The 144,179-nt window shown below is 47.6% G+C and overlaps 1 protein-coding gene across 2 annotated transcripts; it reads right to left on the reverse strand.

Annotated features, from left to right (window-relative positions):
• Positions 1-11,836: 11,836 nt before the first annotated feature.
• Col15a1 (collagen type XV alpha 1 chain) lies at positions 11,837-117,670 on the reverse strand. 2 transcript variants are annotated; one of them, XM_034502627.2, is made up of 40 exons: positions 117,518-117,669; positions 117,346-117,434; positions 80,500-81,047; positions 78,914-78,988; positions 77,234-77,314; positions 71,981-72,125; positions 68,655-68,764; positions 67,089-67,223; positions 66,183-66,308; positions 64,132-64,395; positions 63,596-63,724; positions 57,343-57,435; positions 56,126-56,251; positions 55,457-55,519; positions 46,980-47,015; positions 46,470-46,610; positions 46,213-46,278; positions 45,536-45,571; positions 45,352-45,435; positions 43,722-43,787; positions 41,361-41,396; positions 38,849-38,911; positions 36,372-36,440; positions 36,228-36,263; positions 33,296-33,349; positions 33,140-33,199; positions 32,404-32,472; positions 32,245-32,286; positions 29,583-29,628; positions 26,804-26,884; positions 26,306-26,355; positions 25,777-25,869; positions 24,962-25,106; positions 21,181-21,245; positions 18,424-18,552; positions 18,227-18,286; positions 17,293-17,352; positions 14,496-14,681; positions 14,171-14,286; positions 11,837-12,903 (listed from the first exon to the last, which is right to left on the reverse strand). In XM_034502627.2, the coding sequence occupies exons 1-40, from the start codon at positions 117,526-117,528 to the stop codon at positions 12,690-12,692; spliced, it is 4,098 nt and encodes a 1,365-aa protein (XP_034358518.2). In that variant the 5' UTR covers positions 117,529-117,669; the 3' UTR covers positions 11,837-12,689. The 2 variants fall into 2 exon arrangements, with proteins under 2 accessions (XP_034358518.2, XP_076791117.1); XM_076935002.1 differs by lacking the exon at positions 66,183-66,308 and having other exon boundaries at positions 12,536-12,903; positions 117,518-117,670.
• Between the last annotated feature and the right edge of the window lie 26,509 nt (positions 117,671-144,179).

The following is a 144,179-nucleotide window of genomic DNA, read 5'->3' on the forward strand; positions in this document are numbered from 1 at the left end:
TGATCCAAGGCATCCAGAAGGAGACCCTCTCTTCTGCACTGGAAGCCCTCAAAGCCCACCCCCACAGTGGCACATTTCCTCCAAAGGCCACACCTGTTCTAACAAGGACATACCTGCAAATAATGTCACTCACTGTGGGCCAAGCATTCAAACACATGAGTCTGTGGGGCTTACCTATTCGAATAAGTACATGCACTTATCTGGACCATTCATTCAAGCCACCACAGAGTCCCCCAAATCTGGCATGTAGGGGGGCCAGTCCTGGGCAGAGGAGATGTTCTCAAATTGATGCCATATTCTATCTGCCTTTGGGCTGAGGTAAGAAATAATTGGCCTTTATGTCAAGGTGAAGATGGAGGGCGGGGAAGAAGGGAGCTAATTGGAGGAGAGTCTGGCTAGACACAGTGGATCAGGCAGGAAGCGGTTTGGCCCGAGACTATAAGCTGTTTCTTCCTCCATTTGAAGGCCCATCACAGTGAGGGCACTGGTGGCCTGAACTAGTCAGCGAAGCAGCAACTGCCAACCCAGAAAAGACTGTCCTGGCAGCCAGAGGAGTAGAGACTCTAGTCTTGTTTTCTTCCCTTTCTGCCTACCTCAGATACACGAGAGGGGCATGAAGAAGGAAGGGGAGGGAACTTTTCAGGCTCAGGTCACACACCCCTTCTATCTTCCTTCCTAAAAGGATGCCAGCTCAAGAGAGCTTTGTGAGGGTGGAGCAAGGGAGAAGCCCTGCAAGGAGATATTAAGGCAGACTCTTACAGGAGATAGACACTTAGTAACAGGAAGTTATGCAATCTTCCTGTGTCCGTCCTGTGTCTCTGGCCCCTCCCCTTCTTCACCCATGCTCTCTAAGGGGTGGGGACCACTTTTCTATAGGCTGAAGTTTTCAAGATGCTGGGTAGCTGACTGGTGCTTGGTGTAGATGAGCCCTGTGAACAAAGACTCAGCATCCTCCTGTTTCCAGCAACATGTTTGCTGTGTGCTATCTATCGCTTATGACTCCAGGCCTAGCACAAGTTAATTTCTGTATTCTGGCCCTAGCCTCCGAGCTCTTAAATGCATCCTTCTCCATCTGCCTGTCTGTCTTTTTATGATGCCCGGACAGACATTACTGCTCTCCATTAATGTCGTGTCTTTTCTACTATTCATATAATTAATTGTTCACATCAAATTCCCTTGGTTCAATTATTTAAAGTGCAGTTCATCTCTTGGATGGACTTAGCTAATGTACTTTCCCAGGGGTCTTTAAAGTCTATGCTTTAAGAGACTGTGCTATAGAGACAGAACTAGTGACAGAAACCGCAAGAAGTCACTTTATACTTACACCTAAATCAAGACACCTCAATAAGGCATCTGCAAGCATCTTGACTTGGATGTCACCTTTTTACACCAGCCTCTGTGCACCAGTGAAGAGGACACACCCGCTCCCCAGCCCCACTCAGCCCTGTTACCTTGTCTTTTCATAGTTTTTAAGACTGTCTGAATGATCACATCAATGTTCTTGTTTACACGTGTATTCTGTATAGTCCATGGGAACATAAACCCTCAAGGGAAGTTGTTCTTTTTCTGCCCTTTCCAGTAATTAATGCTTCACAATCGAATCAGCACCAAGGACCTGATTAAGAGGAATGGATCTCACCACAGACCTTGGAACTTCAGCTGGACTGGATAGATGGTAGCTGCATGTCACTTTGGCTGGCGATCCTTAAAGAGGCAGTGGGTGCATTTTATTGAGTTACAGCATCCTTGAAATTGTTAAGGAGGCAGTGTGTAGTGCGCCGTTAATGTAGTGTTTAACACAAGGAGTAGGATGCAATGGGCCGCTTTATAACTTATTTTCCCTGAGACAATCTCACGTAGTCCAGGCTGGCCTCAAGCTTGCTGTGTAGCCAAAGTTGAGCTTCCTCCCAACTTCTGGGATTACAGGCCTGTGCTGTGACTCCTGGTTTATGTGGTGCTAGTGACCGAAGCCAGGGATTTGTGACTAATAAGGAAGCTTTTTACCAACAAAACCACACACCCAGCCTCAGTGGGCAATATTAATTGTCACCTGCCCCTTCATTTTTCTCATTTTTTCTTTCCATGAGGAACTGCCCCAATACTACCCATAAATATATATGCTGAATGTGGAAAGCTGAGCAGATTTTTAAAATACTCCTTCTGATTTAATTTATACGTGGTGAAATATTTAGACTGTCCACATCAACTGTGCCTGTGACATTTTCTTAGCATATTATTCATTGTATGTCCTCTTAGAATTCAAAATTATAAAGTGTACATAGGGTCCTGTACAGTTTTACAGTACCTATAACTTACTCTTTGAGGACTTCACATGTGTATATAATGTATCTTAAGCATACCTGCCTCCAACTGCCCCCCCCCCCGAATCTTCTTAGTTTAAAATGGCTGCCATGTCAGTGGGTTATATTTTCACTACAGTTTATGCTTGCCAGACTTGCATGACGTATTCTGCTGCTTTGGGCCATTAACATAAAAGTTAGTAGATATTTTTGACAGTCACTCTAGTACTGGGATGGCTATTAAACGACCAATGGGAGTGTCCAACTTTTACTTCTTTGCAGTAGTGAAATACTCTAGACAGGAGCAGCTTTAAGGAAGAAAGATTTACGTCGCTTACACTTCTAGTTTACAGTGTCATTGCAGGGAAATCGAGGCGCCTTGAGGCAACTAGTCACATGTACAGTCAACAGCAGGGAGAAAATTCATGCATGCACACCTTCTCCACTCATACAGTTCAGGGCACAGCTCATGAAAAGGTGCAACCCACACTTGGGGTGGGGCCTCTGATCTCAGTTAAGCCAACTAAGGAAATGGGGCTGCAGAGATGACCTAGCAGTTAAGGGAACTTGTTGCATTTGTAGAGGTCCTGGGTTTGATTCCCAGCACCCACTCAGTGGCTCACAAGCATCTATGACTCCAGTTTCAGGGACCTGGCAATCTCTTCTGATCTCCAAGGGCACCAGGCACATACATGGTACGCAGATATAGATACACAGGCAAGACACTTGTACGTGTTATAGATAGATATAGATACAGATCTAGGTGTACATATATATACACATATATATGAAATATACATACATACATAAAGGAGATGGATGGATGGATAGATAGATAGATAGATAGATAGATAGATAGATAGATAGACAGACAGACAGACAGACAGACAGACAGATGTTCCCACAGACATGCCTGCAACAGGCCAATCTGGTCTAAACAGTTCCTCACCAGTACTATTCTCCATAATCCCTGGATGTGTCAAGTTGACTTAAAAGCAACCAGCATGGGGAAGATAGCTATGGTGTGCAGAAGGATGCACAGTGTGAAACTTATGTATACTTTAGACTGGCATTTTCTGTTTAATATTTCTGAATGGTGAGTGACCATAGATAAGGAGGAATTACTGGCTAGAATAAACTGGTGCCTAGAGCCCTGATGGCAAGGTTGAGCGTGGCCTGCTGAGAGGCTGTAGTATATGGTGCCTGTGTCAGCCTTTGTCCCCTTAGCACAGCTGCAGCCACAGTGGTCATACATGGCTCTAGTTAACGCCTGTTGCTAGGATTCCACCTCAAGACACACCCACTTGCATTTTTTTCATGCTAAGAAGCAGAAGCACAAATTTAGTCATTTACCATGCCAACGATATGCCATCAACAATATACATCCTAACCATATACATTCTAACAACATGGACCCTAATAGCACACAGCCTAACATACAACCTGGGACATTCATTAGTTGTCTAATAACTTTCCTTCAACAAACGCGTGATAAATTTTTCATGTATCCATTTTAGTTTCACATTAAATGAAATTAAATGTGAAATTATGAATTGGATATCTACTGACACTTTTCTAACATGTCAAAATAATAAAGTAAAAGCCACCTCAGTCCGGATGAAACTCAGGTCATCAGGCTAGCCCAGCCACATGTTTATCCACTGAGCCATCACACTGGCACCTTATTTTATCTCCAAGGACTGTTTCTGATCCTCCTAAATTTATCTAATTTATTATCTTCTAAAATTTCACTGAGAACACAAATTTGAATTTACAAAGTTGTCTCCTTTTTGTTATAATCATTCTTTTTAAATAGAAGCCATTGGTTCTGACCCATCTGCTCGTTCCTGCTTGAGAGCTGCCGGGACGCCTCAGATGACTGACAGGATTGTTGCTGCTGATGTTCATGAATATGAAAATCTAGACATAAGCATCAGCAGGTCTGCTGAGGCTATGGTCTGTGGCACAGGTGTCTGTGGGCCCCCCTCTTCCTCAGCACATCTCTGACTTCAGCCCCTGCTTGCATGGACCAGCCATCAGAGAACAAGTGGGGCCCAGGCCTGGCCTTTGCTGTGGTTATTAGCTATCCAGCCATGCCAGGTTCATGCTTCCCAGCGAGCGGTCACAGTTCTGGCTGATGGTGTGCTTCCCTTTCTACCAGTGGCTTGCAGGTTGTCTCCTCCTCCTTTTACTCTTCCTCCCCTTCCTACCCCTCCCCTTCCTCCTTTTCTTCTTCCTCTTCCAATCCTCCTTACCACATCTTCCTCCCTCTCCTCCTTCTCCTCCCCCTCCTCCCTCTCCTCCTCTTTTTCTTCTTCCTCCACTAATTCCTCCTATAGCACATCTTCCTCCTCCACCTTTCTCCACATCAGTCTTCTCATCTCAGTGAGGTTCTAAGAAGTTGTTGTAAGCTCAAGTTTTTATCTTGAAATCAAACCTGAGTGGTTTCCTGTCAAACTGAACATGATACAATAAGCCCTCATGCACCACCCATAAACCTCTAAATTCCTGTAATGGCACTTCTTGCCCTGAGAGCTTACTCTATCCATCAAAGCCCACTCTGCTTATGTGCAGTCAGCTGGAGTTTGACACAGTGGCCTAACCCCACCCCCTGCCCACCCACTCTTCAGAATAATAGACCTATTAGAACAGCTTAGCCCTGCTATTCCAAGACTCAGTCCCTAAGACTGAGGGAAGAGAGCAAACAGCTAAAGGATTAAAGAGAACAATTTACTAACCATTATGTTAATGATGGAAATATGGTCCTCAAAGGTAGCATAATCAGTTGGGTCCCCAAAATTTGGGTGAGAAAAAGAGAGTGGAATGGTGGGTGAGGACTAAGTTGACTTTATCCAGGATGGAATGGGATGTGCCTGGGTTTTCTTCAAATCTGAGGAAGAGTCAGGGATATCTCTGGAAACACGGCTCAGTTGTAAAGCTCCATATATGATAGGGTGGAGCCCTTCATTATCGTTTGCTCGAAAGGGGCAACCATGGTGGCTATGACTCAAGATGGCTGCAGTCATTTAAAGCTGAATCCACAAATATATAACTATCACAGAGCTCTTACTCTGGTGGAAAATCTGAGGTTCCCGAAGACAGGTCCCAGAGCTCCTGACAGGAGAGTGGGAGCCAGCGACCACTGTACTAGCTAGCTGTACTTCATGCTCTGCCATTCTTTCCTATCTTATTCCATAAAGGGTTTGGGGAGGCACTTTCTTCTGTATAAGATGCTTACAAATGAATCCCCTCTACAGAGAAGGACAGATCAGACTGATGTAGTATAGCAGGCTTTTCAGTAAACTGTCTCCCATTACGAGGAATGAGCTAGGAGAGAAGCTAAAGTCCAGGAAGAGATGATTTGGAGAGAAGAGCAGCCAGCATGGCTGCCCAGGGTAAGAGGGGACCAGCACAGCAGGAGCTCAAGGGAAGACAAGCTGTGTATCTGACAGCACCAGCCTGCCAAGGTACCTAGCTCCAGCTCGGGAGTAGGCCTGGGGAACACAGACTCGGGTCATTCGTTATGAGAGAAAGCCAAAGCTCTTACTGAGCAGGTTCAATATGTACACCAAGCCAGGGAAGGAAAAACACAAACAGGAACTCAGCTGGGGGGCAATGTCAAATGTCGGCTGTCAAGTGTAAATTCCCTTCCCGGGGCACCATGCCTACATCAGGATCTTAAAAAAACCAGCAGAATGTTACTTGTCAGACAGGAGCACATGGAAAGTCTCAGCCAGGGCATGGCAGCCCTTTAGGGTCCTTCATGTATCAAACCCAGAAGGCCCCAAGTACATAAACATGTAAAAGTCAACAGGAGGGGCTGGAGAAATGGCTGTAGGCTTAAGAATGCTTGCTGCTTTTTCAGAGGACTAGAGCTTAGATCACAGCACCCACATTGGGAAACTCTTAACTGCCTATAATTACAGCTCCAGAGCATCCACCACTCTTCTGGCCTCCGTGGGTGTTTGCATACACATGCCCATTTGTCAAACTGCACCCTGCTTCTCCCTTGGGGTGCCCAGAACATTGCTGGCATGCCACTGGGAGAAGTCCAAAACAGGAGGTCCACATTCCATGTTTTCCTTGGCAGGACTGGAAGGGGAAACAGTCCAGGCTGAGATGAACGCTGTGGTTCCTGGTCTTCTGTATTCCCCATGTGAACCGCTGAGAGTCAGGAACTGGTGTCCCCCATCCACGTTTATCTCAGGGTGTTCATATATCAGGCAGGAAAGGGAAGACAGAGCCTGGGACCAGAGGGCAGAGCCAGTCTGATCCCCAATGAGTGTGAGAGTACAGAGGGTGTAGAGGAGAAGGCCTTCCTTCGTAGATTTAGGTGTGACTCTTTAAGATGAAGGCCTCTCCATATAGGTTCTTGATAAAGAGACAGTCCTTGCTTGATTAAACTGTTTTTATTAGATGGTCAATGTGAATGCATACACTTTACTCAGGGGTGAACCAAGGATTAAATACCTTTTGCAGGATGCCCAGGAAGGGAAGCTCATTGACTGAACGCTGGGGTGGGGCAGAGGGGGGATGTTAGAGACCTTACTAGCATGGAGAACTCTAGGTGTTTATGTTATACGACTGATTGTTATGATCCTCTCACTGGGGTGTTGTGGTTCTGTGTTCCAGCGCAGGAACAGAAATAGATAAGGAGTGACTTAACTCCTGCAGATCTCAAGTCTCTGAGATTCCCAGGGTTTGAGCTCACTCAACCTCACCTGTTCTCCTGTCTGGTGGCACGACCCGCTTGCCCTACACTCAAACACAGAGAGATAACTACACATATACAGAACCAAAAATTAAATACATCTTTTTTTTTAAAAAAAAATCCAGATGGCGGTCATTTAGGTAGCTACACTCTGTTCTTCTCCTTGTCATTTTTCTTGTGGCTGAAACGGAACATCTGCCTTCCCCTCCCTCCCCCAAAGAAGGAAGGCTTATTTTGGCTCATGCTCTCATTGTGGTGCAGGAGCATGGTGGTTAGAAATGCTTCATCTGTGGCTGCAGGAGCATGAGGCAGAGACTGTTCACGTGGCTCATGGGCCGACATCACCTTCAAAGGCCAACCCTCCAGTGACCTACTTCCACCAGCCAGGCCCTGCCTCCTAAAGATTCCACAACCTTCAACATGCCACAGGTTGGGGACCAAGCATTTAGCTCTTGAGCCTGTGGGGAACTTTTTGGACTTAAACCATAAATAACATTGAAGCCGCAAACACATAGTTTTTCTTGATGTTACAACTGCTGATGGGACATTCAATAATTGCTGAACGAAATAGCTAGTAAAAAGAATTTTGAATGTTTGCAACACAAAGAAATAATAAGTATCTGAGGAGATGTGAATGTCACTCACCCTGATCTGACCCTTGCTCTACTCATGTTACACACACTACAAATACATCATATGCATATATGATTTTTTTTGTACCAAGTAAAATAATAACAAATAATTCTTGAATGAATGAGTAAATACTCAGCCCTCCAGGCCCTGTTAGATGATGGTGTCATTCACTGAGAGGGAGAGCAAGTATAAGAGAAGAATAAAAGGAGGAAGTTTCTTCATACCAAAGTTCTGGATCCTTCTTAGAACTCAGTGCACTGGGCAGGCTCATGCAGGAGATGGGGAGTCTACTTCACACTGTGTCCCTGCTAACCTGAAGGGATCTAGCCCTAGTCTCAGGACTGAGATCTGGAGCACCTACTAAGCAAGATGACAAAAGCATGTTAGTTGCACAGTTGTGGAAAAGGAACGGAGATCAGGGCAGCCAGAGTATTTGGGATAAGCATCCAACACTAGTCAGGGTTGTACCAGGGAAGACATGATGAATCCGCCCTGGGCTTGAAGGTGTCCAGAAAAGCTAGGTGGATTGGGAGATACCATCGAGCACAGCACAGGGAAGAACGTTCAGCTCCTCCTGGAGACACCTGGCCAGGCCAAGGATGGTGGACATACTGAAGTGCTTGCTTGGGCTAAAACATCACTCCCAACACTACAAATAAGCTCATGCAACGAAGGGTACTTTTTGTGCCTCCCTATTTGTCAAAGGAAAACACTGAGTTTCAGGGAAGGATTAAGTTCAGGGATTATGTTCAGTTTGACTTGGAGAACTTGCCAGTGATGACGTGGGCAGCAAACGGCAGAGCCAAAATTCAGACTCAGGCAAAGACCTTCCAGCATTTGACTGCCATGTGAATTAGAGCACCAGGTAGAAGTCAAGGAAACTTATCATTGGCCATTAAAGGCCTTGAAGAGGCTTAGTGGTTCCCTGATGACTCGAGCTCAGAAGTAGCCAGAAAAGTCTCTCTCTAGCTGCCAGGTTAAGGAAGACCAAGGCAACACGTTTGTCCTGACTGTAGAGTTCCTCAGTGCTGAGGGATATGCATGGAATTCAAAACAGTCTGTGGCATTAGAAATGGCTTGGTCCAGATAGATAGATAGATAGATAGATAGATAGATAGATAGATAGATAAATAGATAGATAGATAGAGAGATAGATAGATAGATAGATAGATAGATAATAGATATATAGATAGATAGATAGATAGATAATAGATAGATAGATAGATAGATAGATAGATAGATAGATATAGATAGATAGATAGATAGATAGATAGATAGATAGATAGATAGATAGATAAAAAGAAATGGCTTGGTCCGGTTATATTTATATATTTATGCCCAGAATAACAATTAAAGAGGGGGAGTCCAGGAATTTGAAGGGGTTGTGAAAGGAGTTGGAGGAAGGAAATGTAAAAATGATTTTTTTTTTTAAAAAAAGGAAGGGGTCAGTGGACTTGAAAAACAGAGAAACAGAGTCATCATTTATGTTTCTGCCTCCACAGTGAGACATGATCAGGAGTAAAAAGACGACCATCCCAGATACTTCTGAGTGCAGGAGAAATGAACCAACATGGAGTCATTCCCATCCCTGCCCATTCATTGCAAGACAAAGTTTAGATGCCTTATTGTAGAACTCAAGGCTGACATGACCTCACTTCTGCCTACATGCCCACACCATTCCATCCCTCTTGCTGGGAGGGACAAATCTGTGTTTCAGTCTTTTCAATGTTCTGGTCATTTCAGAGACATTAGGCATTTTGGATGGAGGAAGATTTGTTTTCTCCTGCATGTCTCATCTCTGGTCCCATCACAGCCCTGGATACACAACTCAAACGAGGCCAGCAGTGGTCATTTTTAGGAACTGACATAATCCCTGGGAGAGAGGAAGCTTCTTCTTCCCTCTGTGGGTGTGCTCTTGGTTAACAGAGGGCAATGCAGGCCTGAAGCTGTCTGCACCCTGCCCGGTGAAGACAGCTTGTCTTTGGTTGGAAGGAAGGAGACATATACAGAGAAAAGCAGAAGCCAGCCTGCCAGCCAGACAGCCAGACAGATGGGAAGATGACCTTAACCCAAGTGCGACATTACCACATTAAGTCTGCACTCCTGTCCTACTTCTTGGTCTCATGAACAAACTCATTCCTCTTTTTATTTTTACTTCCTATTTTTCTGAACCTTGACTAGTACTCAGCTATGATACTAGGCTGTTGATAGTTCCCACAATTCTGCTTCTGTGCCGTTCTCGCTCACGTGACATAGCACTCAGCCAAAGGATCCAGAAGACGCTGGAGACCTGAGGGTGGTTTGTGACCCAGGTTTTTTATCTTACCAGGTCTGTTTCAAGCCACACTATGGAGTCACATCAGACTCTCTAGACCTTCTTGGTGCTGGCCACCCCCTCCCACCCTCCCGCCCCACCCCCACCACAACCATCACCACCACCACCTCCTCACTATCACCACCCCCTAGCCTCACCACATCCCCCCACCCCACCCTCCCACCTTTCACCACCAGAGCTGCTCAGCTCTCTTGCTACTCTGTTCTTCCCAAGCTGTTGTCCTTGTAAGATCTCCCCCCTCCCCTACATGGATGTGTAGCCTTTTCTGTCACTCTGGTTCTGTTGCTGGATGAAAGATCCAGAAAGCCTGAAGCCATAAGCTTAAGACCTAAAGGTCTTTGTTAGAGACACAGAGCACCTGAAACCCTCCAGCTTATAGAAGTTATAGCCATACACACCCAATGTTCCCTCCTGTGTTCGGCCTGAGTGAGAGTTGGCTTAACAGCCTTCTAGTACCTCTAAGACTTCCAGGCTGATGGGTAGTGAGGGCTTGGAGACCCTTCAGCCACTATATTTTAGCTAGCTGAGTGATGTGAAGCATACCAGATGTGAAGCATATTAGGTATCCAGTGAGAGGGGTATGACACCTGGTAAGTCGGTTTAGGGGATGTCACAGCAGCATTGTGGGAAGGGGGAGGGACACTTACTGATTAAGGCTTTGCTAAGATGGTACAGGGCATGACAATGTGGCCCATCAGAATATGGATTTATGTGGTTTACCTACGAGACCACGAGAATGGCCAGACAGGTGGACTTTGGCATGGGACAGGACAGATTAGGCAGAGGCTAACGTTCAGTGAAGTCTCTTGGATGCCAGGCACAGGATTGTGATGGTTAGTCAGAGTATATGTAGCTGTAGTTGGCTCTGTCTGTGAGGGTTGGTCCTCCAGTGCATGCAGAGGGAAAAGCCTTGCCGCCCTCTCCTAGGGTCAGGAGAAGTGGGCATCTCTCTTCCTGGCTTCTCTTAGCTCTACTCCACCTTGTTCTTTCTGTGGTCTTGTGGCCTCTGATGTGGGTGGCATCTATACTTCCAGACTCAGGACCCTCCTGTCCTCTTCCTCATGCCACTGGGCCCATACTAAAGCACTCCCCACCTGTAACTCCGCATTGGTTCCATCCCCAGCCATCCAACTCTGGGACTTTCCCCTGTAGCCATTTTTGTTCGTGACTCATTAGAAAGATTCTACTGTTCTTCCTGCTGGGGATTCTGACGTGGAGGTTCTGGGTTGTTTGTTTTGTTTTATTTTGTTTTGTTTTTGTTCTGAATTTCCTTCCTACTTCAAGGACTTGGAAGGATGTAGTCACTATGATGACTTTCTGGGCCAGCCCCACTAAATGAGAGGAAATATCTCAGAATACTTCTTGTCTACTAATTATGTTTCCAGAATCATGCACTTGGGGAGGAGAGGGAACCAACAGGCAGCCATATCCAGTGCTGCCTTGAAAGGACCTTGGGCCTGAGTCTGAAGCCAGCCCTGCACATGACAGCTGTCTGACTGGACCTGAGCCTCCACTTCCGTTTTTTCCTTATTTATAAAGTGGAGATTTAAAACGTACCCACTTTGCAGATCTGGGGGACCTCGTTTACCGATGATTAACTTTTCCTGAGTGAAGCTGATACTATGTGTGCCTATGCCATGTCTGTGAGAGAGACAGAGAGCCCAGAGTCATGCACTAAGACCCTGGTGAAACCACAGCAGAGCTCGCCTCCCACTCAGAGTCATTGTCAATTCACCCCCGCCACTCTTCAATTCTTCAGTGAATTGTCCCCAGGGCTAGCACACACACACCCAGGCCACTTCTGTCTCAGTGGCAAGGAATGAAGGACTCAGGGGAAAGACGTCAAACAAAAGAAAGCACCTGGAAAAGATGTCTTTATGTTCTTACACAGAAAAAGATATCAAAGTCTATAGCACAATGATACAGATTTTTCAGAAAATTCGTCTCAACGAATCTGTTTCAGCTGCAGTCGTAATTCAAGACTTGCCAAATGGAAATCATAAGATCGGGGCAGAGAATGGAAGGGGGAGGAGCAAGGGAAAGGTTAGGATTCTGTGCTGTTTCTTTCCTAGAGTTTTAACTTCTCAGCAAGTCAGAATTACAACAGATGCCACGCTCAACTATGACTGGGTAAACAGGCAGAAATCTATAGCATGATGGCAGTAATATTTTAGTGGGGACTACATTAAAGCCCGATATCGGAGGAAACATGAGCAGTGTCTTCTGAGCAGATTCCTTTCTCTGGCTGTATGGATGTGCATGGAATCGCCAAGCACTTGGTTCACACATAACTTAGGAAGGGGCTGTGTGTCTAAAAGCTGATCTTGTAAGCAAACACAAAGGACATCTTACACTCAACAGCCATGGTTGGAAGGAAGAAATTACTTTCTAAAGAATACACTGGGCAATCATGCCGGCCTCTGTTTTCAGACTGCCCTACACTGTGTCAGGGATGTGTTCACACTGCGGGGGAGGGGGGCACTTCCTGCAGAATCTAGCACCAATATGTAGATTGGATTTGACTTGGATCTGAGTCCCTTCTGTCTTTCCTTTTGAGTATATTGAGGTATGTTTTCTTTGGTTTCTCTTTTGACAGATGTGTAATATAAAAAAAAAACCAAACTTGTAATATTTACAACATTTTAGACTTCAGTGTCAACTCTTCACATAAGAAATATTAGAACACTCTTTAAGAATCACAGGAAGGTTATCACTTCCTAGTGTCTGTCATGAAACTGTTTTCGATGCACAGAACAATTAGCCTATTAGCGCAGCTATAAGCTTTCTGGTCCAGAATCTTCCCTGTGCTCAGTGGGGAGGCAAATCCTGTTACTGCCATGTCTGTGGTTCTCCAGGCTTCGCAGTACTTGTCCACAAGACGGACCCCATGGGGGTTGGAGCCATGCCAGACAACCTTCTGGGGCCTAGAAAGGAAATTTATAGTGTTACTTTTTACATGGCATGTTTAATAACATGAAGTTCTTTATTTCTTTTTATTTTATTTGACAGTGTGTGTGTGTGTGTGTGTGTGTGTGTGTGTGTGTGTGTGTTTCAGAGCTCAACGCTGGATATTGTCTCAATCATTCCCTACCTCATTTTTTGAGGCACAGTCTCTCACTGAACCCAGAGCTTGCCGATTTAGTTAGATTTAATGGCCACTAAACCCCAAGGACCCACCGATCTCTACCACTCAGTGCTGGAGTTTCAGATGTGTGCTGCCCCATCTGGCTATTAGACAAATGATGGAGAGCTGAGCTCAGCTCGCCATGCTTGTGCAGCAAGCACGTGGCCCACTGAGCCATCACCCTAGTTCCTAAGTAGCAATTCTTTGTGGTGTATCTTGGTGAGCAAGTTAGCATACGTATAGCAGACATGTTCCTTCTTATCCATAGTTCAATGCCAAATCCTTTCTTTAGCCTTGTGGTTGTTACCTGCTTTCTATTCTGCAGACATACCCTGCCTGCAGACATACCTGCTTGCAGTGCATCCTTAGGTTGCACAAATCTGGACCATTGCTCCTGAGGTCACTTGTTGGGTAGCCTCTTCCATGGTCAGACTTGTGACTCCCTCACATCTTAGGGGCCCCCTCTTGCAGGCTCTACTTTTGATTCTCACCCTAAAAAATGGATACCTCCTCTCTGTTCCAATTACCAGCTTTCTTCTCTATTTTAAAACTACAAAACTGTCCACATTGATACATAGTCTATTACCTATTGCCCCTTGATGCTGGGAGTCCTTAAAGTATAGGGTCGTGTGGGTCTACTATTGTGCCTTCCAGCCCTGGATTCATTTGTGTTGTAGCATAGGCACTGAGTATTACTGCCTACTGTGTTCTCACCCATGGGCATATGCACAACTGCCCTATGGTATCCTTATGACTGTGCTCATCTGACAGGCAAGGCCACTCATGGAGTGAAGTGCCCTATGGTATCCTTATGACTGTGCTCATCTGAAGGCGGCTCATGGAGTGAAGTGCTTTGCCCAGGTCTTATCATGAGCTACTAGACCTGGGGCTTCTGGTTTCAAGGTCATGGTTTTCCCATGACTCAGCTCCATGACTCAGCTGCTTTACTGTAGCTTCACCCTGGCAGTGTTCGGGGGTGGGGTGTAGCTGATACAGGCATCTCATTGTTAGAACACATCCTAGACATGCCTATCATGCTATGTCACAGGGCCTGAGCCTGCACTTACCAGGAAGGGTCAGTCATCACATCTCGGCCATCAAAGGAGTATAGTGGAATGTGTGTGTTGAATTGACCTCCATCACCAGAAAATATTGAGTCCCAGTTGTTGAAAAGCACTTGGCCCTACAAGGACAAATGACACATTTAGGGTTAGGCTCCTTCTTCTTGGTTCAGATGCTACTTCTGGAGTCCCCAGCTCAGAGAGGAAAGTGAATTGAAAAGAGGGAAGATATGGCTTGGAGCTATGGTTAATTGCATGAAGTGGCAAATGCTCGGGTCACTTGGGGGAACTGGGTGTGCCTGAAGGCAGTGATGACAGGGTTCACATTTACCTTGAGGTTCACAATTGGAAGGCCGAATCTCTCTGCCTTCCGCACGACTGTGGAGAGATCCTGCAAGTGTGATGACAAAAACGCTCGGAAGGTGGACAGTAGTCCTGCAGCCCTGGCCTGCTGAAAGCACTGGAAATCAGCTCGGATGTCCCCAGCCACCGGTGTGTTCAGAGCAACCAGGTGCAGCTGCAAAGAGTAATACAGTGTGGTTAGCAGCTCCACCCACCGCCTCCTGTCCTGAGGAAGAGGCCCACTTCTGGCTGCAAGGTGTGACCCAGGTGCAACTGTCCATGCTCAATCTTAGCACTCCAGCCCCTTCCTGCTCTGTGAACAGCCATTGGGGTGAGAATGTCTTTCTTAGATTTAATAAAAGATGTAAAATTCTCCTCAGACTGAGGAGCCCTTTGGAGGTCTAGTTTGAGTGTACAGGCCATGCTTGAACACTCTGGATATGTTCCCAGCCTAGCCATCAGCATGGCTTCTTAAGTTGGCTTTGTCCTGGCTCCCATTCCTGACACTTTGTTCATCAACCCCAAATCAAAGCCATTCTGGAGTTTGGTTTGGTTTGTACATTGGCATCCATTTCCTCCCTCCAGCCCTTTCCGCTGCCATTCTATATGAAATACAGTCCATGGCCTGAGGATGTTTACTCTCCCACTCTCTAGATGCATCTAAGGAGTGACAAGATGGCATTGACATCCAAATGAACCTCTACACACACACAGACACAGACACAGACACATACACACACACACACACACACAGAGAGAGAGAGAGAGAGAGAGAGAGAGAGAGAGAGAGAGAAGACATAGAGTGTGTCATACTCATCTCACACACAAAATAGTTATACTATTTAAAAAGCAAAAACCAATACACTGCTTTAAATCTCCATTGGCCACTTTACTGACTTCTTGGGCTCATTGAAGGTTTACCTAAATTTACTTCTCTCTCCCTTGAGCATTTTCTCCTCAGCTTTCTAGAATCATTTTGGCTTCATAAATGCTTTACTCTCTCTTATAAACCCGCTTTTCAGTCATTTTTGTTCCCCAGGCAGCCTTTGACTCTGGAGTACTTTGTTTGGCCCTCCTTCTTTGTCTTAGGAGGGTGAAGCTTCTCATTTGCCTCTCGGGTTTCTTCCATCAGCCTCTCTTTGGTTCCGTCCATGCAGCTTCTCTTTGGGACTCCTCCATCCCCATCACAATGGCCACAGCACTGATGAAGGTCTCCAGGCGGGTTTCAGACATTTCTAGTCCTCTCTCTCACTCCTACTTTCACTTGAATGTCCTGGGACCACTTCAGACTTGCTCTTTGAACCCAAGGTCTTCTCTGGACATGTTAGCATTCCAGAAAGCACATTTTTGTGCTGTGTGGCTTGCACCTTGCTCTCTGAAGGCCTTAGGCCTTTGACTGTATCTCCTGGCTGTTCTTTATTGGAGTGGAAATGAGTAGTTGATGTAAGATAGACTATGGGCAGTGCTTCTCCCAAGGTTCTGAAATGACTTAGGCAGACTGGGCTCTTCCGCCACAAGGTAAGAGAATTAGGGCACAAGATAGTGCTGTGGCAACCCTGATGTGTGTGTAAGCTGATGTGTACCATGCCTGCATGTGTAAGGGAGAGATGGGGACAGGAAGAGAAATTCTTATACAAGGAGTCTATGGAAATAACAAAATGACTGAGAGCAGAAAAGAGAGTTCCCAGGCTGGCTGTACTTCATGTGATCAAGTTCTATGAAGTCCCTGGAGTGACAGGGCTATGATCTTTATTTATACTAGTGATAGAGTGGGGCTGAGTCTGAAACCACTTTGTGTCAGATGACGCCCGTGACTACTGGATCACCCCAGTGGGAATTTGGGCATCACCTCTGTCTCACTCATTCCCATGGCAGCCAGAACCAAACTGGCTTCTCTTGGCTCTTCGTGTCTCTCCAACCAGCCCTTATCTGCAGCTTACTGCTTTATACCCCTGCTTCTGCACTTTCTAATCCTCTTACAAACTCCAACCAAAGTCATTTCAAAGCACCAATCTTACCACATCCCCTTGTTCAGCTTTCAACTTATGGGCAGCTCCCATTGCTTGTAGGAAAGAGGCGAACTCCCTAGCTCTGGCCCTTGTTCACTATTACAACCTAATCATTTGCCTTTGCTGTAAAGACTACTCCTCCAGCCAGTTTAAAATGCAGCACAGGAAGGACCCGTGCACACGCACGCACGCACGCGCGCACGGACACACACACACACACACACACATACACACACCCCACCCTCCCATGATCCACCTTCCCCTCTGCCTGGAATTCCTACTTTTGTTTTTTCCTGCTTGGCTCACTCTTGAACTCCAGTGTCCTTTAGGTCTGAATCTAGAGGTCACCTACTTCAGAATGACTTCCTTCATCTTTCTGGTAACCCCAGCATCTTGGGTTTGTCTCACTCAAAGGCTTAGCACATGGTGATACAACTGTCTATTCTGGGTGCGCACCCGCCTGGCTAGCTTCTAAGCAGTTGGGTGGTAAGAACTATTTATCCGTTAAGAGCACTGGCTGCTCTAGCAAAGGACTGGACTGGTTTCCCAGCACTCACATGGTGGCTCATAGTTGTTTGTAACTCCAGTTAGAAGACATGGAATTTCCTCTTCTCACCCTCACAGGCATCGAGAGACACACACGGAGCACATACAACCATGTAGACAAAACCACTCACATACGTGAAGCAAAACAAAACACTAGATACGGAACACAGGGTGTCTAGCACTTACAGGCACACTCATTATCTGCAAAGGAAATGTATGAATTGTACTTACAACAGGCCTCTCGTAATTGGCACTTAGAATGGGGTTCAGTGGAGGCCGTGGCTGGAACGGCTGAGACATGAAAGGGAAAGGTTATAGTATGAATACACATTCAATCGCTTCTGCAGAGTACAATGAAGTATAAGTACCCTGGCACGATACTTTAAAGAGCTGGGCATTGCCTTCAACTGTGACTTTTACATGGGAGGACTTTTATAGCCAAACAAAAAGTCACCAGGAAAGGAGGATGTGTCCTCAAGATCTGTTAAGATCCCTGTGCTGGGGACGCAGAGGACCTCAGATTAAAAGTCAACATGTCTTCCTCTTTAAAAATTCAGTTTTGTAATCTGAAAAATGGGGTGATAGTAGTAGCCTCAAAGGGTTGCAACGGCAACCCTTTGTCTATCCTCAGTTATGGTAGTGAGTAAAAGTTAAGGGTTTGCCTGGCAGGTGTGGTGGCAACACACCTTTAACCCAAGCATTCAGGAGGCAGCAGCAGGTGAATCCAGGCTGGCCAGAACTACCAGTGAGATCTTGTCTCAAAATAAATAAGTGAAGGAGGAAGAGAAGGAAGGAGGGAGGGAGGGAAGGTGGGAGAGAGGGAAGGAAGAAAAGGAAAGAGGGAGGAAGAGAGGGTGGGAGAGAGGAAGGGAGAGAGAGAAGGAGGGAGAGAGGAAGGGAGAGAGAGAAGGAGGGAGAGAAGGAGGGAAAGAGGGAGGGAGAAAGAAAAGGAGGGAAGGAGGGACTCTTCTACATGGCTTGTGAGTAAATTGAGAACAAGGGTCTCCAGTGTCCAGCTCTCCTTCCACTCTGTGGTGATAATGTCCTATTTAGAAATTACTGGGTTTCCACCAAGTACTAAGTCATACAGAGCAGGCTTAGAGAGCTTAGTGCAGGGCCCTCTAAGGGGGCAGGAAGCTCAGGGAGTGGGCAGGGGACTACTCACATTGCTGGAAAGTGCTGGTGGTGGGGGACTGTCATCAGGAATGGGGATCAGTTCTCCCAACTGCAAGAGAAGGAAGATATTGCCAGTGAAACAGCTCCAGGAAAGTGCTCCCACGAACTGGCCCCGATGGTGAGGGTACTTTTTATACCAGAGGGGATTTGGAGGGCAGAGGGCTGCATAGGAAGGTTAAGAATTACCTGTAACTTTTTCCAACCATCTCGGACACGAATGAAAAATTCCCCACTGTCCCTTAGGTAGATGAACGTCCCTTCTATGACCAAGTGAGCTTTCTGTAGCATGTCACTCATGTCATTGAGTGCTGTGACCTGTCAGATCATTTAAATTCAAAACTATTACCAAGCAGTGGTAAAATGTGATGCACTCACCCTTCTATAAATAACCCCTCATTCAAGAAAAAGGTTTATTGCATTAGGCAATGATACTTTACTAATAACTAAAGTTCGTTTTCAGTGTTTTGGCTCAGACCCAGAGCCTGTGCATGCTAGGCAAGTGCTCTACCACTAAGTTACATCATCAGACCCTGGCTGTTCTCTCTTTCTCTTTCTCTTTCTCTCTGGGTGTGTATGTGTGTGAGTCTGTGTGTATGTGTGCATGTGTGTGAGTGTATGTGTGTGTATATGTGTGTGAGTATGTATGTTTGTGTGAGTATGAGTGTGAGTATGAGTGTGTGTATGAGTGTCTGTGTATGACTATGAGTGTGTGTGTGTGTGAGTTTGAGTGTGTGTGAATGTGTTTGTATGTATATGTTTATGTGTATGAGTGTGTGAATGAGTGTGTGAGTATACAGTATGTGTATGAGTGTGTGTATTTGAGTGTATGTGTGAGTATAAGTATGTGTGTATGCAAGTGTGTGTATATGTGTGTATGAGTTTGAGTGTGTGTATGAATGTGTGTATGTATGTGTATTTATGTGTATGAGTGTGTATGTGTGTGTTAGTGTGTGTGTATGAGTGAGTGTGTGAGTATGAGTGTGTGTGAGTGTGTGTATGTGTATGAGTTTGAGTGTGTGTGTGTGAGAGAGAGGATGAGTGTGTGTGTGTGTGTGTGTGTGTGTGTGTGTGTGTGTGTAGGGATGTGCCGGGAGTAGACATGGGGTATCTTCTATTATCACTTGCTCTTACTGTGTGAGACAGGGTCACTCATGGAACCCAGCACTGACTGACTGGCTGCACTGTCCATCCAGTCAGCTCTGGTGACTCACTTGCCTCTGCTCCCACTCCTCTAGCACTAAGTTACAACTGTAATGTGCAACTACACATAGCTTTTTATAGTTTTAAAGTGGATACTGGGGGTCTGACTGGGATTTCCATGCCTGTGTGCCAGGCACTGTATCCACTGATCTGTCTGTCTCCTTAGTCCCCAGGATTTTGAGGCAAGTTTTCACTATGTAGTCAGGACATGCCCTGAACTCATAATCTGTCTACGTCAGCCTCCCCAGTGCTGGGATTTCGGGAGTGTGCTATCATGCTTGGCTAAGGGAGTTGTTCCATGAAATGAAAACATGCATTGCTTTGAACCACAAATTTAAATTATAAAAAAAATGAATAAAAACACAAATGATAATTTCCTGTGAAGATAGAGATGTAGCAACAGAGTTGTCTTTGCTGGGTTTTGGTTTTAGCAAAATCATCAATCCGCTGCTTTCTTTTGCCACTTGTGTTGATTTTAAACACAGCTCTGCGGCAGCTACACTGGCTAATGGCGTCAGCTCACGTTCCTTAGTGACTTTCAAATTCATTTTCATTTGGGATAAGAAATGCAAGCAAATGGGCAATTATACTTAGCACTTAGTCTTCTGTCTAGCTGGATGGCTGCAATATTAAATGTGTGTTAAAAAAAAACGGGGGCTTGTAGTGTCTCTGTCTCAAAAAGTTGCCTAAAATAAGAATGGCAACCGTTTAGCATATCTAGAAGCAGATTCAGGAAGCTGAAGCTGCAGAAAAAATATTCTGAATAGCACCAAGCCTTAAGAAACTACCAGCCGGGAGTCTCATTGTAACTGAGGAAAAAAATATTTAAAAAAGAAAAAAAAAAACAATCTCAGCTTGACAATAATAATATTCATCAAAATGGCAAAGGAAGCCCCCCTAAAGTAGCCACATAGCCAAATTTTGTCATCTGCTGGACAGTTCTGTCTTTTGAAAGTCAACCTTTTTAAGAATGAAACCCAGTAACCACCAAAGAGACTCCCAGGACTGCTGGTGTTTGGTCTAGGTCTGGATTGGTTGTAGGTCTGGTGGGGGTTTGTCTGTGTCTCTGAACATTGCTAACAGTCCAGGTGAGCCACACCCACTACACTGCACTGTGGGGCAGTGAATGCACCTGAGCCATGCTCCAGCTGAACAACTCAAAGCAGGTGTGACCAGCAAAGCACCTGTGCATGCTGTTCACACACGTGTGCATGCTGTTCACACACGTGTGTGCTGTTCACACACGTGTGCGTGCTGTTTTTAAAAGTAGAGCATGGCTGAGTTTTAGCCAATTAAAAGCGCATAGGCTACAACTTCAACGAGTCATTTTGTTTTCTGTAGCTCTTTATTGAACAAGTCACCTGAACAGGAAATAAATGACTATCTACAATTGGTGGAATGGCACATTTTATTGTCATGGGACTTTATTTATTTAGACATAGTGTGTCTAACTTTTATATTCTGAGGACAACCTTGAATTTCTGATTCTCCTGCCTCTACCTCCTAAGTGTTAGGGCAGAAGACATGTGCCACCATGCCTGGTTTCATGTGGTGCTGGAGATCAAACCTAAGGCCTCCTGCATGTTAGGAAAACAGTCTGCCAACTGAAGAACATCCCAACCCCTGGCAGAGCTCTAATTTGAAAATAAAAGGGATTCCAGCCCCAGTCCCTCCCCATCCCCCTACCAAGACACAGCCAGTGGGCCTATCTAGTGTAGAGTTGCTACTATACAAGATACTGACCAAGTTTCTGGATCCAGGGAGTCCTGGCTGTCCTGGAGGGCCAGGTGGGCCAGGAAGGGCCACAGCTGGGACAAGACAAAAGAGAGAAGTGATATAAAGCATAGTGTCTGGTACAGGGGTCTCTGCTGACTCCCAGAGCGGTGCTCACAGTTCATTCCATGCTATGGCCTATCCACCATGCAGATTAAAGCTATGCATACTGACTGGCTTCGGGGGAAGAGATGAAATTATTCACTACCACCCTGGATGAACTGCACCCCATAATTGGTCAAGACTATAAGTAAAACCCATTAGTGGTTAATTGTAAAAGCCAGGTTGAGTCAAATTTTCTGTCACATCCTTGAAAATACCCTGACTCATACAAAAAGCATGTGACCACCATTTAGAGGAAGTAGGCTCCAAAGAGGAAGAGAAAGGGCTGGGCTGTGGGGAGAAACCAGGTTGGTGGAGACAGGAGTACAGGTCTTGGGGCCAGGAAAAGACCAGGTTGCTAATTGCCAGCTGCACACTTCAGGAAACAGCGGGCTCTCAAAAGTTGTTTACGAGACACACATCCTTGCACTACATCCAGCAGACATCCCTTGCACTACAACATTCTACTGGTAGGCTGGTGAGAACCAGCAAAGTTCAGGCTAGGTGTGCACATTGCAAACTGCCTAGGGCTTCTTAGTTCCTCTCCCGTCACAAGGCCCTTAAAAATAAGCTCAAGGCTGCCATATTGATCCCCAGAAAAAAAATGATGGGGCATGAGTGCCCAACTGAAAAGCTCCTGTCTCAGACAAACACAGAACTACTGAATTTCCCTTTGTTTTTCTTCTGCCTCTCTAAGCCCATCCTCTTCAGAATCTCCAAAGCTCTGGACAGATAGATATAAGGGTGTCTCGGTAAGTCCTAGAAAATGGATCCATTAATTCTTCAGGCCACTGCAAGCAAATCTTCAGTTCCAAAACAGGGCTTCAGTGTCCACACATAGATGGTAAGTGGCCAGTGGGTACAAAGTAAGGGGAAGACTTGGATTTTGGTTCCAGCCATGTGTCCCCTAAGCATGAATGACCTTGAACAAGGCTTTCTGAGCCTCAGTATCGGCCTCCTTGGAGTTACAATAATGTCCACTTCATCTCCCTTCAGCACCGCTGTGCAAGTGTTTTATAAACTGTGACTTGTCATGCATCACAGGAAAGGCAATCTATGCTCAAGGCAGCAAGGTGTCTGGATCCCCTGAAGTGGTGCTTCCGTGGACAACAGATCCTCTGTCTCCTGCATTTACCCTGCCGACCCCCTGTATCTCCTGCACTGCCTATTTATCCAATAAGTCCCTGTAGCCACATCTGGTTTTATCTGCCTACCTAGCACCTGTCTTTGCATGATCAAAGTTCTTGTGGTTTTCTCTTGAAGTCTTTCCCTTCACAACCACAACCATTTCCTGACAGAATGAGCTACTGTGTTCCCAAGTGGTCCTACCTCCTGACTATAGGTAATTGGTCCGAAGTCGACACCTAGCTCAAGATAAGCCGATTAGAATCTTTTCCTGGAACTGTCCTATCCCAAGACATTTCAGACTAAAGTCAACAAAGAAGCCCATGATTTCCAGTTCACAGTGGCAGCACTAAGCTGTCAGCAACCATCTTCCCTTCTGTGCAGAGGGTGTGGTCTGTGGAGAGCTAGCATGAAGCTGGTACACAAAGAGAGATAAAAGATAGCCAGAGCATCCTTAAATGGTCTAGTCTTAGGTTCAAGCTGTTCTTGGGTTCCAGTTGCTGGTCTAATCACCTCACAAACTGATTGCATAGCCCCTCCTTCTAGCCAGCCGACATCCCTTTCACTCAACCTGATTTGAGCCTTGTTTCTGCTTTCAACCAGGAGAGCCAAGGCCACATTGAAGCCAACCCCAAGGTCACCACCTCTCTCCGATACCCAGGCTCTGTGGGATCCCACCATATGTGTTCCACCACACCCGGCTCATGACAATGCAATCAGCAAGAAACACCCCTGTACTGCTACCGCATGAAGGCATGCTTCAGAGTTTTTTTTTTTTTTTTTTTTTTTTTTTTTTTTTTTTTTTAAGTTTTAGAATATTTACATGCACATGGCATATCTTGGGGATAGGCCCAGAGTCATAAACTAAAAATAATTTTATGTTTCACTTATTAATTTTGGTATGGTCCTGGGGATTGACTTCAGGGCTTCTGATATGCTGGAGAAACACCTTTTTACCAACATAAAGCCCAAGCCCTTGATGATTTTAATAATAATTTTGGACATTAAACAGTTTCAGGGGACAGAGTTTCCATCTGTGGCACCCTATCAGGCTTTGGACACCAGAGTACTTCAAACTTTGAGCTTTTGGAGTCTAGGGATGTTCAGCTTCATTGGTCACCATGGAATGTCCACTGAGTGAACATTAAGAAAAGCATAGGCCTTGGAGCTATGGGTGTCTGGGCTTTGATTCTGTACCATTTATTAGCTATAAAATGAAGTTACAAGTCTTCTTCACGTGTGTGTGTTTGTGTGTGTATATGTGTGTGTGTGTTTGCACATGTATACATACCCAGGGTGTGTGCAGGCCAGAGGGCAACCTTAGGTGTTAGTCTCTCTCAGATGCCTCCTGTTTTTGTTTTTAAGACAGGGTCTTTCAATGGCCTGGAGCTGACTGACATGAGCCTCAGGGATCCTCCTGTCTCTACCTCTCTAGCACCGTGGTTATAAGTGTGCGCCACATCTGATTGTTTTGCATAAGTTCTGGGGATCTTGGATCCTCATGCTGGCATATGGAGCTCTTTATGGACTGAGTTACCTCCCCAGGCCTTGTTATTAGTATTCCTGAATTACCAGAGCACTGTAGTAAAATGGTCAGTACATTTCCTGGCACTTGGTATTGTTCAATGATTGGCTAACTCATTTTTCCATTTGTACCCTAGAAGTTCCAAGGGCAGAATGGAATTCTACACCAAGAGTGACTATTAATACTGGTCATTTAGCCACTGTGCTGGGTAGTTTTATGTCAAACTGACAGTTAAAGTCATCTGAGAGAAGGGAGCCTCAGTTGAGAAAATACTTCCATAAGACCAGACTGGTCACAAGCCCACAGGATATTTTCTTAATTAGTGATTGATGTGGAAGGGCTGGGCCCAGCCCATTGTGGGTCATTCCAAACCTGGCTTAGTGGTCTTGGGTGCTATAAAAAAGCAGGCTGAACAAGCCATGAGAAGCAAGCCAGTAAATAGCACCCCTCCATGAGCTCTGCATCAGCTCCTGCTTCCAGGATCCTGACCCACTTTGAGTTCCTGACCTGACTTCCTTCAGTGAAGAGCAGCAGTATGGCAGTGTAAGCCAAATGAACCTTTCCTCCCCAACTTGCTTTGGTCATAGTGTTTCATCACAGCACTAGTAACCCTAACTAGGACAGCCAGATTTTTAAGGCATTGACAAAACAGCCAGGAAGGTTCTAGAATACATAGAAAGATGCTTAAAGCTATTACTCACTAGGAAACCCCAGAAAACCATAGTGAGCTAGCACATCACAGCCATCAGGACTGAGCCAGTATAACTACAAGTGCTGCCGAAGATGACTTGTGAGCACCTTTAACATTACTGGGTCGTACACTTGAAGTAGATGTCTGTTATAATATCTGAACTGTATCCATTTTAAAGAAGTAAAGATGGTAGGCTTCATCCAGCATACAGCTCTCTATCAAACAAAGAGACTCTGACATGCCACCCAGGTGTGTCACCCTGAGCCCGGAGGCAGAGAGAGCAGGAAGAGGCATCACACAGTACTAACCTGCACCCAGAATGGCAGGAGGTCCTGGTGGCCCAGGGGGTCCCGGTGGTCCAGGAGCACCAGGTCTCCCAAAGCCAGGTGGCCCAGGCAGGCCTGGAATTCCTGGGGGACCCTGAGGCCCCACAACAGCCTCTCCTTTCTGTCCCTGTTGAGGCAAGCACATAGTTATGGAGAAACCTCTCCTCTTAGGATGTTTGTAAAATCCAGTAATTCCAGATGGTGTCAGTTCCAGCAAGCATCAGCCTAGATATGGAATCCAATGACACTAGCAAGCCCAGGCATCCAGAGGGCCTTGGAGATCTAGTCTGGCCTTCTCATTCCACACAAGGAAGAACTGAATCCTCAGAGTGGAGAGGACTTGCCTCAAGCCACAGTCAAGTTAGGTCATAAACGTGGGACAAACCTTGGTCTTCTCTCATGGCTTGCTGACCTTCCTCCCATCTCCTGTAGATAAACTCTACAGGTTTGGCCTTCAGTCAAACATCAGAAGAATCAAGAGTCCTTCTAAAGACATTGCCAGAACCTTCTGTTCATCCTCTGAGATAACTTCTCACTATTGACAGCTCTGGTCATAGAGTAAACTTGCCACAGTGTACATGGCTGGTACCTGCTCACTCACTGCACACAGCCTGGGTGACTCTAAAGGCTGAGTTAACCTCCCAGCAACCAGTGACACACAGGAGAGCCTGCTCATCCCAAAGTCTGGCCTCCAGCATGTACAACACTGACTTGGACTCGAGAAGCACCTACTCAAGTTGGGGGTGGGGCACAGGAAAAGCCATCCAGGAAAAGGTCCCCAGGGAGTCACTACTCACAACCAGGCCTGGGTGTCCTGGTAGGCCGGGAGGCCCTGATACAAAGAGGTTGTTGCTGGATTCCCCTCTGAATGCAGCATCTCTGTTCTCCCCCTGGAAGAGAAACCATGGAAGGTTGCAGTAATCCTGGCCTGAACTCTTTCTCAGAGAAACTCAAGAAACTGAGGCACAGGCTGCTATAGTTTTAGTAGCACTCAGGGGGTGCTGATGTTGGAAACACCATCCCTGAACGCTTATGTTGCTGACACTGAGAGGTGAAGTTTATGGGTTATAGGAGCAGCTTGTAATTGAGGGAGTAGCTTTGCTATAAAAGTCGGCCCTCCTCTGGCATCCTTGCTCTGTCTTGCTGTGTGAGTCCTGCATAGCCTTGCGACTCTGCAGAATCCCAACCAGTATAGTTGCCAGACTTCCAGAACCGTGTGCTGGAGAAACCATTATTCTTTCCAAGTTACCCAGTCTATGGTATTCAGTTACAGCAACAGCAAACAGACTAGGATAATAGACCAGATGTTTAATAACGAACATTTACCTTCATGCTGTTGAGAAAATGTCTCAGGTAAGCTGGATCAACTGGAGGGCCTGTAGAAGAAATGCTTTGTAAGTCACCAACTTAATGGCAGAGATTTCAAAGAGTTTCCAGGTTAGTAACCATGGTGTTCATGTAGTAAAAAGTGACACTGTGTTGGTTTACTAGGGTTGACACTAGGCTTGGAAGCGTCTCCAGACCTAATCACAGCCCCACTACACAGGGACTGTAGAATCCTGGGCAAGCCCCTGATTCTCTGCCATATTTCACATAGGAATAATAGAAAGTCAGCCCCCACCCTATCCCCAGCCTGTAGTTCTGGGCTGGAAGCCAGGGTCCTGAGCATACTAGGAAAGTACTCTACCTTCTGCCCTAGCCCCTGCTCTGTCCATAGTGTCCTGCTTTGGATGCGTCAGGCCTGTAACTGATTCTCACTAGAACCCTCTGTGATTGTGGGTAGTTAGTCTGACTCGGCAAGGCCTGGAGCAGGGGCAGGCATACCTGGTGGTCCTTGAGCTCCTTGGTCCCCCTTTTCTCCTTTTGAGCCAGGAAGACCCCATGACCCTTTCTCTCCTTTAACACCTGTCACCGAACACACACCAACAGTTAAGGACAAGGAAAAACAGTTTGTGAAAAATCAGCTTTTTGAGCTAACCCCTGTAGCAAAGTCCAACAGAGCAGAAGGCCTCTAAGAGGCCAGCAGATAGAGAGTGAGAGGATCATAATCCCTGCTTCAGACAGGTCTCCAGATCTTGACTCAGTTCAGTAATGCAGGGTTGTCCCAGAGAAGAGGGACTAAGGACTGAGCCCAGCAGGGACCGTTGTGACCAAGCAGGGGCTGGCTTCTCACTCCCTTGGGACAGTTTGTGAATGCAGTCTTCAGACCCAATCTCACTCAGGTCTCCAGTCTTATGTCCCCTGGGCCTGTGCAGCCTGGTGTCTTGAGGAGCAGATGAACCTCCCAGGGGTGATGATACAGTGCAGCTAAGGGGGCCGAATCATCCACTCATACAGCTGATTGACGGAATAAACATGCACGGTGGGTCACGTGCCTCAGCAATGAGTCTGAGGAGCTGGCCTTCTCCGCCGCCATTTTTTTCTACTCCTCACAAGAGAGACACATGTGACGGAGGCTTATAGGAAAGCAGTGTTTAGGGAGGGAAGGCCTCTTTCCTTTCCCCTGGATGGGAGCTAAAAGTGGATATGGAACCTCCAAATTCATAACCCCTAAAAAGAGTAGTAAATAAATCTTCCAATGTTCTCTAGACTACAGGTAGTATCATAAGGCTGGTAGGCACAGGCTTACTCAACGTAGGAGAAGAGCCAAGAGCACCAGAGGTGTGATGGAACCCACTAGGGAGCAACTGGGAACTACAACCACATGGGCCTGGTTCCACTGATGCTGGGAAGCCACTGAAACTAAGGGCATAGGCAGAGGACTGTGGGTTCCCCCTGAGGCCGCAGCCATCAGTGAAGGATAAGCTAGGGAACAGGGCAACCATAGGTGTTCCTCTGAGATGCAGTAGTAACACCCAGACATGTTTATAGAATACCACCTCTCACCAGGACAAGCACATCTAACAAGTTCTGTTCCTGCCCCTTTTCCCAGGACAGCCTCAAAGGACAGGGAGCAACTGAAGATCTGAGATGACAAACAGAGCTCCCCTTCCTACCCAAGGCCTACCACTGCTGCCACCAGCTAATATAAATCATAATATATGTTCTAATATGAATTATAAATTGGCCAAAGGCAATCATGCTTCTAATCCCAGGTGTCAAGTGGCAGAGGTGGGTGGATCTCTATGAATTCAAGGCCCCTGGTCTACATGAGTTTCAGGCCAGCAAGAGCTACGTAGAGAGATCTTATCTCAAGTGACAACAAAACCCCATAAAACTAAGGTTCACCTGGCACCAAGGAGAAAGGGGCCTTGGTGCAGGTCTGAGGACCAAGTTAGAACATGAACATGACCTGGACTTGATGGCCAAAATGACAAAAAAAAAATGCAGAAGACACCATTAGGGAGACCTCTACCTGTCAGACCAGGTGACATGGCCAAGCTGCAGGGGATTACGGATAAAGACTTTCCCTTGTTTATGATGTCTCAGTTCTCCAATCAAAAGCCACACATTACGTGACAAGGTATGGAGGTCAAAAAGGATTAGAGTGACTGCTTTCTTACAGGTCTGTCCCTTTCTGGTGTGCTCTTGAGAGGCTGAGCATGCTAACACTTACTAACCCCTTTCATTCCTCTCCACCTCACACCTACACACACGCACACGCACACGCACACGCACACGCACACTGAACAAGGTTTCTCACAAGTTCCACCAGGAGGCTGGGACCATGCAGGTTCCAATGGGTTGATGTAGGGCAGATGCTGACCTTGAACTTATGATCCTCTTACCTCAGCCTCTTGAGTACTGGGATTACAAGGATGCGTCACCGTGTCTTGCCTTACCCTCTCCTCACAGCACCGTGGATCAAACCTAAGAACTCACACATGCTAGGGGAGTGCTCTGCCATAGTGCTCTGCCTGGCCTAGAGTCCTGCATTTCAAACATGCTTCCCCGAGATGCTTACATGGATACACTAAGGCAAGGGTCTTCTAAGCATTCATGGTTCTTTCTTGGATTATCTCCTTTGATATCTCTCTCTCTCTCTCTCTCTCTCTCTCTGTGTGTGTGTGTGTGTATGAGTGTGTGTGTGTGTATGAGTGTGTGTGTGTGTATGAGTGTGTGTGTGTATGAGTGTGTGTGTGTGTGTGTGTGTGTGTGAATGAAGATGCAATACCCATGTATGTTAATGTGTGTGAAGATCAGAGAATGTCCTTGGGTGTCATTCCTCCAGTGTCGTCCACCAAGCCCAGTTGTTGTTGTTGTTGCTGTTATTATTATCTTAAATGTGGGTTCTGGGGATTGAACTCAGTACCTCAGGCCTTGCCTTTACTAGCTGAGCAATGCTTTCTGTCCTATAATTAGTTTTAATGGTTCCTGTCACTTGAACTATTTTAAGGACTGAGGAGGCAGAAACAGCATGGGACAGCACCAAGCAGGCATCCACGACTGTCTACTGAACAGATTAGCAAAGGAATGAACAGAGGGAGTGCTTCTTGCTGCCTGGGATACACAGGTACATGAGGAAACCAGGCAGAGGTGTGTCCCACAGCTCAGCTGCCACCCCTCTTCCATGTTCAGTCAGTCCCTCCTGCCACCTCATCTGTGAGGTGGCAGGAACTAGTCAGGAATGTCCCTGAGAAACGGTGAAGAAAAGAGTATGTACCATGGAAAGTGATAAGCTCTGGGTCACCAGGATGAGCAGTACCAACCTGGGGAGAGAGAAAGACCCAGTCAGACACGGGAAACCCTGCCCCAGCATTTGTCTGGGCAGTTACAGTCCTGGGGACATATTGCAGAGAATGAAATGACACAGAGCCAGGCATCTATTTGGCTTTGGAGTCCCAGACCCCCCAGCACGCTCAACACAGACTTCTCGGGCCTTTGTTTGGGAAACCCATAATGTAGCTGACCTCAAGCACACAGCATGGAGATTTCTGGCCAAAAATCTCAGTAAAAGGGAAAACACAAGGCTTTCAGACCGTGTTCGCGAGTGCAGCCACTGCTGAGTGTCTTGGCCCCTTTTCTTATCAATTAGGACTGGCTCACATGTGAGGCCAAGTGTCCAAGCCAGCTCTGAGCCAGTTCTGAAGCTGGGCCAGTCGTCTGCTTTGCTACTGAGTGTAATCAGAGGCAAGCATAAGGCACAGGTCATGGCATCAGTGTCAGCGATCAATAGGTTAATCACTGACAATGGGGCTGTTAATAGATTGGAGGGGCTTTTATGGACTCTCCATTAGGTGACAGAGGTCTGGAATCCCAGCAGTTCTGGATAACACTGTTCAACTGTCTTAGCGTCATTTTTTGTTACTGTGATAGGAAACCCTAACAAAATGGGAGAAAGAGTTTATTTGCTTCACAACTCCAGGTTACAGTCCGTCACTGCTATGATGTCAAGGTAGCATTGCCAGGAAGCAGCTAGTCACATTAAATCCAAGAACAGAGAGCAATGAATTAACATATGCACGTGAGTGCTCAGCTCACTTTCTCCACTCTGAAACAGCTTAGAGTCTCTTGCCTAGGGTATGGTGCCACTCATAGTGGGCACGTTTTCCTGTCTCGGTTTAGGTAATATAGATAATCCCAGGCCAACATGATCTAGACATTTCCTCATCCAGACTCTCTTCTTGGGCAATTCTTGATTGTTCTGTGCCAACAATTAAAGGTAATGGTCCCACTCTGCCTTCATCTTACCCCAGATGATGCTCCTCCTAGATCTGGGACCTTTTCAAGTGATTAAGCAAGGTGGTGGGGGTGTAAACTGTCATGATGTTAAACTGCTGGGACAGGAAGGTGTTTGCAAAGTGCCCGGTATGTTTCTGTTTGATAATGTCTAATTTGAGGGCCGGGTGGGAAACATCCGTCCCTCCATATCCCATGGTGTCCTGGTATGCAACAGGAAATTAAAACAAGAAAACTTACTCCAAACACTTGAGTCTGGCATTGACATTGGGAACTCCGTAACTGCCCCACCATGCCTTGAGTGTAGATATTGCACAGGGTTCCATTATAGGTCATGTAACTGCAGTATCCTTCCCACAACAGTCTGAAGTTTGTGGTGTCCTGTCTCATACTTGGTGTGTTGGGATTGTTTGTGGGAGGTAGTAATGAGGCAGGGCTCTGTGTTGGGAGGAGGGACCTTCATCACTCATAAACGGTGGGACCTAGGCAGCCTACTGGCCTTGTAGGAAGAGATGCACAGCTTTCTTGGAGTATCTCCAGAACCTGCACTTACACCAGATGCTTCTCAACAGTTATCTGTATAAACATGCCCTTGGTGCTGCTGTTGGGCTTACATGGAGCTTCAGCACTGTACCCAGGGGGGATCCGATGCTCTGCCTTCCAGGCTAGTATGCTTGGATGGTGGGCTGCCCACTTGGATGCCTCAAAGGTCAGATTTGGACATAGGCCTAGGCCAACACACAGCCAGCCAGCCTGCATCAGTTAGAAGCATCAGAGACCAGCAGCATTCCCATTCCCCCAGGAATCAATGTAAGCCCACTTCAAAGAATATTTTGAAATGATCGTTTGCAAACTCCAGAAAGCAGAGACCACGTCTGTCTAGGTCATTCCTGTGTCCCCCCCCGGGGCCCAGCAGAGTCCTTGGCACTGGTGAGAGCTCAGTAAATATTTACTGAAAGAATGAGAGAATGATTACGCACAGATCCATGACTCATGCCTGTCCCCGTGTTTCCTCACAGAAATAAATGTCTCTCTATGACACTGGCAAAATCCTACAGACAGTACTGCCAACTGCCTTGGGGGGCTGGGCAAGGGATCACAGTGCCTGCACCTGCTTCCTGGTCACCAGGAGATCTGAGCTGTGGTCCCAGCTGCCCCAAGCTCCGTGACCTTGGGTTAACCAAAGAGCTTCTGTGGGTAGCTGTCTTCCCGTGATAAAGGGGAGACATAACGCTTGCCTCTTGGGGTGGTGTGGTGAGCAGTAACCCAATCCTGATGGATGGAACTGAGTAGCTACAAATTTTAACCCCAAGTTCCCAGCCCAGAGGCCATGAATTGGCATCACTTCTTTTGGTTTAGAGGGAGTCTATGTTGCAATTTAATGCTCTTCCTGCCCGTGAAGCCAAATGTGGTTTCACTAACAGACAACTAGCTGTACCAACCATATTAAAATAAGCCAGTGTGTGGATATTTCATTACCAGGGTCTATTATCTAGAAACTTCTAGACCTTTAAGGGTCTCTATATGGATAGAAGATACCAGAGAAGACATACAGAGATGGGAAGTGCCCAAGGCAAGACTGATCTGTTTCTACAAGTTGGCGCTGGTACTTACTGCTGCTGAAGACATGCACGCATGTTACTTACTGGTGTTTTGCAGTGTGGCCGGGGAGGTATGGGAAAAACAGCCTGTGGGAAGAGAATATGAGGGGTGAAACTATCAGGAAACCTAGCTCCAGCTGAGGCCAATCTGGTGCTCACTGCAGAGTCCTCAGGAAAGCCTCCCCCAGCCTTGTCCTAACTTACACCTTTGATGTTAACCACAGCTCCAGGGAGTCCAGGGGGTCCTGGGGGTCCAGGTAGACCAGGTGGACCCTGAAGGGAAAAAACAAAAGTTGCTACTGAGTTTGAAGATGTGAGAGGCATCTGCAGCCTTTGCTACACACTCTAGGCTGGAAGCTGAGAGGGAGGGGCTTCTGAAGACAATCTGAGGCTTCTGCTTCGGATCTGCCTGCCCATTTACAGAGTACTCCCATATCTGGGCCATATTGCAGAGAGTTGGTAGAACTGCTATCTCATCCTGGTCGACACCCACAAATAATGAGGCCCAGAGAGGGGATACAACCTGCTCAAAGCCACACAGCAGCTTACAGAGAACTAAAATTGGAACTCAGATTCTGGTTCCCAGAGCAACGCTCGGTTAAGATCTGCATTCCTGAGCCTGTGTGCAGGACCGAGAGAGGACACAGGATGCTCAGATCGCTTTCTCCTTCCTTCCCCTTTCTGTCCGGTGTCTGCATTGGAGAGACTGACACTCTTCAGCATGGGAATGACCTAGGTGGCGCAGGACCCTCCTGAGAGTGAGATGGGGGACAGAGCCGAGTGTGAGGACCTCTGGGAGTGATGGAGGAAGAAAGCTCCCCTGAACGTGTATTCTGCAGGCCCCACTCACTGAACTTCATGGTACCGTAGGCTCTCTAACTGGATCTCATCTGCACTGAGGCCTTAGGGCATGAGATACGGAAGTGGCTGGACTACTCACAAGCAACATGCTCCCTCGATCTCCTTTGGCACCCTTGAGGCCATTCAGTCCTGGGCGACCCTGAGATGTACACAAGACACCTTAGTGAGCTCTTGCTGTGGGCCAGCCTGGTCACCACATGTCCCATCCTTTAGTCCGGGGAACATTGATACCTACAGGTCGTCCTGGGAGGCCAAATTCTCCTTTGTGTCCTGGTGGTCCTTTGGGTCCCTAGAAGCAAAATAAGCACCAGGCTAACAAATGCCAGAAACTCAGAGTCCCGAGATACGGGGATGCTGGGCACAATCGTGTAGGGAGAGCAGCAGGGACAGGATGAAGGGACATTAGCACTGGTCCTGGAGTGCCCACCTGCCCAGTCCCTGGTCTCCTGCCTCTCCTCAGCGAGAAGCATTTGCTCAGACCTTCAGATCTCCCGACTCTTCTGAAGGCTACGCACCCAGGACCCGACACCTCAGTCAGAATGAAGGAAATAGCAAGAAGCCAGCAGCTTCGTGCCTCACACCCAAGGTGCCCACATACTAGGCTGGCTCAGATCATGGAGCTTTGCATTGGTGATTCATTCCAGGGTCCCCATGTCCTCTTCTGAATCAGCCCTGCTTCTCTCTGTGCTAGTTTGCCCAAGAACCAGCCAGAGGATATAGTCTCTGCCCCACCCCCACCCATCTTGAAGCCCAGCCTCAGCACAGTGCCTCAGTCCTCCTGCAGAGTCCCTGACCCATGATCTCTACTTCAGTGATGGTTTTATGGGTTCATATCTTGAGTCAGTGTCTTGATCCAAGCTCCTGGCAGGAATCATCTTGTCTACTGGAGCTTGAGGAATGGCAGTATAATTATGTCTAGGGCTTCAAGTCCCTCTGACTACTACCATTACCATAGATAGCATGCCCTAAAAGATGCATTAAGACAGGGACAACATGAAAAGTCTCTGATATATATTACTCTTAGGAAGAGAAAAACAAAAGTAGAGGGAGTTTCCCAGGTATGGGTGGGATACTTGGTAGGTAGTTCTCGGGAACATTTCCCATGTGCACATGCTTGTACATGGAGTGTCCTGGATCTCATAAAAATGGAGATCAAGAGTGTCCGAGTTGGTAGGCCTGAGCTCCTAGGTGACGTTGGGGATGCTGAGCCACAGACCATGCTTTGAGTAACAAGCCTTAGCATATTTGTAAAAGAGTCGTTGTAAGCTACACTGGTCTCTAGGGCCATAGTTAGCCCAGATGGAAGCATTATGCAAATTAAAAGGTGCCCTTATTGCCTGTGTTTGGCAAGCTGTGCACAAGCTGGCCTTCAGTGGGATACCCGCCATAGCCATCTGGAGCCTCCTGCTGGCCCCACTACTAACTGTTTGCATTTCCCATAGAACTGGAGGTTACTGAGTGGTTAACCAGTTGGGAACAAGACTCTCCCATCTGCCTCTGATCTCAGCCCGTGTACTCTATATTCAGTCTTTTCTGTCTGACTTCAGGGACCCAAAAGCCTCAGAAGGTTTTCTGAAGGATGTGCTTGGAACACATAGCCATTCATATAAGTGCAAACCTTTCTCCCCAGGCCTGAGGTCCAGCTTCAGTCAAACAGATGCCCTGTGTACTCTGACAGTCCATCGTGTTTCAATAGGTAGATGGATAGATAGATGGATAGATAGAGAGGTAGATAGATAGATAGATAGATAGATAGATAGATACATACATACATACATAGATACATAGATAGATACATAGATAGATACATAGATAGATACATAGATAGATACATAGATAGATACATAGATAGATAGATAGATAGATAGATAGATAGATAGATAGATAGATGGCAGCTTATCTTTTGGAAGTTGAGTGGAGTGGTGGAGATGTGAGAGGGAGCCCCACCAGATACAGGGCATGCCAGGTTGGCCTCAAGTCTCCCACTTTATTACACATTACTTATCTTCTTTGAACCCTGTTTCCTTGTCTATAGACTTTGGGGGGGGTCATGTGATCACAACAGAGGGGTATGAGGCTGAAAAGAGATGTCCCTTAGGAAGCTCACACAGTGCCTGACCCTCAGCGGTGAGCCACACCTGATCTTTCTTCATTTGAGATGGGGTGTGTGTGTATGGATGCCCCACAGAGAAGTTTAGGGTTCACACTTGGGAGAAAGAACTCAGAAGTTTTCAAAAGTCCGGGTGTGCTACCTATTTCTAAAAGAGCAAAGTCAAAGAGCCTGTGATACTAACTAGCATGAATCTAATCCATTTATCATACAGATGGGCAGAAAGAGGCCCAGAAAGCAAGAGGAGGGCATGCCCCACCCCCCAAAGCAATAACATGGCAGACCCAGCACCATGTGACGTTCCTTGTGGGGCTCCCTGTGGCATCTATCAGTTCTTACCAGTTCTACTCTGCTTCCTGGACACACAGCTATACTACACACCTGAGGCTCCCCACGAATCTGAGTTCTGACCAGTGGAATATGCTAGGAGTGAGGATCTTTATAGTCTCTTCCACTTTCTCCTGTCTTAGACTTCCAACTAGACAATTCTTATGACTTGGGATCCAAAAGATGCTGAAGTCACTGCTTGGAGGGGAGAGGTCCAGGAGGAAGTAGCCACAGTGGGTTATGTAAGAAATGGGATGCTCCTATGGTCAACCAGTGGGGGTTGTTTATTGTTGTTTATTTATTATTATACATAAGAGTGTTTTGCCTGCATGTATGTATGTGTACTATGTCCATGCCTTGTGTCCACCAAAGCTAGAAGAGGGTGCCAGGTCCCCTACAACTGGAGTTATAGATAGCTAATTCACCATGTCAGTTTTGGGAACTGAACCTAGGTCCTCTGAAAGAACAGCAGGTGCTCTTAACCACTGAACCATCTCTCTTCCCTCCATCCCTGTTTTGTTTGTTTCTGAAAGTCTTAGGTAGGCCTGGCAATCACTAAGAAGTCTATGTCCCTGTAGCTCGCCTCCCACAAACATAGACACATGCTCTGCCACCTGTCACTGCATTACCTTTTATATTTTCACTAGTAGAATAACTCAATCTAAGTAAGCCAAAGCACAGCAAAGGTTTGAACCACTGTCCTAACCCAGTGGAGAGACACCCAGCTTACCATGGGTCCTGGTGCTCCATGAACTCCAGGTTCACCCTAAAACAGGAGACAGGCACTTGTTACTCAGAAAACACTGCTTAAGATACAACCAAAGATGGCAAGCCAAAGCACATGTATGCCCTCAGGGTGTGCTAACAGAATTACCTTTTTCCCCTTCACCATTTCCAGAGGGATGTCCCCAGTCAAGATGGCGCCAGGCTCTCCCTTCTCGCCCTGCAATGCAGAGAATATTTTAAGGTCCAGCCTCCTCCTGCCCCCTTGTTTGAGAGGTCATGCTTGAGAGCTCTCCATCCTGCTGCCATGGCTTCTGACCTTCAGTCTATCCCTCCAGTCCCGCCACTCCAACAAAGCCTTCTTGCTAAAGGATTACAAAAGCCTCTTGCATGGCGGAATGTTTTCTGAGATCTTTCTTCCAAGTGTTGTCCAAGTTAACTATGTTCAAGTGCACCTTCAAGGGCTCTAAACGAGGATAGATCTGTATCCTCTCATCCTCAGACCCCAGGATTCTGCCCCAGCATGGTCATCTACCTCTTGCCATAGGATGTCCTTCCAGGGTGTCCTGGATATCTAGCTCCTGACAAATCTGATAGTTTGCTTTCCTAATGTCTTGAGATTTGTCCCCACCAAGAATCCTTACTCTTGTTTAAATAGCTGAAACTGGGAGAGACAAAGCTATATGCATGGTGTATATGCTCTCAACACAAGAGCCATCTGTCTTGATGTGCAGCTGTCCTCCACTCTCCATACCTCTGTGCAAACAGCTTACTGGTTAGGCAGAGCTATCCTAGATGCTGGGAAAGAGATGATGGGAGACTAGGGTATAAGGATGCAGGATACTGTTCTTAAATCCTGTCCTCAATAGGCTCATCCATTATCCTGAGAGTTCCAGAAAGACATGCATGCAGAAAAGAAGGCCATGTGGAGAAACTAGCATCCTTCTATGCCTTAGCACTAGCCTGGGCAACTGGGCTGGCAACCTGCTTCCCACAGTTGAAAGTGCCCAGGTAGGGCACCAGAGTGAGCAGGGACGTCTCTCTTTCTCCATCCCACAAAGCCCACAGCTGACATGTGAGTCTTACCACTTCATTGGCGAGGAAAGGCAGTCCTGAGCAGCAGGAAGAAGCAAGCACAAAAGCATTAGAGGCAGAGCGTCAGGAATTGTAATGGCTGTAAGAGCTGGGGCGAGCTACCTAGTGTCTGTCCCAGACATTTAAAGTGTCAGAGAATCAGCAGCAGGAGTAGCCTCTGGGATCTAGAGTCTTAGCTCTACCTACTTGGCCACATAGAAAAAGGAACATGGGAAGCAAGAACTGCCAGAGTCAACTCAATCCCACCCCTTCTCTGCAAGTCCACCATAGGGACCCAGACATCACCACTCTCCTGTGCTTCCAAACTTTGCCCAACACACAGAGCTTACTATTTCTTAGTGTTGAAGACTAGGTCTCTGGAGCCTCTTTCCTTGTCCTGGGGACAATGTGGCACATGGGAAAGAAAACCCAGAGAAACTTCTAAGCCTCACTCCTCTCAAAGATGCTCCTTCTAGACTCCCCAGGGAGGTATAGCCACACCCATGTGTAGCCTCTGAAACTGGAGTGGGGAGTACCTTGCCCATCTGCACTGCTTTCCTGTCTTTGTCTTTCTATTATACTTGGTACAAAAAACAGCCAGGATCCTTAGGGGATCAAAAGATGAGAGATGGGTAGCCCACAACAGAGAAGGGATGCATGAGTATAAGCCAGCGTCTTTGCTGTCTACTTATGGATGTTCCTGTCTTCCTCGGCTATGAAAAACTACTCAGTTGATTGTAAGAGGCTGTGTAGGGGTACAAAGGGTGGCTCTGAACTCTGAGCTTCTCCAGAAGTCCCCTGCATGACATCTACTCTAACTACTAACTACTCTAACTACTCTAACTAATGCCCCAACTTACAATCACCAAGTACTGAAATTCATTTCATTCACTGATTTTTACATTCTTCCAGCCAGCAATTGTCATTTGTGGTCCAGACTCTGTACTCATCCCAGAGTTCCAGAAAAGTCTGTTGTCAGGAAGCACAAGTGATAGCCAGGGGACAGGATCAGCATGTGAGAACAGCATTCTAGGGGTCATTGAGCCATTCTCCAGATGGGGGAAGGGCAGAATCAACAGTGCCCTTCTGTGTGAGATCAGAGAAGTCATCAGCTAGAGGGTGTCTGCAAAATGGCACAGCATTTCTTCAGGACGATAAAAAAAAAAAAAACCTTCCATGGTCTGGAGAGATGGGTCAGAGGTTAAGAGCACTGGGCTGCTCTTCCAGAGGACTGGGGTTCAAGTCCCAGCACCCACATGGCCCCTAACAACCTTCCTTATCATCAGTTTCAAGGGATTTGATGCCCTCTTATGGCCTCAACCAATCACTGTATGCATGTGGTATACAGAGCTACAAGCAGGCAAAACACTCATACATATAAAAAATAAGACAGAATAGATTTTAATTAAGGAAAGCATCCTGGTATTAGAGAGCAGTGATGATTGGGAATCTTTTAAATGTCACCAAATTGCACTATAGGGACTGTGTCTCCAGACGGAAACAGTTGGCCAAATGGTCAGCAAATTCCAAGCACATCCCCATCTGGGCCCCTACCTGTTCTCCTTTTAGACCTGGAAATCCAGGCACACCGGTGTCACCTTTTGGTCCTCTAGGGCCCTGCAAAGAGTCATTGGAGGGTAATGTGTTATGGTTAAAAGTGTTTTCCTCAAACAGAAAAACAACTCTGTCTCTGTCTCTCTCTATCTCTCCGTCTTGTCTGTCTCTGTGTCTCTGTGTCCTTATCTCTGTCTCTCCCCTGACCCTCTCTTAGAACAAGCTCTTAACAAGCAGGCAGGAATCATGATTAGCTCTGATCTTTTTCTAACTGTAAAAAGGCAAAAAACAAAACAAAACAAAACAAAACAAAACAAAACAAAACAAAACCCAACCAACCCTGTGGGCAGAAGGCGAACCTGGGATTGGAGGCCTGGAGAGCCTGCATTGCTGTGGAGGATGCCCCACTGGGGCATCTCAGGGAGCTGGCTAGAGAACCATTCCTAGGATGATTGTGCTTTTCCTTCCCAGGCCATTGGGGTGAGGGTGGCTCGGTCAACTATCCTATCCTTGGATAGTCCATTTCTCCTGTCCTTTTCTTTTGGATGCTGGCCAGAGCTAAGGATGCCTGTAAAGTCCCTAATCAAAGATTTGGCTTTCTTGTTTTTTTTTTTTTTTTGTAAAGCCCTGTCCGCACTGGGTGGTCTCCTGCCACCAGATGGTTGATCTCCATGTGTATCTTCCTCCTCCTCCTCCAGGCAGCTGTGAGATTTACAGCTTGCCTACTCTAGGTTTTCCTAAAAGTCCTTGTGCCTCCACTTATGTATGTTCTTTATTCTTTTATTAATAAAAGTGGGAACCCCATGAGGAGACCCTGAGCCCCATGGTATAGGGTAGATCTGCTGCTGGAACCCCAAAAGACTCCCAGTAACATTTCTTTCCTGCCTTTTAATTCTTTGATAGAGAAACTGAGCCTGTTCCTGCTCCCGGAGACAGCATTAACTCCTTTGAATGCTAGTTTCCTTCAGGTGGCAGATCCGGACCGGCTTTTACTTGTTTCCCCCTGGGCCAACTCACCCACAGCTGCCCTGGACATCCTCTACCTGCTGGGTCAACGTCCACCTCACAAGATGGGACCCAGCATCCTAGCCTGCTATTAACCTTGGCTGGGACTCACACTACATCTCCTGCACCATGGAGGTGACTCTGTTCCCTTGACCTCCTTGCACCAGACCTATTGCCGCTGCACTAAAGCCTGTGCCCCCACCCCTTGCTGGGTGGGCTGCCTGGCACCCTATGCAGAGCCAAATCCTACACTTCAGCCAGAGTTCATGATCCTCAACTCCAGCAGACACGGAATATTTGTGACAGTGCCTTGCCCACTCATGGTGTCCACTGCCCCAGGGCAATTTATTGCTTTATTGCTGTTTAGCAAGATAGGCGGAAGGGTATGCTATCCATCACAGCAGCATCCTGAAAATATTTGAGTGTTATTGTTTAGCAGTGAACTTTTCATTCATCTTCCTTTTTCAAATACTTTTAAGTAAAGGACAATTGGGCCAAATCTGTCAGATGAAGACTCACATCTGGGGCACGCGGCCTGGCTCCTGTTCATGTGGCCTCCCTAACTTCCTGCAGTGGCCCCTCCCAGAGCACACAATCATTCTCGTGGAGGAAAGCACATTAGAATGTTCCAGAATGTGCCCTCGGACTTGAAGCAGCCACCTTGGGGGCTGCAGCTAAGAGGTCAGACCTCTTTCCCCTGCTCATCACAAGGCTGTTTTCTGCTTGCTCCCTCTGCTGTTCTAATGTCTAGTGAATGTGATATTGTAAAACCGTCTTCACAGTTTACGCTCACTTTGAAAAATATAAAAAAGCTTCATCATATTAAAAGTTCAGAAAAGTATGAAAAAACAAGAGGAGATTATCTACAGTTCGGCCATCAGGAATGCACGCCTGGGGTGTTTTTATCTGTTTCCTTCACTTGTCCCAGACACAGCGCCTCAGGCCTTTCCAAGTAGCAGAGTTTCAAAGAAGTGGTGCAGCTATCTCCCTGGGGCCACTCCTGGCCATCTACACAGGCACAAACTCTAGACAAAACTGATCGCTTCTAATGCAAAAACACATCGCCCTCCTATAAGGCACACACAGGCTGTTAATTGGGAGCCTTCCAGTCCGTAGCTCTCCTCTGTCCCCATGCACCACCGACTTCCTGTGTCTTGAGGGACTTTATCTGCATAGACTGTCACTTAATAAGCTAGGGTCACCCAGCTACAGCCCAGGGCTGGATGGCCCAAGAGTCATAAGACCCAGCCCTCTGTACTTATCATAAAAGTAGATACACTCAGGAGAACCTGTCACTTATGGCAGAAAAGAATTACTTACGAGATGGGAAAAATAAACCCTATGGGTCTCAAAGGAGAGGACAGATCTGCGGAGAGTATGAAACTGTGAGTGTGTGTGATGGAGCTAAGGCTTAGTCATGAGGGCTGGAGGAACAGCATCTCAGGAGTATAAGCAGAATGAGCATAGGCCCTGAGGACAGGTGGAAGCTAGCCACTGCAGTACTTACTGGAAATCCCGGTAGCCCCGGCACTCCCTCTGGCCCCTGCAACACACCAAAGACAAATTGTTTTCAGAGTCAGGAGCACTGTACCTCATGGGCCACAGTCCCTCAGGAGAGCAAAGGCCTGAACCCGTTTAACCCAGCAGGGATGGCATGAGGACCTGAGTAGGTCACTGACCCCCAGGAACCTGCCAACGACCCAAGCCCATTTCCACCCAGTGTGGATCACTGTCCCACTTTGTAGAAGGTTATACTGAGGACCAGGAGGGAAAGTACCACCCAGAATCATACAGCTAACTAACAAGAGGCAGGATCTGTCCTCAAGAACCCAGAGGCACGTGCTGCTCCCCAGGCCTGCCCCTGTTCTCCGCTGAAGCTTCCTCTGAGTGATGACTCAAGTGTGAAGTTCCGAGGGACGGAGATGGACAGCATGGAAACCTGGGTAAGTCAGCTCTGAAGATGGACTTGAGGACAGGCTGGAAGGCTGGGAGGGAAGTGGGTCCATGCTGGGAGCTAGTCTTTTATGAAAGGGATGGGATTTTTAAAGGGTCTGGTAAACAGTGTGTACTTAACCACACTGGGTCACAACCTGCCATTCCTGCCAAGTCCAGGTTGCTGATGTTATTAAAGGGATGGGAGTTTGACAGGATAGATAGATAGATAGATAGATAGATAGATAGATAGATAGATAGATACATAGATATAGATACATAGATACATACATAGATACATACATAGATACATACATAGATACATCAATAGATAGATACATAGATAGATAGATAGATAGATTAGATAGATAGATAGATAGATAGATAGATAGATAGATAGATAGATAGATAGATAGATAGATACACACACACACATACACACACAGGAACTACATAGAGGGGTCAGCAAAGAGGCTCAGCAGATAGAAGTGTTTGCTGCCAAGTTCAGTGATCTGGGTTCAATCCCTGTTTTTACTCATGTAAAACAGTAGTGAACCAACTCTACCAATTTGTCCTCTGACCTCCATATGCACTCTTTGGCATACACAGCTCCATTTTGTCAGATGCCCTTTAACACACACACACACACAATGTTAATAAATTACATTTTAAAAAGAACTAGTTAGAAACAAATTTCTTAACCCAGAGGCTATGGGGCAGAGGCATGAATGTAACGCTTGAGTCCTCTTAGGAGGAAGCTGCTACAGAGTAAGTAGAAGGTTGATCCAGCCTTAGAGATGAGGAGGACCTGGATTCACCCTCAGGAAGGACATTGATGGGGAAGAAAGAACAGAAGGTGAGGCCCAGAATCCAGCTACCAAGGGCCCAGGGCCCAGCAGCTCAGAGATGCCGATGCTCATGTTTAGTCTGTCTCTCTTGCTATGCTGTCTCCCCACCAGCACCCTAAACCTCTCTCTAGCAGTTCTAGGGAGAACAAAGACCACCATGGATGGATTTTTTTGCCCAGTGCCTGGCCTTCCTTGGACTTTGAATATTGGGTCGTTGGATTATTCATTTCAGTAGCAATCAATGGACAGGAGCCCCCATGGGACACAACACTGGAGAGGTCACAGTGGAATGAGCCTCACAGATGCTGCTCCACAGAAGAAAGCTGGGGCAGAGGCATCTTCCAGATAGCTGCAGAAATCTTGAGGAATATTCCAGGTCCTTTCCCCCAACAACATGCATGGTCGACCTCCCTGTGTTGCAGGCTGGGCTGCCCCAGCTGCATCTGCTATGCACAGCTATGAGCTTGTATCTCTAGCTCCAGAGTGACTTGCCAAGTGACACAGTGTGCCAAGCACTCTCACCTCCCCTCCCTCTACAGACTGTCCCAATGTCTGGAAAGAGAACCAGGGGCTCTGAGTGGTCGTCAGAGACGACGGTGGACCCCCAAGGCTCCTATGGCCAGCATTTTCTCCTCCCTGGTCCCCATCAGATGCCATGGGAGTTTTATTGAACTCCTTCCTTCTTTTGAGACCCTGTCAAGCCTGAGCCTCGAGGGAGACATCTCTAAAACGTTGTGAGAAAGGGTGAAATGGGTGTCAATCCTCTGGCTGCGGTGTCCCATAAGCAGAATCCTGTTCTAAGAAATAAGACTGAGCAGATACACGGTGGTCCACCACACTGCCCAGGAGGCAAGGTTCCAGGTGCTGTCTCATCTCACACAGAGTTCTGGTACACAGGACTGAACACTTCTGCTCCCTGAATGCAACTCCGCACAACAGAATCAGTATTATAAAAACTCAAAGATGTAGGCTTCCTTCCTTCCGACTTGGATAGACTCTGGCTCTATGCTTCTGGAGCTAAAAATCCAACACTTTCCACAGGCACATCTGGGTAGAAACCTCACTCAAGGGCAGATGCAGATACAAACCGGAGGTCCCATGAGCTCAGGGATGTCAGAGAAATTCATGGATCCATTGGTGATGTTGATCAAAGACTGAAAGAGAAAAATTTCAGTGAAGACAAAGAAAGACAAGTGCTCCTCCTTGCTTCTGGCAAAGAGACCTTAATTGAAGTCACCCAGTATGGAGCACATTGATCACACCCCAAAGTCACTGCCAAACACACCCAGCCCTCCCACTCCCCTTCAAACAGCCCCAGCCTGCCTGTCACTTTTCCTTTTAAATTAACTTTAAAATTATCCAGCAGATGAATTCCTTCTCTCTTCTAAAGTTATAAGCATATGCATACATACATACATACATACATACATACATACATACATGTGTGTGCCCATATAAGGCATACGTGTGTGTGTGCGTGTGCGTGTGTGTGTGTGTGTGTGTGTGATATAACTCATGTATGTCGTTACTTTAGATAAGTGGCATTAGGTCCTGTACCTCCCCTCCAACTCATTCTTCCCTACTCAATCATCTTGTGTGGAACTTTCCATGTGCGATTCTGGAAGACATCTATTTTTAGTTTGAACAGACTGTCAGGGAGCCCTCCAAAGGGGCCATGCAATTTACACTTCCCCGACAAGCACTCAAGATTGTCTACTTCCCTCCCCACAGGCTTGGCACTTTTAAATCATACTCTGTCTCCTCTTAACTCTGGTCATTCTTTTTCCAGGACTTTGGGACTTTTGGCACGAGTGTCTGCATCAGAGTGTTGATGGTAGACGCAGAGGTTTAAGTGACACTCAGGTGGGAACAGGCAGAAGATAAGGGGCACATGGAAGGACAGGCGCTGCCAAGCCTTTGCTTCCTCATAGGAGTTAATGGTGACATGAAAGCCACACATTACTGACTCCCTAGGAATGGGGGGGGGGGTCAGAGTGGAGAGAGGCTTGGTTTACTCATCCATGTGGCGAGCTTTCTAAGTGAAATTTTGGAACCTAATAGGTTTTTTTTAAAACAAAACAAAACAAAACAAACAAACAAACAAACAAATTCCCAAAGAGCCATCCAGTGATCTCTTGTGAAGACCCCTCCCAACAAGAACTGGCCCTCCAGAGTATAACCCTAGCTCCTCCTGGTCTCTTTACCCCCACCCTGGAAGATGGGTGATGCTTCCTGATGGCAGTTTGGAGCATGCTCAGCACTGTCCTTCTCTCTCTTGTCTGACTCAGGAATTAGTGAGCTCCATATTATGACTGGATGCTGGAATTAGTGGCTCTCCCACAGGGTTAAGGCCATCAGTACTCTCTGCCAGCATTGAAGGTGATCCCAGGCCTGTGTCTCCAGCTTTGACTTGCCTTCTTAACTAGTTCAGAGCCTTCCTGGAGCACTTATTTGGGGCTTCCTCAAGACTCCAGTACTTTCTAGACTGTTGTCTGCCTCCTGACCCTGCCCAGCAGAAGAGCAGACTCTGAAGGATGTATGTAGGAGTGTGGTGGCATGGAGGGGATAGGAACAGAGAGGTTGGCATGCTGGCAGGTGCAGGCCCTGACATCCTGTGTAGTTAACAGCCTCAAAAGTCCTGAAGTGACAAGTTAGCTGCTATCCCCCCTTAGCAAAGCGGAAAGCATGTGGCAAAGCTTTAACCTGGGTGATACTCACACTTGTCAGGACCTCGACACGTCCAGGTGGTCCCCTGGGCCCAGGTGGCCCCATAGTGCTGGTTCCATCCATTCCCCGTTCACCCTAGTTACAGCAGAGGGATGTTAAAAAACAAAACTCACAGTCCACAGATAATGCTTCTATAACCTTCTGAAAAGACCCCGCCTCTGATGGGCTAACTCACCTTGGCTCCTTGTTCTCCTTTTTCTCCTTTGGGACCCTAACAAAAATAAGCAAAGATGAAGAGACATTCCTTGGTTTCCTCCTGTTCTCTGGCGCACCCTTTTTGCATCTCTCCCTAAACTCTCCAAAGGATGCTGTCCTGGGTGATGGATCAAAGGACAAGGGGAAAATTCCCATTCCAGGCTCAGAAGAGAAGTCTCCCCACACAGCGAACCATGGAGGTCCTCTCCCAGCATGGAGGTGCCCTCCTGATCCCACCCTTAGATCCCATGTGTGCAGGAGCTGTTTTGTGTGTTAAAAGTCACTCCCTGGGCACTTGGTTCTGGGCTCCATGTGACGATCATAATATCCAGTGGAGTGTCTTCAAGCAGGTGTACCACATGGGACAAGGGCAGTGCCTGCTGGGGATGAGGAAATGGACAGGGTAGGCATCTGCTGGGAGCCTAGCACCGTGACAGGAAGCCATGAAACTGTTCTCTGGCTCAGTAGTGAGGACCTGGCCAGTAGGGACAAAGATGACTATCAAGATTCCTCACTGCAGTGAGTACCTTACAGGCAGCCCAGCCTGGGGCTGGAGGCACAGTGAGTGTGAATCATCGAAGTGAGGCCCCACAGCCTCCTCCCCTAGGGATAACATCAGAACAGCCCGCATAAAAAGGTTCATAAAAGTCTACCTACACTTGGAGAGGAGGGTCCCAAGATTCTGGGTTTGCTCAGCAGCTGGATGTCCCCAGAGCCTTCAATCTGTGGGAGGAAGAAGCAAGGATGTCGGAGTTCACTGCCAGGCACCTGCTTGAGCCAGGCAGGATGCTAGGGGGCAAGAAGCTCACAGGGGACTCAACAAAACCCCTACCCCGGGCTGGTACCCAGTGTGTTGGGGCTTCCAGTGCTCTTTATCTGCCATCACTCTTCAGTCACAGAAAGGGCAAGCGTACCTCAAATCCAAGTTCTGTTGTACATCCCGGGCCTGGAGGCCCAGGGGGTCCAGGAGGCCCTGGTGGTCCCATGACCCCAGGGGTGCCAACTTCTCCATTCTTCCCTGGAGGACCTGGTAAGCCTCGGCTGCCAGGGTCGCCCTGTAAGGAGAAGACAGGATAGTTGCCAGCTGCAACTTCCCCCCTTGGAAAAAGCAGTGTGAGCACCTGAGTCAGAAAATGACTCCTTGAAGCTAATTAAGTTTAGAAATTCTCTGATGGGCAGAGCTTGATGGCACAGAACAGCTGTCTCACTAATTGGCATTTCCCTCGGCTGACATGCTCACTAGAGTATTGAGGAAGGAGGAACATTGCCGGGTTGGCTCCCCACCATCCCAGCTGGCCTATGTTCCCCGAGCCTCCACTCTGGGGAGTGCTTCTCTTTGCTCTGTGACATTGATGGGTTCACTCTTCTGGCCCAGAGGGACACTGAAGAGGGGAGTAAAGGGGAGAAGAGCTGCTCTCAGTTACCTTCTCGCCAGCCGAACCGTTAGGCCCTCTTGCTCCCTGAAACACACAAACACAGGGGCCAATTAGGATGCATCGAACTAGGCTTGCTCAAAGAAAAATGCAGAATTACAGACGAGTGAATAGCAGGCTATGACAACAGGCTTGTTCTGTCTGGGCTTGGCTGGTGTCTCCAGGCTGAGCACATTACCATAGGTATCAATCAGTCTACTGAACAAGCAAACCTTGAGAAATCCATTCCTCAATAATTAACCAAACCCTTCTCCTTGAGACTAAACTAAGGCAGTTGGCATGAAGCTGGAGAAATCAAAGCAGTCTCTTGGAGACTCACACTGAGGCAGCTGTCCCCTATCCTGCCCCCCCCCCCCCATGACAGAGGTAAGAGGTGCTTCCAACTTTAAACAAGGGAAGGGGTAGTGGTTAATTTTGATGATCAATTTGGTTGGGATGAGAAGCACCTTGAGGATTTGTAAAACACACTTCTGGGTGTGTCTCGGAGGGAATCTCCAGAGAGCATCAAATAAGGGGGGGGGAAGACCTGCCCCAAATGTGGGTAGGACCATCCCATAGGCTGGGAGTCCATGGGCCAAGTAAGAGAAACGAAGCCAGCTAGCACTGCACCCAGACCACCACCTTGCTCTCGACTGTCAAAAGAGCTTGCAGCGTTGCTCTGCTATGTCATCTTGCTGCCCTGACTCTGTCTCAACCATAGCCCAGACCAAACAATGGAGCTAGGCAACTGGACCTCAACCCCTGAAACTGTGAGCCTAGCAAAGGCTGCTCTCCTGCAGGAGACAGCCCAGCTATCATGCGGCCACACAGAAGCTGTGACATGGACAATGATGTGGCAGCCACAAAAGACTATCTCTCCTTGTCCCTTTCTTGGGCTAGATCCCATGCATAGCAATAACCTCTATCACCCATAGGATAGGTGGCAAGTCTATAATACCAAACCTCAAGTAAGACAGAAATCCCCTGGCCTGAAATGCCAAAGTGAAACAGACAGGAAGCTAAGAAAACTCAGCCACAGAGACCGAAATGCCCTGCACAATAGTGGAGAAAGCAAGAGTGGGCGTAGGGTGGTGAAGGGGCTGGGGTAACCCTGAAGGAAGCAAGAAGTTAGAGATGCCCCTGGATCCTCTAACAAGGAGGCAGGCTAAGTTTCTACCTCACGACAGGGCTCAACCCTTACCAGTTCCCCTCACCTTCTTGACACACCCCTGCCAAGGAGCACTTGAGGGTGCCTTAATACCACAAGAACAGTAAGAGTTCAGGAGCAAAGAGAGGGCAGGGCTCTGGAAGCCTGGAAGATCCATGGACTTCCATGGAAGATTAGTTCCTGAGGCGCCCTGTGTAATGGGCATTCTGGTCTTTCCATCCCCACTCAGAAATTTACAAGCCTCAGAAGCAGCCACTTCCTACTTCCGTAATGGTCTAATGCCAACAGAGGCCTAGACACTGAATGACATGCCAATTTTGTAAGCAAACACCCAGAAAGAATCCAGGATCTGAGGAAAGGCAACACTATGAAGGTGACAAAGTCAGCAACAGCAGAAATAACACAACGCAACAAGAATGCTAAGAACTCTGATGCTTTCAGGGAGAAAAGGAAAGACGCTAAAGAGTCACAAAACAAGAATGGACTGTTATCAGATGAGGACAGTGGAGGCCACAGACATGAAAACTTATGATGGTTGAAATGAAAAACTGTATGGGACTAAGAGAAAAGGCACACCCTGAGGAGAAGTACAGCAGAGAAGAGCAAAGACCAGGATACAGGACTGCTCCGAAAAGCCAGCACCACAAGTAAAAGACATAGGAAGAATGGCCAATAGAGCTCGGAGGATAATCGGGAATTCCAATTACGGATCAAATAGAATAAAGGATACGGAGAACAGAGTAAGCAGCACGTGAGCACACAATAACTTGACATCCCTGCACTCGACATTAGCAGAAGGCTGAGGTCTGTGGTGAACATTCCTGAAAAAAAAAAAAAAAACAAAAAAAACAAAAAACAGAACACAGAAGCTCCACAACCCAGAAGTCTCCAGATTAAACACCACTCCACCCCTAGGCTCTTTAGCACCAAGAGGGAGAACACATGTTTTAAAGAATCCACATCCAGCGACAATGCACCAAGGGATCTCAATACACCAAGCAAAGGAACGTGACTCCTAACACCTGCCAAGGGAGAAGGCAGTGGCCTTAGGTAGGCTTGGACTGGGAGCGAAATCTGAGCTCATCCTCTATAACAGGATGCTCACCTTCAAATCCCAGGGGCAAATGGTTTCCTAAAATTTCATAAGCAGTCAAATAAGCCAGGATCACATTATGTGTGGTCTGGAATTCACTAGCTAGATAGACTAGGCTGGCCTCAGACACATAGAGATCACCTCCTTCTGCTTCCTGAGTGCTAGCATCCCCACACTAGGCTAACAGAAGATTTTAAACAGCCAAAAATCTGGAAAGTGTGCTGTGCACAGACCTGCTCTGAAAACACTACAGGGATATATATTGTCCTTCAAGAGTATTTGAGGAGGAAACATGCAACACAGGAAGCAGTTTCCACAGGTGAAAGTTTCCACCTTGACTACATTTATAATTGTAAATTCACTCAAAAACTGCCCAAGGCAGAGCTTCTCTGACCTCTGATCTGAGCCCAACACTCTTCCTTGTCCCATGGCTCTGCCAAGACTCAGGGGGAGGCCAGGAATTGAATACTCTTTCAGGTTCCTTCCAGCTGGCTCTGGGAATGTTTACTGGGGATGAGCCTACACAAAGTTCTTCAGGTAAATGGCAAAGGTGAGAGCATCCCTGGGCAGCCCAGCACACAGACAAGTCACCCAGAGACCCACAGGCAGCCACCAGGCGTCTTTTTCTGCACTCTCTGCTCAGTGGCTGTTGCTGGCCTTCCTGGGGCATCTGGGAGCTCTCTGTGGCAAGGCTTGTGATTCTGCGAGTGTGGGCTATCCTGGGGCATCTGGGAGCTCTCTGTGGCAAGGCTTGTGATTCTGCGAGTGTGGGCTATCCAGCAGTGCTGAAGGAAGACGGATGCCTGGTATGTATGGGGCATAGAGAAAAGGCCCCACATCGCAGTAATAGCTCCTTGGTTGGGAGACCCTGCTCAGTCCCTGGGCTAATGATATGAGCAGGAAAAGTGTTGAGCCTGTTGGAGGTGGTATCGGACTCCCAGGGCAGGGAGAACATGTTGGAGTGTACCAAACTGCCACAGTCAGAACCCTCTGTAGCTGGTCCTAGGCAGTCCTGCAGAAGCTCAAATGTCCCCTAGCCCAGAAGCCATCAGAGATTTCTGGCTGTTCAGAGACACAAGGAAATGGAACACTAAGCAGAGTAAGTAGCCATGGCCAAAGACAGCACCCTCCCCCCCACCTCTACTCCCACCCCTATCCCTATTTCCACCCTACCCCCACCCTCACCTTCACCAATGGCCAACAGGGACAAACTGAGCAAATGTGTGTGACCTGGGGCAGAAATGTGTCTCGAGTTACGGAGTCCCTATTTAGCTGCAGTTTCTTATTTCTGTTCCCCTTGGGCATGAGCAGTTACACACTGCACACTGTCTGCTTCAGTACCTCCTTAAGAAAAAGTATCTATTTCCAGCCACACATCTAACCACCAGCAGCAGGGCTCTTGTGAACCATACCTAAGGTTGCCCAGACTCTGAAAAGGTTCAGCTGCACTTCCGATGGATCCCGTTAAAGAGAACTGTGTCATGAAAGGGGAAAGTGCATCACTTCCAATAGCTTTCCCAAGCTCATTTAAGCCAAGTGTATTTTGTAGCAGATTGAGAGGAAGTTCTAGAAATCACCTTAGTCTCTGGTCTCTCTCTGGTTATTTTACTCAGCTTGAAAAAGGCAGGACTCAGGTCCAGTCCACTGGCTCTCAGGTATGGTTGTCATCAATTTGGAACTGACCAGATTAGCCAGGGAATGGAAGGCTCTACCTTACTGGAGTTTTCGTGGATGAATAGGGTAAAACTTGAGAACTGTGATAAATAGTTCAGGAAATACGCTGAACTTCCGAAATGAGACAATAGAAAATGCCACTCCTTAGCCAGAAGGAATTTTCGTGCATTGAGTCCAGCACCTTCTTGGGATTCCAACTAGTAGAGATATGTGGTCATAAGCAGGAAACTATGGACAGATCAAATCTACAGTGGAATGACTCACAACCCTGTTGTGTGTCACAAGATCATACTTCACTTTTTTTTTTTTTTTTTTTTACTTTGAGACAAGGTCTCACTATGTAACCCTGGCTGGCCTACATCTTACTATGCAGACCAGGGTAACCTCACCCTTTTAGAGATACTCCTGCTTCTGCCTCTCAAACACTGGGACTAAAGGTGTGAGCCACCATGCCTGTGCTATAGTTTAGAATCTGTAATGATAAATTTTAACTATCAGCTTGATTGGCCTGAGAATGCCAAGATCAGTAAACCACACTTCCGGCCATGTCTGTGGTGTTTCCAGAGAGGACTAAATAAGGAGGGAGACCCCCAGCCTGCACCTGAGTGACATGTCCCACAGACGAAGGGTCCAGATGGCATAAAATTGGAAATGGTTCCTAGCTCAGGCATGCATTCTGTTTTCTGGCCAACATGAGCTGTTCTGTACTGCCCTTCCATTGACTCTCACAGTGATGGCCAGAGCCTCTGTCCCTGACCTGTGACCTTTGCCCAACCATGGGCTCCCACCACGATGAGCTGAAATCTCTAAACCAAAAGCCAAAGCAAGTCCTTCTACCTTTTCTCAGGTGTTTAGTCACAGCAACAATAAGGCTAACAGAATTCAGTAGAAAATTTGGCTCATTGTGGTGAACTGAATTATCAAGGGTATTACAAGATATCAATATAAAGAAACATGGAAGCCCCAGATACATGACCTTTTTTTTTTTTCTCTCCTGGGGTTCCTTGAAGGGTACCCCAGTCTGCAGGGTTTGGTCATGGGCTTTGTAGTAATGTTAATTTCAGCTCAGTATCCTCTACAGACTACAGTCTCTTTGGTTTTATGGAAACCTTCCACGCAAACGTGCCGAAGCCAATGGATAATAACAGAGAACAGATAAGAAGCCAATACTGTGGTGTGTTGGACTTTAAACACAGCTGGTTTCTGGATTCTAGGCAAAAGCAGGTCTATCCTCTGTCTTTAAGGGTAGCGTGATGCTATCACATGAGCTGTGTTCCACAGCAGATTGGGATATCTAAGAGATAGGGACCGTTATGATGACATCATCAAATTTCTCTTCTAACTTATGGGAAGACAGAAGCCGAGTCTACATTGACATTTCCAGTCCAGTGAGATACTCAAAGACAGCTCTTGGGAGCTCAAGTTTACCCAGAAATTCTGGATAGTTGAGAAAATTTCAGAGTACAGACAGACTCTTTCTTGTGTGGGTGTCTCAAAACCTTCTACGGCAAATGAATACCATGAAAACCCTGGATCCTGAAGACTTCATGCCTCAGTCCTGGCAGAGCTGGAGGCAGAAGCTTCAGTCCAAAAGGAATAATATCTGAGGATCCTGCTCTCTAGAAGGCTCCTCAACTGCCCTCCCAGATGTGCTCTGCAGCTGGGAAAATAGGTCATACCCATCTCTTCCTTCCTGGGATAAAGGTGTCAGGGTTAGCTGTTCAACCTAACATGGGGAAAATAAAAGGTGCTTCTGTTTATGCTGAACATCATAAACAATTTACTAGATACACTCCTAATGACCATCTACACTTTGATGACAAGTTCATGTTTGATCATAATGGTTTTATATAAAGTATTTAATTGCCCAGGTAAATAAATTGAGTCTCACTCATGTGCGGTGGGAAAGCAACTCACTTTGAGCTGGGCAGGATAGTGCACGGGTATAATTCCAGCATTTGGGAGGGGGAGGCAGGAAAATCAGAGTTCAAGATCATCCTCAGCTCTTATGGAGTTGGAGGCTAGCCTGGGAAGCATGAGACTGTCCCCCAATTTGGATAGTTACCTGGGCTTATAGCCCAGATTAATAGCATGAGAAAAGACTTCCTACAACTCAGTTTATCTAGCCATGGGAGGTGCTGCCTAAGCCTTGTCAATAGGATGTGTGGGCCAAAAGAGGACACTGTGACAGGAGTCAAGGGGTCAAATGTATCACTGGAGCTGATGTCTCATAAGGACCCCGAGACACTCATTTCCTTCACAAATGAAGTCACTTATGTGACTATATGCCAGACTGTTTGTTTTTCCATCAACTCTCCAAAATGCAAATGTCTAAATCCTTCTAGAATCTGCTTTTGCTTAACCCCAAAGCATCCCATGTCCCCAGGACAACAGTGGGCCTCTTAGCAAATCCCAGGAATAAAGCAAAACGGACCTACAGCAGTTAGCCAGCCCAAGATAGCTCTTCCTTCTTGCTGCTCTACTGAGCCAGCTGCAGCCAACAGGGGAGTCATGTGCAGCACACGGTGTCTCCAAGCACAGACAGTGTGGGAGGTTTAGCTGCTGGTTTGTAGGAGCAGGCAAGGTAAGTGTGGGTTGGTGGGGCTTCCCGCAGACCTAAATTTCTTATGAGACAGTTGTTTTGTATAAAATGACTTCCCCAAGATTGCACAGTTGTTTCTTTTTCCGAGACATTCATTTGCCACAAAAATCAGGTTACTCTTTCAGTTAAGCACACTCAAGGGTTGATGGATGGAAACTGGGATTTGATTCAGTGGCTCTGGTGTCCTGGCAGGAGACATTTCAAATATGTTCATGGGGGTGATGTACGGGGCTCCTACCTCCTATAGAGCGGGTTTGTTGAACCTTCATTAACATATCATTAATATAAAGCGTGTTGTTTTTACTTATTAGCTCTCTTTGTATAAAGAGGCATGTCTTCATTATGTCTGGGAAGGCTACAGGGGCATGAACTACCTTCCCCCACGAGCACCAGCACGGATGGATAGCAGGCGGCTTCAGTAGACTGAAAGCAGGCTAAATAGAAATGGTAGCTTAAAATGCTGTTTGAAGAATACCCCACTTACTCATAAAAGACTAACAGAGTCTTGCTAGGTTGGAAGGATATTTCAGCTCTAAGGCAGGATAAGGGTTCAGGGTACACAGGAATGCTAGCAACTTCTGTGTCATTGCTAACAAGGTTCTCAGCAGCATTAACCCTGTGCTCACAGAAAGAGGAAGGAGGAAGGGAAATGTTGAGAGAAGTCAGGCGTGGTGGAACACATTTATAACCTAGCACGAGATGGTGAGTGGAGAGATCACAAGTTCGAGGCCAATCCAGGCTACGTGGCATGACTTCATCCCAACAAATCCCAAACGAAACACTGACCCCAAAGAAAGACTGACGAGAAGCACATTCAGTGCCCCTCACCTTCTCCATGTCCTACTTTGGTTTCAGCTATTCCGTTAGCCACAGGCTGAAACTATTAAGTGGAAAGTTCCAGAAATAAGCAATCCACAAATTTTAGCGTACACAACATTCTGAACAGAACAGTGAAATCTTACAGATTCCTGCTCCATCCTACCTAGGATATAAGCAATCTCTTGGTCCAGCATATCCATGTTCTATACACTACCCATTCATCAGTATCTCAGCTGCCACCTTAGTTATCAGACCATTATTCGCCCATTCATTAACCCTTGTTTTACCTAACAATGGCTCTAAAGTAGACAGTAGTGATGCTTGTATTTTACTATAGTATATTGTTATGACTGGTCTACTGCATCATTAGTTATTGCAGTTAATCTTCCACTGTGCTTAATTTAGAAACTAAATAGCTCTCTCCCCCCACCTGTGTGTGTGTGTGTGTGTGTGTGTGTGTGTGTGTGTGAATGCATGAAACAATTCATTGTTTAACAATATAAACGTGTGGAGAGGAGTCCTGTAACATAACCCTTAGGATAAAGGAGGGTCATTGTATCTGAACTGGGCCTTGATGACAAAGAGAAGTGACGTTCCTGACAAGGCAGATACCACAGGTGGAGGCTTAGAGTCTTCTAGAGAGGAGCACACGGCAGCCGGCTTGTTGCTCCTCAGAGCTGTGGCAGTGAGCAGTAGTCACATGCTACAGAAACAGCTGGTGACAACCATGAAAGGCATCAGGGCTTTCCCTAACAGGGCGCCTTAGGTATTTTTTCAGGAGCCGGTGAGCGCCTGCTCCCTGAAGGTGGACAGGCACAGGAGGAGGATGACTGTCGGAGGAGTGGACATCAATTAAGGTACTAATGCTGCAGGGTGGGCAAGAGGAAAAGAATAACGGGTAAGGATGCACAGAAAGGTCATAGGTAGGGCATGAGGTAGATGGTGTCACTATCGTTCACTGATGCTACGGTTCACAGGAGTGGAAAGGAGAAACAGATGAGAGGACTGTGAGCCCAATGGTGGGAACATCCCAGAGAAGTGAGAAAAGAGAATAAAAAAGGAGACAAGCTCAGGTAACGGTGAGAGAATGGCCAGGCTGGCATCCTGCGTGGGAACTTCAGACTGTCCCCTACCTTCTCTCCTTTCATTCCAGGCTGGCCAGAGGCTCCATCAAGTCCAGGCTGTCCCTCGGGGCCCTGGGGAATATCAGTGACAATCAGCTCACAGAATCTCTGCTAAAAACCGCACAAACCCTACATAGGATGGAGGGAAGGCTGGGGAACTCAAGAGCAGTGAGCACAGGGCTTGCTGCTTGTGCCCCAAGACAAACATCCTCTGGTCTCTAGGTTACTTGCTCAGAGCTGCGCCAGGGAGCTCTGTACTTGAAGGACATCAGGAGCAGAGCAGGAAGAGATGATCTCTAAGGCTGTCCCACACCAGAACTAACTGTGGTATACTGTAGTAGATTCCAAAACTTCCATGAGGCTACACACACAGACACACACACAGACACACACACAGACACACACACAGACACACACAGACACACACACAGACACACACACAGACACACACACATACATACACACACACACACACACACACACACACACACACACATCAGAAAACTGGTGCATGCAGAATGTTCTTGACTATCCTTCCCTGGAGTCCCTGGCTAATTCAGATGGGGGAGGTTTTGGATTCCAGCCTTGGGTAGTGCTGGGTCTGTGGTCTGTGAGTGAAAGGAAGGCCCAGGAAGCCCCCATGATCACAGGCTGAGGGAGAAGGCTTCAGTTGCTCACCTGTGGTCCTGGCTCACCAGGAGCTCCATCCTCTCCAGGAGACCCAGGGGGTCCCATGAAAACATCAGTTCCTGGTTTTCCTGGAATCCCAGGTGATCCCGGTGGGCCTGGGGGACCTGGAGGACCCTGAAAGGGTTTGTTAGAAGCAATGAGAGAGGCTGAATACCAAGTGTTTTACCTTCTTTCTAGTTCTCGAAACAATCTGGTAAAGAAGGATTGGGGTTCCTTGAGCAAGGAGAAACTGAGGCTCAAGGTGACAACATGACTCAAGAACTCATACCCACGCAGTTGAAAAGCAGGGAGCTGGCATTGGAATATACGGCTTTCCAAGCAGATCACGCTATGCTCTCTCCCAAATGGTGTATACGATAAAGAGCCAATTATCTGGAATCCCAGAAGAGCCCTGGCTAATTCAGCTTTCTAATTGACTATAAGGTGAGCCAAACAGCCTGTGTTTGGCCTCATCCTGAAATGCTTACCAGAGGGGATTTGTTTCCTCAGCCTCCTGCTGGGCTGTCAGATCTCACCAGCCCAGAATGTTCTTGGTAGATCCACTGGGCTTGCACACTACCCATTCACTGAGCTCAGGACCCATTCCAGCCCTGAGCACGAGTAATGGGCGGGGGGGGGGGGGTGCAGCTAAGTGGGGCTTCAAGCTGGGCAGCACAGGGCTCAGGGGAAGAGCTGGAGAGAGGGTTGTGTCCAAGTATGGGGCAACAGCTGCATCAAGAACCAGCACACTTCCCTGTCGGCAATTTAGAGAGGACTGGCAGAGCCCAGCCCTGGGCAGGCCAGATGTGTCACAGGCACCAAAAATGGGCCAAGAGCAGACTGGGGGCCCCGGAGGAGTTTACACTGGAAGTTTAGTGTGAGCTGCCATCCAGAGAAGAAACCAGGGTAATTCTTTCATAAGAGGAGGATGGGAGACATGGGGAGAGGTGAAGGTAAATGAACAAAGTGCTATGAAGGAGAAAGGAACTGATTCCAGGGAAGGAGAAAGGTGGCGAAGAAGGGGTTCTCAACACAAATCCAGGCCCATGCTTATTGAAAATAAGGTAGAAATATCAAACATGTATGAAGTAAAGGGGAGTGTATGATGATCTCCACACACAAGCGCCAGCAGTTCCCAAGGGGTCAGTCTACAGTCACTGCTGTCTGACCCACAACCTTCCCTCCCAGGTCCCCAACACCAGTCCCCCCAAACCTTTAATACTTACTCTCAACAGATCCTCATTGTCCATGATGTCTCCAGAGCCTGAGCCCACATCCAAGCCCCCAACAGGGTCTGACCCCTCGGCCTCCACTCCTACCTGAAGAAAGAAGAAATTCCCACATGTAGATCCAACCTCCAAACAGTTATGTCACCTCAAGTGCTCATATTCTACAGCCTTAGAATGTCTATGGCCAACTTTTCTTCTGGCCTCCCCTCCCCTTTCCAGCTGAGGTCCTGCCTCAGCCTCCCCAAGGTATAGCTTGTGGGTGGCTTGGACTCAGCTTCCTTTCAACCCCTTCTGTTGCCTCTCCAGACTTAGTTCCTAGGTATCCTCCAGTGTGAAACCATCCAGGGCTGGAAAGGTCCTGGGCTCAGTGACTGGGTGGTGTGCAAGCCCAGTGGGTCTACCAAGAACATTCTGGGCTGGTGAGATCTGACAGCCCAGCAGGAGGCTGAGGAAACAAATGCCCTCTGGTAAGCATTTCAGGATGAGGCCAAACATAGGCTGTTTGGCTCACCCTATAGTCTATGGTAAGGACTTGGGTATAGCTTTATTAGATCATCAACTACGTCTATGCCGAGCCCTCACTGAGAAGTCCAAGGAAGATCAAGATTGTAGGTTAGAGCTAGAAGCAGGACTCACTGTTCTGTGGCCATCAGAAGGGAGTTTTGATGGTTTGATTGAGAATCACCTCCATAGGCTCCCATGTTTAAATACTCAGTCCCCAAATAGTGGAACCATTTGGGAAGGATTAGGAGGTGTGGCCTTGTTGGAAAAGGTGTGTCACTGGGTGTGGGCTTTGAGGTTTCAGAAGCCCACACCAGACCCAGTGTCAGTCTCTCTTGGCCTGTAATTTGAGGATCAGATGTAAGCTCTTATCTTCTCTCCAGCACCTCCCTGTATGCCTGCCACCATGCACCTTTAATGATAATAGACAAGCACCCTGAAACTGTAAACAAGCCCCCAATTAACTGCCTTCTTTTATAAGTTGCATTGATCATGGTGCTTTCTTACAGCAACAGAACAGTAAATAAGGCAGAGGCAGTGGTACTGGAGGTAAGGATGCCCACTGAAGGCTGATGCTTTCATCTGATGGGGGAGGGAGCACCTCACAGCTAAACTCGAGGAACTTGGGAGGGCCTAGATGGTAAGCAGAGAGGGACCCACTGAGGACATTCATGGTTTGTTTCCAGGGTGTCAATTCTAGAGATAGGAAGCCCAGAGAAAGAAACAGGTCTTGAACCAGGGACTAATTGGGGTACCCTTCTTGCTTCCTGGGGGGCCTAGAAAATATAACTGAAATATGGAGCTGAACCTATAGGGCTCCAGAACAGTGGAAGCCTGAGGTCTGACTGAAGGAGCCATGGAGTCTGGAGGTCTAGGGAGTTTCCCTCCTCCACAGCATCATCCTAAAGATGCACAGGATCAATGACGCATCGCTCGCTGGTCCCCTCCTCTCTGTAGAAACTGCTCACCTTTAATCTTTAAACTCAAACTGAAGAGAGGCATTTTCTTTTATAAGGATGGCCCAAGGCATACCCTGTCACCCTGCCCCCTGCAACCACCAACTGCTGGTTCTCAGGGCTCAATGGTCCTTTGTCCCTGCATCCCACTGGTAAGAGAAGGAGCATGTAGGATAAGGTGTACATGCAGACACACTGCACAAACCCGGGTGTTGCCTGAGGAGTCCCTCAGCCCTGGTTTGGGCCCTTCCAGAGGCTTGGCATCTGGAACCAGTGAACTGCTCATTTCACCACCGCCCGCAAAGCCTCTTTAGGTCTTGACTCTTCCCAGATCTGCCTTCCTTAAACCATGGGCTTCTCCAGGGAGCCCCTCTGGTCCCACGGCTTACTGTAACTGGTGTTAAGGAAATGCTTTTAGATGCCAGAAGTGTCCATGTGCGGAGGAGAAAGAAATGGGAAGGAAGGGAGAAAAGGAGGAGGAGGGAGGGAGGGGAGAAGGAGCAAAGTGAGCCTATGAAATGTCAGCTGTCAAAAAGCCTCCAAAGAAATGGCTGTCCTGACAAATAAAATGAATGAACGGTTCAGCCGAACAAAAGGACAGTGCAGAGGGACATTGAACCCCCGGTGTGGGTGTTGGGAGGCTTCTTCTTAGGGTTCCCTGAACCACGCTTTGAACCCCGCTGCCTCGGAAGTTCCCTGAAGTGGCAGAGATAGACTAAGGAGGACACCTCACCCACAGGCCACTGGCTGCCCTAGCAAGAGAGATGAAAGCAGAAGCCTAGGGCAGAGATGTAGAAGGGCCAGAGCAAGAGCCTTGGGGAATCACAGTTGGGGTCACAATGATGTTGGAATAGCCGGCCCTAGCAGTACTTCCAGTAAGACAACCAACCTCTGCAGTGACAGACCTCAGATAGCATTTGCCTAAGCTCACCTTCATCCTGGCAGCTGAGCCACAGGCAACCCCATCACCCCAGCTGACAAATCTACTAAGATCCTCCAGCTTCAAGAGGCCACACCCCGGGACCAGTGTCCTCTTTCTCTTCAAGCCCCTCTCAAGAGGAAAACCAGGGACAGGGCATGTGACTCAGAAGGACCTTCTATAACAGATAGGGAAGGTGGGGCCCATAGAGGTCAAAAGGGCTCAGCCAATGGAAGGGCTTCATTTTAAACTTGGTGGGCTTTGCTGACGAATTTCTGGATCATGTCTGATAATGGTGACTTGGCTGTAGACAGCACAAAAACTCAAATAACAACCATGCTCTCACCCCTACTCCCAGGAACTGTGTGAGCATAATCCTCGCTGAGCTTTGTGTGATACATAATTGCACGTAGCTAATTTACTGAGCAGGTATGATGTGCTAGGCCCTTGAGCTTTGCAGCAGTTTGAAACAAGGAGACATGAAGGACTGGGTTGAAGAGTCAGACTCGTCTTGTCCCCCCTGAACCGCATGGCCTCTGTGATTCGAAATGATTCCGAGAATATTCCAGGGCAGGTGTTTCTTGACTGAGCTTAAGCTTTCCACACAGAAACTGGGGCATCAATCTCTGTTCATCGCAGGTGCCTGACACACACACGCTTGGCAATGATCTGTCTTTATGACTTGCGTGCCAGGATGCTGGGTTTTGCTCAGTTGCTCACTCGCCTACCTCACCTCTTCCTGCTTGTCTTTCTCCTATGCCTCCCTCTTCTCTTCCCCTCCCCACACTCCTTCTCTCCCTCCCTGCTCCTCTTACCTCCCTCCCCCTCATCCTCTTCATAGAGATTTACAAAAGAATCTGGGGTTAGAGAGCTGTCTCAGCCGATAAGACTGGTTGCTACACGATCTCAGGGATTAGACTTTGGATCCCAGCACTTGATAACAACCTGGGCATCCTTTGCATGCTCATAAGTGTAGTGTTGTGTTTGTTTACTTGTTTGTTTTTGTTTTGCAGGGGGTTGGGAGACAGAAGGGTCGATACAACTTGTTGGCTTCAAGTCTAGTTGAGAAAAGGGGGCAGGGAACTCAGGTTGAGAGAGAAACCTTGCCTCAAAAGAATAGCTAAAGGCTGACTGAGGACAGCTGGTGCCCTATTTTGGCTTCCACTCTTGTACATATGGCTGCTACCACTTTCCAAATAAATTAATTAATTAAAAAAAATTAAAATAAAAATTCTGTCATAGGGCTAGGAATGTCACTCTGTGGTAGAATGCTGGCCTAGCATGTACAGGGATTTAGATTCAACCCCCAGCACTACAAAAACTAGACAAATACCAATGGGAGAAAAACTTACTGTTAAAACTTAAAAAGTTCCAGAGCAAAAACCAACAGACATACAAAGAATCTAACCACACCACCACAGTCCCAGCAGTCTGAAGCAACACTGCTAACATTTAAGGAGGGTGTTTCCCTCCAGAGTATGTATTTCCAAACAGTTAAGACCACACAACACACTCACGTTCATAACCATCTTCTTTCACTTAGCGTGGTACCCTAAGCATCTTCTCCAACACTGAGTACAAATGAGAATGATTTTAATTATGTCTAATGTTCCCATGATTTGAATAGACTTTAATTCAATTAGTCTCCTTTTGCTAGCTAATTAAATCAGTCCCAAGTTTCCTCTATTATGGACAGATATTGAGGTTAACGTCCTAGTGAACAAATGCTTTGTTACATATCAGACTATCTCCATTGAGGAGATGCTTGAACCCAAATTCCCTGTTGCAATTGTGTGGTGGTTAATTGCTGGTTGTTAGTATGCAGTTTTGTGGTCATTAGTATATGTGGACAGAGTTTCCCAGAAGCAGTAAGCCCCACCCACTCACCCCTAGCCCTCAACCCACCAGTATGACTGGCCCCAACAGCCCGACTTCTCAGAACAGAGAACTCAAGGATACAAGGATGATTGGCCCAGTTCCCCCCAAAATAAAATAAAATAAAATAAAATAAAATAAAATAAAATCAATGGCAAACAGAAAAAAGAAGGTGGGAAACAGGGCGTTTTTCATATATAATATTATTTTCAAATATATGAAAAGAGCCCTGAGAGATGAATTTATCAGATCCAAAGGAGACGCCAATTCCCCAAACTCCAAAAGGCAGCCCAAATATCCAGAAATGGGCTCTACCTAGATGGAGAATTTCTGGTGGGTAGACAAAAGCCAGCATCTCTCTGGAACTTGAGAAGCTGGTTCCTCTCTCCCAAAAGGAATCCTTTCCCGAGACAGAAGGCACCTTCAGCTTCCTGTGGTGCTTGTTAGCATATCAAAGCATATGCTGGCCTCCAGGCTCCCTCAGTACCACAAGTACCTGATACACATTTCAAACTTCTTTCCCACCTTCTCCTCTGTCATAAACTCTCTCCAGTTCACGAGCTTCCCCCTCCCCAAATCTACTCATTCACTGATAACCCTGCTATCTCAATGTCTTCTCTCTCTCTCCCCACTCTCTCTCTTTCTCCCCTCTGTTTTCTCAGATTTTCTATTCTCTGCTCTTTCTCCTGTCTGGCAGATAGCCCTGCTGCTATCCAGTCGGCTGGCCACATACAGTCTTTCTTTCTCTGCTCTGGACTCTTCCAAATGCCTCTGGCTGGTCTCTCTCTCTCTCTCTCTCACTCTCGCTCTCTCTCTCTCTCTCGCTCGAGTATGTGTGTGTGTGTGTGTGTGTGTATGTGTGAGACTTGGTGGCTTCTACAGAAGAAGCTGAAGAGGAGGGATGCAGCAGCATGTTTTATATATGTATATCTATATATATTTGTATGTATGCATATGTAAATATATATATTTAATATATATTAACCCCCCATTAACCATACCATTGAACAATCATATTCTCAGTTTATACAATATCAACACACACAACACACATAATGTGCACACTGAGGAGGATTCAGATTCAAACTAATTGACAAGAGGCATTAAAAAGTCAACCTAAGTATTAGAGAACATGAAGAGGCTACTGTTAATTTTGTTAGATAGATATTGTGATTATAATAAAAACAAAACCAACCAAACAACCCAAAGGCCCCAAATCAGTCGATTGGTTGGGGCAACACTAACCACTGAGAAAGGCAGCGGAATGGAACCACTGGGAGCTGCTCTTGGGCAGGGTCATTCAGGATCCTCAGAGGCCTCTCCTAACCTCTGCAATCCTTAAGCATAGACCACCAGAGCACTGCAGCTGAGGGGTCACATGGCTGGACCTTGAGTGGTGGCTTTCAGAGTGTCACTCCAGGAACTGACATGCTTCTTGTGTCATGAGCAGGAGGTTCTCTGTGAGAACCACCTTCCTCTGAAGAGCAGTTTATCCAAGATTCACACAAGTCTGAGTTGCCTGCTTCTCTGAGTCAATGACAATCTCTGTCAGGCCACTGTGTGTGTGTGTGTGTGTGTGTGTGTGTGTGTGTGTGTGCAAGGATGGTTCTGAACAGCTTCTGAACTGACTCTAGACCAGAAGCCAGCCTGCAGAACCACAGGACAGCTCAAGGCCAGGAGTAGCAGCCCGCAACCTCAGCCCCTCAGCTGGGAGGTGCCGGCAGGTTCACATGCCATTTATGCTCCATGCCTTTGTAGAGCCTGCTCAGCCCAGCACTCGGTGTTTATGCCCCGTGGCATTGCTAATCCTGGTGCAATTTCAAAGGCGATTGGAGATCTAAGCAAGGACCCTCTTTGCCTTTTCCTACCCAAACTACAGTCTGCTCTGACTTGTTGGGCCAAAGTCGCAAATACTGAGAACTGACCCTGAAAAGGTCGGAGTGGCCTTTCTCCACACTGAAAAATCTGCTAGCTGAGTCGAAACCTCCAGGACACTTACCAGGGTGATCTGCCTCTCTGGAGTCAGTGTGGGTGTAGGGATTGGGGGTGCACTGGGGGGTGTGCTACCAGATCCCCCCTCTACAGCTTCCTCTTTAGAAGTCACCAAGTCTTCTCCATCTGTGGGTGCCTGTAAAAGACATCAACAGGAGGGGTCATTGTGATCCCAGCCCAGGAGGCTGCATAATTGGGGGTGTCACTTCTGTGGTGGCTGTCGAATGTCAAAACACTTCACCTACCAACATCCTCACACTTGGCTCAGTCACAGAAGTGACTCCTTAAAATCCTTTCCACCTTTGGGACATTGAGCTCTAGGAAAACCTGTAGTCAAAACTAGGATGTGGCAGATTGGGACAAAAGTCAGCAACCTGGCTCCTCTTGATCACTGTCTCTCTTCCCTGTCCAGTTGGAGTCTCCCAAGATCTCACAACAGAGCTGAAGTTGTGTGTGTGTCTGCAGAGGACCTTAATGGCTCCTGGCTCAGAATGCTGACCTTTCTGTCCCCATGAATCAGAGAAGATGCTAGTTGGGACTTACGGCAGTAAACACTTGCTCAGGGGCCACAGTGGGTGTGAGAGAGGCCTGGGTGTCTGTAGGTCCCCTGCTGGCTTGCTCAAGGACCACTGTGGGTGTAAGAGTGGCTTGGATGTCTGTAGGTTCTCCGCTGGCTTGCTCAAGGACCACTGTGGGTGTGAAGACATCCAGGCTGTCGATGGCAGTCCCGCTGGCTTCCTCCTCCTCAAAGGCATTGAGGGGCACGTTGGACACAGCTGGGGTTAACCATTGTTCACCGTGTGAACCCTGGAATAGAGCTGGCGTGAGATGATACCACATGACCCCCCACCCCCATTTCAGTGGCTATGCACATGCTACAGAAAGGAAACCACTGGGACAATCAGATCTCGGCAGCTCCTCTGCCTCTTTCCTGTACTCACTGAGGATGGACTGTACCTCAGCGTACAGGCCTCTGGGGCTCAGAGTCAGAATACACCTTTCTAGGCATCTTCAGCCCACCTTTGGAACCCACCCACTTAGCTATCCATCTCTGCTCAGTGTGTATCTCGGGTTTAGTTTGCATACTTCTGGCCCTGGGGAGCACATGACCTCTGCAGGCAGCCCTCCTATTTCCAAACACCTCTCCTAGCCAAACTCCAACTTCTCTTAAGCTGAGACTCAGTAGAACTGGAGCCTGGTCCCTGATTTTCTTCTGCTGTGACACGTGCTATGTCTTTAGAGAAGAAAAAAAAGGAAGAAGAGAGGAAAGGGAAGGAACTTTGAACTCTTCTGTGTAACAGTCAGGTGGCCTGGGGAATTCTGTCACTAGCCTGTGTGGATACAAGAGAAGAGCAGAAGGTTGCCTGCCCGGTGTGTTACAGACAGGAGAGAAAGCATGTGGAGGAACCTGGAGGTGGGTGGTTGACCCTGGCAGGCCCGGCTGCCTTCATGCATTCACACAGCAAATTAGTCCAGCACCTACCACTTGAGCGAGGCAAAGCGGGTGTGGGAAGTGGGGGTCTGCTGAGCCCCATTCCCACCAGGCTCATGATGTGCTAGAGAGCCAGGCCTGCACTACAGGTGGAGCCTTTGACCAACTTGATTATGAAGAAGTCTTCCAAGGACAACCCATGCCAGCGCCTTCCTGGGGAAGTGCTGTTAGGCTGACTCTGAAAGGCAAGTGAAGGAAGGGGTGGTGCAGTCTCTCTGCAGCAAGGAGGAGTGTGGGAAGACTGCAGAGCAAGAAGGGGAGCTTGAAGCAGGAGGCCGTGGCTCAGGTCTAAAGCACAGAAGCCCCAATGTGCAGCCAAAAAAGGTCAGGGACCAGACCCTGCTTGGCTTCTCAGAGGATCTGGGTCAGTGGGTCAAGGTCAGAAAAGCCTCAAAGGAGAGGAGCAACACCCAGCCAGGCTCTGTGAGAGACTACAGAGAGTATGAGCAACTGTCTGGCTGGGGAAGAAGATTACTCAGGCAAGGTCCATACCAGTAAATTACAGATGTATGTAGAAAAGTTAATAGGACTCCATTCTCATGGGTATTGAACAGAAGGAAGAGGGAAGGTAGCGCACATGAAGCAGCTGGAATGGTCACATTCACATGAGGTGGGGAGCCAGGAGTGGCCACAAGGAGGCAGGTTTGAATCTGATGGGCAGAGAGCTTCTATGAGGGATATCACAGGGACAGACTGGTCCATTGTTCAGCTGGGATGCATGTGTCCAGCCTTCTCTGCATTGTAGGCAGTATGACCTCACCCTCACCCTGTGGGGCCTGCCTGTCTGCACCCTGCCAACCCACAGCAATAGCATCCCTTCATCCCCTCACATATAGGACATATCCCTGGCCCCTGGCCTCTGCTGGTGGGTAGAGAAAGCGCTGCACACCCTAGGACTCCCCTCTACTCTTCTAACCATACAGGTTACCAGCCTCTTCCCTCCAGCCCTGCTAGACCACAGGGGCTGAGCCATATACTTAGAAGTCTTGGCAAGTTCCACCTCTGAACTAGCATTGGCCAGAGAAGTGTCCCCCTACACCTCGGTTTGCTGAGGGTAAGACACAAATGTTAGAAGGCTGTTCCAGCTCTTCTTACTCCTTACCAGAGTGGCCTCTTCTCTTGGCTTCAGGGTTGGCCCTCTAGTGGGCGAGCTGCCAGCCTCTGTGTCCTCATCAGTGCTGGTGGGCACCTCACCATCCCCTGATGCTGTTGTTAGATTTTCTGGCTCCTGGATGGAAAGACATCCCAAAGGTCCAGGCTAGTGGACTACCTCTTTGATCCATGTCTGTGGCTTTAGGGGACAGATAGCCAAGGCCCCTCTTGTGCCTGTGTCCTGTCCCTCCCTTACCTTCAAAACACAGACATATCTAAGACCTGCCCTTAATCTCTGACCTCACTACCCTACAACAGATCTATTAAGATCTCTTCACCCTCTCTTGAGCTTCAGTGGCTGCAACTTCACTACATGCTTTCAGGCTGCCCAGCAGAAGCCTTCATGTGCTGGGCCTCTACAGCTCCATCTTCTCAGGTTTAGGTGACATCAGGGCCCCCCTGCAAACCCCAAAGGCACCTTGTACTTCTTCAGTTCCTGTGTGGCCTCTGGGCCTTTGTTCCTCCAGCCCCAACCTGTAACATCTACCTATCCCGTCTGCTTGGATACTTTTCTCAGACTCTCGGGCTCACCTTCTTCCTCTCTGACCTGCAATATGGGATATGGATCCCTTTATACACTCACAAGGTTCTTTGGGAGTCCTATGTCCCTTGACCATTGTGTCTTGGGAATTCAGCCTATCCTATTGACCATCAGCCCTGGCTAGCAGGATCAGTGCCTGGTGTGGCGCAACACTCTACAAACACCTCTCAGTGAGTGAATGCCCTGCAGCCAGTTGCTCGTGCCCACCTGGATTCTCTCCATAGTGATGCTACTCTGCACTGTGTAGACAGGAGGCTAGTGCCTGCTCCTACCAGGAATGAGCACCAGCGGGGGAAGTATGCTTAAGCTACTCACCAGAGTGTCCACTTCCCTGATGCTCTGGGTAAACATGGCCAGGGTGGGGCTCCCAGTGGACATACTGCCATTCTCTGCTCCCAGGGCAGTGGTGACAGGCACCCTGGCCTCCCCAGTTGCTGTTTCTGATAACCCCTGAAGACAAGGACATGGTGAGAGACCCTGCTGTTGGTCCCTTAGCTCTGATCAACAAGCCAACGGTTGGAGAGAACGAAGTGCCTGGGTCTTCCTCCTACACACACCCTGCCATTTGACATTCCTGCAGCTTCCTGACCTTAGGCACCTCCACATTTGTGATTTCACCACAGTAGTCTCAGACCAGTCCCAGACTTGCAAAATCCAGGGGACAGAGGACATCTCCGAGACACTGATGTCTCACATTTCATGCCAACATCTGTTTACGCACCCGGTGACCATAGGTCATTGATTCCTGAGTCAGCTGGCTCCAGCTCTGGACATTCTGTTTAGACACACAGATCTCCTGTGACCACTCCTGTACACCCATCCAGACATAAGGATAATGGCATTGATCTCGTGATGCTTCAGTCATGTGCAGGCAGAACTCTGTCCCCAGTCCACCCCAGCCCTAACATGCCTTTTTGTCTCTTTCTCTGTAATTTAGTTTCCTCTGGGCAATGAAAAGATGTCTATAAGGCCTCAGAACAAGGGGGAAAATGGAACAGCTGTAGCTACTGGTGTCATAGAAAGGGACATATTTACCAGGAATGATGGTTCACACCTTTAACCTCAACACCCAAGAGACAGAGGCAGGCAGATTTCTGTGTTTGAAACTAGCCTGGTCTATATAGTGGTCTACATAGGAGGTGTGGATAGCATGTTATTTTTGTTTTCTAGGGTTTTCATGTGTGTGTGGTGAAGTAGGTCTGAGTGCACATGTGTGTATGGTCATGTTCATATACACATGAGCCTGTGGAGACCAGAGGTCAATATTGGGAGTCTTCGGCCATGGCTCTCCACCTTATTTTTGAGACAGGGTCGCTTGCTAAATCTGGAGCTTAGCATTTCAGCAAAGATGAATGACTACCAAGCTTCTAGGATCCTCTTATCTGTCTCCCTGCCACTCATACTGGGGTTACGGACAGTCATCACTGTCCTCAGCTTTCACATGGGTGTGCTGGGAATCCACACTCAGGCCTTCAAATTTGTATGCAAACTCTGGAGTTGAAAAGATGGTTCTGTGCATCTATCAGATCAAGCCATTTCTCAAACTGACTTTGTAGATATGAAGTACAGTTGCTAAGGAGAGTGTGGGCATGCCCACAGTTAACCCTGTTCTGTCCTGAGGGGACTGTGGTCTACATAAGGATCCCATGCAAGGTGGTCGCCATTGTGAGCATGCTGGCATTTGTATATATCACCAAGTGTGAAGACAAGCTGAGGTTGTTTCTCCTCCAACCTTGCTGGTGTGCCTCTAGAGCTTGACCATAGGACATCAGTCCTTATGACATTCAACTAAAGCCCCTTCATGCCCCAGTCACCATCAGATGTGAAATAAGCAAACACATCCCCTGTTAGGCTAACAAATCAAGGTTACCATTCACTCACCTGACCGACAGTGACGTTCAACAAGGTCCCATCCCCTGAACCATCATCAGTACTAGGGTGGCCGTCCATATCATGAACCTCCAGTGTATCATTCAGGAGCTCACCAGACCCTACAGGAAGCAGAAATTGTGACATCAATAGCTATGTTTTGCAGTCTTGGGAGAGAAAACAACAACTCTGTACATAATAACTTGGGAAGATGTCCATGGTTCCACAATACAGGACCAAGAGGGACGAGACAGCCTAGAGAACGGGGCAAGGCCCTAGGGCCTGGTGGCTTCCATCTTGGGTTCTGGCACGTCTTGCTGTCTGGAATCCTGTTTTGCCATGCCTCAGAATGTGATGTGGGGCAAATACTTAACCTGTGCCTCAAGTTCCTTCATCTATGAGTGGAGACCATGATTTCTACCTCGGAGGGCAGAAACCCTTCTGATGACTACGCATCATCCGACCTACATGAGATGAGGTAAGTGTAGTGGACAGCGCCTGGCACATAGCAAGCCACTCACAAATATTCATCTGCGTCGGAGTTCCATATTCACGGAAGAGAAAAAAGGACTACATATGATCACACAGGTTTTCCATCACTCCGTGTGATTATTCTATTACATATGTGTGTTATGTAGTAATTATTACCTAGCACACATACTATTTGAGTAGGTGTCTATATATTCATGTGTATTTACAGCTAAATCACAGTGCTGAATATTGGCTTCTTCCAGATTACAGGAGTGGAAAGAGAAGAGACTATCATTTCATGGTCGGCATCACCGCTGTTCCTACAACCCTACATAGGATGACTGAATCGTTACCGCATACACATTTGTGGAGAGGGCTTCAAAGGCAAATGGAATCCTAAAACAGAGAAGAGATTACGCTAAAATGAATGGCTATTCGCCAAGCGGTCTCTTCTCTAGGAACTGGGCCACCAACCTCCTGCCAGACCAGAGTTCCTCATTCTCAGCTTCCTTGGTAGCACCCCAAGGCAGGTATTTTACTCTAATCACAACTTTAAAATAATAATAATTATAATTATTAATTACTAGTAGTAGTAGTAGCAGCAGCAATGACTGAGCATTGAATCCCCTGCCAAGTTAGGAAGTACTAGGCCGTATCTCTGGCCCTCTTTATTATATATATATATATATATATATATATATATATATATATATGTGTGTGTGTGTGTGTGTGTGTGTGTGTGTGTGTGTGTGTGTGTGTGTGTATTATAAGGGTCTCAATAAGTTGCCTAGGCTGGCCTTGAACTTATGATCCTGTTGTAGTCTCCTAATTGGCTGGAATACAGGCCTGTGCTACCAGGTCTGTCTCATTCCCCTTCTGCAGAGGAGTCAAGTCACAGAAAAAGTAGTGATTTGGGAGCAGCTTGTAAGCCAGGCAGGCTTGTCTCAAGGCAAGACTTTCTTCATACATGTAGCATTTACAAATGCCCTGATGTCTTCAGCAGCCCCGGTGTGACCTCTCAGAACTCCAGGAGTGTTCTGTCCAGCATTGGCCAGTGCCTGGGTCCTCCCTGCTCTGACCACCAGGGGGTGCTATGCAAGCGGCTACTGGCCCCCAGAGTCACCCTGGATGGAGCTGGGGTGGACACTGTCAGCAAGCATGGCATACACATGCCTCAGATATCAGAGAGCTTTCCTCATGCAGATGGTACTTGGGCTACAGGCTCCCTTCTCTCGCCATCTGGGCTGGGTACTCACCAAGAGAAGGAGTTTCCCTTTGGCCGTTTGTCAGCTACAGGAGGGGCAAAGCTGTTCTTGGGTATGGACGGGTGAGAGGCTCAGGTGGAAGTCTCGGCCTCCATTCAGATCTTACCTTTTTAGACTGGAAAAGCCACCTGCCTACTGCTCTACTCAGAGGTCCTGACCAACCCAACAGTGTCCACAGCTGATGGATGATGTTTCTGTGTTACTATGAACATGGAAACCACAGTGCATCCCACCCTCTCATTCACCAGCAAGGATGGTTACAGCTCCCTAAAGAGGATTAAGAAAGGTTGCAATCTCAGCCATGCCCCCAGGCCCAATGCCAATAGGAAGCCATGAAGGGCTTCCCTCAAAGCTGGCTGGGGTTCATTCTGCCCTCCAGGCTTCTTACTGCCACATCTTCGAGACTCCTTAGTTTCATTGTAACGTTATTAAATTATTTATACTTTTCCTGTCTGGTCCTCTTGGTGTCTTACCCACAGACTCCCCAAGCTCAGTTGTTAAAATAACTCTCATTAGCCAACGGCAGAAGCAAAGACAGCAAGGGTCACTAGTACTGTAAAAGATGTTTTGAAACACAGAAGCTAAACAGTGAGAATCAAAACCACCTGCAGTCCTACCACACGCTGGATGTTGTACCAAATGGGTAATGCATCCCCCACACATGCGAATAACATGTGTTCATAGTGGTGGCTGTAGTAGTTCTGAAATCTGCTCTTATGGTGAAGACTCCACAGTATGTCACCTGACTCAGTAGATCATCCCCATCTTGTGGATACAGGACATCAACATTGTGCTTGCTCAACCAATCCTTGCTACAGGCAATTTGGATGCTGGAAATCACCTTGCCCCTACATCCCGGAGCCCTGGCCTTGGCTGTAGCGAGGGCTACAAATAGCTGCCTTCCTAAAAAGTGTAACTCTCAGGCTATGGGTGCATGTCAATCTGCTGCTTAGGGGGAATCACAGATGTTCTCTGGGCTTTTGCTTGTGCACCTTAGTGTGGGGGCAGAAGCAGAGGAGCAACAAGTGGGGGCCTGAGGCCTGCTTTAGGTTGTCATTTCCCCATTGGGTGACCATGCCTGTTCCTGGTCATCAGTTAGCTGACCGGATCCTCTGAGACAGACCCAGAAAGTGGGTAGCAGAAGTCAGAACAAGTGGAGATTCTGAGATGCGAATGTGAGCTTGTGGTCACACTGCCTGGCCTTTTCCAGGGGTTGGCTTTTTCCACTGGTAAAATTGCAGCTAGCTATATTGACTAGATGACATGGTGGAACTGGAGAAGTATGTACACACTCGGCACACAGTAGGTACTCAATTAGCTGCAATAATCCTCTTAAGCTTTCCTGTAGGGAAAGCAGAGGAAGTCTGAAAGTTACAAGCTCAGACATTGGAGAGCTAGTGCCAGCTCTGCCGCTAACAGGCTATGCAGTCTTGGATGGGTTACCTGATTTCTCTGTGACTCAGTTTCCCTGTCCCGTCTTTAAGGGGGTAAACTGTCAATATTCCCTTAAAGGTGGAAGGGATGATCACATGACCTCTGTGTGTTTCATACATGCCAATTGCTCGGTGATAGACGGCCACTCTCATGTGTGTCAGGACTTGCCTTGCTCGGGGCTGCTATGTCCAATGATGCTCAAGTTAGTTTCTGGGATTCCTTCTGGTACCAGCTCACCAGAAAGCTCCGTGTCCTCAGCAGGAGAGGATGAAGTAGGGGGCATGCTTATGGGATCAACTTGTGTTTCTTTAGGCTGAAGAGAGAAAAAAATGAAATTTACTTTTAAAAGAATCATTTTAAGTTAAAAAAAAAGATTTACTTAACAGTGAAGCAGGAAAATAATTTATCCTCAGAATTCTGAATAATCCAGAATGCCTAAACTGGCTGTGTCTCTGGGTAGCATCGCACCTCCCGGGTTGGACAGAGGTATGTGCTGGGTGTCACTCCATCCCACTCACTGCCCAGGGACACATTGCTGATCTCAGAGTAAGGCTTCGAAGCTCAGGGACCACAATTTTGGGATGCCCGGGTCTCAGGCTAGCACCGAGCAGATGCTAGATTCAGGAATATGCGGGCAGTTATCTCAGTGAGTCAGGCTGCACTGTAACCCTGTATAAATCCAGTCCCAGAGCAGCACGGTGGACAAGGCTCTGACAGCGATGGATGTGTCCACTTCCTTCCAGGGAAGCTCCTGCATCTATACAGCTTCTCCAAAGCCAGGAGAGGTCTTAACCAGTCTTACTAACTAGGGGGAAACAAAAGCCAGCTGTTGGAAATAAAGCAGTTCAGAAATCCAGGCAGGCAACTCAGTGCTGGTGCTGAATGTCTGGACATCAACCCTAGATGCTGGGAACCGTTTGTGAGACCCAGGGTTGTCAACTTTCGGTCTCTTAATCTTTCTAAGCTCTGCAGGGCTTGCAGGGGAGGATGGAGGGTTGAGTGGAACGATCTAATGTTGGACTTGGTGTGTGGAAAAGAAGCCCATCTCTGCTGTGTTAAGACACTAAGGTTTCCAGCTCACCCGTGACTGCAGCAGTCCTTGGTCATCCTAACAAGATCAGGCACAGCCCTTGATGTTAGACTCCACTGGGTAAATAGTTCAGCCCATCATAACAGGGAGGACTGTTAGGAGGAGCCCTGTGACTTCAGAATTCATAGTTCAGTCCTTACTGTCAGACTTGGGTGGAATGTCTGCTTTCTATTTAGTTGACTGACCTATTTTGACTGACAACTCATACAGCCTCGCCAGGCCTAAGCTTTCTCCTCTGTACAATGTGGATATTAAAAAAATGTTCCCCAGAAGATGAAGAGATGGCTCAGAGGTTAAGAGCACTAGCTGTTCTTCCAGAGAACTTAGGTTCAATTCCCAGCATCTGTTTGGTATAGAACAACTGGCTCTTACCCCAGGGGAGCTGATGCCCTCTTCTGGCCAATGTGGGCACAGCACACATATGATGTACAAACACATATGTAGGCAAAGCACCCATACACATAAAATAAAAACAAATCTGAAAAAAGGGACAAGGTCAGCATTGAGGGTGGGAGTAGCTGGAAGAATGTAGACTAGGGATGCCGAGGACTAGCCCAGGAGCCCTGAGTCAGGCACTGAAAAAGCTCAAACAGCAGGAGCTAGGTAGAGGTGCTGAAAGAATGGGAACACCCAGGAAAAGCACTAAAACCCAGCTAGGACTGGCCCACCCTGGTGTGTATCTACTTCCCCTGTGAGGGGTCTAGGAGGAGCCTATTTTCCACGGGTCCCCAATGCAGCTAGGAAAGGCTAACTGTAGCCTCCAGGGATGCCGATGGCTGGAAGCAAGGGCACACTGTAAGACGTGGAGGCTTCCGAACAGATACTTGGAGTAGGCAAAGCTGAGGCAAGCAGGGGGACAAGCCTAAAACAGAATGAAGTGTTACTCAAGGAGATCTCAGTAAGAGTCATCAACTAGCCTTTCAGTCAAAGTCTAACTGAATCTTAGGCAGGCAGCCATGGCCACCTCGGCCCTGCTTTGGGGAAAGGTGAGATTCCAGGGATCTTACTCTGTGGAGAAAGTGAGGTATCTCATCTTGAACACACAGCTCTTGGCTGCAGAAGGAATACAAACGAGGAACCAAGTGTGGGCTGTGACAGTGTGAGCAGGTCTAGTCTGAAGACTCCAGTGCCTTTTCAAGTTATTATGGAGGTGTGTTTGTGTGTCTGGCTTTTTTTTTGCCCGCTGCCACAGTCACAATCTGATGTGCTCATTCACAGATAGGTCTCTGTGAACCCACTATGTGCCCAGTTGTGGGCCGGCCTGGGGCATGTTAGATGTACCATCCCCCTTGCCAGAGCACAGAGTAGCACAAACCAGCCCACCCGCTGTTATCATGGAGTACACAGGATAGCAGAAGCAAGAGCCAAGCTGGAAAGGAGGGCATGGCAGTGAGTGGCCTCACGGGAGAGGATTTGGCCTGGATCCTGAGGTGGATATGAATTTGCCAGAAGGAAGGAAGGGCGGGAGGAGGTGGGGGTTCCAGGCAAACAGAACTGCACAGAGCTGTTGGAATTGGAAGTCCCAGATGGTATGTCTGGGAAGCCGAGAGCCCTTAGGTGTGGTTGGAAGAGGTCCTGGCTGTGTCTGGGAATCACCCTCAGAGCTCTCTGCTAGTGTAGATTCTTGTTCTTTGCTCAGACACACTAAACACCCCAGGGAAGCAGCTCAGGAGCCTCTTTATTAAAGACCTCTGTCCGTCCCACACAGGTGGCTCACATGGACAGCCAGAGCTGAGAAACTCAGAGTTTAATTCTAACTCAGCAGAAGATAAGTTTTTCAGAAATACAAAGGCATATGAGCAGGAGGAGCTGGCTCAGCAGGAGAGACAGGCATGGGCAGCAAGGTACTGACCCTAAATAGGACAAGCGGGAAGGGCTGGACAGGCTGTCTCTGGTTCTGCTTGCCAGTGAGGGTCCACGACGGTAGCAAGCTACAAAGCCTAAAAATGGGGAAGTGAGATTCTGACTGAGAAAGAAGCCAGACAGAGAAAGGAGGGATTGTCTGAGACCAAGAGGGAAATTCCCTGTGCCAAAAAGAGCCATGATGCCCTTCAAGGTAGAGTGAAGACAAGCACTCTGGACCCATGGACCAAGATGTCACTTTCCCACCTTCAGGCCATGAGGCCTCAACAACAGCATGGTCATTCATCGCCCTCTGCTATAGAATAGACCTCAGAAGCCCTCTCTGAAATGAATCTGAACTCAGAGCAGCACCCTCTCGAGGGTGATCATGTGTAGATGGAGGGCATCTGTAGAAGGACAGAAGAACCCTGAGGATGGTGTCTGCCATGTGGGTGTTGGGATCCAGCAGCTTTGGGACCAACAGCGTGGGCCTAGAGGAGTTCTCTTAAGCAGAGGCCAGCCATAGGGGGGTTGCATAACAAGACACAAGGAAGCCAGTATGAAGGGAATTCCAAAAGGAACAGGGAACCTGCCATGTGTTGCATTGAGTCTGGCTATGAGCTCCCTGTTTTTTGTTTTTTTGTTTTGTTTTGTTTTTTAAATCCTCACCAGCTATTCTGAAGTGACCACCACAAGCCTTCACCCATCATTACTGTGTATCAAGGTCTACTTGAGTGTTTGGACCATGTAGTCTTTCCAGCTCTCATACCAATCCACCGAGCAGGCATGTTCTGCACTAACGGGGGAAGCGGTCTCCTGCAGAAGGCCAGTCGCCAGGAGCAGCAGGGCTAAGACCTACTCTGGGTAGAGCTTGGATATACAGCCCTTCTCCCAAGTCCCTAAGAACTGGAGAAAGAAAAGAAATGGGCTTCCCCAGAGACCCCCAAGTGCACCACACCACCAGCGGCTTCTCTGCCATATTTCTCCAGGTCCTCAGTGATCAATGTCACACTCTCTCCAGGCTGATGCTGATGCTCTCTCTCTCTCTCTCTCTCTCTCTCTCTCTCTCTCTCTCTCTCTCTCTCTCTCCTCTCCCTCTCCCTCTCCCTCTCCCTCTCCCTCTCCCTCTCCCTCTCCCTCTCCCTCTCCCTCTCCCTCTCCCTCTCCCTCTCCCTCTCTCTCTCTCTCTCTCTCTCTCTCTCTCTCTCACACACACACACACACACATCAGTCTCCATATCTGAAGTGCTAATATCATGGTGGGCCACCTTTCACGCAGGGTATAAGGAAGAAATGACATGGTATCCACAGAAACATGAGCTCTCTTCCTCTGCTGCTTCACACTCTGTGCTTGTTCTAAGATGGCTATCTTCACATCCCCCTCCCAACCTCTCTCTCACTCCTATGACCACTCTCAGACCCTACTGTCCTTCTGGACTCTCTAGGGACCACCAAGTTGTTAGTACTTCCGTCTGAGTTAGCCTATCTCTACATTATGAACCTGTATATACAAAGCAACGTCACGCTTAGAGCCCTGAGCATGTGGCCCACTGACCTGTGCCAGGATGTGCCCGTGGGTGGCTAAGCCTAACGGGCACACAGGACTCCAACACTGTCCCCAAGCAGTGCATGGGCTCCTGCATCTTTAGCTTCCCCATCTCAGCCAAGATTGGCCAAGGTCATGGGGGTGCACTGCCACAATCCCACCCAGACCATAAACCCATGGGTAGATATTAGGAGATCTGTGCTCTAGTCTAGCTTGCCCAGGTTCCGTCTCTGGTATAGACATCTGTCTAAGTCCTTCTGACATTAGTATATTATAGTTCTTATCTGCCACACCCACATCCCTGCTGCCTGAGGTCTATAGCATACGTTCCCTGCCTTATTTCTGTCTCCCTGCTTTCTATCAGAAGCCTTCACAGCGTGATGAACCCAGCCTGGGAGCCGTCTTTCCTTGCAGCTCAGATGCTTCTTGCTATTATCAAAAGGGAGGGGGCTCCTTGCAACTCCACGGCCCGACTCAAGACTTTGGAAACCCCTTTCTCTTTAGATGCAGAACAGTCCCAGGAGGGAGAAATGTCAACACTGGGATGAGGTGGGAGCTGCTTTGCCATGGGTTCAACACAACACTGAGTATCATTCAGGGTTATTTCCCTCACACTGGGGACTTCCTGAGGCTCACGCCTGACTGCCTGGTCTACCTATCCAATGACCCTATAAGATACAGCTGATGTTATCATCACTCGGTAGAAGAGAACTGAAGTTCAGTGGGCCTGAGTAAATTCTCCAGGGCCACAGCACATCTGCCTTTGCATGCCTTTGATAACCATACATGCAGGCAGCCCTGAGAAATTAGCAGCTTACTTTGGCGTGGGTGTGAGGCAGCAAAAGGCCCTCTTGACTCCCTCAGAGGAGCTGGTACCTAACCTCACAGGTCTGACAACAGCCTGAGACAGTTAACCCACTCACGGGGTAGCAGCCATGCTCACCGGGGCTTGTGTGTAGGTCACAGCTTCCATGATTTCAGCGACTTCATCCATCTCCTGAAGCCCACTGGCTTCTCCAGATGCCTGTGAGGAGATAAGCCATGGTACACATGAGGCAGGAGAGCAGGTTACACGGGATTGTGGTACTTGTGAAGGTCAGAGACTGACAAACAGACTCCTGTGGAGGAACTGTGTGTGCATTTGTGTGTACCTGTATATGTGCATTTATATGCATGTGCGTGCATCTGTTTGACTGCACCTGTGTGGGTGCACCTGTGTGTGGTATGCATGCATGTGTGTATACATATGCATATACATACATACATACATACATATGTGCATGAAGACATGTGTACATGTATATACATGTTTGTGTGGTATGCACGCATATATGAAATGTATATATGAATACATGTATGTGTGATGTTTGTGTGTGTGTACATGTATGCAAACATGGGATCAGAGACAGGGTGGAAAAGGCAGAGTACATGGTTGGTTATTCTATTTCCGTCAGCACTGTTAGTGCTACAATCTGTTACTTCACTTTCCAACTATGTGCAGGCTCCCTTTGCTCCTGATTTATGCAAGGTGCTCCCTGGAACCTATTCAGGGAGCACTCATCCAAGGTGGCTTCCTCCTGTCACCTAACCTTCACAGCTAGCCCCCTGTGTCAGCCCGGAAGCCAGAGCTGTGGCTCTGCAGAGGATCCTGCAGAGGATTCTGGGCCCTCTGGGTTATTTATACTTCATCTTGAATGCAGAACAGAGACAAATATTTGACAATCTCCTCATCCCATCTCCCAGCTCTCTTGAATGGCACTGGCTCAGAAGTTCAGAAATTCAAACAGGCCCAAGTGCTACCTCTGGTGTACAGATTTTTTTTAACACTAAATTAATGAAACCAACTTCTAATGTGTTCAGAAGTTGACATCACTTAAAGAGCAACAGTCTCAGGAAACGCCACTCAGCCTGCATCTGGCTTTGGCACGATGCTCCTGTCTGCCTGGAAGAACCTTCAGACCGTGCCTCTCCCTCCCTGGCTTCCAGCACCTCCTCCTGCCCCTCTGCTCCCTGACCTGCTTAGCTGGGTCTGAGGCTCTCTCACTGAGTTGTGTCTCCAAGTGTGTGTGTCAGAGGTTGGAGGAGGGGGCAGCTCCTGAAGTATATCCCCCTATTCCCCAGCCTACAAAGGGCTGTCACTACCAGTAAATCCTGGAGGGAAGGAAGTAAGAAAGGAGCCATCTTTCCTCCTTGGCCCCCACCCCACCCCCAACTTAGGAATGGATTCACTTGCCAAGCATAAAATGAACCTAAATTTAGGTTCATTTTTATAGGACTTTACACCCAGAATATCTTAGCATTCTAGCTCTGATTTTAGAATCCCGACACCCTTCTTGGCAGGAAGGCTGGAAACCAGGCCATTGACTGCCACAGCCAGAGGAACACCTTATAAGACACACAGCCCCCACTCCAAGGAGACGGCTGAAGAGCTTTAAAATGTGAAAGAAAGCCAAAAGCCCAAAATAGGACTTGGGGCAGTGCTGGCCATGATGAGAGGCCTTTAGACTGCATGACGCTGAGGGAGAAGAATTGGATGGGCACCCAGCCTTCTCCTGGCTGACTGGGGGATGGAGGTACAGAGCCCTGGGTGAGATGGGGGAGTTGGAGGGATCCAGAGGCTTACCGAGGACTCTTGTGCTTCACACAGCTCCTCAGGGGCCCTGGGGTCTGAATAGATGGTAAGCTGTTGTATGGAGCCCTGAGGAAGAGAGAAATCAGAGTCGAGTTACATGTGTACATGATCGTGCCCACAGAAGAAGGGAGTGTCCCAGTGAGGGAGGACATTGCAAAGAACCAGCATGGAAATGTGCTGTCTATGGAGGTGCCAGGAATGCTGGGCACCCTCCACTCCGGCTCTCCATCAAGGGACTCTCCTTGTGTGCTCCCAAAGAGTAGGGACCCCCTTAGCACATGTTCAGAATATGGGTAGCTACAACAGCCTCCTAACATCCAGGGCCCCTGCACATTAGCAGCAGGCTCTGAAACCTGTCTTCCTTTGCCCACAAAGCTCACAACTTCCTCGCTAGACATTCTTGTGATGCGGCGAGCTGCCAGAGGCCTTCCCACCCCACTCCCCAGATCTGGAGCTCACTCCTCAAAAGACAGCAACGCCAGTGTGTACACGTGTGTAGCATGTACACACCGGCTCAGCAACCCTGCTGTGCTACAAATAAATTCAGTTTCTGCCCTCTAGTGGTGCTTTTCTCATTTCCTTTTGGTTGGTTGGTTGCCGAAGGGGGGGGGGAAGGGGGGGGAGAGTGAGTCTCTTTTTCTTTTCTTTTCTTTTCTTTCTTTTTTAAATTTAAAATTTTTATTTTTGGAGACACGTTCTCATTTTGTAGCTCTGCCTGTCCTGAAACTCACTAGGTAGAGCATGTTGGCCTTGAACTCACAGACTCTAGATTGCTAAGATTCAGGCACTACCACATTGGGTTTTGAGACAGAATCTTAATCTGTAGGCTAACATGGAGCTCACTCTGTAGCTCAGGCTGGCTTAGAACTCATGACTGAACAACCTGAGTACTGAAATTGCAGGTGTGAGCCAGGCCTCTTGCCTTCCCTAGTGTGTCTGAGTCACCCTAGGACTGCTGATAACTGTTATTTTCTCTAGAGTGTGCCTCTTCTGGTAGTAAAGCTGGTCTTCTGATTTGTTTTTTAAGGACATATTGTTTAAAAGAAGACAGAGAAAGTGATTCCTCATTTCCGTTGTTCAGATTCATCCAGCTTTACAGAAACAACTTGAGCACAACTACCATCCACATGCAGAAATTAAGTCTCTTGAGACTAGCAGGCTTGACTCTCTTTTAGTCATGGCTTTCAGTGAACAAAGTGGTTCTGACTAGTTTCCCAGACAGGCCTATAATTTACTATGTAGCCCAGGCTGGCCTTGAACTCATGTTCTTCCTGATTCAGACTCCTGAGTGCTGAGAATACAGGATGGGCCAACAAGCCCAGCCTCAGGATAGGGGCTTTTATGTCCACACTCGGCCAATACAACAGACCCCGTCATACACTATTGCCTAAAGCCTGTAGCCTCAATGTATTGCCAAGTACTGGGATCACTGGCATCCAGGCCTAGAGTCCTTTCTACATTGTGTGCAGGCCTTTCGAGAGCATGAGAATAAAATAATGATGACCATTGTTCCTCCTTAGTGTGTGGCAGTTCATGTCTATATTTCTCTGGTCTGCAGGGAGCGGACTGAAACTCACCGTAAATCTCTCCAGGCCCGTAGCTCCTGCATTGCCCACAAAGATCCCGGCACTGGGCTCAAACGTCAAAGGCCAGGAAGATCGCTGGAAAAGGACTTGGCTGTGTTCCTCACAGTCCACGAAAAGGGCCACTTCCTCGCCCTGGACGGTCACAGCAAAACGATTCCACCTGTTGGTCATCACGGGCACTGAGAAAGCCGCAGCTTCACGGGACACGTGGGAGCCTGGTTCTGTGTAGTAGAGGATAACCCGCTGGCGGCCATCCTCCACACCGGAAAGCCGCAGGCCCAGGTAGATAACTTTCTGGAAAGCATCGGTGATAGCGAAGAGCACGCCCCCTTGGGCACTATTGGGCTTCACCGTCACACCAATGGCGAAATCGCTGAAGAAGGTAGACGGGATGAGGGTCCTGGCTGGGCGGCCGACGTTGGCACCAGGCCCAAAGCTGTAAGCCGGGAAACCGCCATAGCCGGTGACAAAGGACACAGAGGAGGGTAATGGGACACCAATGAGCTCTGTGAGGTCCAGGTGGTCCTGAGAGGCTGACCCTGCAGGGAGGAAGAGAGGTCATGATTCCACTATGCTGGAACAAGGAGGTGGGAGCCACAAGCAGAACTGGATTCCACGGGAATGCACTGAAAGTAGGCCTTCTAAATGGCAGTTTCTTTAACTTCTGAAACAAGCCCCAGTGATGAAATGTGGTGTACAGTGTGCAGAAAAACACATGGTTATAACTCTGAAACAACCATTTCACAGAGCACCGCGTGGTGACTGTGAACCCTCACCAAGCCTTCCAGTGTTTTCTCCTCCCCTTTAATTGTTGTTTTTCTCTTTTAAAAATTAAAACCACGCTGGGAAGGCTCACTCATTGATTGGACTACCCACTAATGGACGGTGATCTACAGTTTGGAAAAACACAAATCGTTTCTAGAATATGTAGTGTCTTCTCCCATTAGCTTGGAGATTTCTTTCATTATTTAACAAAGTGGAATCGGGCTGTATTGCTTTGTTTTAAACGAGGTCTTTTGTTTATGTGCCTCAGAACATAGGGGTAAATTAGGCACAAAGAGAGGGAGGGGAGTGTTGCCTGGAGTCCAGCAAAATTGAGCTTTTCTTCATAGTGGTAAGCATTCATCCTTATCCCCCTCCTCCTCACTGTCGTGGTGGTCATCATCATCATAATCACCATCATCCTCACCATCATCCACATCCCAGCTCTCTCTCTGTACCAGGCACTGCTCTCAGCTCTTTGTGTGATTAGGCTCACTCCATCCCCACTCGAGGCTCACTCCATCCTCACTCGAGGCTCACTCCATCCTCACTCGAGGCTCACTCCATCCTCACTCGAGGCTCACTCCATCCTCACTCGAGCCCCACGAGGTTAGGTACCGTTATTTCTGTTTACTCCTGAGAAAACTAAGGCTGCTAGAAACTAACAAATTTGCAAGGGTCACATGCAAAATTCAAAAACAAGAGCCCCTGACTTGAGTTTGTGTTCTTCACAAGCACATTTGGTGGGGTTGACAGACCTCCAGTGCGGTGGCCTGAAAAAGACCCCGGATCCAACCGTTGTCCATGGACAAAAGCTACAGGCTGCTCCAGTGACCCAGACACATTCCTGAGCTGCTTTGGAAGTGACGGCAGTGAGCGAGAGTGAAACACAGGTCTCAGGTAAGGTGAACACACCCAGTGCCACTGAGCCAGGGGACAAGGCTTCAGAGCCAGAGCCAGAGCCAGATCCCAGAACAATGGAGCAGTAGCAGACTGCAGGGCAGATCTCCTAGTGGCCACCTGGGCTAGAGCCAACAGCCAGAGGCCCCTAGCCTATGGCTAAGATTCTCTCTCTATCCCATGAAGAAGACTAAGGACGACCCCAAAAGAATGATTAAGATCATCTTTCCTAGTTAGCTTCAACTGTCAATTTGAAGGGAGTCTCAACTGAAGAATTCTCCATGACTGCTCTGTGGGAGCATCTTCTTGACGGCTAATTAATGTAGTGACCATCTCACTGTGGGGGCGTGTCGGCTCAAGGCAGGGGGTCCTGGACTATATAAGAAAGCTAGTTGAGCAGAGGTTAGGGAGCATTTAGCAGTGTTCCTTTGTGGTTTCTGCTTCAAGCTCCTGCCTTAAGTTCCTGTCCCAACTTTTTTCAGTGGTAAATGGTGTTTTGGAAGTTGTAAGGTGAAATAAACTCTTTCCTCCTCAAGTTGTGTGGTCACAAGAGAAGAGTAAAGTACAATACCATCCATGTAGTCCCCAGTCAAAACAGTAGACACAACAACCTTTTCTGTTACATCTACACAACAGTCAGACTCCCCTGGGTGGGGATCTGCCCGCTCTGCTGGGTCAGGGCCGCCCGTGTCCTTGAGCTCCTTGTCCAGAGCAGTGGCTGCCATTTTTCTGCTGTATTTCTTTGTCCTTGCATCAGCTCTGGAAACCAACTACTACTAACTCATTTTATGGATGAAGAACTGAGGCTTAGGACATGAAATCCGGCCTGAGGATACACAGTCAGTGATCTGTGAACCATAGCTAGCCTGACTTCCAGTTGACTTGATATTGGAGTTTGATGAAAAGAGGGATTTCCACAAGGGTTTTAGAAGAAACTGTGCCGAAGGCAGATCCTGAGCACCAACAGGACTCTGAGGTAAGGGCCACAGTCACACAGTCAGCAACTAGCACATGTGTGCCTGACAGTGTGTGTGTGTGTGTGTGTGTGTGTGTGTGTGTGTGTGCCTCTGTGTGTATCTGTATGTACATATATCTGTGTGTATATGTCTGTGTGTGTCTCTGTATGTATCTGTGTGTGTGTGTGTGTAAGCCATAGCATGTTTTGGTTATATAGAAGAGTATAAAGAATAATATAGTGACACATCAACAGGTCAGAATGCTGTGTACATTTAATCAAAGTGGGAGACACACGTGAGCTGGGGAGGTGGCTCAGTCAGCAGTGTGTTTACCATAAAAATCTGAGGATCTGAGCTGGGATCTCAGCCTCCACGTAAAAACATGGCTGTAATGGTATCCCCTGTATCCGCAGTGCTAGGAGAGCAGAGACAAGAGAATGCCTGGAGATTGCTGCCAGCCGGACAGTCTAGACAGACAGACTGAATCAGTGAGCTCTAGATTCAATGAGAGACTGAGGAAGCTGTTCAACCTTGACTTATGGCCTCCAAATACACACTCTCTCTCTCCACACACACATAGGTATACACACACACACACAGATACACATATACACACATAGACAGACACAGAAATACAGACACATACACGTCTACTGTACACATGTCCGTGTGTTCATATACACAAGTAAATTTTTAAAAAGAAAATCACAAGTCATCACACAGGATAATTGAGGCAATTAAATGACACAGGTGGGACATTGGCACAGGGCTCGTGATCAGTTAGAAGTGGTGACCCTTCACCCTGCCCTCCCCATCACTGTCATGGACTTTCAGGTTTGGAAAGGATACAAGCTCCACCTAACCCATGTTAACTCCTCCTTTTCTAGCATGGAAACCACTAGCTAAAAGTAGCCATTGAACACCTGAATCACAGGTCTTCCCCTTGAAATATGCTGTGCTAAATGCAAACTGGATAACAAAAACTCAATTTGGAAAAAAACAGTGTAACATAGCTAATTAATAATTTTTATATTGGTTATGATTTCAAATGATAGTTTGGAAGTTTGAGGGTTAAATGTTATTTCATGTCAATATATATATATATATATATATATATATATATATATATATATATATATATATTTTTATCTGAGTCTGGTGGTACAGGCCTATAATCCCAGTTACAAAGGAGACTGAGGCAGAAGATGGTAAGCTTGATGTCTGCTGAGGATACATTGTGAGTTCAAACCCATCCTGGGTAATTTAATAAGACCCTGTGTCAGAAATAAACAGAAGGAAGGATTGGGTGGCTATCTATGCCTGGTGATGGATGCCTTTAATCCCAGAACTCAGAAGGCAGATGCATGTGGATTTTTGAGTTTGAGGCCAGCCTGGTGTACAGAAAATGTTCCAGGATAGCCAAGGCTACACAGAGAAACCCTGTCTCAAAAGATCAAAAGAGAGAGGAGAAGGAGAAAGGATTAAAACTGCCTGGTTCCACACATGTCTAACAGGCACAAGGCCCCTCTCTGTTCCCATCCCAGTATGTAAAAACAAAAACTAAAGGGCAACAGGCAGAAGCTGCACATGCCCACACTCCTTAAGAAAAGAGCCACCCACCAGCTCTGCTGATCCTCTCCAGGCCACTTCCTCGGCCCAGGCCCCTGGGGACCCACTCCTGGGACTCCAGTGTCACCATTCCCATGCATCTGTTTGCATTTACTATGCAAGACTTGTTTGTAACAAAGTGCAGGGTCACCATGGATTCCTCCAACCGGCATACAAACACTGGCGTGCTGCCTTAATCTGTCTTTTGTTACTTTCTCCTCTCTTCCCCCAACATCATCATTTTCGGATTAATCCTTGTTGAAGCTGGGGCCCTACTCCTACCACAGGTGGATGAGCTGCAACGGGCAGGCTCGCTTTTCTGGTGAGGGAGAGGGAGGCTTATGTGACTTTCCAGACCAATTTGCTACAGATTCCTTCATCCCCACCTCCTCTACTTATGGGTACAGGCCATCATTCCACTGTACAGATTAGTGACAGGGATTTGTGGGTGACATGGTTCACTTACAGTTTCACTGGCTGCTGCTAAAGTGCTCTTTGAAGATTCTGCACCACTGACCACACCCACTGGTGGCCTCGCATGCCCATGTTGAGGGGAGGCAGAGACTCACTTGAGAGAGGTCCATGGGGCTTTTGAATTGCAGTGATATGTTTAATTTTTTTTGAAATCTTGATTTTGATTATTATTCTAATTACGTGTATATGTGCGGGTGTGAGTGCATGAGGGCAGGTATCTGCAGAGGCCAAAGGTGTCAGATACCCTGGAGCTGGAGTTACAGGTCGTGTGAGCTGCCTGAGGTGGGTGCTGAGAATCTAATTCAGGGCTTCTGGAGGAGCACTGTATGGCCTTCATAACCACTGAGCCACCTCTCCAGCTCCGCTATGGTTGATTTTTAACATTGGTTCCAAGGATGTATTCACTGTATTGGTGGTGGTGTTATTATTATTGTAAAGAGAGTCTCTCTGGGTAGCCATGGCTGGCCTGGTGATTCACTATAGACCAGGCTGGCCCCAAAATCACCAAGATCTGCCTGATTCTGCTCTCCAATGCTAGGATTAATAATGTTTGCCACTGTGACTACAAGTATTCTTCAGAACACACTTCATTGAAAACACTTCACAATTTTTATGATGACAATTACCCTCTTTAACTAAAGAGAGAAAACCGATCACATAGAGTCTCTGCTTAGGAATCTTTTTTGGCCATCTGTGGTCCCCAGGGTCAGGCTGCCAACTTGAGAGACCTTTTCTATCTGGGCCCAGATAGAAAAGGCCTATCTACAACGGCCTCTAGAGTGCTCCTCTTTTGTCACAGACCTACATTTACCCCAAATGCTTTCCCTATGTCATTCACCCCACCCACCCAATTACCTTTCAGAATAACTCTTCCTTCTCTTCCTGCTCCTCCTCCTGCTCCTCCTCCTGCTCCTCCTCCTGCTCCTCTTCCTACTCCTCCTGCTCCTCCTCCTCCAGTCTCAATCCAAGCCCCCCTCCCCTGCAGCCATTCCCCCCTCACTGCCCATAAGCTCTTCCTGATGAAGCTGCACTGCAAGCCTCCTGATGCACTCTGGGGTCTTCTATCACAGCCCCTCCCCCATGTCACCACTGGCTGCTTGTTTCTACCTCCAGTGAATGATGAGGACAAACATTTCATCATTCATGGTTCCCAGGACCCAGAGCATGAGGATGATGAGTGTAAAAACGAACAAACTAAGGAGTCAACAGAAGGATGGATGGACGGATGGAAGGGAGGATGGGAACTCTCGACCTCCTCATTTTATAGGACCCCAAGCCAAGGTTAATAGAGGGTAAGTGTCCAATGGTCACAAGCCTAGGCATAATTCCCAACTGAATGCTGTCCTCTCCAGTTTATAGTCCGCTTTAAAACAGACAGACATCCATTCGAAGTGATTTTAGTTTGAGGCTCAAACCCCACAAGGCATAGGTTAAATGAACAATAAATCTGGTTAAATGTAACTAGACAAAGCAAAGACTCACAATAGTGATTTCATAATTTAAAGACATAAATCTGATTAAATTTGACCACAAAGAAATAAAGATCTGAGGACCAAAACATTTTTTTTAATCATAATAATATTAAACCCCACAATGTCAGCTTAAAAACCAAGAGCCAACAGAAAAAAGCAGAATCTTGACGTCACAGGCAACGAACCCACTCCTTTAACACGCAAAGCAGATGGGTAATGCCACAAGTCAGCAGAACGATGGGCAAAGACTAGGAAGTTCTATCTACAGCAGAAAAAAACGAAGGCAGCTCATGTAAGTATATGGAAAACGTTTGACCTCGTAATGAAAGAAGAGCGGAGCTGCAAGGCGAACCCATTTTTCTTATCAGATTGGCAGCGATCAGAATGTTGGCTAATCGAAAATGCTGGCAAGAGGCTGAGGCAGCATGGGGCCCATCTCCTGCTCTGTTAGTGAAATCCTAAATTGTGTCACATCCATGGGATGTAATCTGACACCCATGCAAAAGTACCAATGCATATGTATTCTTTGACCCAGTATAAATGTTAAAATATGTCATGCAAGGAAATTTAATGTAGCTTCCTGAATGCTGAGTCCCTAGGTAATGATCTGAGCAATAACCAGGATACAGTCAGTAAAAAGAGAAGAATAGCAGGAAGTGCCTGGGCTAGCATATAGCAAAGACATAAGCATGTAAAGGCTTTTGAGGCCCATGGAGATATGTTCTATATACGGTTCTGATCAACAATGAACTACATGTGTAGCTCTTAGTTCAAGTATATCTGTCAAGTTCCCACATGCACAATCAACGCATATATGAGAATATATTAGGATCTCTCCAGAAGGATGCCCAAGAAACTGGGGCTAGACATTTTGTCCAGGGAAGAGAGTAGAGACTGGAGGATAGAAGTTGTACCTCCTCATGGGTACCTGTACATTACACCACTCACCTGGCGTGAAAAAATAAAGATATTTATGTATTCTTAACTCCTTGAATCTGTTTTTATAAACTTAGGGACTCATGTCAGATGTAGTGCATATACTTTTAATCTCAGCATTCAGGAGGCAGAGGCAGGTGAATTTCTATGAGTTTTGAGGCCAGTCTGGTCTACACAATGAGTTCCAGGATAGCCAGGATTACAGAGAGATGGGGGAGGGAGGGAGGGAGGGAGGGAGGGAGGGAGGGAGGGAGGAAAGGAGGAGGGAGAGGAGGAGGAGGAGGAGGAGGAGGAGGAGGAGGAGGAGGAGGAGGGGAGAGAAGAAGGAAATTTAACAGCATGCTTTTTCATTGGGATGTAGCCATCTTTGTAAGAAAGAAAGCGGGGAGAAGGAAGAACCCACCAGGTTTTCTCCCTCCCTATCACAGCTCTAGATAAGAGACCAAGCCCAAAGTATGTGACCCCCTTATTTGTCTCATCCACTCATCCCTCTCTTTTACTGGGAGGAGGGGAAGCTTTCTGGTGGGATGCTCCAGCATCTACAGAAGTGGTGGTTCCGTTAGAATAAATGGGCTGGCTCACACCCAGTGCTCTATTTCTGTGTGGAGTTCAGGGATCAGAGGAGGACACATCTAGACTTGCACATGGCCATCTCGTGAATTCCTATTTCCAGGTATCTGTTTAAAGTTTATTTTAACATAATCCTATCAAACAACCTTGTTTTATGGGCCAGAGAACTGATGGAGAGGAGGAAGATACATGGTTATGAGGCCTAGCAGCAGAATCTGGGGTTACCCGGACTCCAGATCACAAGGTCCCAAGATCCCTGGCTAACCAGCCTTTCCAAACACTGGCCCATAGTGGGCCAGCTGGAGAAGGGGAGATGAGGAGGAAGCAGGCTGCAGTGGAGGACACCTTAAACTTTGGTCAGAGCTGGGCTCCCTTCCAGCCTCTACCCTCTTCCAAACATGCAGCCTTTGGGTAGATGACCAGGTTGACATGGGGCCTTCCTTCCCACTTCCCTTACAGAGATCCTATGGGATGGTGACGTGGAGTCCAAGTCATCAGCAAGCTGTACAGCTTGCAAGGCATAAAGTTAGCAAAAGCTGTAGTCTGCAGACTCTCTTCAGCCACCCTCCCTGCTCCCACCCTCATCCAAAGGTGGACAAGAGAGGACAAGTGTGCAGGCTCTGGGCCACCGGCCCTGTTTCCATTGACTCAGCCTCAGAAAGAGAGCCACAGAGTCTGCTGCAAACCCTAGACCTCAGCCTTGCTCTCAGCTGCCCCGCCTTCTTCCACAGGCATGGTCCCATGGTGTGGTATGGCAGGGGGACGACCCCTGGCCTGGAGTGACCCGTGCTCAGGGCTGGGCCTGTGCCTGCTGGCTCATTTATCCCTGGCTTCCAGTGGAAAGGCCACCTGCTCAGGCAGCCACGAGGGGCGGGAAGGAGGAGCCTGGGAGCCAAGAGAAACAGGCTCAGCAATTTGGTCTATGACTTGTCCTGGGATGGCTTTATGCTGGGGGCGAGGGAGAGAAGGAGGTCACAGCTGGTGGGAAGATATCTCCATCTTGGAGGGACAAGGCCTAGAACTCTGGGAACACTGCTGGTGGGGGCTGATAATAGGACTCTCGGACCTGGGGTCACTGAAATGGCTCACACTTCTCCACAGAGTTTAACATTTATCCGAGGGCAACTTCATGTCTTGAGCAAAACTGCATCTAGAACATCCAGCATACACTTCTCTCACTATTATAATTATCTTATTTTTTTCCCATATACTTCTTACATTGGAGGTCAGACTGGCATGAATGAGTCCCATCCTTGTCTCTGTGTCTGTGTGTGTGTGTGCGCGCGCGCGCGCACGCGCACGCGCGTACATTTAAATGAGTACATATGCAGAAGCTAGGGGTTAACCTGTCATTCCTAAGGAACTATTGAGACTGGGTTTTTCCCACTGGCCTGGGGCTTGCTGATTTGGCTAAAATGGGATTACTGGCTAAACCAACATCCAGGTTCTGAATCTGAAGTTCTAATGAGTGCCAGTAGGGCCAGCCTCCAGCCTCACACCCTACAACCACCTGCATGTTCATCCATCATCTAGGCATGCATCTCCCAGGAGCCTCTCTGGAAGCCACACAGCCTCAAAGCAAGCAATGAGACCCCAGGCAGGAGAGGCGGGGCTCAAGTTCATGTCCCAGCTGTGCTCATGAGCTAACCACTCCCGGTCTCTGAGCTCAGTTCCCCTCTCTGCACTGGATTGAACATCGCTGCTGTCCTCAGACACCTCATGGGGTTGGCTCTAATGTCAGTCTTGCCCATTTACTTCTTTGATGCATAGGAGTTGTTTCCAGGGGGAGTTCCAAATAAAGTCCGTCCCCATGCCGTGCCTGGTATAGTGCTGAAGATGAGGAGGGAGCTGACCCCAGGCCGTCAGTCATTAGGAAGCCCGTTGTCTAGGAACGGTTAGCAGTTATTTATTCATACCATTTGCAAGCTCCAACACTTTCAATGGCTCCCTAGTTCCTTCAACATTGAGTCAAAATTCCATTCTGGGCACATATGGGGTTAGGGCTAGAGCCTAGCTTACGTAAGCCTCTGGATCTATCTTCAGTGGAGTGTGAGGGACACAGAGATTGCCCTCTACTTATTATCCCCTCTTCCCTTCCCTCCTGCTCTTCTTTCTTCTTTTCTCATGCTGTTTGTTAAATTACTATTTTTTTAAAGTTTTTTTATATGTATGAGTGTTTTGCCTACATTTATGTCTGTGTACCATGTGCATGCAACTTCTGCAGAGGTCAGAAGAGAATGTCTGATCCCCTGGAACTGGAATGAGAAATGGTCACGAGACACCGTGTGGCTGCCAGGAGGTGAGCCAGGTGCTCGGCCAGAATGTGGATGCTCTTAAGCACGGAGCCATCTCTCCAGCACCCTAATATTATCTTTTGCATCTTCACACCAGTATTTCCAGGCTCGGTCAGTTTACCTCAACACAAGGAATCCACTTTCACCCTACAAACGGAGCCCCAGGCATCCCTCCCCCTACACTCACAGGGTTTGGCAGAGCTGGTAGTCTGCAACGTGGCCTGAGGAAAGGAGGACAGACAGAAACAGCCTGGGCCTCTTGCCCTTGGAAACTTTGGTGCAGACTCCTCAGTGATTTCAGGGTGGCCCCTCCCCAGGGCATAGGGAGAAGTCGTCAGAGGGCTTTAGAGAAGAACACTGCAGAGGAAAATCTGAGCAGTCCCCACAGGGTGCCACCTTCTTCCCAAGGGCCCGGATGCCAGTTTCCACGGAAACCAGGAAAGAATCCTAACAGTGAAGAAACAAACTGGACTAGTCAGTTTATTATTTGGAGGAGTTGAAAAACAAGATCCCTCGCTTCCCCTCCTGTCTGCCACAGACCCCTGGACACCTGTACCTCCTTTTGCCCTCCAGCCTCAGTTTCCCTTTCTGCACATTGGGCTGGATTAGCCTTTCCATCTGTGGGGTCCTATCTGGACTTTGGAGCCTGGTGTCCCTAGGGAACCGTATCTGGATTTGCAAAGCTCTATCCCACAGATGACCATCTGGGACCTGAGCCCAGGGCTCTTGCTTGACAGCATTTAAGGCCTCAAGAGACTTAGATGCCTTCCTTTGGCACCAGGTCAAGGCTGGGCTGTGGAGAAGTCCCAAAAGCCTTGCAGCACAGCCAGGAACGCTCCACCACCGGACAGGACGCTGCAGCGGCCCCCAGCGGCCACACGGGGACCTGCGTCTTCTCAGAACTTCCTGCCCAGCGTCGGAGGAATACTGAGTGCCATGGTTTGAGGAACCAAGGGAAACCCAGATCCCAACCACAGAGGTTTGAAAGCAGTCCGGAAGCTGAGGCATGACATCAGACCGTACTCTGTGACCACCCTGAGCCTAGAACCCAGAGGCATAGTTCTCATCCTGTTTTCCAGTGTGGATTGACTGGGGAGGCAAAGACTTACTTCTGCATTTGGCCGCCCTTCCCACCCATGCCCAGGAAGCTGACAGAGCATTTAGCTGGTCTTCATCTATGGTGTGTGTAGTCCCTCTGGTCAAGGACTCTCCATGGTGTACAGTTGTAGCCTGGGCTACAGCCAGCAAACAGTCTAGGGGGCATGCAGGGTAAGGTGGGGGTGAGACTCTCCATAGAACCCTATCATAGCCCCTCCAGTCCAGAATTCCCTGTGTTTACCTCAACTACCCCTCTAAGGCTGAAGGAGAGCCCCTATATCCTCATTGAAGCTTCCCAGTTATCTTACTGTGAACAGCGATGCCCACCCCTCTTAGGACTGGTGATATATTTTGTTCTCAGTTCTGAGTATTGACTCCACATCTTCACAGATGCTAGGCAAAACCTGCATTGCTGGGCCTATCCTTAGTCTTCCTTACTTTTTATTTTGAGGCATGGTTTCACTAAATTGCCCAAGGAGGTCTTGAGCTTGTAACTGCCCCCTGCCGCAGCCTCCCCATAGCTGAGACCACAAACAGGTCTCTGATAACAGGCCCATCTAAGACTTTTTTTTTGGACATCCATGCAGAAAAGTGACCCCAAGGACTGGGATGTGCCTTAGGCACACCCTACCCATGTGCTTTCTCTGGCTCTCACTGCCTGGAAAGAAAAGATGTGAGGAGTTTAACAAGCTGCAGACTTCTGACAAAGCAAGCTCCCTTTTTGGGGACAATCTGCCCCAGTCCACACCCATCAAAGGCCACCTGGCTTCTGCTTGCTCACCTCCACTGTTGGAGAGCTCGCTCCCAGTCAACAGCCATAAGAAGATTCTAAGTCTTCCAGGTTTTATTCTCAGGCTGAGCTAAGCCCGTCCCTCCCCATGGCTGCCCCACCCCACCAGCTGGTAGACAAAATGTCAACTTCCATACGGTGGTCTCTCAGATATCACAAGGATACTAGAAATGGCACTAGCCTTTAAGACAGCCTCCAATCACCGACTCCACACATGGCTTCAGAAATCTCTTTGCCTCTTCCAAGTCTCTGGCTCAATATCTGCAAACTGGAATCTGGACTAAATGTTTTCCCAAGGCCCCTGCCAGGTCGGAGTGCCTCCAATTCCACATCCTCCTCGTCTGCCTTCCAGTTTTTCTAACCACCCTAGACAGCGATTCCTTCAGGCCTGGAAGAAATGACTCCTACAAGGGCCAGGAGAACACAGTTCTCCCCCACAGACTTCTTGGCCTCAGTAGAACTGGGAAGCAACCATGCCCTCAATAATGTCATCATACTCTGCCTGTAAAGAAAATTAGCCCCACCCTGTGAGGAGACTACAAGGACCCTCTAGTCTCAAGAGGTCCTGGGACTACCTGACTCCCTACATGAGGGACACGAACACAGTAACCTCCAGGCCACAGAGTAGAGTGCAAGAGGTTCTTAGACAAACCTACCTCCCAAAGCATTTCTTAGAAGAATGTTTTTATGCCAGGGAAAAGTCCTGGACCCACTTAGAAAGGAGACCTGGCTGGGCGATGATCAAAGACCCCATTTTTCTGAATTACAGAAGAGCATTTTTCTCCAAGTAAACTGAGAACGCCTCTTCCTTTTTCCGGTTTTCATATATAGCGAAAGAATTTTTCCTTCTCAATGAAGTTACTGTGTGAGCACTCCCTCAATCAAGTCTCTCTCTCTCTCTCTCTCTCTCTCTCTCTCTCTCTCTCTCTCTCTCCTCTGCTCTAGGCCTCCCTCTCCCTCCCTTTTTCCTTCTCCCTTTCTGTTCTAAGCCATAGAGAGGATAGTTAGTAGGGGTCTGGGATCTGGGGTTTAGGGCTACAGGTTGTTTCTCTGGAAAGTAGCAGAAGTCACCTGCCCAGCAGTAGCCTCTCCAGTCTCCCAGACATCCCCTCACCTGTCCCTCCCATAACAGGGCAGCAAGGTGGGGGTACTCTCTCTTTTCTCATGATCGATTCCTAGAGAGCAAGGGAATAGCTCGCCCAGTACAGGGTCAGCAATGAGACTGGAAGAGGGCTTGGCCTGCTGCATCTGCTGCCTCCACAGTTCTCACGGGATTTCCCATGGAAGCATCTTCTATGCTCTCAGTACCTCACTGTCCTTCCATGGAGCCACCCCCTTCCTACGTACTTGCTGCATCTTTTCTTGGGCCTTCACATGGACCACTCCCAGCTTACCTCTCAGTCTCCAGCAAAGCCTTTTTAAAAAGTGACCTGTGCATGAACTGAGTGACAAGAGTCATGAATATCCATGGCCTTTTGCTATGGGCTTGCACCATGCCTAGAACTCCTCAACAGTCTGCCTGACCTGTTCCTTCTCATGCTTGATTCTTTATGAAATGGAAGGTACTGTTAGTCCCGCTTTACATCTAGAAACCAGGATATAAACGGCAGGAAGGCAAGGGCTGATGGTTGTCCCCCTCCTGATTGGTCTCAAGGAAGCAGAATTCTCTAGCATCTGGCCTGGGTGGGTGTGATGCCTGTCGCAGGTAACAGCCACAGGTGGGCCAGTTTCAAGATCAGATAGATATACACTGGGTCCTGAGTCTGCCACTAACCAGTCAGGTGGCTATGGACTAGCTTCTTGATCTCTTTGAGCTGAGACCTTCCGGTTTGTATTGTGTGGACATGATGGACCCTGGCTGAGAATATGAGATCTATCACTCAAGTGAGCACTGGGCTAAACACGGGCCTGGCACACATGGGTCACCGGGTTATAGTTAGAGGCCTAGATAAGTTGATTTCTTGTTGACTGCCGCTGCCACCACCCCCAACTCAACATACCTGCCCCAGATTAGCCTACAAGCATCTTCCATCTCTCAGCCACAAAAGGAAGAATGTGATTGGCTAAATAGAGCCCCCCCAAAATAATCTGTAGAAACCAAGCTTGCAGAACATGGCCCCATTCCTCATTCTGAGACTCACTTCACCTAGCATATGCATGTGTACACACACACAGAAAGAGAGAGAGAGAGAGAGAGAGAGAGAGAGAGAGAGACAGAGACAGAGAGACAGAGAGACAGAGAGACAGAGAGACAGAGAGACAGAGAGACAGAGAGACAGAGAGAGGGAACCAGCCTTCCACAAGATCTATATCTGAGCTATTCTGGGACTCACCTCACCTCACCTAGCATGTACATGTGTACACACACACACACACACACACACACAGAGAGAGAGAGACAGAGACAGAGACAGAGAGAGATAGAGGAGACCAGCCTCTCCACAAGATTCATATCTGAGCCTCAGCAAGTGACAAGAGTGCCATGGGCACTGAAGTGTGAACCTTTGATCCCTCCCTTCACCTGTCTTGCCACGCCTGATTCGGAACCTGAGTGTGATGTCACCCCAGAGACTGTGGGCGAGTGGCAAGTGGACCAGAGATGCCAAGGACACCAGGAAAGAGTGTACAGTCAATTCTCTGAGTATGAGGACTTTGCTTTCCATTTGGGGAACAAAGGCTCTTTGAGTGTGAGCAGGGCCTTGACTCCTGAAGATGACGTCATCTGCAATGAGTCACCAGCCCACCCCACAGGCTGCTCTGGAGGGCTCAGCTCAAGGACTCCAGTGGGAAAATGGCTCAGAGGAAAAGGGCTCTGGACACCTTAATTTCAGATTCCTGGCCTCCACAACTGCACGATGATAGATTTTTGTTGTTTTAGTCTACTCACTTGTGGTGTTTGTTCTAACAACTCTCTAGGTACCTCATATATTTCCTGATGCACACCAGCACCATTCCACAGTCAACATGCACACGAGCCCAGCGAAGAGCTATTACAATGAACCCTGCTCTGCAGACACAGAGATGGAGGTGTAGAAGGATCCAGCCACCCAAGTAAGGCTGACTCTGAACCTTTATGGCCTGGGTTCAGACCCCATAGCCCATCTGCTTTCTAAGGACACTAGAGGTTCTCCAAGTGTGACACCTGGACTGGTAGCATCTGGGAACTTACCAGATCTTAGCATCTACACCAAACACCACAGATTTGGGAGTGGAGCCCTGAATGCCATGCATTTACCAAACCTGGAAGGGTCTATGGCTTACACTCAAATTTGGGGCTTGCTCTGCTGCTGAAGCTAACATGGTGTCCTACATCTAGTCTTGGGGTCACAGAGCAGACAGCAAGCAGTGCAGGAGTTTGCTGCATGGCCAGAGACCCAGACTGGGGCTTCTGGGAGACCAGGCAGGAGAGAGCGCAGGGGTAAGAAAGAATCCAGCTGCTGCTCAGAAGAGATAACATAGGAAGTGCCCCAGGACTACATGGGAAAGCTGAGCCTTCCCTGTAACATAGGAACTTAGCAGCTGAGTGGCTTCCCAGACAAATTGACTGTGTGAATCACCAAATTTTACAGATAGAAAGCAGTTTGTCCCAGGGCCAGAGGGAGGATGCCACATGCTCCCCACTGATGAGAAGGCTGACTGGCAAGAAGCTTATGTAGGGATGTCCCTGGAGGTATGTGGGTAGACGATGGGCCTGGCAGATCCAGGCACTGTTGGGCAAGGGTTATGTAGCCAGCCACGAGGGGTTGGTGTTGCTCCATGGAAGGACTGTCCAGTCTAAGCAGAAAAGACCCATTTCTCTGAAGGTTACGGAAGCACCTGGTTTCTCAGCTTCGTCTCAGTCTGTCTTGTCCCACATATAGTTAGAGATGGACAGTCAGGGGAGGCCACTCCAGCTTCAACAGGAAGTAGGCCTGTAAGCCCCCTATTCTTTATGGGATCCCTTCTGCTCATCCACAGATGTATCACATCATGTCCCAGGAGCAACTCTCTCCTCCTGCCTGGTCTCCCAGAAGCCCCAGTTTTTCAGTACTCTGTCACCCTCTGTTCACTTGTGTGTGTCTCCCAATGGCCTGCAGGTGCCGCAGGGGACAGGTGAAATCTTCTGTCTCTGCTCTAAAGCCGCCGGACTCCCCCTACAGCTTCTGGACACAGAATCTTGCCTGAGACTTGGCAATAGCCAAACAGTTGGTAGATGAATACATGAATGAATAAATGAATGAACAAATAATGCATAAGTGAACCAGTTTAGTGTAATTCTGGACAAGAATAACTATTTACCCACCTTAGCACTGTATATAGCACTTATTATCATTGGTCATAAAGAACTCTTATAAAAGCCAATCTTTGTTCACTAATACCAACATTTAGTTAACATGTACTTTTAACCCCACTCTCATCTGACCCCGGCTGCCTAGACATAATTCAGTAATAATTAATATCATATCAATAGCAACACAGCGGCTAGCTGTTGACTCCCTGGGGGTCTGCAATCCCATATTCTCAGTTGACCCTTAAACAGGAAGGTTTGGAAAATGTAGCCTTCTGCAAGATGGCTGCCCAGGGCTCTCATCCAGCTGGTCTGGGAGTGCCCCTGAGACACACTGGCTTCTCAGACTTCAGATGAAATTCCAGCCGCCTCCACCTTCCCTCTCCCTGGAACAATGTTCTGGGTGGGACTTGTGAATAACACATGCCTCCCCTTCTCTGTGCCTCTGTTGGAGAGGGTGCTCCTGGTCCGCCCTGGTGCTGCACATCAGCTCAGACAACTGGACAAGATCAGATGAGACTGTCTAGCCCTCCAGGCGCCAGGAGCAGAACTGAGATCCCTGGTTCTCTTGTATGGATAAAGCCCAAGCTCATTAAAAAGATGGGCACTAGGTGGATGTGTGGTGGAGAGATGGGGGTGAGTTTGAGAAAGTTTTGCGATTCTGGGGCTTTCTTGAGTGTAACCATCTGTAAGTGAAACATGTCCTAGGGTGTCTTGAATCTTTGGGTATAGCATGGTTGCTAATAAGTAGTCAGCAAACCTCTTCTAAGTAGCCACCCACAGGCCTCAGACCCTTTGGAACAGAGCCATCAGAACGAGCAGAGCCCCGAGGAGGAAGCAGCTGCTGTCCTCCCACCATTCACTTTATCCCAATCCTGCTCACGGCTGCCCACAACCAGCATCCAACCCTGTCAGGGCGGGGCCTAGGCAAGCGTTCAAGGCAAGGAGAAAGTAAGAGGGTTGATCCCCCATCTGGTTCTCAGCCTAGTTGCCAGTACCCATAGACCCGACATAGAAGGCCTGAGTCTGGAGACTGTGAGTCAAGGACAGGAGGGGACCTGCAGGATTCTTCATCTACTGAAGGTTCTAGGAAGTGGTCTGAAAGAGGGAGTCATTGAAAAGGATCCAGAAGGAAGGCCAAGTAAGGAAAACTAAGATTTGGGTGATTCGGGGAGGGAGAAAAAGAGATCGGCAAAGAACTGCCAGGAACTACAGGGCCAGAACTATCAGGCCACCCCCAGGCCAATTTCAGGCTAAACACACGAGCACATTTAATCTGATGGCTTCCCTACTTCAGGTAAGGGGGTTGAGGGCAAAGGAGATGGATCCCATTCACCTCCTCTCTGCAGCGGAGGCTCTTGAACATCAGACCCAGGAGACTTGACTTTACATGACAGGCAGCAGGGCACCTCAGAGGGCTCCTCAGGAAAGCTCCCTGACCATTTTAGGAGGAATCTCTCCTTCTCCTCCAGTGGTTGCCCTGACAGTCAGCCCCCCTTCCATTGCCTTGCCGAGGAGAGGGTGGGACTGGGCGACTTGGAATGCAGAGTGCATGTGGGAGTTTGGCAGCAGCAGGAAACACATCTGCCTGTATTCTCTCAGCACTTGGTATGTACGCCCTGGGCAAATCAAGCTGCCCTGGGAATGGCCCAGGGTATCTACACAGATGCACTGGTGTGGATCCAGCCAGGGCAGGCAAGCGGCTACAGCAGAAGGAGCTTCCAGCTGTACTAGGCAGGGTGAAATCATGCTTACACTCTCTAAAGCAAAAAGGAATAATAATAATAAAAAAAGGCAGGGTCACCTTGAAATCTAGGAAGGATCTTGGGAACTACCAGATCCCTAAGATGAGCAAAACAAGGCCTGGGCTGATGGCATGATTCTCCCAAACAACGCAGGCCATGCCCACCTGTGGCTCCAGAGAAAGTAGAGATGGCAAAATGCCATGAGAGGCACTTGGTTAGACAGCAAGAAGATACCCACTGGAGAAATGAGTGTATTGAACCTGTCCAGGGGCTTGCGGTCCTCAGTAATAATTTGAATGCTGTTCATGAGGAGGACAATAAACAATGCACATTTTAAAAAAAATGTTCTGCAGTTGTTATCAAAGACACTACATCTTTGTAGAAATTCTCTGGCTCAATCATGTGGAGACCTGCCCTCAGAGAGTTGCTGGAGGAGAGCCTGGCTCTGCAATGGGATTTGAGTTTAAGGGAACAGCCAGGACAGATGGTGACCCTGGAGTCATATTTTGAAACAGACTGACTCTTGTTTAACTCAGATGAAAGGACAACTTGACAGTCTCCAAATGTTTGCTGGAGGAAGGACTTGTGGCCTCTAGGAAGCCGTGAGGGAATCTGTAGGGTGCTAGAGGCGTCAGGAAGTGGAATGAAGAGACAGGCACATTGCAGGGACCAGAGGATGCCCAGCCTCCCACAGCATACTGCAGAGAGTAAGAGATGGCAGTGGATGCCAGAGTGATGGGCAGCAAGACGCTGCCTAGTCGCCTTCCAGCTGGGGACCTTGGGTTTACTCTTCAGCTTCTCTGAGCTTAAGTCTCTATCCAGGCATTGGGATGATGCAATACCTAGCTCTCTGGACTGCAGTGCAAGGTGAATGTCATGATTAGAAAGTGCCTACCACTGCCAGCCCTGGACATTCAGAAAGAACAGGTCAGATGTGATCCTGCCTCCATAGTGCAGATGTCCACATTGGTCTCCTCACTTTGGAAGCCAGTGCACCTGTGAGCTTCAGAATACAGGTGCCTGTCCTCAGACCCAATGGGAGTTTGAGTGATGCCCCAGGCCTTGGAATTTCAAGAAGCTCCCAGGCCTACTGCTGCCCAGAAGAGTGTAGACCAAGGTCTCAGTAGCACCCAGTGCTGGGCAGATGCTCTTGTCAGACTCAGCATCCTCCACTGACTGTCTCATGCAGTCCGGGCAGCAGGATATCCCCTGATCCTCTATTCAGATGTGGATCGCACACCTGAGTAAGTGCTCCGGTCACAGCACTAGTAAGGGACCAAGCTGGGATTTGAAGTTCATCTGATGCCTGTAGAGTCCACTGCTAGCCATGATCCTGATAGGTGGCCAAGTGTTTTTTGGAAACTTCAGGAAAGGAGTGAGGACTGCAGTCACCCAGACAGCAGCAGATGCTTCTAGACTAGGTTCTGTAACCTTGTATTGCTGATGATGGCTGGTCTCTACCCTTTCCCATCTGCAGTTTGGGAAAGCCCACATAGACAATCACCAACGCTCAGATGCTAGAAATGTGCAGGGCCCATGAGAAAGGAGGCCTAGCAGGGCAAGGTACATGAATGATAAACTGTGCCTTCGCCCACAAGAATCCGATGTGCATAAACCACACTGGGTAGGAGGCTGCCTCGAAGGGTGATTCTTCGAAATCTTGAGCTTGGGGCAGCTCTGGCTGGATTCCCGAATGCATATTCATGAGGTGGATTTTTCACATTCCACCCAAGCTTCCCATGTGAGAGCAGCCTCACTCACTTATTCCTGGAAAGGTAAACACAGGCTGAGAAGGCAAGCTTCTGGAAGCCATCAACACACACACACACACACACACACACACACACACACACACACGCTGTTCATGCAACAAGCATTTATGGAGCACCTGCTGTGTGGCAGGCACTATTCTAGATGCTGGAGATGCAACAGTGACAGACACAAGTCCTTCTGGAACCAAGAGTTCTTTTCAAGACTCTGGACCACAGTGGTCTCCATATCGTCATCTAGTAGATTGACCTAACACATGTGGGCTATGAATGGGGTAAAACTTTGCCCAAATACACTCTGGCATCCTGGACAGCAACTTATGTCTCTTCCATAACTTGGGAACCTCAGTTCTACATACGATACCATCTCTACTCAAGTGTGTCATCATCAGAGAGTGAGAACCCCACACCTGTAGGCCTGACTTAGGCAACAAGCCACAGGAGCTTAGAAACTCAAGGAGATCCACTTTAAAGCCCTTCAGCTTTCTTTCACTGCATAGCACATGGGTGTTTGTTTCTCTTAGTGACTTCTGGATTACTCCCCAGTTGTGACTGGTCTCCTACCCCAACTTCCCAACCGCTGAATAAAGTGCATGCTCCAGGGAATAAACAATGTGGCTCTTTGCAGGCCTTTGTCACCCAGCCAGGAACCACTGCACAGCAGTCAGAGAAGCCACTAAAGGGATGAATGGGGGAGGGGGCACTACAGGGCTCCCTTCCCATAGGTGTCACTGTCTCTGAAGAGATTGCTCCCTCCGCCTTCCCACCCAAACCCTCCCCCTAGGCACTAACTCCCTCCTCTGCCTCAGCCAGAAGAACCAAGGCTCAGTCACACTGGATTTACATTCTTAACAGCACCCTCCACAGAGAGGGAAAGAACAGGAGGAAATCTAGTACTGTGAAGTGGAAACGTCTAATTTCTTTGGAAAGTTAGCTATGCTAAATGATGTTTTGTTGGGGCACACAGGTAAAAGGATGTCTTACTGAAGCAGACACTGAAAGACTGTTACCGTGAAGCAGACACAGGTGAAAGGATGTTTGATGAGGAGTATAAATATGACCCCACAGACCATGGGAGATGAGCACTGAGCACTGGTTTGGTTTGCTCTGTCTCGTTATTCTTTGCTAACAACGGGGATGTATTGGTTCACTTTACACAGCATTGCTGAGCTCAACTTGTGATAACTTCGACATTGAGAGAAACTTGCTCAAGAACTGCTCGTGAGGTACCGGCAGCAACTTGTCAGATGTGTGGCCACGCCTTAGACTGGTTAGCCAGCCTGGAGGTTTCTTCAGGACTGAACTACAGCTGCCTGGTGTCTGCTTGTTGAAAGGACTGGACGGTAGCAGCCAGCTCGTTCCTGGTGTCTGCCTGCCTAAAGGACTGCTTTGCAGCTGTTGAATCGTGTTTGGTGTTTGCTACAGGACTGAACTGCTGCCCAAGAAGATTGAGCTCGCCCCCCAATGAACTATTGCTGAGCAGGTCGGCTTCCCCCACATCCTAATAACTTTTCTCTTCCACTACCTCTGCTGGGTGGTGGGCTAGAGGAGAGATTGAACCCTTATCAAAAGTAGGTTGCAAAAAAAAATTATGCCTACATTCTCCATTGGAATCAGTATGTTCTCCTATAAGCAGAAGTGGAAACAAGACAGATACTCAAACCCAGAGTCCCATTCTACACTCCTCCAGGATCCAAGGCCTTCATCCTAAGCCAATCCCTGGGCTGGGAGCATCATATGGGACCTGATCGGCCATGGTACCCAGGCCAGGCTATCGATGGAGCTTCCAACTTCCTCCCAGATACCCCTTCTGTCTCTTTTCCTTCATGTACTCTGGGCAAGGCAGGCTGCTCCTTTAAAACATTTTAGAATTTTATTTTATGTATATAGATGTTTTGCCTGCATCTATGCCTATGCACCATGTGGGTGCCTGGTACCTGTGGTAGCCACTAGAAGCAGCATTGGATCCCTTGGGGCAAGAGTTACAGATAGTTGTGGGTGCTAGGAATTGAACCTGGTTTTCTAGAAGAACACTCAGTGCTCTTAACCACTGAGCAATTTCTCTGGTCCCAGCAGGCTTATTCTTAACTCTTTCTCCCCATCTGGATCCCTTCACCTGGAGATCTGGATCGCTCAGCTCTACCCACCCAGCACCCTTCCCTGAGTAAACTGTTCATCCTTTGAACCACATTTTCCAGATAACACTTTGGGGAGACTTCCCTAATGCCCTCATACAGATGAAAATATTCTCTCTCTCTCTCTCTCTCTCTCTCTCTCTCTCTCTCTCTCTCTCTCTCTCTCTCTCTGTGTGTGTGTGTGTGTGTGTGTGTGTGTGTGTTAGGGCCTTGTACTTTAGTTTTTCTTGAGACCATGTCTTGCCTTGTAGTTCAGGCTGGCTTGAAACTAGTAACCGTCCTGTCTCCCCCTTCTGAGTGCTAAGCTAAAAGCATGTACTGCCACGCCTGGCTCTTATTTTTCTTCAGAACCCTGTTTGCCATTTATCATCACCAAAGGATCGTTTTTGGACAGATTGTTGGTGTTAGCATTCCCCAGTGGAACCAGGCCTACCTGTCCATCATTTTATACACAGCACATCATACACCACCTTGTGTACAGTATATGTTTAAGTGAAAGTGAAGGGACAAATGAATGAATTTGAAAAACCTACCAGGCTTCCACAAGTAGATGAGCCTTTTCCTCCACAGGACTTCACAACTATTTCTGTCTGCCCATCTTTGCTTAGTGGACTCAACTCTCCCACATCTAATTACAGTTGTTGCTCTCCCTGTCCCTATGGCTCGACAACCCTAACCTCCAAAGGTGAGTGGCACTGACCTGGCTTTCTCCAGGTCCTTGGTGAAATGGACTTACAGGTGAATTCTGTCCCCTAACGGAGTGAACCAACATGGAATGAAGCCACATGAGGGTTTACTTGTGACTCTGGGCTTGGGCCTCGGCCTTGTGACCTATAAGGATGTCAGTTCAGCATCCAGCAGCTGCTCAGGCCGTAGCGCCTTCAGCAGTCTTTCCTCCCTCCCAGTTGTCTAAAACAAGGCTCTGGGGTGGGCACTGTGAGTCCCAGCTGACAGACTTCCTGGTGCCAGCATCTCTCACCTGGCAAGTGGCTTTACATAAAAAAGGGGATTGCTCCCCCACCACCTTGTCTAATCCTGCCTGGGAATCAGAAACTACCAGGCTTATAAGAAGAGACCCTCACTGCTGACACACATGCCCTTATTGCCTCCCTTCAGAACCCCACCATGCTGTTACCTGTCTGTCCATGACATTAACAAGTGCTCTAATGAATGCCACACTCATCAGCTTGTGCCTGTCCCTCTCACATCCACTCTGTTAGACTATTCACCCTTTATTGAGTGTTTACCACATGCACTGTGCTGAGCTGGGGTGGGGCATCACTGCATTTACTGATCACAAGTAGCCTGACATGTGTCCTATCCTTACCCCTCCTGTTACAGAGGGAGAAACTGAGGTTTGGAGAGATTAAGAAGCCATCCAAGGTCATCAACTGTTAACTTGTGGAGCCTGAAACTAAACCAGCTCTGCCAGGCTTGCACACGCCCCACAGAGCCCTGTGGATCACACTTTGGCATCAAATGCATTGTCTAGGGGCATCTAAAGCCCAAAGCCTGATGCTGTTGATCTGGAGAAGGACCCTGCATCCCTAACTATCTCAGTAATACTCATGCAGCTGGCTCAGGGACTGCCACAGTTCATGGAGCAAGTCTATGGAAAACATAAGACTTGTAAGGATGAGAAGGAGCCTGCCTGCAATCTCAGACCAGCAAGGAGTTCAGCAGGGCTGGAGCCAGAAGCCAGGAGAGATGGGAGAGGAGAGGGTTTGGCTATAGCCCAAGCAGTGTAGAGTTCCCTGCTGTAATGGAAAGTATAGAAGGATTTGAAGAAGGGACACGATAGGACATGCGCTTTGGACAAGCCTCTTTGATTGCACAGAGGTAAACCAGAGGTCAGAGAGAGGCAATGCCTCACTGTTAGAGAGACATGACCCCAAGGGTGGCAAGGCGGTGGAAGACAGTAATGGCAGGCAGCAGATGCCACACAGGCAGAATTCATGTCATTCAAACACAGCCATGAGTCTCCTTCCAATGCTAAGAGTGCTCCAGTTGCCTCTAGGCAGAGCCACAGCTGGCAGCAGGTGTGAGCTCCCATCCCAACAGTCTTAATAGAACCAACCACCCCTAGAAACATCCCCAGTAATCACTCTTTCCCATCCAGCCACAAAGCTCCATCTCAGCCAGCTTTCCCCTACCTTAGCAGATAAAAGTGTCTGCATACACAGGGTGAACTGGACTTGGCCAGGCCTAGACCCAAATAACTAGACCAAGAAGCCAGCGTTGCTGGGCATCACAGAGTAGAGAAGATGAAGACATTCAGCTGCAAATGTGATAGCAGTTCACATATGCAAATATTAAACCAATAAAACCAATCGTGTTTTTCAACCAGGAAACTTGAACCCCAAAAGGGGTCGGGAGACTCTGAAATGAGCCATGAGCTAGAGTCACTTAACCTGAAATAAAATTAGAAAATTTGTCACATGGAAAAACTGTGCAGGGAGAAATGATTCCTTTCTCCCTGTACTTTCTGCAGGAGAATGAGTAATTTGGCATTTTGACTCGGCGGCCAGAGCAGCTGAAGTCTCTGTTTGGTACCAAATATACACAGTTGTTCGGCAGATTTGAGCCCTGTTCATGAATGGACCGTCAGTGAGAGAGGACGTGTTTAGGACCAGACAGCCGGGCTGGGTCCTGCTCAATCACATCGATGTCCTCATTTGTCACATTTGGGCCAAACCGAACACAGACATGCTAAAATGTTCTTGCTGATGGTACTGCAGAATTCACCTAGTCTGACCTCCTGGTTTCCCAGATCGGAAAAGTGAGACCCAGGGATATATAGAAACTTGCCTGGGCAGAGAAAGAACAAGAGAATGCCAACACAGGCGCTGGCTGGTCTCTGCTACAACCTTCCTCCTGGCCATAGCTGCCTCCTGACCGTGGTGAGCTTGAGGGGCTTGGGGTTCCCTAGTTGGCACTAACCTGGGGCAAAGTTGCACAAAGAACTCCTTCAACAAGGGCAGGTAGCCCAAGGTCAGCCCTCAGGCCAGGCACAATGCTAAGTGCTTTGCTCTCTTCACCCTGTTCTCATGCCTTCAGAACTCGAGGTGGAACTCCCCAAGGATTCAGAGCAAAGGTCTGAGAGACCAGGCCAGAGCAGCACTTAGTAGGTCCACAGAGGGAGCAGGAATAATTATTGTAGTCACTGCCTAGTCCTGCTTTTATCAGTCGCCATGAACTCAGTGCCTCAGATCAGCGAAGACCTAGCTGGACATTAGAGAGCCAACAGGTCTTGCTGTAATAAGGGAACAAAGACGGATTTTTCTAGAAGCTTCCAGGGGAAAATCTGTGCCCTTGCTGGGTCCAGCCAGTTCAGGATGCCCACATTCTTTCCTTGGCTTGTGACTCACTGCTCAAGTCACCCTCACACCACTCCAGCCTCCCTTTACTTCTACGTCTCTCTTCCACTCAAGGACCTTGTGGATGTACTCAGTCCAACCAGATAATCCAGGGTGGTGTCTCTTCACCTGTAACCTTAATTCTTCTTTGCCACGCCACACTGCCTGATACAGGACTACGGTTGGATATAGACTCCTTTGGAAGACTGCTACTCTGCCTATTATAGTGATTATCACGGGAAAGATTTTAGTCAGGGCCAATATAGTCAGACACAACAATAATAATAATTGATAAGCTCTACCATGAGATCATTAAAATGAAGATTCTGACTTACTGGGTTCCAAAAGGCAGGGACTTTGACATTTTATGTCCCCAGGTGATGCTGGTTCACAGACCACCAAAGAACAGAAAGATGCTAGAAGATTGTAAAGACTGCATTGTAGAGAGGAACACCAGGCTAGATACTGGAGATGGAGCAGATCTGGGTGCTCCTGTTGAGCTAAGATTCAACTCTCTCCCACCATAGGGCTATTGGGAGAGTTGGGTGTGTTTTACAGACACACACACACACACACACACACACACACGCCAATTTACAATGTATTTATGTGTACACTATGCATACCTAAAAGCCAGACACACATGGTCATTTAATATATAGAAGCTTATATACGCATATAATTTATATATGAAACACAGATGCATATAGACACTTAATATGCATATAATTTCTATATATAACATACAATTACATGTATCTATAGTTGATAAATATAAACTGCACAGATGTAATATATAATTATAGTTGGTAAATATGAAACATGCACATTTCTATAACCAAAATGTATATTTAAACCGTAGAAATTCATCAAACCCCTCCCCTCAAGGCTCAGAAGATGCAGAAAGATTGTAAGAGCCAGAGATGGTTGATGAATCCAAGAAAGCGGTGTCTTCTAGACACAACAGGATTGATGCGCATATGAACTTACAGAGCCTGTGGCAGCACACACACACACACACACACACACACACACACACACACACACGGCCTGTAGAGATTCAAACCAGACAAACTCCCAGCACTGAGAAGGGGAAGTGACACGAAGTGTCACTCCTAGTCTGGAAGTTACTTACAATCCATATCTGCTGAGAAAAGGCCTAGTCTGTTTTCTCCAGTGGAGAGTCACTGGATATAACAACCATAGGCTAGGGCAGGCCCATACCCAGAGCGGCTGGCCAATGCAAACAAGACAAAACAAAACAAAACAAACAAACAAACAACAACAACAAAAAAACCTCTGCTGGGGATAGAGAAGCAGATGGCACTGACCACATCACAAGGCGCTGGGTTGTTTTGTGTTTGTTTTGTTGGCTTCCTTTTACTTTTGATTTTCACTTGTTTTGGTTTCTTTGGTGAGAGAGAGAGAGAGAGAGAGAGAGAGAGAGAGAGAGAGAGAGAGAGAAACACACAGAGAGAAACAGAGAGAAACAGAGAGAAAAACATAAAGTTGGGGTGGACATGGAGTTGAGAGTCTGAGTTGGTGGGGATGTGTATTGTATGACAAATTTTAATAAAAATGTGTAGAAAGTACTATAAGCTTATCTGTGTCCTGGACTGTGCAAAGCCTCTAAGCCCCAGAGCACTGACCTAGAAGCCGGAAGGCTCTGTTGAAGATGTGGGTCTGTTTTCAATTTGCATCATGACCTCCAACTAGCTGAGCTAGTCACTGTACTTCTCTGGACTGGACAAAAGCAGCTGCAAGCCTGTGTGACTGAAGGCGGAGACACAGAGGGAGGCGGAGAAGCACAGGGTACGGATGAAGTGGTTACTCATCAGCTGGATCTTGGCATCTCGCTTCCAGTGGATGGAACAGTTATAATTTCCCAGCATGGAAAAGCAAACAGGGATTGTTCTTCAGGAAACACCATCTTGTTTAGCCCAGGCTGGTCTCAGACTCACCACGTAGCTGAGGAGGAGCTTGAACTTCTGTTGAGTGCAACCACCGTGTGGTTTACGCTGACTGGGGATTGAACCAAGAGTTTTGTGTGCACTCCTCTGACACTTGTCTACATTTCCAGCCCGCAAACACACTCTTCCTGACTTACCTACATTGTAAGCCCTGCTTTCAACTCCTTCCCACCTCCTACAACCAGAATGAGTGTCTGAGTAGCCTCTGGCTCACAGATGTTCATGTCATAGGACTTACGGTGCTGGGGTTTCTCTGGGATCACCTCAGCCCCAGGCTTTGAAGATTCATTCCTCAATGAGTTCAAGTGTGGCCTTTGGATGCCATGGCTTATGCTGGGAAAACAGGTAAGTAAAAAAAGAAGAAGAATAGAAAAGAAAACAAGGCCTTACCTCCAAAGAACCCACAGTGAGGCAGAAGGGGGTTAAGGAAGCATTGAGCTCTGCCATCAGTCACAGGCTCCTGACTCATTTCTAATCCTGTCCCAGCTTACAGATGAGAAAGACTGAAATTCATCAGTCAAAAGGAAGCAGCAGAGCTAAGATTTGAACTCAGAATCCTGGAGACCAGAGGCATGAACCACACATCCTAAATCCCTTCCTGGGTACCAGCTCTGCTACCTGGGTTGTGGTCAAATATAGACTCTATCTGGGACTCAGGACCATCCTTCTAAAAGAAGAACTGGAGGATTTGGCTTTGGGTGAGCATGAGTGTGCATGGTGTGTGTGTGTGTGCATGTGTATGTGTGTACGTGGTTGCTGTTTTAAGACAGGATCTCACTATGTAGCCTAGGCTGGTCTTGAACTCCTGGTAAATTCTCCTGCCTCAATATGAAAGTTCAGGGATCGTAGGTGGGAGCTGTCATGCCCAGCTTGGATTGGTTGTTATTAACACTGCTGCTCCTTAGCGTTGGCTGAACTGGACGCTCTTAAAACCCACTGGTGGCTGGACCTCAGCTTGGATAAAGGAGAGCACCTGTGGACAGTGATTCTTTTAGAATCTCTAAGGTGTTTCTAGGGGGTTATAGATACCAAGTTTGTGACCTGAACATTTGCATTCCAATTTTCTGACAAAATCCTTTCTAGCATTTACCACAAGGCACTGCAAAGATGGGTGAATAGATGGAGAAGAGGAACCCCATCTCCATTTGGCTAAGGCAGGAGCACGGGGAAGCATGCAGACCCTGGCGGGAGCATGGCAGGGGATAGCATGCAGACCCTGGCCCCTTGGCTGTCACTATTTTCTCATTTAGGTTTGAAGAGGCAACAGCCCAGGTCAAGGCGGGAGGCAGAGGCTTTCTCGCTGGCTGTGGCCTGACTGTAAACTACCATGGTCTGGCCAGAGACCACAACAAAGCCTCCAAGGATTTGTTTTAGAAATTTGTGGTCACTAATAATCACGGTAGTCATCAAACAGAGATGATATTGCGGTCACCACAGCAGGATTTACAATGAGTCAGCAGCAGGGGCTGGAGGCCTACACGAGAATGAGCTTAATTGTGGTTCTACACCGTGCAATGCTGGTTCAATCACTAAGACGATCAGGGAACGTTCAATGCTCCTGAGGAAGCATCTAGATGATTACTGAGGGATGAGAGCAACCAACAACATACTCTATTCTCTAACACATGGGCCTAGTCACATGACCTAGTCACATGAGGGTAACAGTTGTGAAAGAGAGTGGGGACGTGTGAGCAGGCTTTCTTTATTGCTGAGTCACAGTCACAAGACAGCATGTGATCTTCATTATTTTAAAAAACAACCTGTAGGGTATGGTGGTGCAGGCCTTTAATCCAGCACTTGGATGCAGAGGCAGGGGGATTTCTGAGAGCTCGAGGCCAACTTGGTCCAAAAAGTGAGTCCAGGACACCTAGGATTCTGTTATACAGAAAGGCTATCTTGAAAAACCAAAACCAAACCAAAACCAAAAAATTCTTTTGTTTTTTTTTTTGTTTGTTTTCAGTTTTGTTTGTTTGTTTTTTGTTTTTATTTGGCTCCAGGCTTTTGTTAGTGACTATGTATCACTTCAATTACTTTTTTATGGTATTTATAAAAACAATCTTCTTTCCTACAGGCTGACTATTGAACACTGTAGTATATCCAATTCCAGTGCTGGAGAGGTGGAGACAGAAGGATTCCTAGACTCCTTGGCCAGTTAGCATCGCCTGCTTGGTGACTTCAGGGCAGTAAGATACCCTGTCTGCTTCTAACGAAACAAATACAAAAGATAGAAATGGCACCTGGGGTTGATACCCAAGGTTGTCCTTTGATCTCCACACACACACACACACACACACACACATAGTTTATACTTCTCTATTTTCCCCATTTTCAGTGGATGTCCCTAGTTTAGTAGTGCACAAGCTTTCTGTCAGCCTATGGGGACGTTCAGAACAAGCCTCCAGCACACAAGCCACCTGTCATACTCAAGCCTCCACTTCTGTCTTGTGGGTCTCTCCAAGGAGGGACAGAGAATCTGCCTCTCTAACTACCTCACCTCCACTCCAGAGAGCCCTGAAAGAACAGGACATCCAGGAATTAGGGGAGGAGACAGATGTCTCTACAAGTAGCCACAATAGAAGGGCAGGCCATCTGAAGACATTGTCAGGAGATCCTTTGGGGAGGGAGCTAGTTTAAAGAGAATACAGGTGAGAGACTTTTCAGCCGGCCTTTCGTTGAGACCCTCATCAACAGGAATCCACAACTGCCACCTGCAAGCCAGTCTCCAGCCAAGCTTCCCAAGCCCAGAAAGGTGCTCCCTAAATCCTAAAGATGGGGTCCTGGTCCCTTAAGAATAGTCCTTTCAGAACAGTTTTTTTTTTTTCTTCTTTTTTTGTCCTCATGTCACCAGGGATACAAAAACAGACTAAAGGGGATTAGGATGGGTTGGGTTGAGTTTGTTGAGTTGGGTTGGGGTGAGTTAGTCTGAGTTGAGTCGTACTGAGTTGAATACAGTTGTGTTGGCTTGACCTACACTGAGTTAAGTTGGATGGTACTGAATTAGATGACATTAAATAGGGTTGAAAAGACTTGAACTGAATTTGGGTTGGACTGAATTGGGTTGAATTGAACTTGGTTGGAATGGTTTGGGTTGGGCTGAATTGAGTTGAATTGAATTTGGTTGGATTGGTTTGGGTTGGGCTGAACTGGGTTGAATTGAATTTGGTTGGTTGGGTTGAGTTGGGCTGAGTTGGGACCAGTTGTGCCATGCTGGTTCTGTTGGATTAAAGAATTGGTTAGTTTTGTTGGATGGGGTTGGGTTGGGTTTAGTTGAGTAGAACTGAGTAATTTCTGCTGGAGGAGTCATGTGGGCTGTACTCACTGGATTCCACTGGCATCGTTATCACCTCGTTATATTTTGCTCAGGAATGGGTCTGGACCATCTTGTAGGTTCTACTTCTACCCTAGACTGCTCATCCTTTCATTAATGAGGAGCAGAATTTGGTCAGCTAGTAAACCTGACTCCTCTGAAGAAGACCTCTGACACCATCTCTGTTTTTCTGGGCTCAGTTAACAGCAGCGGCCCCGACCCCTCAGTAACACGCTTCAGCTACAAAGCCCTGCACTTGTACATTCTCCTCAGCCATTGATGTCTCTCACTGAATCACGCAAGATTGTCTGCCTTTGTCCACCCTCACTTACCCACACCAGTGTACTCCAGGAGTCCAATCATTTTCTGAGGTGATGATCTAACAACCAACCTACTAAAGAATTCATGGCTTGGACCATTGAGATGGCTCCAGGGTAAAGGTGCTTGTTCCCAAGCCTGATGGCTTGAGTTTCACCCCCCAGGACTCACATGATGGAAGGAGAACCAAGAAGGAAGCTATCTTCTGGTATCCAGATATGCTCTGTGGCATGTGCGCGAGCACGCACACACACACACAATCAACCAATCAATAAATTGATAAATAAATAAATGGTTTTTAGAAAAGGAATCCATGTCTTAGTGAATAAACCTGGGTGACTTCCCTCACCTGGCTTTAAAACAACAACCACCAAAGCTATGTGGGTTTAAACACATACACACAAACACACACACATACACACACACACACACATGTACGTACATACATACATGCACACACACAGGCAGCACACATATGTTTTCTAATGAAAGTAAAGAGTAATACAGAGATTAAAGAATTAAATGTATGTTGTTAAATTTTTAAAAAGTATATAATGAAACAACACAATGAGGCAACAACTCACATTCTGTGACTTAGGAATCCTGGCTCCCACATAGAATAAAACTGACTTCAGCTTACACCTTCATCTTTGGCCCATTTCAAATGGACTAGGTGGTAGCCATCAAAGTTAAACTCAGATATTTAGCCAGAAGAGGAAAGATGACTGTTCTGCCCTTGACTACAGTGGCCATCAGAAATAAGAGGATAGATGAGCCAGCAAATAAATGGGTCACCTAGCTCATATAATCAAATATGTCAAGGAGCAGGCTAACATGAGATCAAATCCCAGACAGCCAAGTTATGAAGTTACGGAATGAGACTGCAAGTCCCTTAGAGTTCTCTGACTACTCAGTCACTCTACAGTTGGCAGGGCAATGGAGGTTTGACATGGCTTATGTACCATGGAAGACATGGTAAGATATTATACTAGATGAAAGTCAGACATGTTCTCTCCTACCTTGATTTATTAAAAAGTCCAACTAGGTATCTATTTGTGCCAGGCCTGTGTTAGATTCTGGGGCTCAGAGTTGGACAAGGCCCAGGCCTGTCACATGGCTCTTCCTGTGGAACAGGGGATAACAGTCACCATACAGTCTGAGTTCCCTGTCACTGAGAGGCACCCCAGAAGCTTGGACAGAGAGGGGCTACTCCCAGGGCACCATCCTAAGGGAAGATGGGATTGCCAGACAAAGAGGAACAGAAGCATGTTTAAAAAGGGATTGTCTGGGTAAAGAGAAAGATGTTGGCATCAAATGTCTCCTTCATAAACCTATAGCTGTCCACCATGAGTCTAAGCCAATGGGTTCTGTGTTTGTTGAGAAGGTGGGGCCCTCAAGCAAGAAACAAAAGTGCATCTTATTTACAGTCGGGGCAAGTAAACCAGAGAGTGGCATGATTAAGTTTCTGTCTAAGAAAGATCCTTCTACATATAAAAAAATCCACCTCATTCTGTTCTCAGGTGGACAAGTCCACTCTATGTCACTTAGACACTCCACAGTCGGGTTCCACACCATGTCACTCACTCACACCACAGTGCAGTTCTGTTCTACATCACTCAGGTGACCATAGTGTGTGCTTGTAACACCAGAACTGGACAGGTGGAGGCAGGAAGGTCCCTAGGGCTAGCTGGAGAGGCAGTCTACACTAATAGGTGAGAAACCTTGTCTTAAAAAACAAGGTGATAGTGTGCACACACATACACACGCTCACACTCAAATACAAGCAAACTCACACACGGGCAGAGAAGAGAAATACATATACACAAGTAAGGAAAATATAAATAAAGACTTCATTAGGATTCTAAGTGGTACCTCTTAGAAATGTCATTAAATGCAGTGATGAGGCCAGATGCTGGCCAGGATCTAAGGATGGGGACTCCCATTTCCCGATGCCCACAGCAGAGGAAGGCATGTCAGCAGTACCTGCCTATGTGGAGGATATTCACCCCTGTGACCCTGTACCACATTTAAGTAGGAACTAAAGGAAAGGCCTAGACATGTGTCCTGAGATGCACATGAGAACAGTCATACCCCACGGCCAGATTCCACAGGTACATGACAACCCACGTGCTGTTGGAGAAAAACTAGAAACTCACAGTAAGATAGTCACAGAGGGGACTATTATACCACAGAGAAAATAAACTATTTGCCTCATGTATGAATCTCAAAACCTTAACATTCAAAGAAAATTAGAAACAGAAAAATACATCCCTCTTGAAAAGGCTCAAAGTCAAGAAAAGATAGAGCCCAGGGATTTAGGGATGTGTGTTTAGGTTGTCTTCTTTTTTCAATGAACAGAATTGACAACTATAAAAGTCTAGGTGACAATTACCCCTGAGAGATAGGGAACCCCACCCCTAACCAGGGCAGGGTGCTCTGCTTCCTGCTCTGTTTCTGTTGGGCTGGACTTTCAAGGCTCATTCTTCTGAGTGGAGGTGTCCCCTCAGGAGAAAGCACAGGAAGCAGATGACTTGCACACACTAGTGCTTTATTAACAGACATAACAGCACCTGCTCCAGCAACAGCGCTCACCCTCCAAGACAGCAGCCATTCCCGCCCAGCTATTTCACTGGGAGAGGAACCTGCTGTGCTGGCCAGCAGCCCAGCCCTGGTCACTCAGAGACACAAGGGGCATCGAGGGCTGATGCAGGAGGAGAGTGAGCGCCCTCAGGATGAGGTAAATATGGAGTGAGATGTGACCTTTTTTTTCTACCTGTGAACTCGGAGCCCCTGGGGGGGAAATCTGGGCCTGGCTCCTTCCTATCCTCCTGGAGGAGACCTGGCTGACTGAATACTCAATCTGTTTGCTGAACCAAATATCATAAGTCTCAAGCTGGGTAAATCCATTTTATTTCCCAGTGTTCAAAACTAGAAGAAATACAGAGCTGAGCAATCTTGCCATCCCATCTCATGGATGGGAAAATAGAAGCTTGGAAGGAGAATTTGGTCATCTCAGCTTACAGAAAGAACGGGTCCATGATGAAGCCTGGGTTTTCCAATCCTCAAAACTGGATCATGAAGGGGCAAGTGGGAAGCTTACAAAGATCTACTTTGTAGTAAATCCACACTATCTGAAGATTACTGTGCGCCTGTGTTCCATCCCCACCGTAGGAGCTTTGCCCGCAGTGGCATTCAGGGACAGCATAGACAATAAAGCTGAAGACCCAGAGGAGAACCCAGGACTCAGAACAGCCTTCTGAGGCAGCCAGTGCTTGACAGGGCTGGCAGCCTGTAAGTGGTCACCATGTCCAGGCTCTATGTCAGGCTTATTGGGAACCAGACAAGAAGTTTCACCTGAGACTGGGTGTCTGCGAAGTGCATTGTTTCTGTTGTTCTAAGCAGCTTTGCTGGGGTCTGATCTAAAGGCAGTTACATGAGTCAATGCATCAGTGTGGCATCACAGCCGCCTCAGTCCAGTCTTGGATCATTCCTTCCGAAGGGCCCAATGGCCCATTTTAGTCACCCCTCATCTTTTCCCTAGGCCTAAGCAATTAAAGATGCCTTCCACATCTGTAGTTTTTTCCCTCTTAGAAATTTTGTTTAAGTAGGCTTGGGTTGGTTGGGCTCTGGTAACTCTCGGGTTTTTATCTGGCCGCCTTCACTTACCATGTTGTAGCATGGATCGGTGCTTCCGCCCTTTTTATCATTGAATAGTATTTCACGGAATGGATATACCATGATTTATTTATTTGCCTAGCAATTGATGACCTGATTTGTTCCTATATTTTGCCATCATGTATAATGATGGCATTATGAACGGTTACATAAGAGTTTTGAGTGGGCATATGGGTTTTTTTTCCACTTGAATAGACATTAAAGGACTAGAGTCACTAGATGGTGGTGCAATCAATATTTAGTATCTAAGAAGCTGCCTAACTACTGGGAAAATGAAACAAGCTTAAACATTTAGTTTAGTGGTCAAGAGCATAAATTCTTCCAGTTGGACTTCCACCAATGAAGGCCATGTGCCCATGGACAAATGACCTTGCCTTGGTGTTGTTGTCTGTAAAGCTGCATCTATGGGGCTGGTGTGAACTCTGAAGATTCCTATAAAGCTATAAGAGGAGGAGGTTCATTGAAATATAGTTCAGCTAAGTAGCCCAGGCCAGCCTTGAACTTCTAATGCTCTTGCTTTAGCATTCCAAATGCTGGGATTACAAACACGTGCCATCATGTTCAGCATGGTCTTTTTTCTCTTCCTTCCTTCCTTCCTTCCTTCCTTCCTTCCTTCCTTCCTTCCTTTCTTCCTCCTTTCCTTCCTTTCTTCTTCCTTTTCTTCCTTTCTTCCTTCCTATTTTCTAACAACCAGTTGGACAATGACCCTGTGGAGGGATGTCCCCCAGAGCCCACAGACTTGCAGGCTACCGCAGATCTACCTTGGAACAACTGAATGGTTTTAGGATAATTGCATGGCCCTCCTGGGCCTCCTCTCTTAGGAAGGAGATGACCCAAAGCACAGCAGGGTATAAGAGCTTTGGAGGTGCACCAGGTTCCTGTCATGAGGAGGACACTCCCTGTTCAGCATTCACCAGGGACTGGGGGACCTTAAGGCCATCTCTGTCTGGTTGACAGCAAAGTCTCTGGAGTAAGGGTACCTGGATTAAATCCTACTCTAGACACTTAGAATGCTATGGCTTGGGTTCAGTGTGCTCAGAATAGGGTATCTTTAGTCCTTAGTCTCCAGCTTCTGAGATGGTGACTGAGATGGGAACCCATTCAGACCCCATCCGATGCAGGGTTGGGTGAGAATTAGCCATGTAAACTGCATGCAAGGTCTGTACAGCTCAGGGCTCCAGGAGCCCTCTTCAGATCCCAAGGGGCATTGGATGTCAGTAGCTGCCCTCTGCCGCTGACTTGGCAAAGTCTTATGTCATATGGGAAATTGCAAGGTTTCCACACTGGCCATCCTTGGGAGAAGCCAAAACTGTGCTCCAACTGCCCTTTGATCTGCAAGAAACACCAAGCTGGGCGCCCTGGCAGAAAAAGCTATCATTGCATCTGTGTCTCACCCCCTTGCAGACCACAGGCAGAGTGGTGCCAGGCGTTTTCAAGTACCCTCGGAGTTAAACCAGATCACCAATCCCAGCCCATCTTCCTCTGGGGACTGTATGATGCTTCTCAGCCTTCACTGCTTTCAACTGGGCTATGTGCTACTCCTCTAAGTCCAAAGGAGCGAGAGGCTGCTGTTCCAAAACCCTGGTTCTGCTAAGTGCATAATGCAAAGGCTGAGTAGGGGCAGGAAGCTGCCCAACTGGGGTTGAGTTCTGCCTTTCATAGTCTCCCAAACAGTGCTTTCCAACACAAGCATTCCTGCGAAGAGCAAGGTATCTTTCCGTCACTTATTTTCTGCCCGCTAAGTACCCAGAAGCACGGAAGGGACACTATTTCCCATCTGTCCGTTACACTTCTCAACCTTTCTGGGAACTATGAGGGTCTAGCTAATCCTTCTTCCCAGATGAGGAAACAGAGGGATGCAGAGTGAAAACAAGCATTGCCCACAGTCACCCAGCAGAGGCGCGAGTTACACCCAGTCAGCTCGACTTTAAGTCAGACCGGCTTTAACTCAACAGCTTCTGAGTCCTGGTCGGGGGAAACTGAGGCCCACAGAAGACAAAGAAGGACCACTTTCTCAGGCTTTTTCTGTCCCGCAGGGATGGAGACCTCTTGTGACTCAGGCTGAACTAAGTGTGCTAGCGACTCTCTTCTGTTATGTCAGGAACGACCAGGACATCAAGATATCCCTGCCGGTGACCGTGTTTCCCATAGACTGAATGTACACTGGACCTGCTCAACCCACAGCCCAGTGCGCAGGACCTCAGTGCGCTTTGGGATACTGTCCCCACTGGCAGTGTGGTGTCATTGTACAGCTAAAGCCCCTCTCTGCCGTCTCTAGGGAGCCGCGTCCTGTGTGCCTCAGCGCTCAGGAACCCGGGGGGCCGGGAGGACCCGAGGCAAGACGGCCCGTGCGCCACGCCAAGCAAGTACTCCCTTTTATGTCCAGGAATGAGGCGCCGCAGCACCCGGCGCGTAAAAGGGCGGCTGTGGCTTACCTGTCACGGCGCGCGTCTGCAGGACAGCAGAGAGCAGCGCGGAGATGATGGAGAGCAGCCACCTCGGGCGCCGGCCCTGCGGGGTTTTCCTGCAAGAAGCGGTGGCAGAGAAGGTGAGGCGGCAGCCTGGAGGCGAGGCCAAGGTGCAGGGGGCGCGGGGCGCGGGTCCTACCTGTGTGTCATGGTGCAGCCACCGGACCCCAGCTCCACTTCACCGGCGGAACAAAGGCTGCGCTCGGTGAAGACGGCGGGATCCCGGCTGCTGCCCGCGCCTGAGTCACCCGCGCTCTGAAACCCGACTCCGCCGCGCCCTGCTCTCCCCCACGCGCGGTGCCCCACCTCGCAGCCGGTCCCCACGCCCCCTTCTTCCCGCCACCCCAGAGCCTTATGTAACACGCGAGGAAAGCCCTGCATGCAGACAGAGCTCCACAACCCAGGGCCGGCTGGGATCGCTGGGGTTTCCTTACAGGACAGACTAGGCTATTGAGATTCAGAGGGGAGTGGCAGTGTCCCAAAGCCACACAGCTGAAGTTGCTCCTGGATGCTGTGCCACACCCAGCACGTCAGCCAGGATCCCGCTTGCATGCCCCAGAGTAGTGCTGTGGGGACGGAAGTCGTGCACAAAGCTAGGACTTTGAAGGACTCGTGGAATGTGCTCTGAACATTTTGGAATCCCGAAACCTTGACCAAGGGGCACACAGTCTTAAGAAACCTGATCTAGCCTCCTCCCGTCTGTCCCCAAGTTAATGATGAAGGAACTGAGATCCAGAGAAGGCAAGCAATTTACCAAGGTATCCACCCAGTGAGCCACACAAGGTCAATCAACATTGGAGAAAACAACAAAATCTCATCGTTGACCAGGACACATAGAATCAGGTGTGTTACCTGCCTGCTGGAGACAAGACGCCACTTAACTAACAAGCCACACAGAAGGCAGGATTGGGAGCTTAGCTCTTGGACATGCTATCCCCGGGAGCTCTTGCTGTTACTAACTGGTGCACTGCAGGAAACGTGGGGGTGAGGACACGTCCCTTCTCAGGACAGGAAGATAAGGCTCAAAATGGCCAGCACAGTAAAGTGCTCCCTGAGTGTCCTCCCTGCTGTTGGCACTTTGCTGATCACATCCCCAGACCACAAGGGACAAGAAGGCAGGATCATTGATAGGCTTTTAAGGGACTGAGGCACCAGGAGCCAGAAGGACTCCAAGGAACTAACCAGGAAGATGGGGGGCATTCTGAGGACACTGCCCATTTAAGGTGGCTTTACATCTGTTCACACTGTCTATGGATTTGAACTCCCGCACCCCTTTTGTGCCTTCTGTGATGGGCATAACACTTGTTACAAATTACTAACCATGGGGAATTGGCTTTCTTTGGTCTGGATTTCTCTATTACTTGCAAAATGCACCAGGCGTATCCGTAACTGACTTCCTGGATAGATTTACCTCAGAAGACTGTAGCACTCAAAGCTGTTCTGTTTGACAGTTAGAGCCAGCAGCTCTAAACTGGTGACCTGGGCCTCCATGTGATCCACAGATAAGTTTGGTTGGTGATAGCTTCCAAATTTAAAAAGTTAATAATAACCGTGTTTTATAATTATGAAATGTTTATTAAGATCCATATTTTGTAGGGCTGGAGGGAATAGCTCAGAGGTCAAAAGCATGTAGTTCCAGGCGCCCACATGAGTAGCCTACAATTATGAGCAACTCTAGTTCCTGGGGACCTAAGGCCCTCCTCTAGCCTCTGTGGGCATTCCTACATGCATATACATACAGACACACAAATATACATGCATGCAAACTGATAAACCTATCTTTAAAACCCAAATTTGTGTATTATTAAAATTCAGGTGGACCTGATGACATGGAACCTGCATTCTTGAGGCCAAATTTTATTGGAATTAAATCAGTTACGGCAATATTCTCCAGTTCACCACAGTTGCCACCATTTCCTGTTTCTTTCAACAAGACAAAGGATCAGTCCTACTTAATTCCACACTTGAAGTCTGTCTTTGCTCATAAGTCAGAGTGGAACTGGGTTGAGAGCTCACCACCCTGTTCCAAACGGGCAAACAGGAAGTCTATGGAGAGAGACGGCCATGTCTAAACGAAGATGGGGAACAGCATATATTTAATACACAGATAAAGTTTGGCTATACGTATAAGATGACGTTATGCCACAAGCCTGGCCTGCCCCAGCTCTGTGTTGCCTGCAGGATGAAGGTATAGCTGTAGTCAGCTGATGGAGCTTGACTGTGGTTCAACGTATCGATGCTGGATAATGCAGCAGAACCCATTACAACTCTCTCAGAGAAGTCCGTGTACACATTTGTTGATTCTTGGTAAGCGCCTAAGACCCAACCCCTTGGAACCTGAAGACAAAGGCCCCCTTGGGTCTTTTCTCACATGGTGACTGGAAATAGAACCTGCCAAATAGTACTGATTTGTGTATCTTTCACCTAGAAAATTCAAGCAAGACTGTTGTGTTGAAATTTGGCCGGAAATTGGGAGTTATGGTCTAAGACAGGGGATATCTCAGGCCTAGGAACTGAAGGGAGGCGGGAGATGGTCCCTTGTGGGTGTGGGACTGATGGGGCAGGAAGCCAAGCAAGGCATTCCACCTCCTGCCAGACAGTGCTGTGAGGGCTTAAGTGACTTCCTTCCATTCAATGTGGGGTTGTAGAAATAGCCAAAAGGAAGCATCATGTCATACTCCTGCTAGTCTAAATTGTTTACCATGGTTCAGGCCAATCTGCAGGACTGGGACGTGCAGAGACTGGGGATTTAATGTCCCGAATTCTCCAGAACTTGACTAACTGAGTAGACTGTCCATTTTCCTATAATCCAGCCAAATGTTCCAGGAGGCTCTGTATCCAAGGGCACTTTCCAGACTGTCTCCAGTAGCTGGAAGGGCACTGGAACCTGGAAGGAGCACCCCAGACCTGGTTCAGAAAGCCGTTACCAAGAATCAGTCAGTGCACAGCATTTGGAACTGGACTTTTCTTCAGTATGTGGGTATGATATGTCTTTGGTATATCTCACAGGAGATACACAGAGCCTGCCTTGTGTATCTGATTAATGAGCAGAAAAAGCAGACTTCACTAGCCTACTAGAAGCGAACTGACTAAAATAGCCAGAGAAGAAAGCTGCCTCTTGGATAATCAAGAGAAAACCACGACTGTATGAGACCTTGGCTATGTCTATGCAGAGGAGGCTTAGAAAACTTGTTCAGCATGTCACATAATGATGGATTTAAAATCTGACAAGCCAGAAGGACAAGCGAAAACAGGAGAGAGGGTGCATCAGAGGGTTCCTAAGCACACACCCAGTGTCCTGTCCATGTGTCCCTCCCTCCTCTCTCTTGTCATTTATGTGCATAGTGGCCATTGTTCCCTGCCCACACCTACATCCCTTTACCTGAATGCTTTCTCTGACCTTGGAGCCTATTCTGTCTACAAGCATGATAGAATTAAATCCCCCCCTTCCAATTTTTTTAGCAATGGAAAATGGCTAATACTTCTTCTTTTCTTCTAGATGCTGTGTTTCAAAAACAGTAATTTCTTAACCTTCCTCTCACTCTTGGTCTCTTCCTCTCTCCCTCCCTACAGGAAATACTCCTAGGGCCTGACATGCAGCAGGTGAGCACTCTTCCCCTGAGCTATACCTCTAGCCACATCTTGAGGAATTTCTCAGGCATCTGGAATGTGATCTCACAGTGCACATAGCTAATGCCTCCTATGGGCTCTCCCTCCTTCCCTGCCACATGCCCCTTTCCTTCACCCCTGTTCCCTAGGATAATACTCACTATACAGAGGCACCTAAGACTTGCCTCAGATGCTGTTGTCTGGGTAGCGAAAGATGAGAGAAGGGAATTTGTCTTCCACACTTTCACACATTCATGTGCCTTGCCCCAGTATCTGAGGTGCCTATCACTCACTGCTCACAGGCTCCGCTTAGTATGATGTCATCAACATAAAAGAGGGACAAACATTACAGAGGTGCATTCCTATGGGTTTCATGATAGCTCACACTGAAGAGTTCATGTACCCGCAGGATAGAACACTATAATACATTCTCATCTTTACCATGTGAAAGTACACTTTTTGAAACCTTTCCCTGAGACCCCACTTGCCAGATCGCACTGCAACTCACTGCCAAAGGCTGTGAGCAGTTCCAGTAAATACACTGCATCTGCCTGGCAGCTGCCATTGATGCTCCTACCATCTGGCAAGGCTCAGGACGAGCACTATCATATGCCACAGTCCATTCGGCTTCTTCCGGTTGCCTGGCACACCTTCTCCTTTTAAGCCCCGGTGCTACTGCTGATGTCCTCAGTACTTCCTGGGGTCTGGATTGCTTCTGCGTTGCTATCTCAAAGTGGCAAAGTAGTCTCAAGAACGCCCACTTGACTTTTCCTGCAGAAGTCAAGTTTCTGATGTAAAGGCTCTGCCAGAAGCTCAGTGTATAGAGGTACTTGAGATTAGGCCCCGAAGGTACAGAAAACACAGGTTAACCATGGGAACAGGTAGGCAGCCTCCTCCCGTCGTCTATGCTTTACGACAAGGTCCCTCTTCAACTCCCGTCTATAGCTTCCTGGATGGTTTACCGTAACCGGAGAATGGGAGAAGGGGAGAGTTGAGCTGTGTCACAGATAAATGAAGGTGCTGTGCAGGTCCTCGTGGGGTGTAGACACACTGTCCTGCATCTCCCTCCATAGTGACTATGAAGGAACCTTTCCTCTTGGTGCACCCTAGGTTGTGTGCTGGCCCACCTCTTTGAAGGAGGGAGGAGTGGTCTTAGAGATCACTTAGAGAGAAGCCTCAAAAGTTTGTGCAAGTCTCAGATGATGGCCAGCAGTCTGAAAGACAAGGATGGCTGATTCAGGGCAGAAGGTCCCAGGGAGGGCCGAGGAGATGTTAGCAGCTCCAGTACCTGATGTATAAGCCTTAGGACTGGAATTTAGCAACCACATAAAAACCCAACATGGTGTGAGCACCTATAACCCAGCACAGAGACTGGTGGATTCTGGGGCTTGTACATCAGCCAGACTACAAGAAATGGCAAATGGTGAGACCTATGTTCAGTGAGGGACCCTGTCTCAAAAAATAAGGGGTGCCCAAAGTTGATCTCTGGTCTCCACACAGGCAAGCATATATTCAGACACCACCAGCCCCAGCCCCACCTCTCTCTCTCTCTCTCTCTCTCTCTCTCTCTCTCTCTCTCTCTCTCTCTCATTCATGGAATATTGACAAGAAAAGTTTGCGCACAATACAGTCAGAATGTCTAGTTTTGGTCTGCATTTGGTTGAATCCCCAGATGCAGAACCCACAGATGTAAGGGCCAAATACACTTGGGTCTGAAAATCAAGGGATTGTGCTGGGATTACGCCTTTTTTTTTCCTTGTCCAGAGAAGCATTGAAACCCTGCACTATCACTGGTCAGGATGGTGGTGTCCAGCAGAAAAGCTTTTCCAATGGAGTGTTACTTCCATGAATCTTGAATCCGTGGCTTGACTGGGCCACTTTGAGTTTCTCATGACAGTGGACAAGCAGGCAAAAAATAGTGTGAGCGTTGGCAGGGAGGAGCAGGGAGGACGATGAGGCCCGGTAGGCACCAGGAGCCAGCCTAGCTGCTACTTTGTACAGGCAGAGGACACATATCGATAAAGAGAACAACATAGAGGAGTTCCGGTGCTTCTGGATCCCCGGATGATGGCTAGGAGGCCCAACAGCAGTCAAAGCAAGCATGAGACCAAACTTCAAAAGGATGAAGAAGTCTGGACCATCTCTCCAGGCAAGCTAGCCAGAGCATCTGAGGTGTGGGCTGAGAACAAAGGGAATCTAGAGTGGGGGAGGAGGAGGAGGAAGAGAAGGAGGAGGAGGAGGAGGAGGAGGAGGAGGTGGAGGAGGAGGCGGAGGGGGAGGATGATGAGGAGGAGGCAGGAGGCTCAGCTGGGGATGGGGTTGCCTTTACTCTTTGGCTTTGCAGAGATGTCAGTTAGCTGTGATCTCACAAGGGACTCTGACTACCGGTCTTTCATATGTGAAGAACATTGTGTTCCCATAAAATTAAAGGCCCTAAGTATCAGTACAATCACTCCCTCATATCTCTAGGATACATTCTAAGACCCCCAATGGATGCCTGAAAGTGCAAATGGTTCTGAACCCCACAAGCACCTTTTTTTTTCTCCTACAAATATATGACTTAGATAAAATGTACTATATAGATTAGGCACAGTAAGAGTCACAAGCATGAAATAAAGATAAATGACAGTAGTTTATTAATATACCCAATAAAAGCCTGTGGTAGCCTTCCCTCTCCCTCCCCCATCCTCTCTCTTCCCCTGCCCTCTCTCCTTCTCCTTTGTGCTCTCCTTAGTCCATACTCCATCCTTCTCTTGTGATGACATGGAATGATGCAATGTCTCATTTTGAGAGGAAGTGAGGCAGATGTGGAATGGAAGCTGAGGAATTATCCATCTACTTTAGGGGCCACAGTCAAGTGGCCCTGAAACTGGAAATCACAACCACAGAGAGTCAGGGGCTTCTGTTCAGGAGCAGTGTCTGTTCCTGACTGGGAACAACTCTGTGCAGCTCACAGGTAGACTGCACAACCCAGTGCACACTGTGCACAGCTCTGGCCTCTTCGGCTTCACTGAGAACCCTCTTTTATAATTTCCTGCCTCCAGGTGGTCATTTGCCACTGCCACTGTACAGCTTTGGCTACACTAAGGTCACCTCAGTAGCCACCATTTGCCATGCACACAACTTGACAGTGCCTTAGCTCTGAGCCACTTCTCCTCCCTGCCACAGGACTTCATGGGGCTGGCAGTGTGAGATGCTTGGGGCTTGTTTACTGTGCACACATAAGCCCCCTGTAAAGGCACAGGAAATAATATGTGGACAACTTTGAATAATGGCACGCAGAAACAATGGGTGAATAAATATTTTCCCCTTCCTCTCCCGGATGAGACCTGAGAAGCAGCTTCTTTAAAGGCGTGAGGAAGACAACCTGGTTTGCACCAGATGCTCATTCTCTCTTTCCTTTTTCCCATTTTACTGCCCCTCTATTCCCAAGAATTCTTCCAGAATCAACAACCTTGTGACTTTACTAGGTCTACCAAGCACACAGACAGGTTAGGGCAATGGAGTCTTATGGTAGCATTGATGGAGAGATAAGTTCTGTATCTTGGTCAAAGAAACACAACAAAGCCTGCACACACTGTGATGAGCTACAATCAGGACCCAGAAGCAAGAAGACTATACTCAGGACAGCCAGGGCTATACAGATAAACCCTGTCTCGAAAAACAAAAAAAAAAAAAAAAAAAAAAAAAAAAGGCTATACTTTCACGGGCCAGATCTATAACTTGTTACGAGACCCAGGAGGCCGGCGTCTGAGGTAAACACAAAAATACTGGCCTCTGGGAACTTGCTTAAATATTGAAGATGACTTTGGGCTTCTATAGAATAGAGGAAGGTAATGGTTATTTCCAAGAGGATAGTGGGGACTCACCCAGTCTATGATGTATGAGCAATGTAGGGTATCCAAAATTAGACTACAGACTTTTAAATCCAGACATAGTCCCTTATAGGCTGTGTGACCTTAGGAAAGTTACTAGTACTCTCTGCTCTTCAGATTTCATGAATTGGAAAAAGTAGTCCTAATAATAGAAAGTACCCAGAGTCCCTAATTAAGTGATTCAAACACAAAGCAATTCAGTAAGTATTTTAGTGCATGGTCTCTCCAATCTAAATAATAGGGTTGGGTTCAGAGTCCTAGAATAACAACTCGACAGAACAGCTGGAGACCTTCAAGACCAGCCCCACCGGCATCCAGAGGAGGAAAGGGCTTCACTAGCATCCCAGTGAATGTGAAGTCCTGACTGCTTCCTTTTGCCCTTCTCTCTGCCCAGTTCTCTCACACATGGCATCAAGGCCACTGCATATCAGAACTGAGAATGCATGCTTTGTGCCTTTAAGATGTCCTAAGGTTCTATGTGCTCTATTAAACTTAACCAGAGAGGCTCTACCCAACAGCACTCGACAGACATGGTTGATTTGTTTTCTAGCCTGTGCTGCTCCTGCCTTAAAACCACTTTATGAAAAGAAGGTAAGAAGTCCAGGTTCCCAGTCTCTGTGTAATCAGAGCGGGAGCTTCATGCTGGGCTTTTAAGTTGGAGCTAAGCATCTCCTGAGGCCTTATGTGCACTGTCACGGATAGTCTAGAGTCACTCTGCAGCACCTGCTTGCTGAACTCTGTCCTAGAATTGCTTACATGAGAATACACTTATGTTTCAAAAACTGTCCCTGCAATGACCTATTTACTGTTTCGAGCCTAGACACTCTGCTAATACCATTCCTAGATGGACTTTATCACCCACCCACCTTGGAAAGAACAAGGAAAAATGCATTTTGTTAAATTAAGGTTTTTAAGATCTAAGAAAGCTACCCAGGACTAAGAGACCTTGTACCTGTCCCCAAGGCTAACATACTCTTAGCTGTGCTTAATAGAGAACTAGGGTGACTGAAGAATCTCCTGGCTGTCATTGGATGTAAATGGAACCCCACACCTTCAGGCTCCTTCTCCTCCATTCTATCTGGATCACCCATCAATAGACAGACAATGGCCACCACTCCTTCAATACTATACAAAAAATGTGGCAAATATGACTATGCTAGATGAGACTACTATTTTTGTGTCAAGTATAAGTGTCATCAAATGTGTCCTTGAACTAAGCCAGAGAGGGGAACAGGACATTTTATAAATGACATAGCCTCTCGTTGCTTTTGAGACTGGGCAGTGACATGCCATCTCTCTCCCTCCACCTTATCTGACCCTGTCTCTTGTCTCTGGCTATTAGAACTTGACTCCTCTGGGTCCCACTGGGAAGAGGGAATGGCCCCTGGGATTGGCAGCAGGCTGTAGCTTCCTCTTCCTTCAGTCCTACGGGTTCAAAGGTTTACAGCTGCTCAGTAAGGCTTTCTTCCGAATGTGTCTGGCAACATTCAGAAACGGAGAGGGGCCATGCTAAAAGGAATCTCTTTTGTCACAACAAAAGTGGATGCTATGAACACTTGGCAGGCCAAGGTGCCATATTCTGCAATGAGAGAGGTAGTCTACCCAACATGAAATATTGCAGCAAAACAGTGTCGGTGGTGCACACTGAGAGATGCTAACAGATTGTAGCTGTCAATCTTTATTGATAGAGACCATCAGGCTCACAATCCCATCTGCACCCACCATTCAGAAGCACTTCTCCTTACCTCATAATTCTCCTTCTACCTTATTCTCCTCTATTTTATTAAAGGGCAAAATCAGCTGATCAACCCATCCCTTACATTGTTTCCATCATTCACAGATAGGCAATGACCCATGTGATGATTTCAAAATATTTAATCAGCCGTTGGATAGGAATGTTGGGCAATTCTCAAGATGAGAATAGCTCTTCTGCTTTCGTGCCTGACTTTTAAAAATCACAGGGCTTCATCAGGCTGGAAAGACAGCTCAGCGCTCGAGTACCCATTGCTCCTACAGAGGGCAGGAATTTGGTTCCCAGCATCCACATCCAGAAGCTTGTAACTACATATAACTCCAGCTCTGGGGGGACTGATGCTCTCTTCAGACTCCATGGGAACCTACACACACACACACACACACACACACACACACACACCTCACATTTAAATAAATAAACAAATCATCTGGGGCAGTGTGGCCAACAGAGAGGCCCGCTAACTTTCCTTTGCATCATTATAATGGTATCTGCACATCATCAGCCTTGCAAACTGTGTGTTCCCTTCGTGTCTCCGACACCACATCACATCCAAGAATGAGAAGAAACTCTCTTTCAGAAAAATCCCCATTCAGTCCTGGGATTCCCCCACCTTAACGCATGAATAACCACACCCCTTCATCACAATCTCCTCTCCCTGTGATCACCCTGAGAGTGTACACCTTGCACTGAGGTAAACTTGCTCCCAATTCCTCACTTTGTCTCTTCTCTAAATTCTTGCCCCAGCAGTGACAAGAGCCTGGACACAGAGGATGGAGGTCTCCATCTCTCTGCACCTAAGATCTCCCCAGCCTTCACCACCAGCATTCAATCTGCTGCCATTAAGGTCTTTATCACAAGTCATCTCATTCCTTCACAAGGAGCAGTGTCCTCAACAACCATTCTATCACCATGTTTGGAAGATACCCTTTCAGAAAACAGAGCCCAGCTCCTCACCCTGGACACCACACCCTCTCCCCACCCCCACACATCCTGGCTCAGTTTCCTGCCTCCTCACTTTTGTGACTCTGTGTTCCCATACAGATAGCCAACTCAGAAATACTGCCTGTCCCCCCCCCCCCCCGACCCTCATGCCACTACCTGTGTAGCCAGGTGCGCACATACCCCAGCCTCCACCCTCACTCCCACTTCTAGCCTGGGGAACCCTGCTCTTGCCAAGTGTTTCTACTTCATGTCTTCACCAACAAGATAGCAAAAGGAAAGCCTTGGTTCTTCTGTGGCCTCTGTTCTTAGAATCTATATGAGATGATGCTGGTTCACATGGTTCGGACCTTCAGGACATCTTTAGCTCAAAAGGTCAGCACAGCAGCCTAGGGCAGGGCTGTGCCCTCATCCTCATGACAGAGATGAGGAAGCCAATAACACTAAAGCTCTCAAAGTCAGTTAGTGGATAAAGGGCAGAACCTTCTGGCTTCCCTTTCGTATTTCATTCATTATGCTTCACTGGCCTTCTCAGAAGAGCAACAGAACTGATCAGGTCCACCTCACTGTCCACACAGCACAAGGAAAGACGGCTTGGGAGTTTTTCTACCAACATGCTGGGTCCAAAGAAACCCACAGGGGCTGAGATTGACATGGTATCTTGTGGTTGGAATGGGTCAGCCCCCATCCCCACCCCCATGCCCATGAGCAAAGCTGTCTGTGGTCTGTGAGTACCTGGGAGAGAACAGGGTTTCTGGAACATTAGAAAAACTCAGAAGCACAAAGTGTCTCAGAAAAGACTGTCCCCAGAAACAAATAAAATAAGACATAACTTTTTATATTTGTTTCATTGGGAAAGGCAAGTTTTAATTACTCAGAAAATCATCAGAGCAGCCTTTTTGCCAAAATGCTAACACGCACATGTGATGAGATTTTTTTTTTTGTAAGCCAAATTTCCTCTCTCATGTTTGGGGACCTCATGAAATGGAACACCTACCTTCTTCAAAAGATACTTTGAAGCCATAAAAATGTTCATAGGCTTTGACTCAATAATCCCTTTCTGGGAAGCTAGCCTAAGAAAATACTCTGAAATATGGCAAAAGCCATATGCAGAAAAGTATCTATCAAAGAGCTTACTCAGTTAAAAACTGGAATCAACCCAAATATTCAATGAAGGGAAAGGGGGGCAGTTAAGTCTAAACCTTGAAGAAATATTCTATAGCCATTAAAAATGAGGAGTATAAAATTTATGAAGAGTCACAGAAAATGCTTATGTTAAAATATTAGGTGGAAATGCCTGGAAAAATATTCAAATGCACACAAGTTTTAAAAGCAATAAGGAAATGTAAAAATGTAGTTGTCACGATGTCAAAATGGTAGGCTTATGGATTTGTACCTTGTTTTCAATTTTCCCTTTTGTTATTTTATCTCTACGTTTTCATAAAAGTTGCAATTTCTTTAAGAAAAAGCAATGGATATTATTAGTGATTTAGCCAGGAAAAACCATCAATAACCAAGATTAGAAGTCAGTAGAAAAAACTGTTCCATCATTAATTGTCATTAGAAGGTACCCAATTTTTTAAAATTATGTAAATACAAATCTAATTAAAAAAAAAAAGGAAATATTTTTAAATGTAGTTCTGTTTTAGGCACAAAAATACCAGATTCCATTGCCGCAGAAACGGTCTCATGTTTAACCAATCTCTCATTTCTGTGTTTTTTGGTTGCTATGGACACGCACACAAGGACCTTCTTGTCAGGGAGCTTTGAAATGATGCTGAGTGCCTCAGAGTTTCTGCTTCATCCCGGCAGTCTCTGTGCCTTGATCAGCTGGATGTGGATATTGAATGCAGGAAATCAGTACAAGTTCTCACCCAGGAACTCTGGAGACAGGGAGAATTGGAAGGCAGCTTCGGAGTAGAAGTCTACTCCATAGGAGCTAGAGTTCAGTGATGCCGGTGGAAGGCAGACGTACAGGGTCTTCCAGGAATGAGGCAAAGTTTTACCCCAAGACTAAACGCAGCTTCATACAAGAGCTGGAAAAGGGATGAACCATTATTTGGTTCAACAGGCAAAGTATTTGTTGCCAAGTCTGACGACTTGAGTTCAATACCCAGGACCCACATGGTAGAAGGAGGACACTGAATCTTACAAATTTTCCTCTTACCTCCTCCGCACAAGTGCCACAATTAAGCAATCAAACAAGCAGTGGTTTGTTGTTGTTTGGTTAGTTTGTGTTCTGTTTTTGTCTGTTTTTAAGAGAAGGGAAACAAAGATCTCTGTCCTGCTTATCTGACACAGTGTTAACGAAAGCACCCTAAAATCCTTGAGTTTTTGGATATATTTGATGTAGGCTACAGTAGTAAGGGTCAGGAAGTTAGTGCTCAACCGAGTGGTTCTCTTGCTCTTCGTGGCATCTGAGGACACTTGGTGACACTCAGCAGCAGGAGACTGAGGTTTGGCTGGAGCATCTTCAGATTGGCAGTGCCCCTCTCATGGTGGCTGTCACCCTCACAGTGAGCATCCCAACCATCCCGGGCAGGAGCTTCAAGGTTTCTTGTTGCTTATTCAGCTCAGATGTCAAAGACATTTCACCCCACACCATTAATCAAGAAGGTCACTGAAGGCCGATCAGATTCAAGGCAAAGGGATTAGAACCCCAGCTCTCAAAGAGAGAAGTAGCAAAGTTTTGGGGACCATCTTGGGCATACCACAGAATCAGAATCACTTCAAATACATTCAGTTGGGGGAAACTGTGTACAGGAGGGATGCGGGCAGGAGACCCACTACACACAAGAGTGTGAAGGTGGAGTTCCTGTGTGTTGGTGGTGCTGCAAACTGGTAGAGCATTTATTTACATATTTGTCTATCTATTTACTTAGAGAGTCTCAATGCTGTAGCCCATGGAGCTGGCCTCACTGAGGGGTCTCCTGCCTCAGCCTCCCAAATTCTGGTGTTACAGAAATGAGCTGACACATCACTCATCCACTTGGGGCTCCATTACCCTCACTGGGCATCTGTCTGTGATGGTCACTGTTCACTGTCAACTTAAAAGATTCTAGAATCACCTGGAAGGTGGGGCTCTGGGTATGCCCTCTGGGAGATATCTTGATTGATTTACAATGTCTGGATAAGGACCCTTAAAAGATACCTGAGCACCTCTTAGTCAACAGTTGCCTAATCCTGCAGTCACTTCAGGATTCCAGGAGTAGCAGAGCCTCCCAGACCTACCATCTCCTGGTGCAGTCCTGAGAGATGCACCCCTCATCAGCACAGACAATAATCTTATGAAAACTAATGTCTTCCTCCAGCAACATGGACTTCTCTCTGGGTCAGCCTGAGACCAGAACCAAGATAAAAATCAACCAGACCACAGCTGGACCCAGACTGCTTAATTCTACACTCTCTCTCTCTCTCTCTCTCTCTCTCTCTCTCTCTCTCTCTCTCTCTCTCTCTCTCTGTGTGTGTGTATGTGTGTGTGTGTGTGTGTGTGTGTGTGTGTGTGTGTAAGCCTAGGGTTTTCATCATCACTGTGAGACAGATAGAATGCTATGGGTCTGTCTTTCCAGATGGCTCCTCTGATAAAGCTCTTTTCCCATCCTTTCACCCCATTTCTATTTGCTTTCTTTGGGGTGCATGGTCCTGACATGTTGGAGCCCCCAGAGACTGGCCTCTGGTTTAGAACTCAAGCTACAGAAAACCCCATCTTTGCCAAATATGTAATGTAACCACAGGTCAGAAGGTCCATTCCCACCAGTTCTTCAGCTTTCAGCAGAGCTGAGACAGGATCAAGGGTTCTATTTTCATGCCCAGAACTGCTAAATTCTTTGTAAACACCCTACTTTCTGGTGACCTCTTCTGGTGTTCTATTTGTAATGAGGGTTTGAGGACCAGCTGCAAACCTCTCTTCATTTCCCTTTCTGACATCTTAGATGCTGCAGGAACAGAAAGAACCAGCAGGCACAGCACTGTCCAGGTCTAGTAGACCCAAGGGCCCTCAGTCTCCAAGGGGCATAAAAGAACAATGCCTCAGATGCTGTTCCAGGCAAATAACTTGAAGAACCCTCCTAATCACCGGGCCATTTCTCTCTTAGGAGAGAATGTGGCCCCAAGAAGTTCAAGTCTAAAAACTGGTCACAGCTGGATAGGAGCACAAAGCATTTGTCTACCCAGACTACTTGAGATAGCAGCCCTGTGGAACTCAGTGTTAGAACCTAGGGCTGGAGGCTGGAGCTGGGTGTGGGAGTGATGGAGAAGCAGTCAGAGGAGGCTGTGGCTGTCTGAAGGAGGAATAGCTTCCCTGTGCCTGGAAGCAGCAAGTATTATAATGGGGACAGATTCCCAAAAAGAGAGAGGAAGACATGACTTTAATTCTGCTGAGTGCCCCTGGGGGAAGTCACTTCACCTCTCTGTTGACTTCTCTCCAAAGCTGATGCCCATCTCTCATGGCTATGGAAGCTTCTGGCCTCAGGAAGACCTCTAGCAAATAGGGCTTCCCTTCCCATTCAAACCCAAGCCCCAAGCACAGTTGTATCCATGGGTCTCATCACAGAACAGAATATGCAGCCCCTGCATAAAGACCAGTGAAGGCAGGGGATTCACCAAGAACTTGGTCCTGAAAACACAGTGGTTCGCTGCACTTGGCCCTCAAGTTCCCACAAGCCTGCCCCTGTCCCTGTCTCCAGTGGCTCTGCTGGGCTTGCTCTAGAATGGAGATCTGGGGTGGTCTACACACAGAGATTCCAAAAGGCTTCCCGAAGTGCCTCCAAATCCTGACAGGGCGATGAATCCCTGCCATGGACTTTGGTAATCCCAGGAAAGAGCAAGTGAATGGATAGAAACCAGCTTTTCTCTAATAATTTTTTGGGGGATACTTAAAAACAAAGATTTAGAAGGTTAAAGATAGCTCCAACCCCTCAGACACCTCAGAATGTCCACACATATTTACATCTAGGGGATTTCCCCAGCCAGCCTTCACTTCGTTTCTTGGAATGAAGTATTGAATAGCTGGGTGTTTGACCCACTGCACCCCGAGTCTTTTTTTTCCTAGAAAACTTAACTGAAAAGCTTTAAGAATTGCATGCACCTTGTCCTTCTGACAGATGTATTAGAGACTACTTGAAACACATCAAAATATACTTGGGGCATATCATTTTGAGCTACAAGGATTGAGAGACAAACATCTTTCAGAATAAATGTCAAGCATTCTTTTTAGATGAGTTAAGTCCCTGCAAAGGTTCCCACTGCCGGACAATCCATCCCTAATTCAAACTGCAGCTGCTGGCTGACTCTGGATTCCGGGTGCCACTTCCACTGCTCTGTCCAACCCTGGGAAAACGGATGCTCTTGGTCTCTTCATGAGCTCTGGGGATCTGGCTCGCCTTCTAGGATTCTTTTCTCATGCTCTTAGAATCTTCACATGGCTATGGATGCACGGGAGTCTGAAGGATGGGTGTTCTCAGAATCTGTTTGTCGGACCAGAAACACCAGGTCTCTGGGAGCTATTAGGAGCTCAGACTCTCCTGCCTGCCGAAGCAAACTCAGAGGTGGGGCTCAACTTTCCAGGTTTTAATCAGGGCACAGTGAGTGATGGTTTATCCTGTCAGCTTGATTAGACTGACAGCAGCCCAGGAGAGCACACTTCTGGCTGTATCTGAGAACTTTACCAGAGAGGACACACTAAGAGAGGAGGTTCCACACTAAATGTAGCCAGCATCTTCTAACAAGTGGAGGACATAGGTGGAACAAAATGGGGAAGCAGAAAAACCCCCAGCTTATACGTTCTCTCCCCCCACTCTCTGTACATAAGGTGCTCAAATCTGCTTCTGCTCGACTCTGCCATGTCCTTCCTGACACAGCAGATTCAAACTTCTGAAATTGGGAGTCAGAATAAACTACCCCCTTCTGAATCGTTCCTCTTGGTATTTGTCAGAGTGATAAGAGAGGAGTACAGACAAACCAGGCATGAACAGAGGTTGCTTCAAATGCCAGCAATGCCACTCACTACCTGGCCAGATCACTTTTCCACCATGTACCTCAGTTTTCTCATGATGAGATGAATGGAAACAGCCTCTACCACTCCCACTCCAGGGCTGTTTGATAACTATGAGAATGAGTTCAAGGACAGCCTTTAGCCTATTCTCCCTAGGGCCAGGAAGAGAGAAAGGCCAGGTAGGAATCACTCTTGGAGAGTAACTCTCTCCAAGAGTGACTCCCCAAACTTCCCATTAGGAGATGCTATTACCCAGGTTTCAGCTAGTCTATTATTTCAGAGTTTTCCACGAATGGCTGCCACAATTTCTTGGAGGAATCTGAACTTTCATCCATCTTAGCAATTTTGGCCAGGTAGAGCTCAGAAGTCAAAGGATTCTGAGAGTTTGGTGTAGAAGAAACAACAGTGGTTTTACCGATCACCTGCACAAGGTGTCCTGCACCTGTGTCCTATGCACAAGGAAGGCCACACCAAGCTCCCTAAGGAGGGCTCCCTCCAGTCGCTGTCAGGACTCCCTCCTCACCTTCCCAGGCTTCCCCAGAGATAGCCAAGGCTGCTCTTGGGTTTGGACTCTCATCTGTGATCACAGCGGTCTCTGTATCATACATGCCCCAAAGGCATTTGCTGTTCATTCCGGGTTAAAAGTCTCAGAACTACGAGTCAGAGTGAGCAAGAGTGAGTCATCCATCTGTCCAGGAGAACATCACTAACATCACCTAATCCAGGAGGCTGCTTTCTCCCTCATGGCCTGGACAAAAGCAGGCACAGTGTTTGCTCTTTCTGATGCTATGTTATCTCAGAGATTCTAGAAAGTTCCTGAAGTCCAGAGAACTGAAAGGCATCCAGATCAGAAAAGATGGAAACAACTTCATTTTATAGGTGGCATCAAGATCCAGGGAGAAAAACCCAGTGCACCCACATCAAACTTGCTAGTACAACAGACCAGTCTGAGGAGTTGCAGGACACCAGCTCAATATATAAAACACTTTTGTCCATTTATACCAGAAACACAAAAACTGAAAACTAAAACTTTAAGTAATACTTTTTGTTATTATTGTATGAGGTCTTGCTACCTAATACAGGCCAGTGTGAAACGTGAAGTCATTTTCCCGCCTCAGCCTTGGGGTGCTTGGATTACAGGTGTATACCGCCATGCCTGACTAAGAATAGTATTTAAAATAGCATAAAATACAAAATGCTCAGCTCCAAGCCTGGTTCAAAATGTGAAAAGCCTACAGTGCAAAGCGCAGACATCACTGAGAGAAGCAGACTTAAACGAGCCACTGCTTAATTCAGGATCGCAAACACAGTCGTCGTCTCTTCCAAGCTTTTATCACTGCAACCTTTACATCTGCACCTTTGGTTTGCTGGGAACTGATTTCCTCATATGTGTGAAGCAAAGGCCGGACCCGTGCACACGTTATCCCAATCCCATGCCTCAAGATTGCCTTTCCTGAATCAATCACCTTGTAGAAAGTATTTTCATCAAAAAATGTGAAATCTTGGTTCTGAACTCTCAAGTTCTATCACATCAGGCCATATTTCTAACTCGGCCAGTAGCACACTGTGCTGGCTGCCGCAGACATGTGGTAAAAATCTGTGATTGTGAAGTAGGGGTCCCCTGCTGCATCCTTCCTCAACCCTGGATTCTAGATCTGCATGATGGGCTCTTGATGAGGATGTGCAAGAAGTTTCGCAGAGAATGCATAGACTCTGTGACAGCAGAAGCAACTTAAGAAAGGAAGGGTTTATTTTGGCTCACAGTTTGAGGGTGCATAGTCCATCATGGTGGGGGGCGGTGAGGACTGTGTCTGCAGAAAGAAGAATGCTTGTGCTTAGCTCACTTTATCCCCACAACCCCCCGCCCCTTCTTTTGGTTTGAGACACCAGCCTGGATGGTGCTGTTCACAGTCAGGGTAGCTCTTCCCTCATGGGAGCCATGTCTTCTGGGAGATTCCAAACCTAAGATCAACCATCAAAATACAACTCAAGACAAGATGGATAAGCTTTTGACTTTCTGTTCTCTATCGCCTATGCCCCTGCTTCCTGAAATGCTTCTGTTCTTCTAGAAGTCATCATTTAATTTTGTTCCAAAAACATAAATTTAATTGTTTAATTAAGTTTATATAGTTTTGGCTCGTGCTCTCTGTTTTCGAAAGCTGGTCCTTATCTCTCCATCCGCATACCATTTCCTGAGCTCTGGGAGCCTGAGAATCTTAGAGGCACACGACTGATGTAATCTATGCTATGAACCTCTTCTCCAAGTTCCAGACAAGTGGCCTTCTGGCTGCGTTTGAGGGGCTTTGGTTGCTACAAGGATTCAGCCATCTGCAGGGTTTCAGACACAAGCAGATGGATAAAGTATCTTCCCTCACATGAAAGGGAAAAGGACTCCTCTGCATCTCAATCCATCCCTCCTCTTCTCCTCCAGCATCATCTGTGATCAAGGACATAGTGAAATATTGTGGTGTCCAGACAACCTGGGCAAATGGGCCTCAGACAGCCTGGGTCAGACCACTAGTGGGAGAGAGAGGACAGGGCTTCTCAAAGTCTGGTCCCTGATTACCTGGGAGTCGGAGCTCCGTCATTAACTGGTGGATCAGAAACTCTGGCCTATGCCCAGCAATGTACTTAATCAGTCATTTGTTGACTCTGATGCACCAAGGCCGTTAGCTTTCCTGCTGGTCAGCCTGCTTCTGCTGAAACCCATTACTCAAAAGCCTCTGGTCTCACTTCCTTCTCTAAAACTGGGATGATAACAATAACCAGGTCTCCTGAGACTTATTTAGTTTCTTTTCTTGTTAATGTGACAAAAATTCACAGCAGTAACAACTTTAATGGGGAAAGATTTTTGGCGCTCGGTTTCAATGACAGCTCAGTTCGCTACGGCAGGAGAGGCCACAACATCAGCTGTGGCTCTGAGGCACAGGAACAATTAGTGTGGGCTCTTGCCCTGCACAGACCACAGTGCAGAGCACAGCTGTGCAACCTTCAAACGCTCTCCCATGGTGGCCCACCTCCAGCAACCAGGCCCACCTCCTAAAGGTTCCGTTGACTTCAAAATAACTCCGCAAGCTGGGAACCAAGCTTTCAAAACATGAGTTGGCGAGGGAAGAGCATTTCAGATTCAAACCATAACAAGGCTTTTGTTCCAGGACTATGGGGAGCCATGTAAATCACTTAAGGATTTCTTAATCGTTAGCATGCAAGTCCCCTTTGCCTCAGCTGTTTGTAAGGCCTCAGTGGCATGTATGACAATTGAACAACAGTTATTAAATTTCTACAGAGGTACTCGGAAACAGTAGCCTACTTTGCTCTGTCTTCATAACAGGGAAGTACTTACAACCGTCTTCAGCACACAGGGAGGACAGAGCTCTGAGGAAGAAAATGATCCTTCCAGGGCCATAATGAGACTACAGGTCTGGGTCCTAGGCTGCTTTCGAACTAAGCATGTGCATCACGAGTTCTCAGTGGGCAGGCCTGCAGTCTTGCTTCGCTTGGGTCCCTGTGTTAGTCTACTCCGAGAAGAAAAGATGTGGTTAACCACGATAAAGTTAGTGGTGTAGGAAGTTCTTTGCAGGAGCCAGCTCGTCCCCTGGCTCATGGCTACCCTCTTACTCTTTTGATGAGGTAGAATCAGTGTTATCCGATAGCGGTGGCTGGAAACACTGAGCCAGCTCCCATTTCTGACTCCAATATTTCTCATCTGGGTGCGTAAACTTGAACTAGGTACGTCCCCCTTCTTCTCTCCGTAATTTCTTTCTTGGTATCGGCTTTTATAGGCAAGGTTTTGTTAAACTGCCCAGGCTGGCCTTGACCATACTATGTAGTTCAGGCTAGCTTTGAACTACATTTTTCTGTCTCAATCCCTTGACTACAGGGGATTGCCAAACAAGACATTAAGTATATCTCATGTGTTTTCCCATACCTTGTGAGATGCATGAGAGGGGGATTTAGGTATGTGGCTATGATTGTCATTTCTCTTCGGTAAAATGCTTTATTACCCAGCTCCCAGAAGCACCCTGGGACTCAGCTTACACAATGTGAATGCAGTGGAAACCCTCTACGAGCTGTAAAGTGCATACACCAGTATGGAATAGGAAGGTGCAGAGGAGGCAGCGGTAGAGTTTGCTGAAGATGCACACTGCTGGTCCTGCCAACTCCACAGGCCTCTGAGGTCTGGCAAGGCTGGCTGAGGCACTGTGCAGCTGGTGGGCTGGTGGAAAATCAAGTAGGATGTGTGGTCTGACCCTTGCCTGGGAGTGGCCTAGAGCCACAGGGACTCACAGACCTTTTAGGCAGACCTACAGGTATGTGCCATCACTCCAGCATGGTCTGCCTCTGCCCTGCTTTCTGGCTAACTGAAGGCCCTCTGGAAACAGGCCCAAGGAGTCCATTTGCAGAGATCAAGAATTCAGTTCACAGGATGAATATGGACAAGACTCTCTATGTGGGTTTGTTTTCCCAAACAGGTGGAAATCCTTCCACTTTTCTACTATTCCCCTCCTCGGTGAGCTCTTAAGTCCTAGAATTCCCCTGCTAAGTGCCCTTTCCTAAACAATGGCAAGTGTGCCCACCCCATGGGGCATCCAGGCCCCAGACTTAGCTTCCATATTTCTGGTGGGGAGGATTAGAGCTTGGGTTTAGGCAGCTGGGGGTGTGGCCTTGAGGTTTGCCTTTTGAGCCTCAGTTTATACACCTGCAAAACAAAAGTCATAAACATCCTCTGAGACTCAAGATCAGTGAGCCGATATGGGTGTGGGGACCTGGCTGGCTCAACCAGATGTTCTGTTGTTGTCCAAGACCCCATCCTGGGAAAATTAAGAAGTGTCTGAGACTGTTAGGGGCCTGTGAACCTCACATGAGAGCTATATACATTTAGGCTTTTGAAAAACCTGGAGACAGTCTGAGAATTCCCCTGCCCTGAGACCTGGGTGTGGATGGGGGAGATGGAGGTGTGAGTGTCATGGAAGCACAGTATCGTAAAGTTTTGTGCTGAAAGCCAGCCAAGGCCTCTTAAAAGAAGTCCCATGGTTAGAGGCAGCTGGGCCTGTGGTGAGTCCAAGGTAGACCATAGGCGGGGCTGCTACAGTGAGTGAGGCCTGCCACCAGAGCCAGGACATACAGGGAGGCAGCATCACACGGAAGCTGGCAACTCCAGTTCAGAGTTTCTGGAACCGAACCTTGGCGCTCCTCCCATTTCTCTGATGTCCAGCATGCCAGGAGGGCAGGAAATGGCCATTTCAAAGGCCAGTCATTTGGCAAAGGGGTCAGAGTCAGAGGTCCGTGCACTCGAAGGACCTGCGGAAAGCCTTGCCCACTTCCTTCTCCACATCCTTTCTTCTCTGGCCTGTCTGGCGTAGACAGACATGTCTTAGAGATCAAGACCAAGGAAGCGAGACCTAGGCACCAGAGGCAAAGAAAACTGAGCTTCTAGGTTGGGTAGAGGGAACTGAATCTGGTGGGGTCTCCTGCAGCAAAAAAAAAAAACATACAGATAGGAAGGACTCAGATCCCCCCCCCCCACCTCCGCCACTGACCCCACTGTCTGTGCCTCTGCACACGACACTCTACAATTTCCAGGCAAGGGTTCTTACTCCCATTGCACAGACAACGCAACAGACATTCAGAAAGATGACCACACCGTAATCCACCACTGGCGGTCACTGAATATGAACAACTGTGCCAAACAAGGCATTAAGAATACCTCACGAGTCTCTTTGTAACCTGTGAGACCTGTGAGAGGGAGATCCAATGATACCCTCATTCCATAGACATGCTGTAAAGGTGCCCAGACGGTTCTGGTGGACATCGGACTCCATACTTGTAATAAAGATACCACTCTGCCCAAGGGCCTGTCCTGAAGGACAGTTACAGGGTCAGCCTACTCTTCTGACTCCAAGTTCAGAGCCTTTTCCTGCTGCCCTTTTACCTACTTGTTGTTACCCTAAGGCTGGCTGCTCCCCGGGTGGGAAGGGGCACCCTATCCTGAAGAGGCACCTCAGCCCAAACTATAGGTTCATGTAGTAGAACACTGCAGAGGTGACGGGGGTGGACCTAGTTTCCTTGGGGTGGAAAGAGGTAATGAACCCAGGAAGGTTGCCAAGCAACCCCCAAAGAGTTTCTAGATCCTGCCTTTTCTTTCTATGCCCAAGGCATCCCTTCTCATTTTCCAGTTTTTACTCTTTTTTGTTTTTGTTTTTTTTTTTGTTTTTTTTTTTTGTTTTGTTTTGTTTTGTTGTTTTTTTTTTTTGTTTTTTTTGTTTTTTTGTTTTTTTGTTTTGTTTTGTTTTGAGATGTGGTCTCATCCCAGGCTGGCCTCATTATCCCAGGCTGGCCTCATTATCCCAGGCTGGCCTCCCTGTGGATGACAATGAACTTCTAATGCTGCTCCACCACCTCCCGGGTGCTGAGATCACAGACAGCACCACCATGCTTAGTTTACATGACACTGACTATCATAGCCAGTACTTCACACTTGCTAGGCGAACACTCTGTCAACTGAACCAATTTACCAGACCCCCATTCTACGGCATATCAAGAGCCCTGAAGTTGTATGCACCATGAATAAGGCAGACACCGTGCCTGCCCTGTTGGAACTGGTGCTCTGGCAGCCTGCACAGCTAGGCTGGCCTGCAAGCCTAGGTTTCCCCCCTCTCAGATTTGTCTCATCTGTGCCCCTTCTTCCAATTCTTCCCAAGCAGATGCTGCCTCATCTATGATACAATTGCTATATACCCAGTGGGATGTCACCCCTCCTGCCAGGTTCCTGTGACCTTGGGGGAGTGTTTATCAAGCTCCTGGGCAGTCATATTTATCTGGTGTGAATTTCAGGTAGGTGTTTGGAGATGGGAATGGAATGAGGCTGTTCTAGACCACATTGTTGTGAACAGCTGGGATTGTGTCTCACTCTGGCATCATTTATCCAACTCACCACTCATTCATTCATTCATTCATTCATTCAGCAAATATGTCCTGAGCCCTTATCATGTGACACAGAGTGTTCCAGGAATGAATTTTCAGTAGTAAACCAGAGGGAGAGACTGGCCTGTGTAACATTTTGGGGGAAACAATCAGGTGGCTAAGTCAACGACCAAATGCATATGCAGACTCCCAACACTCAGAACCTAAGGAAGGTGCCTGATGACTATGTATATCCACAGGCCAAGTGTTTATCTAAACTAAGTGGCCTCTTGAAGCCAGCCCACCTTCTCCTGCGCTGTGAGGCTTTCAAAGAATCGGAAGGAGATTGTGTTGGAATTAGTCTTCCCTGCCTTGGGAACCCAGGGCCACTGAGGTGTCAGCCTGAGGTTTGGATTAACTAAAATAAACTAAAAGTTTAGAGTTACTGAAATGATTCAATTTCAGGAAACACCAGGCCTAGGGACAGCAATAACAAAAATAATCAGGGCAAACATTTACACAGCACACACTGGGAGCCAGCCCCATGAGAAGCCCCTGGCTCCCGACAGATGACAAGGAAGGAAGGGGAGGCTAGTGGAGGGGTGACCCTGATCAGAGCTGTCCCCTGGGGTCACCATTGTTCACTCAGACTCCACCGTCCCCTCAACTACAGAAAGCTGTCAGGCCCGGCGCCTTTGAAATTCCCAGGGACTTAATGGCAGAAAAGACAGGTCTTCCCAACGAAGAGGAAAAATCTGACTCCCTAAAAAGAAAAATCTGTGCTCTGGAGGGATTTGCTAGAACCTCCGGAGGAGCCTTTACACCCTGAAAAGAAAGCCGGACCATTTATAGAGCACCTAATACATACCTGGCACCGTGCTAGGCTCTCTTTATGCTATCATTTGCCGGACACTACTTCAGCATAGGGCTTTATCTGGGCATGGAATGCCCCTGTACATCCATCCCACTGGGAAGAATATTTCATTCTTCCATGAAATATTCCATGAATATTACTCTACGTCCACCCCTGTGTCTCTGAGCCCTCTCACCCCCACCCTACCGCCCTGACCATTTGTTGTTATCCCACTCTCTGTGATCCAGAAGCTCAAGAATTAACACTGCACAGCTTCCCGTCCAAAGACCCAAGACTCAGCCAGACCCAACTGGCCAATGCCTCCTCGGTGCTCTGAATCACCTATTGTCTGGGCCTTTGGGACTTTCAGGCATGTGGGCACCCCATCCAGCTCCCAGCAGCCCTGTGACCTTCTCAGACTCTCTCTTCCAGGTTCCCAAATGCTGCTGTCCCTAAGCCTCCTCCTGGGCCACTGCCAGCCTCATCCACCTTGTCCTCTACTGATGTGATCACTGCCCCTCTCCTAGGGTTTCAATCCCCCTTCCGGTCCTACCCACACCCCTGAATCTCTTTCTCCAGACTAGAGACCTCTGGCCAGAGCTGGCTCAGAGCCACAGCCTGCTGGACGCTGAAGTCCTACAGTCACCTCAAACTCAAGTGTTCCCCAAATAGGTGCCACCAGCCTTATTCCTAGGCTCCTCCCTCTCTCCTCTTCCTTCCCCCTCCTCTTCCTGTCCCTAACTCTCTCATACACACACACACACACACACACACACACACACACACACATTTATGCCATAAACATCCTGGAATGTCTGTTACATTGCCATGTAGGGTGCTGGGGAAAGTCCTGGTTCCTTGGCTTGGCCTAGGGTCACAGCTCATCCTGGTCCCTTTTACTCCAAGAAGTTGGTCTGAGAGGAGATGAGTTAGGGGTAGTGGGGCTGTTGGCTCTATCTGCTGACTCCTTATCAGCCAGGTCCATGAGCAGACAAACTCCTGTGCACACTCAGAGACTCCAGCACAAATATATACACTCATGAGCCCTGAGATGTTGACATAGACATACCTACTCGGAGATCTGCTTGCCAGAAAAACGCAGACACCAGTTATAACTGACTTTCAGATCAATGCCTTTTTTTTTTTTTTTTTTTTTTTTTTTTTTTTTTTTGGTATAAGGATGTCCATAGGACACTGTTTGATCTACAAATGTGGGACAAATGGCTCGGGGCATACCAAAGCAGACTCTGGTCACCAGGTTCTCCCAGCATCCCTTAGTCTCTGCCTGTTACAGGGCCCTCCTTACTGTCATACCCAATCCCTACCCTGAACTTCTCCAGCTCAGGGGTTGGGCTACCCTTCCCTATACAGTTCAGCCATTTTGGTTAACTGGTCTTTTGGGTCTACTCTCCTCTGTACCTCCCAGCTGCTGTACCTGGTTCCCCTCTCTCCCCCCCTCTCTTCCCCCTCTCTCCCCTCTCCCCTCTCCCCCCCTTTCCCCTCTCCCCTCCCTTTCTCCTGGCACAGCTCTATCTGGTCATGTCCACTCTGTGCTCTCCCAGGTGTGCCTGCCTCTGGCTCTGCTCACCCACATATCTATAATAAACTTTCTCCTCCACCACACCTAGAAGCAGTCATGGCTTTTCCTTTCCTTTAATTTCTCTTTTTCATTCACTTAGAGTAAAAACAAAATTTCACTATTCAACTGAAATTCAAATATGACTGAGCATCCTGTATTTTATCTGGTGATCTTTTAGCAGGAAAGGGATAAACAAACATGGACCATGCACAGAAAATTATTCAGCTTACATGCGTGTATACATTACACCTTCACACAAGCAGTGCACATGTGAATACACACCTCACCCTGTCATGCACTGAACATTAGTGGGAATCTCTTGGCCTGAGGCCAAACTGGAGCAGGCTGACACTGTCACTGCTGAGAGTCCTCTGTGGGATATTTATGAATAAAAGCCTCACTAACCCAAACTTCTGGCCTTCTAGCTCCTCAAAGGTGTGCCCCCAAATCATCCTGAAAAGAGCTGGATACAGCAAGCTCCATGTCTTGGCTGGCAGGCTGGCAGTGAGAGGCGAAGCCTCTTCTTTCTCTCTTGAGTTTTCCAGATTTCCAGAGCAGAGTTCATGTGCTTTCCAAACAGGACCTCTTTGTCCAAATCCATAGTGGCCCTGGGATAAAGGAAAAAGCCACAGCATTTGACAACAGAAATGGGTTCAAAAGCCGGACTTTGGTGTGTGTGTACTGCATCGTTGGACAGGTCAAGTCATATCTCTGAATAACAGAGATGTCCTGTAGTAGCTGGAGGGATGTAGTGAGGATTACTGGGCAGGTGGAAGATGGTGTTAGAGCTCCGAATAAGACTAAGATGGGTTATTATGTGAAGATGGAAAGCTAGTTCTGTTAACAAAGTGCTTGCCTTACAAGGATGAGGATCTAAGTTTGATCCTCAGATGCCATATAAAAATGTCAAGTGTGATAGATAGCCTGTAATCCACATTGTGGAGGCAGGGACAAGAGGATCCTTCGGTCTTGATGGACAGCCAATGTAGTCTAACTGGTGAGCTTCTAGCCAATGGAAGACCTTGTTCAAGGGATGTGGACAGCGCTCCTGGGGATGGCAGCCAGGACACCTTTGGCTACACACACACACACACACACACACACACACACACCACTAGTTATAAATTCTTATGATAAATATATTGCAATTGAATTCAGAGATTGAGTGGCCTCTCGGGCTGTAAGTGAAGAGTACAGAAGAAGAGAAGGTGGAAAATCATTGGAACAATTAAGTGTGATCAAAATTAAATATAGGAGTCATAGTTTTGGAGCAATGACTCAGCAGTGAAGAGGAA

The sequence above is a fragment of the Arvicanthis niloticus genome, chromosome 5 (genome assembly GCF_011762505.2).
Source record: "Arvicanthis niloticus isolate mArvNil1 chromosome 5, mArvNil1.pat.X, whole genome shotgun sequence".
NCBI lineage: Eukaryota > Metazoa > Chordata > Mammalia > Rodentia > Muridae > Arvicanthis > Arvicanthis niloticus.

Excerpts from the sequence above, each read along its gene's own strand:
- Col15a1 (XM_034502627.2), bottom strand. Across the intron at positions 45,436-45,535 it reads AAGGAGAACAAGGAGCCAAG|GGTGAACGGGGAATGGATGG; the intron begins GTGAGTTAGCCC and ends TGCTGTAACTAG. Across the intron at positions 36,441-38,848 it reads CAGGTCTAAAAGGAGAACAG|GGCGAGAAGGGAGAGCCTGG; the intron begins GTAGGGGCCCAG and ends TCTGCATTGCAG.